Source organism: Seriola aureovittata, chromosome 8, assembly GCF_021018895.1.
Source record: "Seriola aureovittata isolate HTS-2021-v1 ecotype China chromosome 8, ASM2101889v1, whole genome shotgun sequence".
NCBI lineage: Eukaryota > Metazoa > Chordata > Actinopteri > Carangiformes > Carangidae > Seriola > Seriola aureovittata.
This window is the reverse complement of record NC_079371.1, coordinates 2,813,921-2,958,099: the sequence shown is the minus strand read 5'-3', so window position 1 is coordinate 2,958,099 and position 144,179 is coordinate 2,813,921. Positions and strand designations below refer to the sequence as shown.

The 144,179-nt window shown below is 41.1% G+C and overlaps 2 protein-coding genes and 1 long non-coding RNA gene across 8 annotated transcripts; 2 read left to right on the top strand and 1 right to left on the bottom strand.

Annotated features, from left to right (window-relative positions):
* The first annotated feature begins 598 nt into the window (after positions 1-598).
* On the top strand, positions 599-11,596 carry g3bp1 (GTPase activating protein (SH3 domain) binding protein 1). The gene is made up of 12 exons (XM_056383482.1): positions 599-737; positions 3,831-3,947; positions 4,096-4,177; positions 5,180-5,353; positions 5,448-5,538; positions 6,076-6,169; positions 6,563-6,809; positions 7,023-7,127; positions 8,658-8,775; positions 9,448-9,573; positions 9,974-10,083; positions 10,333-11,596. Exons 2-12 carry the CDS (start codon positions 3,853-3,855, stop codon positions 10,579-10,581), a joined length of 1,491 nt encoding a protein of 496 aa, XP_056239457.1. The 5' UTR covers positions 599-737; positions 3,831-3,852; the 3' UTR covers positions 10,582-11,596.
* A 17,948-nt stretch (positions 11,597-29,544) lies between these two features.
* glra1 (glycine receptor, alpha 1) lies at positions 29,545-134,661 on the bottom strand. 6 transcript variants are annotated; one of them, XM_056382938.1, is made up of 11 exons: positions 134,541-134,661; positions 109,935-110,059; positions 109,659-109,670; positions 100,376-100,414; positions 80,345-80,412; positions 70,449-70,672; positions 64,459-64,541; positions 63,783-63,920; positions 55,437-55,651; positions 51,624-51,770; positions 29,545-36,109 (listed from the first exon to the last, which is right to left on the bottom strand). In XM_056382938.1, the coding sequence occupies exons 1-11, from the start codon at positions 134,609-134,611 to the stop codon at positions 35,801-35,803; spliced, it is 1,431 nt and encodes a 476-aa protein (XP_056238913.1). In that variant the 5' UTR covers positions 134,612-134,661; the 3' UTR covers positions 29,545-35,800. The 6 variants fall into 6 exon arrangements, 5 of the variants coding, with proteins under 5 accessions (XP_056238913.1, XP_056238914.1, XP_056238910.1 ...); XM_056382939.1 differs by having other exon boundaries at positions 29,545-36,085; XR_008828449.1 differs by lacking the exons at positions 100,376-100,414; positions 109,659-109,670 and having other exon boundaries at positions 29,545-33,987; positions 34,095-36,109.
* LOC130173553 (uncharacterized) lies at positions 37,980-43,251 on the top strand. Its single transcript, XR_008828450.1, has 2 exons — positions 37,980-38,142; positions 42,954-43,251. It is a non-coding gene; the product is annotated as an uncharacterized LOC130173553 (long non-coding RNA).
* Positions 134,662-144,179: the final 9,518 nt, after the last annotated feature.

Here is a 144,179-nt window from a genome sequence, read left to right as displayed (position 1 = left end):
GCAACTGATCAAATTATGTAGATGAAAGCAGAGTACAGTAAACCCTAAACTGTAACCAGACCCACAGTTGGTCACGTGGTGAAAACTGACAACACAATTAGGTGCAGTTGAAAGCTCAAGAAAAAGCTAATAGGTGGACCATGAGTTTGGATGATTTTGAGTCACAGGTGGACTCAAACCAGGGACACTGCAGCCAGACGGTAAACTATGCACATCCCTGCCTCAAACCCTCCTTATTTGAAACATGAAAGTGGTTAAAATGAATGAATAAGCTGCATAATGTGATGAGTCATTCACTCCAATTAAATTAGTTCAAACTCCGAATACAGTTTTGTCGCCCCCAAGCGAGGAAGAGCCACCGGTGCACCGCTCTCTGCTCCCGAAAAATCAACCGGCAGATGCCGGATTAAGAAACAAACGCTCCTTCAAGTATTACTGCGATGTGATTGGTCCCCTTGAGAACTCCAGGTAGAGCCATCGCTGACTTGGATTGGCCAGAAAATAGGGGCCCTTGCGGTAGCGTGATGCAATTGGCGGATGAATCACAGAGCTTGAATTTGATTGGCCAGAGGTCTCGTAAGGGGCGGGACGTCATGCTCGACTGCCGAGCTGAAACCGGTAACCGAGCACTCCAGCACGTTGTGAAGCCGCTAGTATCTCTGGCAGCCGCCGAGGTGATTCAAAGAAATCACTTGTTTCTAAATCAACGACTTATTTTTTTGATAATTGACCCACTGGTAAGTTGTTGTCTAAGATAAACTGTCACCAATTTAGCGTGGAAAGTTTTAATTTGTTACCGATCGCATTCGTTTGATTAACTGGGTCGCTCTCCGGGGGCTCCGTCTACATCCTGGTGTAGAGACGTGAGAGCTGTTAGCAACCTTCGGCATTAGCACGATTATTATGCCTTATTGTTTGAATTTAAACATTATTTCTGATAGTTATGTATTTTAAATTAGCAGCAAGCGGTGTAGTAGTTGTTACTATGTTGAAGTATCAGGATAAAACCACCGCCATCACTGTCTTGTTTCACTTTTGGTTTCCAGGAAATATCCACTACCCCTGTGTAGCCCACTTTTAGCTCATTCAGTCGTGACTCCCTCCCTTCCTGTCTTTCTTAACCGCCTTTCTCGCCAATTTTAGTCATAATTTCCTCCTTTGGAACATTTTACATGTCTGCTTTATCGTTTCATCTTCATTTTGAACTAGCTAACGGGTTTATTTAGCTCGACGGGATCGGGAAAGTGTGGCCGGGGACTGGCCGGGACACGTGTTGGGGCTGCTTCTGAAACCGAGCTATTGCCTGTGTCTGCCCTAGTTTGGGGGCCGTTTGCTCGCCCAGCTGTCGCGGTTTTAGCTCCGCAGTGGGCCAGCCAGGGTGCCATTTGAGCCCAGGTTATATCTGGAAACCGTCGGTGGACTTCACTTAAGTCCCACCGACGGGCAGAGCCGCCATGACTGGTGATGAGTGCGTGTAGGCCGGTCGATAGCATGGATGGCACCGTCACTGCGGGCACGGCGTGGCCTTTGTCCGCATGCCATGCTCTCCACTTTTACACAAGCTGCTCTCGGATGCGGCTGCTGCTGCAGCGTAGCGTGTCCTTATATGCGTTTATTCTCCAAATAAACTTGGACTCATTCAAGCCAAAGCCCCTCCTGAAGTCCGCTGGAAGCGTTGGATCTGTCCCAGCACACATTGGGCTGCTTCTCCTCAGAGTGATTGGCTTAGCCCTGATGGATCAGTTAATGTTTGCTGCCTGTGTGTTGGTTGCTAAGAGTATGCCAGAACAACAGATGGCTCTAGGTTGTGCGGACAGGTGTGGCAGACAGTCCATTAGCGAAAGCACTCGTTCCCCTGGTTGTTGCTGAATGACCACACCGGTGTGTTTGCATGTTTTAGCTTCTTTACCACTAATCACCTGGAAGGAAATGCTCACTAGAGCACTAAATCTGCGACTGGGAGTAGTCGCAATCAAATTGCACTGTACTCCTGCAGCTGTAGTGCGTTAGTGTAAAGAATCAGGAGCCTTTTTTAAATATGAAACAGTGTAGTTGTGCTCCATTTTCTTTTTTAAGATTTCTTCAGTGGGAAGCCACAGATAGGATGCGTTGTTAATAGTAACAGATGTATAGAAGATCTCCGGCTTTACAAATTAATATTTATTATCTTCCAGACAGACATCGGTTTCAATTCATGCAAGGTTATTATTAAAATCACCCGGCAAACTTGTTGGAAATAGACGAAAATCATGTTGGCAGTGTGTGCAAATATGAATATAGATGACAACTTGCATTTAATACCAACGTATCTGCTGTGTCGCATTTACTAAACAGAAATGTACAGGAAATGGTGCAGATTGTGAGTCTGTCGAAGCATGCTTCATCACTCAAAGTGAGAATCACTGTAAACCATTCTTCCTGGTATGTTATCTAAGCATTAATTTGAGCTTTACGCACATGGTGGTGCGTTCAGTGCAGGGATCAGGCAACAGGGTTTAGTGCAAGAAACAATGTCACTTTCTTTCTCCATGTCCACATTTGCATGTTATTTAAAGCCAATGTTCTAGCGTGTGAACATAGCACATATTTGATGGGCAGAGTTTGCATAAGTCGTTTCCTGCAGCCGTAATGGAGCTTTAACAAGAGTTAATTGTAGAGCAACAGCTTGTCGTTCATAGCAGATTGGAATATTATGCTGTATCTGAATAGATACTGGATAATGCCTGGAAAGAAACATTAAGACGTTTTTTCATCCCGGTGCGTCCCAGTAATCATTAGCCACTTCACGTTTAACCAGCTACATCAATGACATTAACCACTAATGGGAATCCACCAAAGCCGGATGTCGTAATAGTCGGTTTCCAGCTGAGGAGGGTGGTAATGTGGATAGAAGTGCTACCTGGAGTTGATGGGACAATGTCTTGCATGTTTCAGTAGATGCCTGAAGGTCAAATAGTACAACTCTACAAAAAGCCACTGGTCAGTATTTTTTGTTTATGTCCTCCTCCACAGAAAAAGATTGTGTGGGATTTCTAGATGTAAAGAGAAGAAAGGAGTGACATTTAAGTGTAGTGACTGTGCAATTTCACTTTTTCTTTTTTAATCAGTCGCTTTGAAAACAAACGGCAAATGTCTGGGTTTGTTTTCCGTGCCCTGGGCGGGCTGTTTTAATGTCGGTGCACCCACATGTGGCAGTAAACGCTCGTCAGAATCAAGTCATTTTTGCAGATCAAACACACTTCGTGCCGCCGGCATTTCAACACGGTCCAGAAAAACAAATTACAAAATGAGCCGTGATGAGTCAGATATTGTATTCTGATGTGAAATTGGAGGCCATGTTTACCTAACCTGATTTACACACCGTGCTGTTCATGGGACGGGGTCTGAGTGGATGATCCATCACAGGGATGTCAATTCTCAGAAGTGAAGAAGCAAAATGATGCACGTGTGATATTAGGGGGCAAGGTCTCCTCAAAGTCGCACACACAACGACAAAGACACAACAAGGCAGCAGTTATCCAGCTCCGTGGTGACAACTGTTGTCATAGCGTCGTATAACCACCGGCCGTTTCTTTATTTTGAAGAAGTCATTCATTTTTAGGGGATGGAACTATGGCTGCATATGATAAGTACATATGAATATTGAAAAACACGTACATAGATACCATACCACACCCAAAGAGACACCGATGCAAAACAGAAATGCGACAAACACTCGTTTTGTTGTCTGTTTGAAAATAACTGAAAAGATAAAGTGATTATCAGAACCGTGTCTGATTAAGTTTTCTATTTAAATGACTAATTGATGGAGTTCCTCTTGTTCTTTGCAGAGATTTCCAGTTGACCAAAGAAATGGTGATGGAGAAGCCAAGTGCCCAGCTGGTCGGGCGAGAGTTTGTCCGACAGTATTACACACTCCTGAACCAGGCCCCTGACTACCTGCACAGGTACGACCATCACCTGTCCCGACTGCCATGTGATGAAACATTGAATTATTGCCTTTGGTGCAGTATTTTGGGCGTTGCGTAGTAATAATGTGCATGTGTGAGAACCCGTCCTCTGTGGAAAAAATTAACCTTTAGTCTCTGTGCTCAGGTTTTATGGAAAGAACTCCTCCTACGTGCACGGCGGCCTGGACAGCAACGGCAAACCAGTAGAGGCCGTCTATGGACAATCTGTAAGTAGGCTTGATAACAGCTTTTAAAAATGTTATTTCCATAGAGAGGCTCTGCACTTCACTCCTACGTACTAACACAGAGTGGAAAAAAAAACTACTGGGCTGAAATAAGTTTTCTCAAGCTGTTTTGTGCATAAAGGATATTTCTATTTTGCCCGTCTCTTGCTCTCTCTGTTGGACATTTTATCTCTTTATGAGACATTTGCATTAATTTCATTTTGTTTTTTTGGGTTTTTTTAATATATTCTGTTCTTAAGCTGCTGATTTTCTTTTTTTAGTATGCGTCATACTTTTTCCATTTGAAATAGTTTTCTTAAAATTTGACTCATTCTCCTTCAGTCTGTGCAGCTCAGGTGTAAAACCTGAACCTAACGAGGAGTAAGACTGATCTGATGATGAGGAAACGCCTAAATGCAAACATTATTTATGCAGTGTGGGTGTTGCCATAGTGTATTGTTCATGATCACAGTAATAGGTTTAAATGTGATTATTATAGATACAGCCTCGACGGTGTCAGCTGCATAAATGACTGCGCTCTGCCTCAGTCTGCTGCCTCTAAAACGGGCACTTACAGAGGTTTATTGTGTGGTGCACTATAAAAGACGAACAAAAAAATACCCTGCAATATAATTGTACTCATTTAAGTCAATATTGATTGACCCTAGGGTGCAGTTTATGCTCTGCTAGCTGTGCAGGATGAAGTTTAGACTCAGCTGATGCTTGAATTTCAGTTTTTCTTTGAGGTTTTATGAGGTTCATAAAAAAAATCAAATTTCCAATCTTGAGCAGGAAGGATTCTTGAGTAGAAATCATTTGATACTGTAATAAGTTAAATCAGATGGATGGGTAAAGACATGTAGTGCTCTTCAAACAAAAGCTTTTGTCTTTGGAACATGTTAATGGATGTCGAGTTTAACTCTTCCCGGAAGCACGTGAGGATGAAAACCTCCAGACTCTGCTCTGGTTGATTATGTTCATTCCACCTCCTCCTCTCTTCTGCAGGAGATCCATAAGAGGGTGATGGCTCTGAGTTTCCGGGACTGTCACACCAAGATCAGGCACGTGGACGCCCACGCCACCCTGAACGAGGGCGTGGTGGTGCAGGTGATGGGCGAGCTGTCCAACAACATGCAGCCCATGAGGAAGTTCATGCAGACCTTTGTGCTAGCACCTGAGGTTCGTCTTCTTCTTCCTGTGTCCATCAGCACACTGTCAGGATCAGATGTGATTGCAGAAGAGATTATAATATATAATATTCTTTTAATTCCAGGGTACCGTTGCAAACAAATTCTACGTCCATAACGACGTGTTCCGTTACCAAGACGAGGTGTTCGGTGACTCTGATTCTGAGCCCCCAGAAGGTGAGATGACATCCATCTTTTATTTATTTTTTTTAACTGTGATCTGTTTTTTTTTTCTACTTGCTGCCTTTTCATCTCCTATAGACACGATCTTTCTGATCTTGCTATTATTTGGCCGAAGCTAAATGATTTTACAGAGACGAGTTTCTCATTCAGTCTATTGCACGACTTGTTTCAGCACTTTGATGCTTTCTCTTTGAACCGCTGTCTTTTATTTATGGTGGTTGAAGCTGCTGCGGGGGTTAAAGACCCTGATGACGTTTGATGTCTGTGTAAACAAAGCAATAAATCGAACACCAGAAAAATTGAATTCCAAGATTAAAGCACAAGCTCTTTTAGAAAAACTGAAACCACCCAGTCATTCTATTATATCCAGTTTATTAACCATAACTTCAGATTTCTCTTTTGTAGAGTAATATTTGTATAAATTTGAATAATATAGATGTTCGTTTTAGATTTAAAGTCAGGATTAAAAGATGGTGGAAGGTGGATGTGGCGTTCACTGTCCTCAACATGTTTGTGTTTGTGTGTCGTCAGAGTCCGAGGACGAGGTGGAGGAGATCGAGGAAAGGGTCCCCTCCCCTGACGTCGCTGCTGAGGAGTCTGCTCCCTTCTACGACCCGACAGCCTGGTATGGAAACGCACACCCAAAAATGAACGTGTAAAATTTCCATTCATGGTCACAGTTCTCGCTCCTTGGTGACCAAAGACGAAATGAAAAGTGTGACAAAACTTTGACTTTAGCAGCTTGAAGGGTTTTCTGGGTTAGTTCCAGTGTTTGTTGTATTAAAAGATTAAAAACCCTGTGACACGTCAGTTTACCTAAAGCATTTTGACTTCATCAGATGAGCGTTTTTCCTTGAGGCAAGATTCCCACTGTAAGGCAAGAGAAACAGGCTTTGTTTGAACTTGTTTGCTGATGCTCTTTATTGTAGAGCACTTAAAGTTGCATATGAATGTTATTTATACTACACTTTACCATAAGTACAGGTGGTTATAACTGTCTTCTACTCGTCCCTCGTAGTTCGGAGCCGGCGGTTCCCGGCGACGACGAGGAGGCGGGCGCAGCGAGTCCTGAGCCAGAGCCAGAGGTCGAGAAAGAGGCCGAGGCTGCAGTCGTGGAGCTGAAGTCGGAGACGCTGCTGGAGACACAAACAGACTCGCACACAGCCGACGACCAGACAGAGAAAAGCCCAGCCGCCGCCCCACCGACTACAGAGCCCGCCTCTGTGACCGCCGAACCCGCCCCCGCCGCCCCAGAAGAAAACAGGGTATGTCTGAACCTGAATGCAACCTCAGTGTGAGAGATCTGGATCTTGTTAGCAGAGTCATTCCCATAATTAGTTTTCACTGATGGAGCATGTTTGCACAACACAGGTAAATCAGGTTAAACTGGTAAACCTGTGTAATGTTGCCTTCACTGTACATTATCTTTGATTATCCATCAGCCCTGATTAAATCGTGTCTGCTTGTCTTCTCTGCAGCCGTTCTCCTGGGCATCAGTCACCAGTAAGAACCTTCCTCCCAGTGGGGCTGTCCCAGTCTCAGGAATCCCCCCACATGTCGTCAAAGTCACCCCCACAGCACCGGTGCGTTTAAGATCCTCCTCTCAAAACCTGGTTACTCTAGTTTCTATTGACCCTAGGCTTCACTTCATGCCTTATATAGTAATGAGCTTGTAATAACATTGATGAGTTCCTGAATTTTTGTCATAGTTGTGCTTTAAAGTGGGACATCAGGATATTATTTTAAAACTGTATCGGAAAATGAATGAAATGAATTAATTGAACAAATTGATAATATATTAACGACCATATCCGCCCAGATATATAAAGAGACTGATTATTTTCCAACATTTGTTTTGAGAAAAACAAACGGGACAGGAAACACTTGTTCACTCGTCCTGTTGGGGAAGTTCCCCTGAGATCCCCATGATCCGAGGAGAGGAGAGTCCTCGCCACTGAGGCCTTTTCTCTCATAAGTGAAACAAACATATACAAAAACATATACATAAGCAAAAGTATTTTCAGACTCATCAGCTGTGACAGCTGAGATTCTCGGCTGTCGGGCAGATAGGTTCATGGTAAAGACTTCTGGAGACGCTGTGAACTTGTTTTGTTTTTTTCTGTGGCAGCAAAACATGTTAAACCAGCCTTCAGAAACTACTGCAGGTTAACACTCTCAGGGCTGACTGCCTCTGAAAGACTTTAACACTCGCTAACCTCGAAACATGAAGGCTACAGGAGAAGATGCTGAAACTCTCCGTTCAAGAAGAATACCCAATCTGAACCTCCTCAAACATAAAGCCCCTTTTCCACTGGTCAGAAAACCCGCTATGACTCGCTAACATCAGGCTTCTGTCGGCAATGGAGAAGGGAACAATCTGCATTCACACCCAGGTCAAATGACCCTGCAGTAGTAGTGGGTATTTATCAGCTCTGGCTCCAATCATCATTGATATAAACGCAGTATCTGGGATGAAAGAGTGAAGCTGCAGCCCCGAAATAAGTTTTAAAAACACATAATCACCCATCGAAGCCTCTGACACCGTGGCTCCGAGACCGACAGGAGCTCCAACCCGGAGAAGAGACTCTTCGGGTGCGATTTACCAGCTAGCAGCTCACATTATCTCCCGTGTGTGTGTGTGTGTGTGTGTGTGTGTGTGTAAAATAAATAAACTCATAATTTTGGTGTGAAAAGGGTTTAAGACGACCTCCACCTAAAAAATACCACCTTCTACTCGGGCCAATTCGCCTCCATTAACAAATCCTTTGAAGAAAACCTGACTCATAGTTTTGTCCTGTTGTTTTGAGGCACCAGCGAGATCTCATTTAGTAGAATTCATCTCCTCTGAGGGGAGGGGGGTAATGCATCCTGTGCTGCTGTGTTGTATCCTCCAGAAAGCAGAACTGGAAACTTGATTTGTTTGCCTGAGTCGAGATGAACGGCCCCTGCTGGCTCTACCTTTATGACAATAATGAAACTTGCTGTTCTTTCTTTATTTGCCCAAAGTTATGTGATAAATCCCAACGGGGGAAAACACTTTTTTTTTTTTTTCTCCTTCATCCTTGCTCTGTCTTTGTTCTCTTTCCTTATAAAAGTGTGTTTGACTCTTTCAGCCCAGAGCAGAGGTGAAGCCAGAGTCCCAGACAACAACACAGAGACCACAGAGAGACCAGAGACCGAGGGAACAGCGGCCCGGAGGCGCTCCGCCGGTACACAGAGGACCCAGACCAGGTACAGACATACACACTCACCATATACACTCATACAAACCTGGTATATACGGTGGTTAAATGGCCTCGACCCAAGTGTAACAGGTGCTCACTTTGACAGGTAAACAAGTGTGAGACTGATACTACAGTTTAAACACAATCAAATCTGATGTGTACTGTTGAATTTGGCACAGAGGGTGTGTGTGTGTGTGTGTGTATGTGTGTGTTCACTGTGACTGCAGGTGTGTTAACACATGTAAACTTCTGTAACTAAGGTCTGAAATGCACCACATGACATTTCTGACCAGTGGCAGGTGACGGTGTTCAAGGGTTTGGAACAAAACTGCTCAGAAATGTCCGTCCTGAATACGTTGTCCTCAGTCCAAGACCAGCTGTAGCACTTCACACACAGCTGGTCCCAAGAGATCACATCAAAGTTAACCTGGGTGCAAGCGCCAAACATTTGAAGTAGCTCTGTATTGTAAAATTTAAAGTGTTTTTATGGAAGAGTATCTGTCCTGACACATGAACCTGCACCGTCGAGCCTGAAATCCACAAACGAGACCACAGATCCAGATCACACTGAGACAGTCCCACCACCCTCTGACCCACACATCCAGCATGTCTGTACATGTAATAGCTCATATAGCATCTAATAGCTCATCTGTTGACCTGGTGAATTGTTGTGTTTCAGTGCGAGAAGGCGAGCAGGGCGAGTCGGAGGGTCGCAGGGTGGTCAGGTACCCTGACGCCCACCAGCTCTTCGTGGGCAACGTCCCTCACGACGTGGACAAGACTGAACTGAAGGAGTTCTTTGAACGTAAGCATTGAAATGTATAGTGACACATGGCGGCAGAGTCACAGGTTCATTGTGCGAACCTTTAGAGAACCACAGTGTTAAATATCACAATCTGTCACAGCAGAAAGTGGTTTATAAACTGTGACTGATGGCAGACGGCTCACTTTACTCAAAGCGAATGTGTTAATAGCTCAATCTGTATTTCACACTTTAAACCAGCACGTTTCCAAACTGTTTGTAGAGTCGCTCGTTGTGTTTATAAAACATTTCAGAAATATTGTGAGTGAAGCTCAAAACAAGTGAAAGTAAGAATATATTACAAAAATTTAAAGTTAGAGTATGTTGATGTGTAAATCTTCCAAACCCAAACTGTTGTTTTTACCACGGTGGTAAATAAAATATGCCTCCTCCTTTCCCACAGAGTATGGTACAGTCCTGGAGCTGAGGATCAACAGCGGAGGGAAGCTTCCAAACTTTGGCTTTGTGGTGTTTGATGACTCTGAACCCGTACAGAAGATCCTCAGCAACAGGGTGAGTTTTTATTTCCTTTGATGCAGCGCCGGTTGCTGGTTTAAAATACCCTTAGCTCCTGAGTGTCGTAGCCCCCACGAGGTAATTATTGTTACCATGTTCCTCTCGTGGTGTTTTATGGGGTTTGCATATTGAGCTTCCTCAGTTAGAACCTGAAGTTTGAGTTGTAACTGTACTGTCGGGACCATTTTAGGTTTGATAGAATAAAAGAAACTCGAGTTAAGTTGTGCTTGTTTCTCGTCTCTTCAGCCCATCAAGTTCAGAGGCGACGTCCGTCTGAACGTGGAGGAGAAGAAGACTCGGTCGGCCAGGGAGGGCGACAGGCGGGACGTGAGGCCTCGCGGCCCTGGAGGTCCCGGCGGTCCCAGAGAGCGAATAGGAGGTGGCGGAGGACCCCGTGGCCCCCCCACCCGAGGAGGCATGGCACAGAAACCCAGCTTCGGCTCTGGACGGGGCGCCGGTCCCAGCGATGGGCGCTACTCTGCCCAGCGCCAGTGAGACGCCTGGGCTCCAAACCTGAGTTAGATTACTGTTTGCATTCAATTTACTTGAGTGGTTATTGATTTTTACCGCAGCAGGAACCAATTGGACAAACCCAAAACGTAACAAAAACCCTTCACTGCGTTGCACCTAGGAGCAAAAAATCAGTAGGAACTGTTGATTTCTAGTCAAAGTTTGGGCAACTACACTCGCACGCCCTCGTTTGACTCGGTTCCTCCTCATTCTTTCTCCTAAATGTGACATCATCAGTATTTCGAAGGGATTTCTGTTGGTAACTGACGCAGGTTTGATCGAGAGCTTTCACCATCAAGTCATGCCAGCTCCTGCTGAACTCAGGAGCCAGTCTCAACATCTGTCTCTCATGAAGATGGCTGCCTCCTCCTCCTCCTCCACTTATCCCCCTCCCACCTCCCACCTGATTCTTCTTCTTTCTCACCTGCTGCTTTTCGTTTCCCTCTGAGGAACCCAGAATGTCACTCCTTTCTCCCTCAGTCTCTTCCTCTTCGTCTCTTCTACCAACACATGTATTATCTGGACTTTTGTCATTTTTTTTTTTTGTTTTTTCATGCTGAACTTGAATTTATTAAGAAACAAATCAAAACACGCAAACACATGAAAAAAAAAAAAGGGTAAATACTACTTGAATTGGGGATTAAAAAACCCAGAGGTTAGGTTTTTTCGCGTTCTCTCTCCCTGTTTCTTAAAGGAACGTGTACTTTACTGCTTGGGCAATCCTGTGTATTGCTGCCACCGTTGTATCTAGCGATGGATCTGTCTTATCTTTTTATTCTATCAGGTCAAGAGCTGAACTGTAGTGCTTTTATTTGAGTAATAATGTTGGCTTGTAATACGTGGAATCATGGACGCGTCTGAATGGAGCATGTATCAAATCATGTATCAAATCCTGTTAGGCTTCTTCTACCGATGCACTTCATTTGTCATCATGTTTAAAATGAGCTCACCTGCCGATGAGAGAACTAAATTAAAAGTGATTTACTGTTTTAAACCTTTAGTCTGTTTGATTTTGATGCTTTTTGTGTGTGTGTGTGTGTGTGTGTGTGTTTTTTGACTCTGGCTGTCAGGAGATCAGGGCTGGGCTTTTTTTTGATACTGGCCAAAATGTGCACACAGTATTAAACTGCCAAGTAATGAAATCTGAAAACCCACCTGGAGATTTTGTAATGTTAAATTTGCACCTTGCTTTAACTTACACTGTGGAAAAACCCTGTTCCACTGAAGATGAATAAATCCTGGAAATCAGTCTTCTGTTAGTATAACTTTTACATAACCCTAACCCCCATATATCAGTGACTATATTAATTACTCATTAATTTCTCTCCTGTAGTTAGAATATAGTCAGATGTCTGAAGAAATCATCTTTCCCTAAATTATAAGTTTAAGTTTTTTTTTAAAGGTGTCTAACGCTTGATTGGAGGATATTACACAGTATGAAGTGATACCTGGATTTATCCAATGTGTAAATCTGAATTCTTTATACCAGATGTTTATTTACCTTCTACTTCTTGATTGTAATGCACCAAAACACCAAGACAAACAACTTGTACGTGCAACTGACTTGGAAATAAATCTAATGTGTGTTTCTTTTATTATAATACTATGATTAAGTTTTTACACGTATCATAATCAGAGATTACAAAGTGTTTCACAAGGAAAAAATAACAAAAACCTGGAGACAAATTACTGAAGATAAAAAATGAAAATAGGAACCAAGTAAGCAAGGTAAAGATATTTGAAATATTTAAAATAGATTTTTCTAAGCTTTGTGAAAGAACTAAACGCCATTTAAAAAAGATAAGTCTAAGTTCTTCAGGCAGTCCTATTAGAAAAAGCTCTGTCCCTTTTGTTCTGGTGTTCTCTCTGTAATCGAAGTCTTGCAGTGCTGATATTTGAACACTAGATGGGGATATGATGTTACTGTGCCTCAGGCCCCCCCCCCCCATGCCCAGTGAGACACACAGGTACATGATCTTGGAACATGATTGTCATATGACACTAGATTATGTTAGTGAGCATGATTTTGTGGCTCCACCATGTCAACCTCTGCACCAGCGGGCTGCCTCCCAGCTCTTGCTGTAATTGTTAGATAAGAGGTCTCCGTGTTAATTCTGGTAAGGGACCTCTGCATGTCACTTATCCAAGGGCGTAGTTTGGGCTCAAAATTAGGAGGGAAGCAAAACCCCTATGAATATTTTGTATATGTTAAACATTTGTATTTTCATGTATTCAGAGGATAAGTCATAGTATAGTAAGGCATAAAAATGTCATAGTATATTACGCCTTACTATACTATGACATTTTTATGACTTACTATGAAAGGACTTTTTATGCCTTATTAAAAAGTCATAGTATAGTATGGAATAAAAACTCATTGTATAGTAAGGTATAAAAAGTCATAGTATAGTGAGACATAAAAATGTCATAATACAATGAAGCTAAAAAAGTCATAGTATTATAGGCGTAAGAAGTCATAATATAGTAAGGTATAAAAAGTCATAGTATAGTGAGGCATAAAAATGTCATAGTATAGTATGGCACAAAAAGTCATAGTATATTAAGGAATAAAAAGTCATTGTAAAGTGAGGTATAAAAAGTCATACTATAGTAAGGCATAAAAAGTCACAGAATAGTAAGGCATAAAAGGTCATTGTAAAATAAGGAATAAAAAGTCATATAATAAGGCATAAAAAGTCATAGTATAGTAAGATATAACTAGAAAATTCCAGGGAAATTTTGAGTGCCACGGGGGCTACTGCCGGGATGAGTACATGATTTATTTCCAGTGTTCAAAAGTCACCCTGATCATATTCTGGTTTTGAGAAATGTCTTGATATAAAAGACTCTGATATAAAACAATGTCACATCCCTCCATCATGTATTATGTGGGAAATATCTCATATTCTGTCTTGTTTTTTTTTTTTATAAAACAAGAGGCAACATGTCTTCAAACTGGCATTTAAAGGGTTAAAATCCTGAAAACTAATAAACATTTGATAGGTTTGAGCAGAACTGAAGTGGTTTAAGAAATTTATGCAAAAAAAGCAGAAAAAAATATTGATATATGATTATTTTATAGCATTTTCTTTGTGTGTCCTTTTTTGGACGCGAGGAACCCCAGAGGGTACAAAATGTGTTAGCAGTGTATAATACACCTGTAACAGTAACTGACATTAGATTTTAAAAATATGTAAAAAAAAAAAGACACTTTCTTGCAGAAATCCATACCTTCAGCTGTAACACAGCCAAAATGATCAGCAAATCAAAAAAGAAAAGTAAAGAAAATGTCCAAAAAAGGACAGAGGGACCCCTGGGGGTTAATAAATCCCATGACGTTTTTTGCCATTTTTATGCTCTACTATAATATGACTTTTTTTGGCATTTTTTTTGCCTTACTATACTATGACGTTTTTTGCCATTTTTATGCCTTACTATACTATGACGTTTTTTGCCATTTTTATGCCTTACTATACTATGACTTTTTTTGCCATTTTTATGCCTTATTATACTATGACGTTTTTTGAAATTTTATGCCATACAATACTATGACGTTTTTTTTGTCATTTTTATGCTCTACTAGAATATGACTTTTTTTGGCATTTTTATGTCTTACTATACTGTGACGTTTTGTGCCTGACTATACTATGACGTTTTTTGCCATTTTTATGCTCTACTAGAATATGACTTTTTTTGGCATTTTTATGTCTTACTATACTGTGACGTTTTGTGCCTGACTATATTATGACGTTTTTTGCCATTTTTATGCTCTACTAGAATATGACTTTTTTTGGCATTTTTATGCCTTACTATACTGTGACGTTTTGTGCCTGACTATACTATGACGTTTTTTTACATTTTTATGCTCTACTATAATATGACTTCTTTTGGCATTTTTTTGCCTTACTATACTGTGACGTTTTGTGCCTGACTATACTATGACGTTTTTTGCCATTTTTATGCCTTATTATACTATGACGTTTTTTGCCATTTTTATGCTCTACTAGAATATGACTTTTTTTTGGCATTTTTATGCCTTATTATACTATGATGTTTTTTGAAATTTTATGCCATACTATACTATGACGTTTTTTGCCATTTTTATGCTTACTATACTATGACATTTTTATGCCATATGACGTTTTTTGCCATTTTTATGCCTTACTATACTGTGACGTTTTGTGCCTGACTATACTATGACGTTTTTTTTGCCATTTTTATGCCTTATTATACTATGACGTTTTTTTGAAATTTTATGCCATACTATACTACGACGTTTTTTGCCATTTTTATGCCTTATTATACTATGACGTTTTTTGAAATTTTATGCCATATGACGTTTTTTGACATTTTATGCCATACAATACTATGACGTTTTTTGACATTTTTATGCTCTACTATAATATGACTTTTTTTGGCATTTTTATGCCTTACTATACTGTGACGTTTTGTGCCTGACTATACTATGACGTTTTTTGCCATTTTTATGCCTTATTATACTATGACGTTTTTTGAAATTTTATGCCATACAATACTATGACGTTTTTTGACATTTTCATGCTCTACTATAATATGTATTTTTTTGGCATTTTTATGCCTTATTATACTATGATGTTTTTTTAAATTTTATGCCATATGACGTTTTTTGACATTTTATGCCATACAATACTATGACGTTTTTTGACATTTTTATGCTCTACTATAATATGACTTTTTTTGGCATTTTTATGCCTTACTATACTTTGACGTTTTGTGCCATTTTTATGCCTTATTATACTATGACGTTTTTTGAAATTTTATGCCATACAATACTATGACATTTTTATGCCATATGACGTTTTTTGCCATTTTTATGCTCTACTATAATATGTATTTTTTTGGCATTTTTATGCCTTACTATACTTTGACGTTTTGTGCCTGACTATATTATGACGTTTTTTGCCATTTTTATGCTCTACTAGAATATGACTTTTTTTTGGCATTTTTATGCCGTATTATACTATGATGTTTTTTTAAATTTTATGCTCTGCTATAATATGACTTTTTTTGGCATTTTTATGCCTTACTATACTGTGACGTTTTGTGCCTGACTATACTATGACGTTTTTTGCCATTTTTATGCCTTATTATACTATGACGTTTTTTGCCATTTTTATGCTCTACTATAATATGACTTCTTTTGGCATTTTTTTGCCTTACTATACTGTGACGTTTTGTGCCTGACTATACTATGACATTTTTATGCCATATGACGTTTTTTGCCATTTTTATGCCTTATTATACTATGACGTTTTTTGCCATTTTTATGCTCTACTAGAATATGACTTTTTTTTGGCATTTTTATGCCTTATTATACTATGATGTTTTTTGAAATTTTATGCCATACTATACTATGACGTTTTTTGCCATTTTTATGCTCTACTATAATATGACTTTTTTTGGCATTTTTTTGCCTTACTATACTGTGACGTTTTGTGCCTGACTATACTATGACGTTTTTTGCCATTTTTATGCCTTATTATACTATGACGTTTTTTGAAATTTTATGCCATACTATACTATGACGTTTTTTGGCATTTTTATGCCTTATTATACTATGACGTTTTTTGACATTTTTATGCTCTACTATAATATGACTTTTTTTTGGCATTTTTATGCCTTACTATACTATGACGTTTTTTGCCATTTTTATGCCTTATTATACTATGACGTTTTTTGAAATTTTATGCCATATGACGTTTTTTGACATTTTATGCCATACAATACTATGACGTTTTTTGACATTTTTATGCTCTACTATAATATGACTTTTTTTGGCATTTTTATGCCTTACTATACTGTGACGTTTTGTGCCTGACTATACTATGACGTTTTTTGCCATTTTTATGCCTTATTATACTATGACGTTTTTTGAAATTTTATGCCATACAATACTATGACGTTTTTTGACATTTTCATGCTCTACTATAATATGTATTTTTTTGGCATTTTTATGCCTTATTATACTATGATGTTTTTTTAAATTTTATGCCATATGACGTTTTTTGACATTTTATGCCATACAATACTATGACGTTTTTTGACATTTTTATGCTCTACTATAATATGACTTTTTTTGGCATTTTTATGCCTTATTATACTATGACGTTTTTTGCCATTTTTATGCTCTACTAGAATATGTATTTTTTTGGCATTTTTATGCCTTATTATACTATGACGTTTTTTGACATTTTTATGCTCTACTATAATATGTATTTTTTTGGCATTTTTATGCCTTATTATACTATGACGTTTTTTGACATTTTTATGCTCTACTATAATATGTATTTTTTTGGCATTTTTATGCCTTACTATACTGTCACGTTTTGTGCCTGACTATACTATGACGTTTTTTGCCATTTTTGTGCCTGACTATACTATGACGTTTTTTGCCATTTTTATGCTCTACTATAATATGTATTTTTTTGGCATTTTTATGCCTTATTATACTATGACGTTTTTTGACATTTTTATGCTCTACTATAATATGTATTTTTTTGGCATTTTTATGCCTTATTATACTATGACGTTTTTTGACATTTTTATGCTCTACTATAATATGTATTTTTTTGGCATTTTTATGCCTTACTATACTTTGACGTTTTGTGCCTGACTATATTATGACGTTTTTTGCCATTTTTATGCCTTATTATACTATGACGTTTTTTGCCATTTTTATGCTCTACTAGAATATGACTTTTTTTTGGCATTTTTATGCCGTATTATACTATGATGTTTTTTTAAATTTTATGCCATACTATACTATGACGTTTTTTGCCATTTTTATGCCTTATTATACTATGACGTTTTTTGAAATTTTATGCCATACAATACTATGACGTTTTTTTGTCATTTTTATGCTCTACTAGAATATGACATTTTTTTGGCATTTTTATGCCTTACTATACTGTGACGTTTTGTGCCTGACTATACTATGACGTTTTTTGACATTTTTATGCCTTATTATACTATGATGTTTTTTTGAAATTTTATGCCATACAATACTATGACGTTTTTTGACATTTTTATGCTCTACTATAATATGACTTTTTTTGGCTTTTTTTTTGCCTTACTATACTGTGACGTTTTGTGCCTGACTATACTATGACGTTTTTTTGCCATTTTTATGCCTTATTATACTATGACGTTTTTTGAAATTTTATGCCATACAATACTATGACGTTTTTTGACATTTTTATGCTCTACTATAATATGACTTTTTTTGGCATTTTTATGCCTTATTATACTATGACGTTTTTTTAAATTTTATGCCATACAATACTATGACGTTTTTTGACATTTTTATGCTCTACTATATTATGACTTTTTTTGGCATTTTTATGCCTTACTACACTGTGACGTTTTGTGCCTGACTATACTATGACGTTTTTTGCCATTTTTATGCTCTACTAGAATATGACTTTTTTTGGCATTTTTATGCCTTACTATACTGTGACGTTTTGTGCCTGACTATATTATGACGTTTTTTTACATTTTTATGCTCTACTATAATATGACTTCTTTTGGCATTTTTTTGCCTTACTATACTGTGACGTTTTGTGCCTGACTATACTATGACGTTTTTTGCCATTTTTATGCCTTATTATACTATGACGTTTTTTGAAATTTTATGCCATACAATACTATGACGTTTTTTGACATTTTTATGCTCTACTATAATATGTATTTTTTTGGCATTTTTATGCCTTACTATACTTTGACGTTTTGTGCCTGACTATATTATGACGTTTTTTGCCATTTTTATGCCTTATTATACTATGACGTTTTTTGCCATTTTTATGCTCTACTAGAATATGACTTTTTTTTGGCATTTTTATGCCGTATTATACTATGATGTTTTTTTAAATTTTATGCCATACTATACTATGACGTTTTTTGCCATTTTTATGCCTTATTATACTATGACGTTTTTTGAAATTTTATGCCATACAATACTATGACGTTTTTTTGTCATTTTTATGCTCTACTAGAATATGACATTTTTTTGGCATTTTTATGCCTTACTATACTGTGACGTTTTGTGCCTGACTATACTATGACGTTTTTTGACATTTTTATGCCTTATTATACTATGATGTTTTTTGAAATTTTATGCCATACAATACTATGACGTTTTTTGACATTTTTATGCTCTACTATAATATGACTTTTTTTGGCTTTTTTTTTGCCTTACTATACTGTGACGTTTTGTGCCTGACTATACTATGACGTTTTTTTGCCATTTTTATGCCTTATTATACTATGACGTTTTTTGAAATTTTATGCCATACAATACTATGACGTTTTTTGACATTTTTATGCTCTACTATAATATGACTTTTTTTGGCATTTTTATGCCTTATTATACTATGACGTTTTTTTAAATTTTATGCTCTACTATAATATGACTTTTTTTGGCATTTTTATGCCTTACTATACTGTGACGTTTTGTGCCTGACTATACTATGACGTTTTTTGCCATTTTTATGCCTTATTATACTATGACGTTTTTTGCCATTTTTATGCTCTACTAGAATATGACTTTTTTTGGCATTTTTATGCCTTACTATACTATGACGTTTTTTGCCATTTTTATGCTCTACTAGAATATGACTTTTTTTGGCATTTTTATGCCTTATTATACTATGATGTTTTTTGAAATTTTATGCCATACTATACTATGACGTTTTTTACCATTTTTATGCTCTACTATAATATGACTTTTTTTGGCATTTTTATGCCATACTATACTTTGACGTTTTGTGCCTGATTATACTATGACGTTTTTTTTGTCATTTTTATGTCTTAGTATACTATAACATTTTTTGAAATTTTATGCCATACTATACTATGACGTTTTTTGCCATTTTTATGCCTTATTATACTATGACGTTTTTTGAAATTTTATGCCATACAATACTATGACGTTTTTTGACATTTTTATGCTCTACTATAATATGTATTTTTTTGGCATTTTTATGCCTTATTATACTATGACGTTTTTTGAAATTTTATGCCATATGACGTTTTTTGACATTTTATGCCATACAATACTATGACGTTTTTTGACATTTTTATGCTCTACTATAATATGACTTTTTTTGGCATTTTTATGCCTTACTATACTGTCACGTTTTGTGCCTGATTATACTATGACGTTTTTTTTGTCATTTTTATGTCTTAGTATACTATAACATTTTTTGAAATTTTATGCCATACTATACTATGACGTTTTTTGCCATTTTTATGCCTTATTATACTATGACGTTTTTTGAAATTTTATGCCATACAATACTATGACGTTTTTTGACATTTTTATGCTCTACTATAATATGTATTTTTTTGGCATTTTTATGCCTTATTATACTATGACGTTTTTTGAAATTTTATGCCATATGACGTTTTTTGACATTTTATGCCATACAATACTATGACGTTTTTTGACATTTTTATGCTCTACTATAATATGACTTTTTTTGGCATTTTTATGCCTTACTATACTGTCACGTTTTGTGCCTGACTATACTATGACGTTTTTTGCCATTTTTGTGCCTGACTATACTATGACGTTTTTTGCCATTTTTATGCCTTATTATACTATGACGTTTTTTGAAATTTTATGCCATACAATACTATGACGTTTTTTGATATTTTTATGCTCTACTATAATATGTATTTTTTTGGCATTTTTATGCCTTATTATACTATGACGTTTTTTGAAATTTTATGCCATATGACGTTTTTTGACATTTTATGCTCTACTATAATATGACTTTTTTTGGCATTTTTATGCCTTACTATACTGTGACGTTTTGTGCCTGACTATACTATGACGTTTTTTTCCATTTTTGTGCCTGACTATACTATGACGTTTTTTGCCATTTTTATGCCTTATTATACTATGACGTTTTTTGAAATTTTATGCCATACAATACTATGACGTTTTTTGACATTTTTATGCTCTACTATAATATGTATTTTTTTGGCATTTTTATGCCTTACTATACTTTGACGTTTTGTGCCTGACTATATTATGACGTTTTTTACCATTTTTATGCTCTACTAGAATATGACTTTTTTTTGGCATTTTTATGCCGTATTATACTATGATGTTTTTTTAAATTTTATGCCATACTATACTATGACGTTTTTTGCCATTTTTATGCCTTATTATACTATGACGTTTTTTGAAATTTTATGCCATACAATACTATGACGTTTTTTTTGTCATTTTTATGCTCTACTAGAATATGACTTTTTTTGGCATTTTTATGTCTTACTATACTGTGACGTTTTGTGCCTGACTATACTATGACGTTTTTTGACATTTTTATGCTTATTATACTATGATGTTTTTTTGAAATTTTATGCCATACAATACTATGACGTTTTTTGACATTTTTATGCTCTACTATAATATGACTTTTTTTGGCTTTTTTTTTGCCTTACTATACTGTGACGTTTTGTGCCTGACTATACTATGACGTTTTTTGCCATTTTTATGCCTTATTATACTATGACGTTTTTTGAAATTTTATGCCATACAATACTATGACGTTTTTTGACATTTTTATGCTCTACTATAATATGTATTTTTTTGGCATTTTTATGCCTTACTATACTTTGACGTTTTGTGCCTGACTATATTATGACGTTTTTTACCATTTTTATGCTCTACTAGAATATGACTTTTTTTTGGCATTTTTATGCCGTATTATACTATGATGTTTTTTTAAATTTTATGCCATACTATACTATGACGTTTTTTGCCATTTTTATGCCTTATTATACTATGACGTTTTTTGAAATTTTATGCCATACAATACTATGACGTTTTTTTTGTCATTTTTATGCTCTACTAGAATATGACATTTTTTTGGCATTTTTATGCCTTACTATACTGTGACGTTTTGTGCCTGACTATACTATGACGTTTTTTGACATTTTTATGCCTTATTATACTATGATGTTTTTTTGAAATTTTATGCCATACAATACTATGACGTTTTTTGACATTTTTATGCTCTACTATAATATGACTTTTTTTGGCTTTTTTTTTGCCTTACTATACTGTGACGTTTTGTGCCTGACTATACTATGACGTTTTTTTGCCATTTTTATGCCTTATTATACTATGACGTTTTTTGAAATTTTATGCCATACAATACTATGACGTTTTTTGACATTTTTATGCTCTACTATAATATGACTTTTTTTGGCATTTTTATGCCTTACTACACTGTGACGTTTTGTGCCTGACTATACTATGACGTTTTTTGCCATTTTTATGCTCTACTAGAATATGACTTTTTTTGGCATTTTTATGCCTTACTATACTGTGACGTTTTGTGCCTGACTATACTATGACGTTTTTTTACATTTTTATGCTCTACTATAATATGACTTCTTTTGGCATTTTTTTGCCTTACTATACTGTGACGTTTTGTGCCTGACTATACTATGACGTTTTTTGCCATTTTTATGCCTTATTATACTATGACGTTTTTTGCCATTTTTATGCTCTACTATAATATGACTTTTTTTGGCATTTTTATGCCTTACTATACTATGACGTTTTTTGCCATTTTTATGCTCTACTAGAATATGACTTTTTTTTGGCATTTTTATGCCTTATTATACTATGATGTTTTTTTGAAATTTTATGCCATACTATACTATGACGTTTTTTGCCATTTTTATGCCTTATTATACTATGACGTTTTTTGACATTTTTATGCTCTACTATAATATGACTTTTTTTTGGCATTTTTATGCCTTACTATACTGTGACGTTTTGTGCCTGACTATACTATGACGTTTTTTGCCATTTTTATGCCTTATTATACTATGACGTTTTTTGAAATTTTATGCCATACAATACTATGACGTTTTATTTGTCATTTTTATGCTCTACTAGAATATGACATTTTTTTGGCATTTTTATGTCTTACTATACTATGACGTTTTTTGCCATTTTTATGCCTTATTACACTATGACGTTTTTTTGAAATTTTATGCCATACTATACTGTGACGTTTTGTGCCTGACTATACTATGACGTTTTTTGCCATTTTTATGCCTTATTATACTATGACGTTTTTTGAAATTTTATGCCATATGACGTTTTTTGACATTTTTATGCTCTACTATAATATGTATTTTTTTGGCATTTTTATGCCATACTATACTTTGACGTTTTGTGCCTGATTATACTATGACGTTTTTTTTGTCATTTTTATGTCTTAGTATACTATAACATTTTTTGAAATTTTATGCCATACTATACTATGACGTTTTTTGCCATTTTTATGCCGTATTATACTATGATGTTTTTTTGAAATTTTATACACGTTTTTCCATCCATACCTTCAGCAGCCAAAATGATCAGCAAATCAAAAAAGAAAAGTAAAGAAAATGTCCAAAAAAGGACAGAGGGACCCCTGAGGGTTAATAAATCCCATGAACCGCTATTTAAATTACCACTATTATGTTTTTTTCTGTGCTAAATTTAACATTACTGGGGAGCAGAGCAACGCGACAAGAAGTGACAGCGAGAGAGGGCTAGTAGCTTCTCCTCTTCTCTGTCTCAGCGGAGACCGTCACAACTTCATTCACTCTTTTAACAAAACAAAAAAAAAGCAACGAAGGAAGCAGTAAATGGACTTACATATTTAAGACCTAACTAAATGTAATTTAAGACCTAACATGCGGCTAATGTAAAGCTAGCGGAGCTTGGAGAGTTGGTTATCTGGTTGCTAGGGGCACGCAGGCACGCACACAGGTCAGGAGTTGCCGTTGCCATGGCAATGTGAAAATCTGCCCAGAATTTGGCTTCTACATGGCTTCAAACAACTGCAAATTATGAGAAAACCGTTACTTCTTTTCAAAAACCGAAAACACAGTGACAGACACTGAAGCCAGAAGTTTCTTACAGTCTCTATTTTATCCAGATATTCCTTAAAATGAGTGAGTAAGCTCAGTGCGAAGACAGAGTGAGATTCTTTTGAAAAAAAAAGACGATTACATTAGGTGTCAATGAGAGTGAGACAGGTATTGCTGCCGGACTCGGCACCCCCTTTTAAATTTTGTGCAGACCCTGCCTGTCAAAGTTACATTTTATGAATCCCAACAACTATGTCTACATTTTCAGAAAGAATTATTTGTCTCCTTTTTACGATTTGGCCGCGAGCTCGAGTTAAAATAAAAATAAAGGTTATTTTTTACTGCTTCACGCACTCTAGCCAACTGACGCTTTCACTCTAACTTTGAAGAAAAAGTGATTTGCACTCCTCCTTTGAGTGCTCACAGTTTGAAAAGTTTACATGTTATGTAAAAACAGTTCTTGTCTTTTTGAGAGAGCAGAAGTTTTCCTCCGTTTTTTAGTTTGAATCACATTTCTACGTGCAGGTATGAGAGAGCTGGGTGACTGCAATTTTGTAGAAAAAAGGTGGGTTTCTAAAGAAAATTCCAATGCATTTCTAATGCATTATTTATTCCCAGTTTTTTGGGAATAACTTTGGGAAAAATTGGAATTTTAACACCAAAAGTCATAGCACCCCTTTCGGGATCAAGACGCACGTTTTGATGTATATATTACCGGGGTTTTCTCAAAGCTGCGTGACAAGTTACGCGCCAAAATTTGGCGGAAGAATAATAAACCCGAAACAGAATATTAATAGATGCCCCGAGGCACTCCTCTCAGCTATTCTAGCTGTAGAGGAGTGCCTCGGAGCTGAGCACCCGTGGCACTAAAAAGTCATAGTATGGTAAGACTAAAAAAGTCACAGTATAGTAAGGCATAAAAAATCATAGTATAGTAAGGCATAAAAAGTCATTGTATAATAAGGCATTAAAAGTCATCGCATGGTAAGACTAAAAAAGTCACAGTATAGTAAGGCATAAAAAGTCATTGTATAGTAAGGCATAAAAAGTCATTGTATAGTAAAGCATTTAAAAGTCATAATATAGTAAGGCATAAAAAGTCATAGTATTGTAAGGCATAAAAAGTCACAGTATAGTAAGGCATAAAAAGTCACAGTATAGTAAGGCATAAAAAGTCATTGTATAGTAAGGCATAAAAAGTCATTGTATAGTAAGGCATTTAAAAGTCATAATATAGTAAGGCATAAAAAGTCATAGTATTGTAAGGCATAAAAAGTCACAGTAGGCATAAAATGTAAGGCATAAAATGTTATTGTATAATAAGACTAAAAAAGTCATAGTATTGTAAGGCATAAAAAGTCATTGTAAAATAAGGCATCAAAAGTCATGATATAATAAGGTATAAAAAAGTTATAGTATTGTAAGGCATAAAAAGTCATAGTATAGTAAGGCATAAAAGGTCACAGTATAGTAAGGCATAAAAAAGTCATTGTATAATAAGGTATAAAAAGTCATTATATAGTTAGGCATAAAAAGTCATTGTATAATAAGGAATAAAAAGTCATAGTATAGTCAGGAATTAAAAGTCATAATACAGTAAAGCATAAAAAGTCATTGTATAGTTAGGCATAAAAATGTCATAGTATAGTAAGGTATAAAAAGTCTTTATATAGTAAGGCATAAAAAGTCATTGTATAATAAGGAATAAAAAGTCATAGTATTATATGGCATAAAAAGTCATAGTATAGTGAGGTATAAAAATGTCATAATACAATGAGGCTAAAAAAGTCATAGTAAAGAAAGGCATTAAAAGTCATAATATAGTAAGGCATAAAAAGTAATTATATAGTTAGGCATAAAAGGTCATAGTATAGTAAGGCATTAAAAGTCATAATATAGTATGGCATAAAAAGTCATTATATAGTTAGGCATAAAAAGTCATTATATAGTTAGGCATAAAAAGTCATTATATAGTTAGGCATAAAATGTCATAGTATAGTAAGGTATAAAAAGTCTTTATATAGTAAGGCATAAAAAGTCATTGTATAATAAGGAATAAAAAGTCATAGTATTATATGGCATAAAAAGTCATAGTATAGTGAGGTATAAAAATGTCATAATACAATGAGGCTAAAAAAGTCATAGTAAAGAAAGGCATTAAAAGTCATAATATAGTAAGGCATAAAAAGTAATTATATAGTTAGGCATAAAAAGTCATAGTATAGTAAGGTATAAAAGTCATTATATAGTTAGGCATAAAAAGTCATTGTATAATAAGGAATAAAAAGTCATAGTATAGTCAGGAATTAAAAGTCATAATACAGTAAAGCATAAAAAGTCATTGTATAGTTAGGCATAAAAATGTCATAGTATAGTAAGGTATAAAAAGTCTTTATATAGTAAGGCATAAAAAGTCATTGTATAATAAGGAATAAAAAGTCATAGTATTATATGGCATAAAAAGTCATAGTATAGTGAGGTATAAAAATGTCATAATACAATGAGGCTAAAAAAGTCATAGTAAAGAAAGGCATTAAAAGTCATAATATAGTAAGGCATAAAAAGTAATTATATAGTTAGGCATAAAAAGTCATAGTATAGTAGGGTATAAAAGTCATAATATAGTATGGCATAAAAAGTCATTATATAGTTAGGCATAAAAAGTCATTATATAGTTAGGCATAAAAAGTCATTATATAGTTAGGCATAAAATGTCATAGTATAGTAAGGTATAAAAAGTCTTTATATAGTAAGGCATAAAAAGTCATTGTATAATAAGGAATAAAAAGTCATAGTATTATATGGCATAAAAAGTCATAGTATAGTGAGGTATAAAAATGTCATAATACAATGAGGCTAAAAAAGTCATAGTAAAGAAAGGCATTAAAAGTCATAATATAGTAAGGCATAAAAAGTAATTATATAGTTAGGCATAAAAAGTCATAGTATAGTAGGGTATAAAAGTCATAATATAGTAAGGCATAAAAAGTCATTATATAGTTAGGCATAAAAAGTCATAGTATAGTGAGGCATAAAAATGTCATAATACAATGAGGCTAAAAAAGTCATAGTATTATAGGCGTAAGAAGTCATAGTATAGTAAGGCATAAAAATGTCATAGTATAGTAAGGCATTAAAAGTCATAATATAGTAAGGCATAAAAAGTCATAGTATAATAAGACAAAAAAAGTCATAGTATCGTAAGACACAAAAAAGTGCTAAGATTTATGACGACAGAAATTACACTCATACTTTGATATATCCATTATTATATGTTAATTCCTGCTAGCAAACTGACATTTAGCCTACAGACAACAGAAGCCAGGTTTAGCTTGCTAGCTAGAGTTATTTTTGGTGACTTCATTTACCACTGTCATATTCTCACATGACGTGAGCCTTCAGACAGCTCCCGCCCTTTCTGTCATATTCATCACTCAAATGCTAGAATGCCAAATGCTATATATTAGCATCTCTCTTGGAGATGTTGCCTTTTGGAGGGCACATTGGAATGATCTAATATGACTTCAATCCAAACATAGTGCAAACGAGTTCACTCAAATATTGGTAGAGACAATTCTGTCCTCCCAAAATATCAGTGGGGAGACGTCCCTCCCATCCATATTCAAACCTACACCCTTGCACCTGTCTCTCCACTTCTTGTGCCCTCTCTACTTTGAGCTATATAATAATGCAAAATGGGCCACACTGCACATACAGTGTAAGTTAAATAATTTCTCACTCCGAGCTGAATAATGATTTGCGCTGCTAAATGCTCCTCTGTGCACCACCTGCTCTCTGACTGTGTCTGTCTGCTGTTTGCTGCTGAGCAAGGAGTGCACCTTGGGCTTAGCGGCGCTTGTTTGCTGTGTGGGTTTGTCACCACGAACCCCTTTCATAGTACACAGTTACTCCACAGATATTCCTTCTCTGGACTCCAGGTAGGTTTCTCTGTTTGAAGTTGTAGGTAAAGCAACCACGGCTTTCACACAGGTGAATTCAGGTGTGTGTGTGTGTGTGTTAAGGCTCAACTCTCGACTCTCCCAGGACTTTGCTTTCCTCCACTCCACTGATTTCACTTGAACTCATGATGAACTGAAAGTGTGTGAGGACAGAGCCTGGAGCGTGCTGCAGGTGTTGTGTGTGTTGAACACAGTTTATGGGAGTGTGTGTGTGTTTACAAGCTGTAGCTCGATTATTATCATCTTCCAAAACATTGTTAAATTTGCACTAAACTGAGATTTAAGCCTGGTTTATATGATACCTACGCTGTTGTGAGCATTTAAACTTGTGTCTGTTACATCTCCAAACAACTGATACAACTGATGATGATGGTTCTTATTGGACTCAGTGTTGCAGGGTTTGAACCTGTGACCTTTCTACTTGCAGCTTGTGTTAACACATGAGCAGCTTGTTCATATACGTGTAGTTTACTGTACGGTTCAGTATTCAGTGAGGGAGCAGCCCTCCCGCTGTGAACACACACATTAGTATTCATGGCCCAACATGGCCTCCAGTGTGTTCTGGTCCTGCTGGCAGCAAGACCCGGAGCATACGGCCAGCACACACACACACACACACACACACACACACACACACACACACACACACACACACATTAGTATTTCTGTATTCTGAGGTTGCTAGCCCTGAGAAACTGACCCTAACCACTACAACTGCATGTATAATCCCAACCTTTAACCTAACCTGATAATAACGGTAAACTTATTAGCAAGTCCAAAGTCCAAAATTCTCCCTCACAGACAGTCACATGACTATTTTTAAGCTCTGAGGGCTTTGTATTGACTAAAATGGATTTGTATTCATTTACATTGATTTTTTTTAGGGACATATCCGCCCTTTTAACAAATGTTTTTTGTTAAAATGTCTCTTTTCCTCACGTTCCTGTGTAGAGACCTTTGTCCCCTCAAATATAGTGAATAAAAAAGCCTTGTGAGGACCTTACATTAGTTTTTTTCTGTGCCTTTTACAGTTTTTCATTGTATCCTGAATGAATGCATTTAGCAGAGAATAACTGCTGTGTGTGTGTGTGTGTGTGTGAGCACATATGAGCAGTAAAAAGGAAAGAGAAACCAATAAAACCTGGTAAAAAGATAAAAAGAACAAACTGAGCAGTTAAGACATGAGCAGAGAACGATCCCACGGGTCTCGTGCCTTAAAGATTCACACACAGGTGAATCCTAATATCAGGCAATTATCCAGCGCTGGAATCTGAGCGGGTGGATTTAGCACTGCAGCACATAGATAGGGACTGTCATGGGGTTTCACAGGTAAAATGAGAAAAAGACAAGTTAAAATGATGTATTGTTTTTCTTAATTGAAAAAAAATGGATTAACTATGTAACGCCCTACAGGCCTGATTTTATTTTCACGAATCAATAATTTTGTCGTAGAGAAAAAGATCATTCCCTTCCTGTTAACGGTTCTTTTTCGTTTTTAAAAATGTTCCCTTTTCTATATACGTATAATCTGTTAAGAAGTCTTCTGAGATCTGAGACAAACACGAGTTTAGGTCATTTACATTCAGTGTGAAATCTGAGATACATCATATGGAAATATCTGTTTGATGCTGAATGGCAATTAAAAAGAAGAAAAGAAGATCGACCTGCTCTGCAGTCCACTAAGTAAAATGGAAAATTAAAAAATAGGAGGAGGAACATCAGGCAGTTAAAGAAGCAGATATTTCTCTCAGGAGCTGAATGTAGAGCGAATATTGGATTTACGTTAATTGATTTACATAAATCAGGATGAAGAAACTCGACTCCAGTGGGATGATCTGAGTCTGCTGGATGTGTAAGTTGTTATTTGTGTTTTAAAGAGAATTTAAACCAGTTAAAACTATAGAGGCTGCACTTTGCACCATTGTATGAGCACAAGGAAATAGTTCAGACAAGATCAAAGAACGCTTGTGATTGTTATCATGTTTTTTGCAGACATAAACTGAATTAAACAAAACTTTCCTATGATGCTGAGCTGTTGAGACAGGTGTGTCAGAAAATGAATACACCCTCCAGCAAGGATTTATTTGCAATTTTTAATACTTTTTCTTTAATGATTACACAGATCCTTGAGTTGAGTAACAGAAAGCAAAAGATCCAACTCCAACAACCTTGACAATGTTCAAAAACAGATAAGAGATTTTTGTTCAGAAAACCTTTAATCGTTAATAGAATTAGTAGTATGACATATTTCAATAAATATTTAGATATATACAGATACAGCAGAAACGGTACATTCTTTTTTTCTCTTCAAATTGCTTCACATTTTTTTGTACAAGCCAAAATATCTGCCATTGTATTTATATTCATGCAAAATATTGTTTTTCAGATTAATGAAAAATAAAAAGGATTTGCTGAACTTTTCTTTTTTTTTTTTTCATCCTGCTTTGATGTGCACTCTCAGATTATAAGCATCATAATGAGCATCATAATTTCTGCAAATTAAACGGGTGCACTTTGTGCCAATACACAATAGAAGCAAGTAAAGCAAAATTAAGGCCATTCCAACTTGTGCAAAGAAAACAAATAAATAAATATAATAATCCTAATAATAATAATAACAATGTTTCATTTACTTCACAGCAGTTCAGGAGTCACTGTATTTTTCCTTTTTCCTCAGGGCATCAGATTGTACAATACATACAATAAAATACAAGAGAAACAAACAAAACCCCAAAAACCAATAGAATCATTAATCATCAACAAATCAAACCATGCTACTTTAAAATCTACTTCGGAACCTAAGGATTTATAAACTTCCAAAAACACGTCCGTCATTGTTCAGTCCGTACGCATCACATCGCACCGTAATGCAATATAAACCCAGTATCTATCTCATGTTATGAACCCCTCCCTCCCCCAACCCCATACAGTATAACAATGATTAATACAATGATGTGAGGCCTATGACAAAAGCTCTAACATGACTATGATACACACAACACACACACCTGAGGAAAGGGAATGAACATGTGAAAAATGGCGGCTGAGTGAATGTATGATATGCTCGTAGGTCCTCGTCTTTTAGTTGCATATTCAACCCCCCGTATGGCACGACAAGATATGTATGAACGCTTTAGAAAATGGACGACTGCTGTTGGCAAAGAGGCTGATGGACTGAAGTGACTTTTTCAGATGCAGTGTCTATGGCACAGAGGGAAAAATTAGTCATCCTAATTAGACCGAGCCTGCTGACGTTTCCCAGTCGGGTTTAGGCCGTGATCAGAGAGGAGGCACCGCTACAAACAAAGTAAGAGATATATCTTTTTTTATTTTTGTTTGTTTGTTTTTTTTTTTGTTTTTTTAATATGTAATTGTGTTGAAGGAACTCTAGATGGCTCTGGTTTATATTTGCAATTTGAAAGCCAACAAAATATATATCCATTTCTTGCTCAGCAAACATTTATTTTGGCAACTGTCTCTAACTCTTCCGTTCATGAAAGCTGCCTCTTGGTAAGAATGTTTTTTTGTTTTTTTTTTTCCAGTTTTTGTTTTAATTTTATTGTGTGTAAAAGATCTATTACTTATACACACAACATAAGGATCTCTGTTAAAAAAAAACATCTTTTTGGGACTTTTTGGACTCTGTAGATTCAAGTATCATGCATGCAGAATGACTCGTTTTGTTTACTTGTGACGTGCTATTTAAATAAAACTCCTTGTATTTTACATAAAGCAGAAGCTAAATAGTATATTGCTTGCTAAGTAATAATATTTTTGATCTGTTTTGCGACCTTGCTTCTACGTACATAAGTAAAAGAGTTAATGTTACTAGCAAGGTAATTTTAAAGCTAGCGTTGAGCTGCACTTTGCCTTTTGTTGTAACTTCACCTGTGCTGCTAAATAGCACTAAATAGCATGTGTGTTGGCTTTTTGACCGGCCTAACAAACCTACTCTTTTTATATTTTGCTACATTGCTTCTACATAGGTAAGCATTAAAAGTCAACATTATTAGCGAGCTAGCAAGGGAAGTAAAGGCTTTTATTGTGGGAACTTTATCTGTGGTGATTGGAGGGTATAACTTGTCTCAACAAAGAAATGCTATCTGAAAGTTGCACACAATCTTCCTGTCAACCAAGCTAAAGAGCATGTTTGTTAGGATACCATGCCCACTCGACGTTATGCAAAACAAAAGTCAACGTTACAAGCTAGCTAATTTTAGCTCTGTGCTACGTTTTTTGGGAAAACAAAGGTCTTTTATTGGTAGAAGTTTATCTATGGTGCTTGCATAAAAGAAAGACCACAAAACAAGGGTGTTATCTGTCTCAACAAAGAAATGCTATCTGCAAGTTGAGCACAAATTCTTTGCAAGCTGCATAGCATGCGCGCTAGCTTTTTGACTAGCTTACCATGGTTGCTCCTCTCACATTTTGTAACTGCTAGCAAGCTTATTTTAGCATAACCTCCGAGCTGCTCTTTGGGAAAACTAAGGAACTTTGTAGATGCTGAAGGTGACGCTTCAAACAGGAGTTGCTAATTTCTTCTTTTTCTGAACCTTTTTTATGCAAAGTCAAAAGCTAACATCCAAAATGCCAGCTGTTTACTTGACAGTGTTACACCTGCTGTGACCAAATTAATGAAAATAAAATGCGTCCTTGGTGATCATGGCCTTGAAAAGATTTACATCACTATATCTGGGATTAATTTACTGGATAAAATGCATAGTTTATGGGGTGAGGCGTATTCTATGGCACTTCCACAGAAGAATGTATGTGCGTGGCATAGCCCTTCGGATCAGTCTGACACACTCTGAAATAACTAAATTCATGAAAAACTGTTAAAATATAATGGAATAATAATAAAAAAAATCTCCTATATGCATGTTGACACACTGTAAGATTGATCTCTTCTCATTTAAACAAGAGTTATCTGTTCCATCAGATGAAAAACATAACACATCTCATTGTTCTCTGCTTAAATAAATAAACAAATCAAGAAAAACATACAAGTAAAAATGGTGCAGGTATAAAGGGGATGGGGTTTAAGGAATAGGTAGGTGATCAAATAAAAATATACAACTTTAAAAAATTAAATAATACAAGGATGTAGTGGGAAATGTTACATATCAAAATATTTTGTATATATTATAATAATATTTGTATATCTGAAGTTAATCTAACCCAATACTCTGCAGCAGCAAAAAGCACCGACAACTACGTTTAAATACGAGAAACAAACAAACAAAAAAAAAAACATCTTTGGTTTTGCTTCAAAACCAAGTTGGACTGGGGCTTAAACATTTGAACAAGTTTTCAGTGAAATGTTGTTTTCGTTGTGACCAACAGCTGATTTAAACATGTCGTGATGCTCAAGGATGACAAGTCGAAATGAAATACACCGCTGTGCTCTTATTGTGAAGTCAAGTATGTTTTAAAGGTCCTCATCCAGGAGACACTCCAGCATTACAGCTGATGTGTGAAACATTTTAACCTTCACAATAAAAGTCCAGTCGATTGTTTTTTTCTTTTAAACTCTGGACTCTGTGTGACTGAGGTGATTCTTCAAGGACAAGACAGTGAATGCCTCACGAAACAATGTGTGGTGATGGAATAGTTAGAAGAGATGATACCATTTTTATATTTGTTTGAAGCTGGAACTTATTAGCCTAGCTTAGCATAAACACTGGAAACAGGGGGAAACAGTTAGCCTGGCTCTATATAACTATCAACAACTAAACAAGCAGCCCGCTAATTTACACGCTATATCTCAATAAATTGTAATCAGTACACCAACCAAAATGTAAAACCAGTCATGCTAAGCTAGGCTAACCACAGAATGCTATCTATCTTCCTGCCTAACTCTAGCACACAAAGCAATTTTTTTTAACAGTTTGCTAAAAAAAAAAAAAAAAAAAAGGTATTGCGGAAAATACTGCAAGTCTCTGAAACACTCACACTGACACACTTTTTTAGGGCAGAAATTCAAAAGTCAAAAATGCAATAAGAATACAATAAATCTTAATCTGAGTATGAAACTAAGTATGAATTATTCAGTTTAAATTTTGCTTTGCTACAAAATTGGAAATTTCACTTTTGCATTAAAACCTTCCTGTAAATTTCTATCTGGTAAAGTAAAGAAGCACTTTGGGAGTTTCTGAGTAAACGATGCAGATGTGACAAGATGACAGGAAAAGTCTGGAACAACCATTCATACAGAAACAGAGAGAGAGAGAAAAAAGAAAAGATGTCTATCTTTTAAAGTTTCTGCACTTTCTTTCCAAGTCCTGCCTGGCTCAGAGGTTTGGCTCAGTCAGCGTCCTGCTCATTTCTAATGTCAAACATGTTTCCATACAGCCATCTGCAGGCCCTGGACAGGCTTTGTTTGATCACTTAATCGTCTCTGCTCCTTCAATATTTGCCGATAAGTATGAAAGACTTTGTTTAGCAGTTTAGCAGCAGGATGAATGAGTCAGAAAACAACTCACAGATAGGTGGCGCTCTTGAGATGGAGGAGCTAAAAAAGGAAGAAAAAAAAAAAAAAATCATAATTGCATATACTGATCATTGCATAGAAGAAGCCTGCAAAATAAAAAAGTCTAACAAAACTTGAAACCAACCGACCTGCTGAATGATCAAATCCCGTCCAACATGGCTGTGACAAAATAAAAGCAGTTGTTAACACTGTGAGTGGATGATGCCGTAGCTTTTAACACATCATGAAGCTCGCAGCTACAGTCGGTGCATGTGAATGAGATGGAAGTACAGTTAATTAAGGTATAACAGGTGTTATAATCTGTACAGTTTACTACACATGTCCTCTCAAACCAGGGGGACGGGAGGGGTCGGGTGTCACATTAAGGCGGGGTCAAAGCAAGGAAGCACTAATAAGATGTAAACATATCTATGTTTCAGTCCCAGTGAACACAACGAGGGAAGCAAACGAGGATCTGCGTTCTTGCTCTGTCCAGGATCGAGTTGTTTCTTTCTGCAGTTGATGAAAACAAACTAATATTTCAAGGATTAAAAAAAAAAAAACCACAGAAGAAGCACGTGAGGCGTGAGAGGTGGGGGTGCGCCAATCGATGCAACAACTGACGTCAAACCCCCCCCACCCCCCACCCACCTTCCTCTTGAGGAAAAGGTTGGAGCTGCGTGCGGAGCGTTGCACGGCCACGAGCGACATGTTTTCATTGGCACATAAATTAAGAAACAAACCGACAGATGCAACATGAAATCAATGAAGGACAGGTAGAGGAACACGTTGACCACAGATGAATGAGATATTTTGTCTCATAATCTTCAGCACTGCTTGTCCAGTGTTTTTTTTTATTCATTTATTATTTATTTATTTTTTTAATTCTTATGTTTTATTTTTTTTGTCCAGTCGTGTGATTGACAGCAGCAGCAGCGAACCTCAAGTGTCTCTGCAGTTCAAGGTTTCGTGGTGTTGGCGGCGGGGAGGGGGGGGGGGGACAAGCATTGACGAGTGCTCGCAATACACATTTGAAGCAAATCTAGATATATAGAACGCGTGATCCTTGCATCGCTTTAATTAATGGAAGCACCGATCCCCCCTTCCTTCCTTTTTTTTTTTTTTTTGGGGTGAAAAAACCCTCATTTCCAGATGCCCGCCTTTTGGAGATAAGGTTCATATTTTTATTCCATTTATGATAGATATATGAGTATATTACACTGCTGTATGCTTCTCGCACATCCCCCACCCCATCCCCCACATCACTTTTTCATATAGAATTATATATCTGTCTTCACACAAAAAGAAAAACCTAAAATCAAATACAAGACGTTTTACAAGACTCCCTCGTCGTCTCCTTTCCTTCCAGTCCGTCCACTCCCACACAGTTCGTTGGGTGCGCCCGCAAAAGTCTGTGTTTACTTTTTCATTTTTCATCTTTTCATTTATATATTGCCACATTCATATATCATGCATTTTACTGCATTGCTATTGCACTGGTCCGGATTATTCAGGAGGTGTAAAGAGACGGGAACGGGGCTGGGGTTCGGGGTGGGAGAGAGGAGAATAAAGGGGAAAAGAAAAGCAATAAATATCTGAAATAATGTGTAGTAGGAGTCAGGAAGGGTTGAGGGTGGTGATCGCCACAAATAGCATCTCATCCTCCACCAAAAGAGGAAGCGGTTGAAGGAAGAGGACAAGGAAAGGAGGCGTGGTTGGCGTGAAAAAAGGGGCCATGGTATCTCCTATTGAAGTCATCTCTCTCTCTGTTTCCTTCTCTCGTTTTGTTTCTCTGCGCTCTTCCTCTTCGCACCGTTTTCACACTCCTCCTCCTCCTCCTCCTCCCGCCTCTCGACTACTGCTTGTGGATGTCCTCGCTGCGGATGATCTTGTAAGTGATCCAGTAGAAAATGTTAAAAATTAGGAAGACGAGCGGGAAGGCCACGCGGGACACCGTGTCGATGCGCTTGGCCCGGCTAATGAACAGCTTCTTCATCTCCTCAATGCTCTTCTCGGGCGCGGCCGAGGCCGGGGCGTTGTTGTTGTTGCCCTTGATGGCCATGCCGTCCTTGGCCTGCAGGCAGGCGGGGCCCATGCCGTAGCCGGGGAAGCTGAAGCGCCCCTCGCCCGTCTCATCCTCCTGCAACACAGGCCAAGACTCAGGCTGTTAGGAACCAGAGAAAGACGTTACTGTTGGAGGTGTGTGTGGATATGGGTGTGTGAATGTAAGTGTGAGAGTGTTGCAGGTAAGAACAGGCAGGTGTTGAAGGTGTGTGTGTGTGTGTGTGTGTGTGTTAGAGGTCAGGTCAAGTTCAGTTGAGTTAATTAGACATGAATAACAAACAGGACTGATGACAGTGAGTCTGTGAAGTGAAGATGAAAACACATTTCGTTACATGACTGCAGCTTTATCATCAGGGATTCGTTTGGATTCCTTTAAATGAAAAGCTCTTCTCTTGAATTTCAATCAATCATCTGATTTGCTTATTGTCTTATTGAGAGTCTAATTTCCGACCAGCATTTTCAACACCGTCGTATCCACATGTATCCTGGCGGTCACCAGTAAGTCCAGGAGTCACCGCGGTTTGTTCAGGAAATTGTTCTGAGGTGTTAAGTGCTTGTTAAGTCAGAATATCTTCATTCATCTACAATTATAAATAAAACACATTTGGATCTGTGGGAAAGTGGGAACTAAACCAGATCTGATATAAAGTGCAACAGATTATTTTAAAACGTCATTAAAACGCAGCTGCTCCTGCTTGGATCTGTTTCATTCAGAGTTATTATTGCTGAGAAGATCATGGATCTTTACATAAAGAAAGTGTCTAAAGGTTAAAAACGTGAGTGAAAGAAAGATCCTTCAGAATCTGTTCTGATCGTTTCTCTTCATTCAGAGAAAAAACACACAGAAACTAAAAGGCAGCTCTGTTCTGACATTTACAGAGTCGCACCAGCACATACACATCGATTGTCCTGCTGTTCAAACAGAAAAGCTCCGTTTTCCAATGGTCAGTTGTGGCCGATCGATTGTTCGGATGAATAACAATCTATGGATCGGTCCTCGTGTAACGAAAGATCACTCTGCTGTGATCTATAGGATTCGGTAGAGGAATGAAAGAGATTGATATGAGACGGTTCTGCCAGCTGTGCCCGCTCTGTTAAAACCAACATTAGCTGTTGATCTGAGCTGAAACCCAATACTTCGATCTAAAAGTGTAATCCTCAGGCTCTCTGTCAGTGCTGTTAGCCGCACTGTTATTTTCATTAGCGGTGCGCAATGCAGCTCGGGATAGGAAGGATCCACCTGTTGGATCCAGGAAATGAAGGACACATATTGAAGGATGTGGCCTCTGAAACCCAGTGATTCATCTGCTCTTTGTCCGGACAACCTCTCGCTGGCACCTGCAGGCGGTTTACAGTCTCCATGTCTCATGTATCTGCAGAACTCAAATAGTGGATTCATGCATTACGAGCTCATCATCGATCACACTACATCCACCACTGAGACCAGGTCGGTATCTTCCCTCCGTAATGGATTGGATTGATTGACACGCGCTGTACCTCAAGGTTATGGCGTGTGCATGGTGAGATATTGAAAATCCTATCTGCTCCGTCACCCTGCCTTTTCATTACAGAAGACACAATGACTTCCTTATCTGGTTCAGAGACTCGCACACAAACACTGCAATGGTGCTGAGAGTGTGTGTGTGTGTGTGTGTGTGTGTGTGTGTGTGTGTGTGTGTGTGTAAAACTAGGAAAATAACAGGTGCTCCAAAGTGCCCTTCAAAGTTAAAAAATCAGCCATGAAATTAAAGAGGAGCAGACAAAAAGCCCTGCGATGATTAGGAGTCGTCTTTGTTTGGATTCACATTTTTGATAAAAGAGGATGTCAAAAAAAAATTCATGCATGAATGCGACTTGTGTTCCCTCTGGGAGACTGTGTGGCAGCCTATCAGCAGGACATCTTCCCAGTGCATTCTGGGTAAGGAAGAAAAGGAGCATTTTGTGATCAGAAAACAAGCAGGAATGCAGCCTGGAGCAGGAGGAAGTGTTGGCAGCAGGAGAACTTAACGACTGACGCAAAACCACTGCAGCAAAAACAAATCAACCAGCCTGGAAAAAAAGAAAAGAAAAGAGACGGCGGCTCAACTCTCTTCTGTTAGACCAGCCTCCAGTTTCCAGCAGCAGGAGGAGACGGTCAGTTAGCCAATAATCACCAATATCCATCAATAAAATGGCAGAAAAGTGGATAAAATGCCTTTAAAATCAGATTAAATGGGACAAAAGCTGCAACAGGACGTACATCTCTTACTGAGTGTGTGTGTGTGTGTGTGTGTGTGAATGCATGTATGTCAATGTGTGTATCCATAGGTATGTGCATGTATGTATGTGTGTGTGTGTGTTAGACCACAGTGTAACGATCCATTTTTAGCGCCCCATGTCCCCGTTCTGTCCTTGCGCCCACACCAACCCATTTATTACCGTTAATACATGTACACACACACACACACACACACACATATACACACACACACACACACACACACACACACACACACACACACCGGGTGTCTACACATTAGCCGCGATGCTAGCCGACCTCTGCCTGTCCTTCAGTGACGCTGCTAAACTATTACAGATGCTCTGCTTTATTCTCTCTGCCATGTGATTAATGTGGAGGGTGGAGGGACGTGAGGAGGAGGCGCAATGAGGAGGACAATGGAGGAACGAGGAGGAGGAGGAGGAGGAGGAGGAGGAGGAGGAGGAGATGTGATGAGGAGACGAAAGAGGGAGAAAGGAAAAGCCCTGCAGCCTGTAGACACCGATCAGGGAAAAAGAAAAAAAGAAGAAAGACACACTGTTGATGTCAGAAGACCCCCCTGACTGAAACCTGAACCCCTGGACATTTGTTACATTCACGCTTAATTAGAAAATTCCTCCATCAGCACAGCAAGGAGCAGCTTGTACAGTCCATGGATGGATGGAGGGACGGAGGAGAGAGAAACAGTGGGAGGAATGAAACCTGTCCTTCTTCCCTCTCGTCGTTCTCTCCTAAAAAAACATCACACCGCAGCATCGAACGTCACGAATCGCTCCCAAGATTCACAAGCTTCAGCCAATCACAACAGGTAACGCCCGAGCGTCAACCTCCGGGGCTGAAAACTGCAGTTCCTCCATCGACCACTAGAGTCCGGCTCCAACAATGAGTCACTCTCGTTAGACTCCGATGTTAAAACTTTACAGCAGAAATGTTTTGGTCTCTAGAGCTAATTTCCTCCTTCATGACACCTGTTTATAAAACTCACCTGTTTACATTTTATTAAGGATTAAAGTTATTAGTAAAGTTATTGAGGATTGAGGGCGTGGCCTCTTTCAGTGACAGGTGAGGTGAGCGTATGCTTGCCACAAACCGACATGCACCGAAGTCTTAGCTCCACATAAGCCCCTCCTCTATGCCCATTTTTTTAATTAGCTGGGAATTAGGATGTGGAGTCCAAGATGGCGATGGTGGAGCAGCTCACTCTGAGCTTCAGAGACCTGTGGTTGACGTCACAGAGGCTACGTCCATCTTTATTTACAGTCCGTGGTAACGCCACCTTTCATAAAGCCCATCAAAACCACACTGATGCTGGCACTTAACACAGAAGTGCTGCACTTGCTCACAACCTGTGACATCAAGGAGTCTAAATGAAGAAAAACTGTGATCCCCAGTGTTCCCTGAATGCAGCAGCGTCGCTGTTGTGGCTGCAGAGATGATCTGCTTCTAACCACGTTTTTGTCTCTTTATGCAGCTTCTTCTTCTCTGCTAATATACACTTAGAGAATAAAGATGAGGTGGTGTGGCGACTACAACCATGAGCTTGTGAAATGTGAAACAGCTCTGAACCATCTTGGAAATGTGGCTGGTGAAGAGCAGACTGATTGAGGATGTCTCCTGTCCACTGACACGGTCCATCTACCTGAGCAAGTCTTCCAGACTCCTTTACGGTGAGGGCACAAGTTTCTATTCATGATGCTCTCTGTGTACAAGGGGCCTTTAGCCGAAGCACCGATGGAGGGGAGGGAAGTGAAAAAGAAGAAGAGGAAAAGGTGAAGAGAGAGGAAAACAGATTAACAGAACGAGAGAGGAATAGGATGAAAGAGAGCTGAGAGAATGGATGGAGAAATGGAAAGAGACAGGAAGTCAAGCTGAGAGAGAAGAAGACGGAGAGGTTGAGAGAAATCATCTGCAAAGAGGAGCCGGAGCGATGGAGGGAGGAGAAGTAGACGGAATGAGAAGAGGGAAAAAGAAAGGAGCAGGAGGACCTCTTAGCTCGCTCATCCATCATGCTCTCCTCTCTCGATTGAAGCGTTTATATCTTTGCCTCTGTTGATGTGATTAATCGAGCAGATTAGCGGGAAGCAGGAAGCAAACTGCGCCAGGCGCGCTATCCTCCGCCATCTCCTCTGCAAATATTACCCTTGGATACTTGTTTTAGAGACCCCGCATTTACATAAAAACACGATCCGGAAAGGTGTCAGCCCCAACTAACGGCGGCATCAGTCTCTCCTGGAACAGGCCGGAGGAGGAATTCCTTGGCTTGCGTTCCGCTTTATGATTTCCCCCCAGAAGCAATTCCAGCCTCGCACTGGGGAAGGAAATATATTATAAATTTGCCTTTGCTGATCCATTTTCTGGTGGATTCATCTCGAGCCGGCCTCCCCCCCCTCCCCCCCTCCTTTCTCCCCTCTGCCTCTCTCTTCGATTCAGGCCATTTGAGGCTTTTTAAGATGTTTCACTATCAATATGTCGGCGGTGAGTGGATTCAGTGCAGCTGAGAGGAATGTACAAGTAGACCTGAGTTTACTTCAGTTCTGCACTTCTACATGTAAAGATGTTTAAAGACAGACTCTTGTTTTTGGATGGAGCTGCTTGTGGCTCCGTGTGTTGACGTTCATTTTCTTCTAATCTGTGATTTAAAGTCGGATTGGACGAACTTCACACCTGAGAATCCATCTCCAGTTACCACCTGTGGTTAGATTCTGCATTCAGCCCACGTCTCCTGTGACTGCCTGCATATGAGGCGTTTAGGGAGCATCTGTAAATTCCAGAATCTTAAGATAGTCTACATGTGAGGCGTTTAGGGAGAATCTGTAAATGAGAGTGTCTATCAATAGTCTGTACGTGAGGTGTTTAGGGGACATCTGTAAATAACAGCGTCTACTAATAGTCTGTATGTGAGGTGTTTAGGGGACATCTGTAAATAAGAGTGTCTACTAATAGTCTGTATATGAGGGGTTCATGGGACATCTGTACATTCCTAGTAACTACTAATAGTCTACATGTGAGGTGTTTAGGGGACATCTTTAAATTGTAGTGTCTATCAATAGTCTGTATGTGAGGCGTTTATGGGATATCTGTAAATTCTAGTATCTACCAGTAGCCTGCACGTGAGGTGTTTAGGGGACAATTTGTTATTAAAAGTCACACATTTTTGTGTAAAGTTCAATTACTGTGACAAAGGTCAATAAAACCATGAAAGACAGGAGCAACCTGGTGTCAGCATCACTCTCATGACGTGACAGTTTACGCTGTCATTAACTAGGAGTTTAGATGTTGTAGCTACATTATTTATCATTAGAGCTTTTTCATCTATAAACTTCCCAGATTCTTTATCAAATTATCTGGCAACAACGTTTTTGATTCTCCATCCAGCGATCCGCCCCTGTTCTTCTCTCCCTCCTCCATTTGTTTCCACTGGAGTCCCTGGTTGCATTAAAGCATGGTGTGTTAATGTCTCTCGCTCATCAAGCCGCTGACCTGGAATGATTATCCACATGATCTGCTGCATCGCTCTTTTCTCTCCCCTCTTTCTCGTTACAGCTTCTGCGTTTGATCTGAATAACATTCGAGGGCAGACACAACACCTTTAGCTTCGTGCGTTAAATCTGACATTTGAATTTTAATGTCAGTTTCGGGTTCACGCCAGCTTAATGTCGGGTTAATTTTTGCCTTTCACCGACTAAAAGCAACATGAAACTTACATATATATCATTAGCGCCATTACTCACGTCCTGGTTCTGATTGCATGTAGAGCAGTGTGTTGAATTATACATGAATCCTTGCATTAATAAACCTGAGGCCATGTATTATCTCTGATTTATTTTTTAAGACCACAACATGCAACCTGCACCAACTTATTGATTTGAAATTTATTTTAAAAGATGCAACTCGCACTAAAAAGTCCATTGCATTTGCATAGTGTAACACAGTTATCTGTCTGTTTTCATATCTGCACAGAATATTTAGGTAAAAATCAGCTCAGGTTTGATGTTTTAGGTATCGCAGATGGCCTTGTGTCCAACAGGTCAACGTTTTAGTCTTGTAAAAACACGGAGCCTGATGAAAATTCATGTTTCCACTAATCCAGTGGCTTTTAAGAGCATAAGAAGGGCGGGAGGTTAAAGCGCTGTCTTCAGCCGGCGGGGAGCCACATTACTCTGACTATCAGCAGAAAAATTTGCAAAGTAAGACAGTAATTCGGTTACAGTGAATTATAATCTGGACATATGCGTCAAACGCAAAAGCAAATGCAGTAAATGCTTTCAGTTAAGCGCCTCTCCATCTGATCAGGGAACAGTGAAAGTGTGGACCTGTCAATCAGGAGGCGGAGTTCATCGCTGATCACTCTCCCCGTGCTTCTTCAGGCCTCTTAATCCCCCGCGCTCTCTTATCTGCCTTTGTTCTCAAAGCTGCCAAACAGCCTGTGAGATCAAGGCATTTAGAGCAAAACAGCATGTAGAGCCCCCCCCACCCCCACCCCCGCCGAAAAACGCCTAATCACGGCTAATGAGCTGATTATAGCTGATCAATCAGAAAGTCTGTTTCCCTAATAAGGCTCCGTCATTGTTAAACAGCGGGATGGCGTCTGCAGTAGATGAGAGTGGGTGATGGAGGGGGTGGGTGGTGGGGTGGGGGGGGTCACGTTCCTTAGGCTACTTCTCTAAATGTACATCTCTTTTCCCAGATGGCTGAGTGAGACAAAGACGGAGCCAGCTGCAGGGGAGGAAGCTCGGCGGTCGCTCCCGTCTCTTCCCCTCGTGCCGCTGAGGTGAACAGTCGTCAGCGTTAGCAGCGCTCTGCCTCCGGCTGAATGAAAATATGGTTTAATGTATGTACTTTTTTTTTTTTTTTTACTATGATATCGGATGGTATCTGGGATTTGTAAAGTAGGCCAGTTATTTTTTGATGACAGCCGCGGTCGTAGCTGCTCCACACTGGATTATTCCTCACAAATTATTTATGTTAATAAAAGCCTGTCTTCATCTAAAAATACTAATTTGCATTCTGTGTCCTGAACTTGAGAGACGGCTGTGAAGACGCTCTGAAGACCGTCCTGATTGAAATGGAGGTGAGAGGCAGTAATGTTCGACTTCCCTTTGATTTCTAAAGGGGCTCTTTCTTTCTCAGTCTGGAGAGCTTGTCTGTGTTAAACAAGCGAGCTGCTGCCAGGCGGGCCTATCCTTCAAGGATGAGTGGCGCTATTGATCTGATCCTCCTGCAGTTGCACCGGCCCCCCAGCAGGGGGGGCTGTTGCTCCGCCTCGACGCTCGGAGGAGTCTCTCTCCGGCTCTCTCCCCTCTCTCAGGGCTGCGGTATCTGTCTATTTGATGCCATCTCGCTCCGTCTTTCTAATTAGACAGACCTCTGAAGCAGGTAGCCTCAGTCCGATTGCACTCACTCTTCCTCTCTCTGTCTCGCTCTCTCTGGACTATCAGTGTCACTAACGAATCAATAAAGCACCAGGGTAGAAACCACAGAAATCAGCACAACTGGGACTCCAACTGCTGCTGCTGCTGCTGCTGCTGCAGCTGCAGCTACGTGCACTGCAACGACCGGCCGAAAGACGGGCCGGAGCACGGCACTGTATTCATGCCGGAGAAGGGATGGTAGTGTAGTGGAGTACCGCTTTAATTCTGAGGTACATATCAGACAGTTCCACCCACACAACCCGATTGATCAGACGCCGTGACTGTGCTCACAAGTCCCTGAAAAGCTGGACTGTTGCTTCCAGAAATCACAGAAGCAATCCCCTTCAGTCTCACGGTACACGCTGCTCGAGCTCTCGCTGCTTCAGAAAACGGCACAAATGTTAACAGTTGCAGAAAAGAGCCATTAAAACCCCCGAGGCCATACTTCACTCAGATTACAGAGACTTCCCACTGTACATCACTGTGACCGTGTAGCCATAATTACAGAAAGCAAATCCCTCCGGGGGAATATTCTTCTAATCCAATACGTCTTAACAGAATTACGTGTGCTAACCGAGCTGGTAGTTCCCATAAAACACTGCACACAGCGTCCGTGCTAAATGCTGACACGGATTGTTTGGTTTGTGTTTTCTTTCCTTGCAGAGGAAAACTTTCCAGGCGGCGCTCACACGGGTGGCTAATTGTTCCATAATAAGACTTAACATAATCTCACTGAAGGGTGTCACTGGGGCATTTGCAGTGGCACGAAGCAGGAAATCAGGGGAATTACTGCTGTAATCAAACACACTCCTGACACACTTTTCATGCATTCATCAGTGCAACAAACCAAAGGGGACCAAGGTGAGGATCCTGAGCGAGTTAGAGAATCAGTTTGTTCTAATAATAATATGCATCTTCACACTGTAGCTGCTAGAACAATGATCACCCGGATCAGTCACATCCTTGGTGCCAAGGTTGAGGTTGCCAAGTCGAACCTTCATGCTAACTAAGAATTTAACACTAAGAATTGAGGTTTCCATCCACTGTTAAATGGATTTTAAATTTAAAAAAATCTATCGCCACAGAAGAATATTGATATTTGGCAAATCTGCAAAACCCTGCGTCACATCATTTTCTTAAATTTCAGTGCCAATGATTTTAAAATGGCGTCTTTTCCTGCGTATCAGAGAGGTGGTTTGGATCAAAAAATATTCTTTGCTTTTGTGACGGCCCTCTGGCTCGGCCATGGCCTCTAGGGTTGTTTTGTCCTTGGTTGTTGCTTCTGTTCTGTCTCCCTTCAGGTCCTGGTAGGCGGAGTTGGCATCCAGTCTACCCAGCATGCATTTCAGACCATCCATCCCCATTGTCTCCCTCTCACTGCATCGCTGCATCTCCCCCTTGGTTGCACTTTTAACACACCTGCTCACCAACATCACCAACTGACTGACTGACTACCCGTTTCATACATTTAATTGATATGTTTTGTTTCCTTTTATGTAAATTAATATGATTTATTCATGTCAAGCTAACGTGTGTGTATTTCCCTCCGTTCGTCGCGGCCTCAGAGTCGGGCTGTGACACTTTCTACACAGTCAAAATGACTTCTTCAGGAAAATCGGACACAAATATCGGTTATGGCAAAAAAAAAAAAAACCCAAAAACTTGAATCCTTCTCTGTCTTTAAAGAAACGTCCTGAAGACTCGCCTCTACTGAGCGGACTCACACACCTATTATCCACCTCTCTCGGATGAAAGGTCACTTGCTAAGCGCGGCTGAGGCTCCTGTTCCTGAAAGCTTCTCCTTGAATCTACCGTAGCTTGGACTGTTCCTCTTTTTTTATCAGGTTCCAGCACAGCCTCACTCTCCTCCCTCTCCTCCTTTTCCCTTTGTTTTTTGGACAAGCAGTGAATGCTGGTTCCCCGGTTTATCCGTGCTGGAGGCCAGCAGTGACAGTCTCTCTGCAGCGAGCTGAGGCCTGACTGATAGCCCTCTCAGAGCCGTAATGGAGGGCTGTGGATCACATTAGATTCACATTAGAAAAGACTGGCCAGAGAGGTTAATTAAGAATGCGTGACGCCTAAGGACTGCCTCTCTCTCTCTCTCTCTCTCGCTCTCTCTCTCTCGCTCTCCCTCTCTCACTCTCTGCGTGTCAGTGTGGCTTCACCATTGCTGGATTTATTTCACAGCAGAGCAGTTGGGATTAACGAGGATGATCTTATTGGGGGGGGAACTCATACTTTAAATAATGAATTTTAGTCTTCGTTTTTTTTTTTTTTTTTAAATTGTGCTTGAAATAAAAAGTCAAAAGACCCGAGGAGCTGAACTTCAAACCGAACTGTTTGAATGGACCGAACACTTTGAATGATTCCTCCATTTGGATCACATTATGCAAGCCTCTTGGCACAATCCTATTTCAAATGCAAATACCTGAAATTCCACTCTGTGTTTTCTTAGTGTCCTCAGAAGTCCTTGTAGTTTTGCAGAGGTTTGTTCTTCAAAACAGAAAAGCTGCTTAATGTGCGCAGCTGTGATGAGGTGAGGTCGCTAGTGCACCACAACTATATTCAAGTGCAGCACTTTTGTACAGTTCTGAGGTACTTGTACTCCGTTTTATTCTTGATTCACGACTTTTCAAAAGGGAAATATTTTGTTTTTTACTCAGTCATTTATTTTATGGCTGAAATTAACAGTTATTTTTCTAATTAAGATTTTTTTAAATACAAAAACTTGATGAGATTAAAGAATATTATGTATTTTATAACTTCCCAATAGTGAATTAAGTAATTAAAGGTCCCATATAGTCTGAAGGTCTCTGTCCATGTGTAGTGTGATTATAGATCAGCTCTAGCTTCTATATTAATACTGTGAAAGTATCAAAGCCTCAGTCCACAGAGAAATGCACACAGCCTGTATTCAGAAACTGAGCCTTAAAACCAGCCGTCAGGACTTCTGGAACTTTGTGATGTCACAACAAAGCAGTCACCAAGCCCCGCCCACCTGGACCCACCATCCAAACCTTTACAGGATTTGGTTTCTCTGAGTGTTTTTACCTGAAATCTGTTATATTTTTATTGGATCGCTGAGGAAACAGTCGGCCAATCAGAAGAGAAACCATAAAGCGCCACTTTCCATTTGGTTTTAAATCAAATTAAAGAAAAAAAAAATGAGAATGAGAATTTCTACGCAGACTGGAATAATAAATAACACTTGGTGTATTATTTTGTGTGAATTATTGTCACTTTTACACAACAATTATCTGTTTGATTACTTTCACGACACTTGACCCCCCCCCCCCGCTCTATCTGGTTCTCTGCTGCAAAGCACTTCATCCGTTTCCATTAAATTTTTCATCCAATCTAAGGTGACGTTTCCACTTTCAGAAACATCGCCGTCTTCGGTGTGAAAAGGCAGAAGTAACTGGTTAAGTGTGTGTTCACATACGTTCGCTTTTTCCGCTACGTGTTACGGGTAGAAAATCCCTGATGAATAAATCACACAGTGTGAAAAATAGACTCCGCAGTCGCCAGAATTCACCTCCAGACAGAATCTGACACATGTCATGAGCAGAATACATGAAGTGAAATGAAACACAGCTCAGTTTTTGTGCTATATTCGGCTTCTGCTACGCAACACGACACCGAAAAACCTCACTGTCAAAAAAAAAACAACAAATCGCATTACGTAACAACCTGAGAACCTGAATTAGCGGCGTGGGGTGAAAAAAACATCGATAAGGATTTCATTCATAAGGAAAAATAAAAAAAACGGCGTCAGCTTTAAAGTCAGCACGTTGACCTCAACTGAACAGACGAGCTCCTTCATTAACAAAACTCGAATGACGTAACACACCGACGGCCTAAATTCACCTCCTGCTCTCATCATACGAGCAGAAATAAACTGTGTAACAGAGAGAAAAAAAGAAAATATGCAAAAGGTTCAGTGTGCCAGATGTGGGTCAATCCTGAGCCCGCGGTCCTCTAGCTCGTTCTCTCTCTCTCTCTCTCTCTCTCTCTTCCTGCTCTCGAGCTGAGAGAGGGTCGAGAGACATAGAGGAAGGCATACAACCGGAGAGAGCGAGGTCTGCGTTTGTGTCTGATTCACCTGAAAGTGCAGCGGCAGCCGGACCACTAATCTACCTCTTCACCTACCATCGCAGCTCAGGGGATTGGGGATTACAACAATGGGATTTAGGATTTATAGTTTTTTTATTTTATTTTTATATATTTTTTCCATCGACCGCCCTCAGCTCCCTCTCTGCTCTTCCATACTACGCTTTATTGACTGAGGTTGATGTGGCAGCTCAGGCCCGTTCACAGACCGAAGGTTCTGATCTGAACAGAATATTTAACGATCAATAACGCGATCGTCATCAGCAGATGGAGTCTGGCCTGTCGTAATGAACTCTCTCACTTTACATTGTAAGGATTACCTGTCCCTGTCGGCTTGAGCTTCACCCTTAATTCTTTCACCTGAGAAAAAACAATCTCACCTCAAGGTCAAAGCTGTTCCGGAGCTTTCGATCAGCTTCAGTGAAGGTCATGTGATACGAGCAAGTCGTCCTTCTTCAGGACTCTCAGACTGTTTTAACACCAGTGTTTGGTTGAGCTGATTATAAATTACAAAAGGTATAAAACCTGTCAAAGGGTCAAAGGCCAAAAAGGTTGAAAACCAAAGGTTCTAGCTGAACTAGACTGAGAAAACTGCCTGAACGCAGTTTTAAGATGCTCTGAAGTTTAAATCAGTGCTGATTAGAAAAATCCAAAGGAATCTGAAATTCCTACATTTTTTGTCGTCCTAAATCTGCCAAACCAAAAACTCCAGAAAAAATATTTATTTTTGCCACTTTTTTTTAGTTTTAAATAATCTTTGCCCAGTAATCTAATCAATGAACTCAGGTCAATACACAGCAGTGATACATGTGCTATTTTATCATTTTATCATCATTAGCAATTCACAATGATTTTTGCCTGATTTTATTATCGATACATTTTTATAATCGAGCAACAAAAATACACATTTTCTACCCTTTTTTTTTCTTTCTACATCACAGCTGGAATATTTTGGGGGTTTTTAACTGATGGTCAGAGAACACAAGTAATTTAAAGACGCCTCTGGAAATTGGATTATACATTTCTTTTTGCTATTTTCTGACATTTTATAGACTTTTTAATGATTGAGTAAAAAAATTTATCTAAAGGAAAACAGTCATCCCAACAATAATAATAATAATAATAATAATAACAACTAATAATAATGATGATGAAAACTTGTAGCTGACTCCATCTTTCAACCGAAACTTAAATTAAACTTAAATTGAACTCAATTAAACTGATTCCTGGCGCGATGTCCTCACACGGCAGCACCTGTGTCGTCTCACCGGCCTTGTGAGGACACGAGGTCCTCATAAATACAGAAACACGCGGACACGCTCACACACTCTAAAACGTGTCAAACTCAATCAAGCAGCTGTAGTCACGGCAGGCACGATACACATGTCCTGCAACACCAAAACGCACGACAGCACTCGCGGATGCACTCATGCATGTTCACCGGGCGTATAGATACAATCTCCCACACAGACACACACACACACACACACACCACACACACACACACACACACACATTCAACACTGTACAGATTGTTCACTGCAGACTCTTCGTGCATTTCTTGTGGGGGTTTGCGTTTTCTTTCCCTCCACCCACAGAAACACAAACCACCAGTTTCACAATCAAGCAGCGCCTCAGTTTTCCCCACAGGCCTGACGGCTTTACTCCTGACTGATGAACACACCCGCACATAAAGAGCTGATTGATTAAATGCTTCAAATACAGAAAAGAAAAAACCCCCCCTGATACATCTCAACAGTCCTCCGGGGAAAAAATGACAGTGTCAGGCTTTACTAAATATATCCAAAGCAGGTTCGAGAAATTAAATAAAAGTGACATATTTTCAGGTCTCCACTTCATCTTCATTTTAGCCAACGTCATCCTCGTGCACTCGGAGACAGTTAATGAAATATTTAAGGTGGTTTTGAGGAAGATATGTTTGTTTTTGAGTTCACAGGGACGTCCAAACTAAAAGAGATGAATGAAGTCGATGTGATTACTGTTAAAATGCTGCAGGAGCAAATCAACCAGCACACACACACACACACACACACACACACACACAATTACAGATATTAAAAAATAATTCTGAGACGTTTTAAATATTAACAATGTACATTTTACCTCCATGTCGACTTAAAACCTGAGATTCAAAGTTCAGTCTTGATCGTTGAGACAACAATCTCACCACAAGGTCCCTTTAGTGGCTGTTCTGGAGCTTTCGATCATATTTCACGATCTGTTTTCTGTTTCCAAGATCAAATTTAGCCAACATTCATGAGAAGACTTTCTTTGATTTGAACATTTCCATTAAAATTGGTGATTTCAATTAAAATTGTTGTAATAAATTCCATTTAGTTGAGCACTGTACTTCAGTACATTTTCCAGTATGTACTTTACTTGAGTTTTATTTATTTATTTTTATCCACTACACTTTAAAGACAAACGTCCTTTTGACTCCACGACATTTCTATGAAGTACTCTTACTTTGAAGCAGAGCTTTTAGTCAGGGAATGAATTTCCTTTTATTTTGAAAAACGTGATAGATCATACACTGCGTTCCTCACAGGAGAATAAATATAAAGTAAATAATAATTTATTTTTAAAATCAAGTACTTTAAGACTCAATCTGACTGAACAACTTCCACTTGTATTGGAGGATCTATACTCTCTCCTGTGAAACTGGTCAAACTCCATCCACTGATGAGGGTAATGTGTTGTAACTGAAAGCTCCAAATCCACTAAATGGACTTTGTGGTGAGAGCCGCTGTTTTCTAAAGTGCCTCAGTGAAAAGTCTGACAGTTGGCTTTTGGCAGGATGTTGATTATAATGTATAATCAAAAATAAAAGGCTGAAAGTGCATTAAAAGCAGGATTCAGTCAGGACACACACTTTCTCACACCGTTACACATCCAACCGAAAACGAAAAACAAACATCGTGTTGCTTCCTCGTAAATGATGCATTTTCACAAACAAAAGTTTCTGAGGAGGAAAAGTTCCCCCTCTCTTTCTTTTTGTCGTCTTCTGCGTCGTGAATCCATTATGAGCCTGGTCTCTGTTTGCCCTGCAGCTCAGCCTTTAATCATGCTCAACGCTCCGCCCATGAAACATTGATGCCCCCTGTTTCTGCCGGGTGATGAGCGCCGCACAAAAGCTAACATCAAACATGGAGTGAATTTTTCAGGATGCCGCGAGGACTGGGGGAGCAGAGCTGGGGGGGTTTTTAAGGGAGTTTAACTGCGTTCTGGTGTTTTTCTCGTGCACAACAACAACAACAACAACAACAACAACAACCACCAGAGGACAACCTGAGATGGTTTTTTTTTTTTCCTGCTAAAAAGCTGGAGTCTGTGCCCAGCGGCAGATGAGACGCCACTCTTCATCCTTTAAGAACAACACATTTGTAGGTTTAAAATATTTGTTTTCTCTTCTCTGTTTGACTGGTTACGGACAACAACGCCAAAGTCTGGGCAAAAAATGTAGAGCTTGTGTGTGACCATTGGAAAACAGAGCTCGTCTTAAAGATGCTGACGTCCATCCAGCAGCCAGAAGGACAGAAGGCAAAGGGCAGATATGGAGGATTATGGATCAGAGTTTGATTAAAAAATATTGTTTATCAGTTTGTCCTGTTAAGTTGTGTATTATTCTTTAAAAAAGCAACAAAAAGCTGGTTTTATTCTGTGTCATCAGCTGTTTAAGTGAACTGATCTCTCTGTTGATGCACTGCACGAAACACACAACTGGTGGAAAGATAATAAAACAAACAAAACAACAAAACGAATGTAAATGTGGATGTAAATGTTTGCTGATGTCACAGATGTGAGCGTGTCTTCACCTTCATGTGTCGTCGCCTCCGTCTGAAGCGCAGCAGCTCCTTGTGCTGGCGGGCGATGAAGTTGACGGCGGCGTATTCCAGCAGGGCGGAGAACACGAACAGCAGACACACGGCCATCCAGATGTCGATGGCTTTTACGTAGGACACCTGGGGGGGGGGGGGGGGGGGGGGGGCAGGACGGGACAGGAAGTAAAGAAAGAGTTAGATGGTTGCTGGGTTTACAGGCTTTTTGTGGTTGCGTCATGAATCTCTTAGCAACCGTGTCTGATTGATAAAGCTGCTGAATAAAGGAACTCTAACGGGATAAAAAGCTGCGTGTCCTCTTTGAGTTTGGTTCGGTGTCAGGTGGAGATAAAACGTTCCATAAAACTTTATAATTTGTGACCAGAGTTGCACCGTCAGGAGAGACAAACCAGGCAAATGCTCAGGGCCCCCATGGGGAAAATGGGCCCCTAATGACCCCTCATACTGGCACAACTATAAACCCCATTCAATCTCTCTGTGACACTGTTGCTGCCCCAAACCCCCCTCAGTGGGGCCCCTGATGATGTGTGCTGTAGCTAGCGTCTACGTGAGACATTTAGGCGACATCTGTGAATTGTAGCGTCTACCGATAGTTTACATGCGAGGCGTTTAGGGGACATCTGGGAATTGTCTTTCCTAAAATGACTGATTTATACGCATTTTGAACTTGTTCAACTTTGACCCTCAACAATGGTTTAAATTTAAACTTATAGACAGGTTGTGTTAGGTTCAACATAATTCAACAGCACTAAACCTCGAGGATGCTCTTGTATGTCAATCCAAGATTAAAAGACATTTGGATTTTTGTATTTAATTAAAATAAATACATACATATATAAGTGAAGTGCTGACTTTAGCACACACACACACACACAGAGTTGTGTTTCATACTTCTTATGTTACTGCCTTTGCAATATGAAAACAAAGGGCAAACAGTCTTTATTATTATTATTATTATTATTATTATTATTTTTAATATAATCCTAATGGGACAACTGGCAACAGTCTGCGAGGCCAGGGACAAGACGTGGGGTGACGTCTGGACAGTTGTGGGTTAATCCAGGTTGGAGGGATAATACTGAGAAGGAAAAGTAAACCTCTTCCCCCACTCCAGACGGCCGAGGTCAGACGTTAAACCAGTGCTGTACTGGGAAACTCCGAACGGACAGAAAGACACACAACACGAGGTGCGATCACCGGTCGAACGACAGCAGCTTTTACATACGGCGAGCTCGGTGTGAAGCGAGATGGACAAGGTGAGGCCGGCCCAGATAATAAGGGCTAAATGAAGTCTGGTTGGATCATTGTCTGATTCCTATCTGCCAACCAAGTACCATTATTCAAGTGCATTCACGCCGGCCTGTCATTACAACTCTCCATCTCCACTTGCAATTACAGAGAGGGAGATCCCTGCTCTGTTACAGAGAGAGTAAACCCACAATCAGCCGCTTAAAATCCAATTAAGCTATGACTTTAGATCTCTCACACACACACACACACACACACACACACACACACACACACACACACACACACACACACACACATAATGCTTATCATTGCTGCTCTGCCTTGTTGTCATTCGTGCTCGTTTTCACCGAGTCTGATGCCTATGAAAACATTTATCTTCCAATGACCCCCCCCCCCAGAGCTGCTGAGGTCTAAACGGTCAACCGGTCCACTTGATTTGCTGGTCATCCAGGCAGAGAGAGAGAGAGAGAGAGAGAGAGAGAGAGAGAGAGAGAGAGATGTGATGGTAAACTATACCAAGATACAGATTGATCTGAGATTAGAAAGATACGATTTAAAAATGGGATTTAAAGCGGTGTATTCTGCTTTTGTGTGAAACAGTAAGTATGAGCAGCCACAGAACCATAACAAGCTTTTTAAAAGCTTAAGAGCACGATAAAAATGATTTGGAGACACATAGAACAGAGTTGGAGGCAGATTTCCACTTTCAGGAGTTTTGGAAACTGTCTCTGCTGCTTTAGTATGTTATTGTGGATTTCTCTGGTCACTGGGAGAACATGCAGATTCAAAAATCATAAACTCATACACATGAAACAACCTTTTAAACCTGCACAAACACACGATACATCGTCCTCTGGGGTCGGTTGAAAGGCAGTGAGGAAAAGTAAAGCACAAAGTGAAGTAGATGAAGCAGACGGAGGGAGAGTGGGTGCATCTAATTATTGGATATCATGTCACATATTTCCTGGGGGTCTTTTTGTTTTACTGCCAATTTGTAGCTTTATAACTTTCTCCAGTGGTTAATGTTTACAATCAGAAATAAGATGAAATAAGCTTTTTGTTTTTTGTTTAAATTTTAATGAGCATTCAAGACGTCTAAAATTTGGCAGACGGAAAAGCCACAAATTAAAAATCAAGATTTAATTAAAAAATGTATCTACTGAGGTTCAGATCGCTGAGTCAAAGCGTCGGCCCGGTGCCGGTACCGCGGAGGCTGAGCCGGTCCCCCCGCTCCGTCCCGTCTCTGTGAGGCTGAGCGCTCCTGACAGACAAACTGACCAGCGGCCTGCAGAGGCGCTTCTGAACTCATGCTTCACAGAACAACGTTCAGAGAAGAAGAGGAAGAAGACAGTGGAGGACTGCAGCAGTCAGTCAGTCAGTCAGTCAGTCAGTCAGTCCTTCTGCTCTGACCATTATTATTCATCTTATATTCCAATAAGTGTTTAAACTGTATATTCAGCCAAACAGAGTTTCTGCTGCAACCTCGTCTCCTCGAAAACAAAGTTTTTCTGTATCAAACGACTTAATTAACTACATTTCCTCGTTACACCAATAACAAAAATCTTTACCTGGCTGCAATTATGTTTCCTTCTCAACGTATTTGCTGCATGAACGTCTCATTCGTAGGAGACAGTGTTGTCAGGTCACCTGATCGTCACTGTCGTCTCCAGGTGAACTGGTGCCACAACCTGATGTCAGTGGCTTGTGCAATAACATTAACATGGACGGTTCTGCTAAATTATCCACAACTTCCTCTCCTCCTCCTCTCTCATTTCCTCCTCTCCTCTCTCTCCTCACCTCACCTCTCTTATTTCATTATTTCATTTCCTCTCTCGTCTCCTCTCCTCTCTAGTTTCCTCCTCTCCTCCTTCTTCTTCTTTGCCTGACACGGTGCAGCAGTCCTCTGTGACATGTGAAAAGAGCTGTGTGTTTAGGTGTGTGTGTCTTCTATCAATCACACACACACACACACACACACACACTCTCAGATGTGTGTGTGTGTGTGTGTGTGTGTGTGAGCAGTATGCCTACCTAAGCTCAGCTGTGCTGTGTGATCATTATTGTGACAGCTGAACTGCAGAGGAATCACGGTTCACTTGTTCAATTTTTAGAGCGCATGAAGCACCTAATGTCAACAAACAGAGAGAGTGTGTGTGTGTGTGTGTGTGTGTGTGTGTGTGTGTGTGTGACTGTGTGAGTGTGTGTGAGTGTGTGTGTTGGGGATTACAGCTTCCCTGGACATAATTATACAATCCTACTGGCTCACGCAAACACAGAGCATTTTTCCCCCTTTAATCTGAAAATCCGTCTCAGGAAAAAGATTTCTGTTGTTTTTTAAGTTTTTTTTTTCATCATTGTCTTGAACGTCTCTCCTCCCCTCCATCGTTCTCTCCCTCCCTCTGTCTCCCCCCTCTCCATCCACTCAAACATAAATATGTCAATGAAAGGACATCTTTAATTTCTCCCTCATGTCTTTATTTCTGTCTTTTTTCTCTCCTCAGCCGCCGACGCTGAAAGGTGCGTTTGATTTGTCCTCACCTTGGGCAGGGAGGCTCTGGAACCGGAGCTCTGCGTGGTCATGGTCAGCACGGTGGTGATGCCCAGACCCACCCGGGCGGGCGCGGCGTCCATGTTGATCCAGAAGGAAACCCAGGACAGGATGACGATGAGCAGCGAGGGGATGTACATCTGGATCAGGTAGTAACCCATCTGACGCTCCAGGTGGAAACGAGCCTCGATACAGGTGAATTTACCTGGAGGAGGAGGGAAACGAGGAAGAAAGGAGGGAATAGAGAAGATTTAATTTTTTTTATTACCAATGAGGGAGAGATTTTTAGAAGAAGAGAAGTAGTAAGAAACATTTGATGGATGATTTGGAGGAAACCGGGTGTTGAGGGGAATGAAAGGAAAAGCCAGATTATAGAAAGAAAATTTAACTGATTATTATTCTGATGACATTCTGGCAATCTGACCTCTGGTGAACACACTGTCGCTGGAAACCATTACACTCACACTTATCTGTAGTTGGAAATGAACCTGCTGAACAAAAGAACAAGACTCAGAGATCCTCAGGCAACGAGAGCGTCAGAGAGAGTTTTTGTCTTTCTAGAAAAAAGCTGAAACTTATTAGATAAATTTCTGTCCATATTCTAAAATAGATGAATATCTGCTACTATACTGAACATATAGACACCTGCTTATTGTTTTAATGTGTTTTTGCTTCTATATTAATACTGTGAAAGTATCAAAGCCTCAGTCCACAGAGAAATGCACACAGCCTGTATTCAGAAACTGAGCCTTAAAACCAGCCGTCAGGACTTCTGGAACTTTGTGATGTCACAACAAAGCAGTCACCAAGCCCCGCCCACCTGCACCCACCATCCAAACCTTTACAGGATCTGGTTTCTCTGAGTGTTTAAACCTGAAATCTGCTATATTTTTATTGGATCACTAAGAAAACAGTCAGCCAATCAGAAGAGAGGCTCAGAGCCTCCTCTCTTCTGATTGGCTCACCGACCTGTTGTTACTAGAAAATAGAAAAATTGTTTCTGTTCTGCAAAGAGTTTTTAGTAACAGTTGGTTTCAATATGTTTTCCTGTATTTTAACTACAAAACAATAGACTTTTAACCAGCAGCAGCATTGGCCAACTGTGACTAGTCTTTATTTTTAGTTTTTCAGTCGCTGTTTGTTTGTACTATTAAAACATATTGGTAAAAGACATAAACTGTATATAGACGATAAATAAATAATGACTTTTTACTATGCAGTACAGCAGAAGAGTCTTTTGTCTTTACGTATGGACAGAAAACTCAAGGATCAGGAAAATACATGAAAAGAAGTGTGAGTTAGTGAAACATGAACACTTGAGCAAACAAAAAATCATCTTCAAACATATCTACACGTGCTTCATGAGCTTAGTCAGTCAATTATACAGAGATGACTGAGGTAAAGTAGAAGCTGACAGAGAAGGTGCCGTTGTTTCAACATTAAAGTTTGAGCTCTAAAGATTTATGTCTGTGAAAATTAAAAGCAGCATCATGATTTATAAAAAGGTACAAAACCATTTAGTTTAAATCTATTCTGGGGTTCAGCGTTGTAATAGGAACGGAGATGGTTGCACCTTCCAAAAAGGTTATTATTTTGTAATGAGGTGGCTTCAAAGATATTCACACCTCAGTTTCATATTCATGGAGACAGTCGTTTTCGTCTCAGCGGGTGTCCTGTTTTTCAACGTGGACGTCTCGTTTGGAAATGAGACATCAAGAACACGAGGTTGTTTGCAGGAGATAGAGAGAGAGAAATAATAACGCTGGTCGATGTTTAAACTCTACGTAAAAAGCACAAAATGTTCTTTCAACAGTTTCCCTGAGGCGGTGCGGCTCCATTAGCAGTGAAGTGTGTTTCTGAATTCCCTGACATCTCCATCTGAAAGGGCACATTATCTAAACACTGACACAGACCTGTCCCCTGGAAAAGCAGGTGGAAATGATGAGGGAGGGAGCGAGAGAAGGGGGAGAGGAGGAGGAGGAGGAGTTGTTGGAGTGACAGTGAAAAGGAAGGATGAGCCAGAGCGGGAAAAAGAAAAGGAAGACGTTGACAACTCTGAGACAAAATGTCATCTTCCTCCAGCACGCACACTAAGCCAAGTGTAAATCACAGGCGGGAAACCGGAGAGACACACAAATACCCAGAACCCCCCCCCCCCCCCCGGAAATCAAATGAAACCAAACATGTTGAATATTTGAAAAACAAACACGGGATGCCAGGTTCTGGATTTACGGCGCCACTCGCTCGTTGCTATAGTGATGTGAAAGGCGGTTCGCAGCTCGTCGCCACGTGGGAGGAGTGATGACATCACAGCAAACGAACTTCCTGCCTCTTCGCTCCCTCGTAAGACTTTCACCTTTCACCAACACACCTTACTGTTTTTTTAATTCACCGCACCCCCCCCAGCAACCACCTGCCACAGGTTTCTATAGGTGTAGGTCTTTTCATGACGCCTATCACTGCTCATAGCAACAAATACTCTATTTCATCGAACGGGCTACACATGGTTCTGGATAAAAATGAAAATATAGATGTGCTACTGAAAATACTGCACACATGCTTTGGTATGTGAAACACAGAAAGTGAAATTTTCTTTATAAAAACAAGAAAATCTGCAACAGATAATTAAATTAACACACTCTGCAGTGGGCTTATTTACATTGCAGTATAGTAGCAAGAGCAAAAAAAGGAAAAAATCCCTCTTTCTCCGTAATGTAATGAGTGCCCCGAGCCTCATAATAAACCACAAGAGAGCCAGAGAGCAAGATGGCCGACGATCCATTTAATCAAAGAAGATCAATGGAAGGCAGTCTCATCAATTAGAGTTAACCCTAAAAGACTGAAGAGGGAGAGGGAGAGGAGGAGAAGATCGGGAAAGCAGAGAAAAGGCAGCAGAGAGTGGAGGAAATGTGACGTTAGAGCGAGAGGAGAGAGGGATGAGGAGGAGAGGAAGATATGAGAGGACAGGGGGAAAGAGGGAAGGAGAAAATGACAGCAGAAGGAGGAGGAAGAGAGGAGGAGGAGGAGGAGGAGGAGGAGGAGGAGGAGGAGGAGAGTCGATGAGGATGGACTTGATTTATAGCTGTGATACACTTCAGAGCTTTTAAGTGCTGTCCATATTTTCCATCTGATAAGAAGATTGAAATTATTCAGCCGGGCCCCTATCTCACTGTGGGGGCTGAGTGTGTGTGTGTGTGTGTGTGTGTGTGTGTGTGTCCATGTTTCTGGAAACACACACACACACACACACACACACACACACACACACACACACACACACACACACACACACACACACACACACACACACACACACACACACACACACGTATTGATTCCAGTCATTGTGTGTGTTCTTATGTGTATATCACTTTAAAATCCATTCCTTCACTGACCCTCTGTGTGCGTGTGCATGTACGTGTGCGTGTGTGTGTGTGTGTGTGGGTTGATTTGTGTTGAGGTCCATAGTGGGACCCCTGCAGCATGATGCACACTCTCTCTCCTCTTGTTTCCTGCCTGTTTCTAAACGACCATCCATCCAGTAAAGGTGAAAAACTTTGAGAATATCATCTGAGACAGAGGACGCTGTTGGCAAGTGAGGACATTAACTGAGGACAGATTTACAAAGTGAAAACATCTGAAACCAGCCCTGTGTTAAATGGTTTCATCAGTGATGGTCTTCAGGGCAGATTGGAGGATACAGAAAGTGATGGGATGCGCTGGAGCTAGCTGGTTAGCATGCTAACATCAGTAGGAGAAAAAACGTGATAGAGACAAGAGTCAACACTGGTGTTTCTTTCCACAGCTGGACACAGCTGTCGGTGAGTAAAGGAATAAAGCTCGATGATGAACTCGCAACTGGTAATTAAACAGCTGTGGATGCTAACGTTAGCTTTGTAGCAGTGACAAAACTTACATATAGCTACTTTAAAAGGGGGCGTATCTGTGGCTGAATTCGCAGGAAACGTGACAGACAACAATATGAAGGGGAAGCTCAATTTTTCTTTTTCGTTTCACAGAGGGGATTTTTTGCATTTTTTGCGAATGATTTGTCGGCTCAATTGCAATACCTTCACGGCCCACACAGCACACAGGTTGGGAACCACTGCTCTGAGACGACCCTGGAGGATCATCACGGCCACATAATGTTATTTTTTCATCGAGACAAATGAGAGATAAACAGTAGAAACTGGCTGCTGAGCCGAAGTCGTCTCTGGTTTCAGGACGAGATTCAGATCCAGGTTTAACGTTGTGGTAGAGGATGGGATCAAACATGTTAGATGTCGATTAAGGTTTGTGTTAATGCATCATGTTGTGTGTCTGTGTGTGTGTTTGGGTGTAAACACCTCTCGTACCGAAACACACCACAAACATATCAGCAGCCCTGAAAACAAAGGTGCCCTGCAATGCAGCAGAAACCGTAATTAGTATTTCAAACAGGGCTTTTTCTGTGTGTGTGGGTGTGTGTGTGTGTGTAGGTGTGTGTGTGTGTATTGGGAGGATGGGGGGATGGAAAGAAATAAGAAAAAGACAAGAGTCAGTGAGAGTGGAGGAAAGAAAGAGAGAAAGAGAGAGAGAGAGAGTCACAATAGACTGCAGCTAATAAATCTGAGGAAAAACGACACCTTAATTCCCTCTTAGAGCTTGATTGGGAAGCAGTGAGGCGTGTGCACGCTCAACCGGGCACGCTAACACACACACACACACACACACACACTTGTGCACAAATGCGCACAAATGTACGTGGACACGGTCACAGAGGAGCAGCAGCATGGCTGGTGAGTAATGGGCCGGAGATGAGATGAGAAAGGGGCAGAAACAGGAATACAAGAAAAGGAAAGGGAGAAAGCGAAGGGAGTAAATTGTCCTTGAAGAATTCATGAAGAAAAAGAAACGAGGTTTAAACTGGTTGTAGTCAGATCTGACAGGAGTCGCCTTGAATCTCTGCAGAGCCTTTCAGCCTCTTCTAGCTCCTAGTTTTGGTTTTAAGGGACATTTATTATTTGCTTCAATAAAACATCTCCAAATTAATCGACTAAAATTCACGATCAAGAGAAATTATTGTTCCGTTTTAGTTTCCAATTAAAACCCATTCATGAAAAGTTGACCTACTGGAGATACATGGTTTTCACAGGACAGCGATGATATGCTGCCAGTCCTGGATTAGACAGTTAAGGGACCGTGAGGCAACATCCCGTCTCACACCCTGTGTATGTGTGGCCTTCAAATCCCCTTCAGGTCCACAGTAAACCGCAGCTGCTCCTGCGCCGGAGTCATCTGTGTTTGTTAGTGACAAGTCGATTCAATCCAACTTTATTAGGAATATGTTTCATCTGAACACAAACTGAAATAATGACGCTCTTAAAACAAGGAAGAGCCTCAAACTCATAATAATAATTTATCTAATTTTCCTTCATGTTTTATTTGGATGGAGGATATTTTCTGTATTTCTACATTATTTCTTAAATTTATCTTTTAAATGCTTCTTCTTAGGCTCATAAAAATAATGCGATATATGAGTAAAATAGAAGATAAATCTATAATAAATGCCTAAAATGACATTTTGTAATATCACTGAGTCAGAGTGTTGTCTGTCACTCTACTTTAACCAGACTTTCGAGGCCTGTTTCGAGGCCTTCTGGCTCCGGATATGAGACACGTACGATCTCACAAGAATACAGACGGGAAAGAGGAGAGTCGACAGATTCAAACAACATTTAAATCATATTTCTACGTTGTATTATCGCAGAGATATTAACAGAAACATCCGTCGACCTCACAGGTTTAAGTGTGTTTATGCTTATTACACTATTGTCAGGTTTTTATGACGATGGTACTTGTTTTTAATATGGAAAATTTGTCATAATCGAACACAAACTGAACAAAACTTGCTGATAATACAGTAGATATTTCTACTTTATTGGCGTCCGATCAAATGGATTGACAAGTTATTTCACCTATTCATTTCTATGGGGACAATTTTAATTTCGAAACAGGAAATACCATAAAAGGAATCACACACGGGGCGAGACTGACTTACATGTATTTATATAACAAACTGTGGATTATCTATTCATTGTGCGTGCATATATGAGGATATGGATTTAAGTGTTTGTGTGTGTGTGTGTGTGTGTGTGTGTGTGTGTGTGTGTGTGTGTGTGTCGGTGCTGAGCCGTGTCAAGGCTCCTCGTCTGGAGGTGGATCATTCATCTCCTCAGCGGCGACAGCAGACGTCAACCTTTGTGTGAGTGATGGCTCTGAATCTGAACTAATCAGCCAGCTGCACACAAACACACACACACACACACACACACACACACACACACACACACACACACACACACACACACACACACACACACACACACACACACACACACACACACACACACACACACACACACACACACACACACTGACCAGTGGCTTGATGTTTTGGAGATGGATTTTAATGCGACCTGTCATTTTTTTGTATCTTTGCAGAGGAAAGTTTCCTTGAAAAGTTTGTTTCGCTTCACTTCTGTTTTTATTGATCAGAAAACAAAATGGAGGGCGGCGTCACAGAAACACGTCACGATGCTTTCATGTGAATAAAGTCTAGCTGTGAGAACACTGTTCTTCTATGTTCCTGTGGTTCCTGCAAATGGATGTTTTGGACCTAATTTAAGGAGGAACCAAACAAGAGGAAATAGATGTGAGATTTTCAGAATTAAGTTGAAATATCTTATAATAATTTCAAAATAAAAGCATAATAATGCAATGATAAAATGTAATATATATATATTAAAACTGTGCAGCCTCTGTAAAGCTGTGACGTTAATAGAACTTTGATATGAGAATAAAACAACAGCAGTATGTTAATTATTTTTAATCAAATTAAATGATTAAAATACTTTGAAGGATGTTGGGTGCAGGTGTTGACTTGCATGTCTGCCGTGCACGTGACGTTGAAGGTTAATTTCCTGAACGTTTCAACAGAACCGGCTCTGCTCCAGTTCGTATCTTCTCTGTCCGGTTCAACCAGATACTCTTTATATTTATAGATGGTGTGTTTTCTCTGGAGTGTAAGAATTGTGGACTGGCGAGGTGGACCGGACAGATGGTTTTCAGCCACACTTGGAGGACCTGGAGGGAGAAACAGAGCGTGGCGGACGCCCCCGTCTCCCCCTCCTCCTCCTCCCGTCCTCGGCTAGATTCTCCTCGCTCGTGTTTTTCTTTTCTGATTTCTGCTGCTCTTCAGTTTCCTTTTCACATGACATGATACAGTCCTTTCTCTCCGTCCTTCCTTCCAGTACCTTCTATTCTTCTCTTAATCCTCCGCATCTTTTCTTCTATTCTCTCCTCTTTGTTATTCTTTTCTGCAGATTTCTCTTTGTCCTCTTCTGTTGTCTTCTAATCTCTAATCCTATTTATCTTTGACCATTCTCTGTTTCCCCTTTCCTCATTTTACACTGAATCCTTCATTTTTTATTGTATTTTCACATTTTTTTTATGATTATTTGCCCAGAAAACAAATAAAAAAGAAAAGAAAAGTGAATAAATCAGCAGTTATTTCTGAGTCTGTGGCTGAAACAAACTTTGGAGGCACACTGAAAGTTTCATGACACTGGGAGGAAATAAAAACATTTGGGGAATACGCATTTCCATTTCAGTTATTTCCACATTTCACACTTTCCAATAAGAATGAAATTCTGTGTCTGACTCACACAGGATTTCAGCCCTGTCTCCAGGAAAACATTTCTAACATCTCCCTCTCTTTATTTCACAGAATATGTGATTTTCCACGTCTGAATTTCAATAATGTTCTCCCTTTATTAAACGGAGAGACATCCCTCGTTCTATTCCCTCTTTTTCTTTTACAAAGCCTGGAGAGAAACAGACAGAAAATGAAAATAAAAACGAGTACGAAAGAAGACAGAGTGAGGTGAGGACTAGGACGAGAGAGAGAGAAGGAGGAACATGTTTTTATAACCTGAGAAACACACAACAGTGTTTTTCCAACAACGTGTAACAGTTGTCTGCAATCCTCCTCTCACTGCAACATATATCAAACGCACCCTTTTGATTATGGCAGTGTCGGTGAAGCAGCGTTTGAAAAGCTCCACCTGTGGGCTCGGATCGGATCTCAACTGTGTTCACACCTGGACTTCTTCTGTCTACCTGTGATCAGATCGGCTGAGACTGAGGTTAATACCACCACTGCAGCTTTTTCCATTTGTTTTCGAAAGATAAAAACTTTGAGGATGAAGATGAAGATTTCAGCAGCGTTGACAACAACAGGTGGAAAATGAAGAGAGAGAGAGAGAGAGAGGGCGGACCATCTCGGCCCAACTCACCTGTGTTGTAGTGCTTGGTGCAGTAGCGCAGGTCCTTCTCCTCTTTGAGTATGAACTGAGGTAGCGTCAGGCCGTCAGCCACCTGCACGGCTCCCTTCTCGTCCCACTCGAATATGAGGTCGTTCATGGTGTAGCCGACTGGAGGAGGCAGCAGGGAACAGGAGGTTAGACTGTTTTAATTGGTGTGTGGATCGTTTATTTTGTTCTTTCTGTGGTCGGGGTACAGGGAGGAACAGGAGGAAACTTCCACCTGCACTGTTCCTTTAAGACCTTCTCACACGAGGTAAACTCACAGCTGATCAGTGCGGATATTAATTCACAGCTTAAAACACGTGTCCCCGCTGTCAGACAGTGACTTTATCAAGCTTCTCAGTATCTGTCGCTTCCTTTTGAAGCTTTAGAATCAGCCCTGACATCGAGTATCAGTGAGCGAGGTGTTGTTCTTCCTGTGTTGTGATCACTGACCTGCTCTGCGGAAGTACAGAGCTCTTTGATATTCAGCTGCTGCCGCTCTGATTCCTCTCACGTCTCCTCAAAGAATGAAAAGGCCACAAGAAATCTATATCATATCTCTCGCCCTGCCAGCTGCTCAGTGACTGATCGACTGATGCTCTCCACGTACCCCTCACTGTGTGTGTGTGTGTGTGTGTGTGTGTGTGTGTTTGTTATTACTCACAGCTCTCCAGCTGCATGATGCAGGTCTGCACGTCCATAGGGAAGTTCTTCAGATCCATGGGACAGGCCAAGACCAGTGTTATTCTGCAAACACACACACACACACACACACACACACACACACACACACACACACACACACACACACACACACACACACACACACACACACACACACACACACACACACACGCAGCATCACTTAGACTAAGAGGATTATCCAGAGCTTTATCAGCGTTACTCAACCAGCCAGTGCCAGGCTGCCGTGCCCAACACTGACAGACCAGGATGTTTTAAATGGATAAAAATGAACATGTTTCGCAGTTTTTTGGGCATTAAAAATACCACTGTTGTGTCACCACTGTTATCCACACTGACTAATGAAGAATACAAAGTAAACAATGGCTTAATTCATTACTGTCGTATTATCTGACTAATGTCCCAGATTTGAATGAAAACTAATTAAATGATAAGAACAGATTTGATGAAAATAGAAGCAACTTGAGTTGTTTTGATGAAGACATAAAACGTTTGATAAAAACAGATTTGATTGGATTAGTAGCCACTGAAACAATTAGTCAATTAATCAGTGATCTAAAATCAATGTGGTGGAATCATTTTAAAGTCATTCATCAGATTTCAAGCTTCTCCAATGTGGCGACTCGCTGTCTCTCTCTGTGGGATCACCTGTGTAAATGTAATATTGATCGAATGAACTGAATCAATATTGAATTTAACTGAACTGAGTATCTTTGGGTTGAAGACTGTCTGAAGAAGTCGCTCTGGGCTCTTCTTGTGGGTACTACTTCTTAAAAATTAAAGGTCAATATAATAAAAAGGTCTGTGTCCATGTGTAGTGTGATTATAGATCAGGTCTAGCTTCTATATTAATACTGTGAAAGTATCAAAGCCTCAGTCCACAGAGAAATTCACACAGCCTGTATTCAGAAACTGAGCCTTAAAACCAGCCGTCAGGACTTCTGGAACTTTGTGATGTCACAACAAAGCAGTCACCAAGCCCCGCCCACCTGGACCCACCATCCAAACCTTGCAGGATTTGGTTTCTCTGAGTGTTTTTACCTGAAATCTGCTGTATTTTTATTGGATCACTCAGAAAACAGTCAGCCAATCAGAAGAGAGGCTCAGAGCCTCCTCTCCCATCGAGCTTTAAAAAATAGTGAGTCTGGTGATATGAGTATTCATCCGCAACTGAATATAATCCCCAGCAAATGCATTATTTCCTCCTGTTAGAGTAACATTTACTAAAAACTACTCGACATCCTTTAACTCACTCAAACAGACTGAATGAATTATCTCATCATTTATATCAATAATTCACTCATTACCTTTTCTCACTCACTTCCCCAACATGATAATCAGTGTTGGGGAAGGCAACAGAAAACCCTCCGCCTCAGAGAAACGTGACGTTAGAGGTCACAGTCTCCCTGCAAACCTCAGCTCTTCTTCTTCTTCTCTGCTGGAGGACTAACAGGATGAAAACCTGTGGCTGAGCAGGCGTGCAGCAACATGGGAATGAATCTTGTTTCATGCAAGGCTGATCCGTGAGACCCTGAAAATTAAAATGTTCAGGGAAGCCGGTCCCGCGTCGTCGTGGTGACACATTAGATTTCTGAGTCTCAGGCAGCAAAATTAATTACTGCTGTCACATGGAGGGAATGTATCAACGCTAAATTAAACTTTTTTTCCCCCCTTAGAAATTAATGGAAAATGCATTTTTATTACTGATATGATGCATTACTGAAATTAAAGACTTTCATTTCAAAATGAGATATCCACCACTGGAAAAATAAAATATGTTTCCAGACTATTACTGCTCCATGCCCGTTAGACCGCCACATTTCCTGTTGTAAAACTAGCTGCCGGTTTACGTGAGATTATGGACACCGCAGAATCATCTCTGTTTAAAAAAAAACTAAACCATTTAGAAATAAAATCACTATCGATTTATTATTGTTGTTAAAAATGTATTTAATTGTTGCTTATTTGTGTTTTTTTAATGACGGCAGATTTACTGCTTTATAATTGTTCAATAATAAATCGATTTAGCAATTTGGCATCAATACCCACACAAAGCCTCACAGCAACGCAAGACTGTGTGTATCAAAATAAAGAAAACCCCCCCCCCAGATTTGAGAGAACAAGGTCCATTTAGTAGCTGTTCCGGAGCTTTCGATCGAATCCCATGATCTTGAATTTACCCAGTTGTCACAGAATGAACTCTGAACCTCTCTGAAGCCTTTAAAGTGCTAGAACAAAACGGGAAATTCAAACATCTTTCAACTCCATCTGCTGATGAAGACCTTGTTATACAATTGAAAGCTGCAGCTACTAAATGGACCTCGAAGCGAGATTGTTTTTCTGCTGCCAGTAATGAAACTTTGAGCCTTAATATAGCAAGATATTGTTTACTGTCCATCTTAAATACATTATTTAACATTGCTGTCATTTCCCACAATGCACTGCAACTGCTAGGCTTCACTTTGTTGCTGTTTGCTCAGTGATACATTGTGGCAATCAGGGAGCTTGTTACCTGTCGTATGACTTTACAGGTAATGCTCAAATAGTACATCACCACAACTGGACTTGGTCTCTGAATCACAAACTGTTTTTAAAAAAAACCGGATCGAGTCCAGCTCCGGTTTTATCTCTGCGGAGTCTGAGCTGTCAGCAGGTTGTCGCGACGTGCACGAGGTGATTTCGCTGCACACGCTCAGCCCTTCTGTTCTGCTCTAACAGGAAGACCCGCTGTTACAACACACACGTCCAGTCGGCCTGATGTACCGAATAAAGTTTGCGGCGTTTGCACATTGTTACACGTCCCTGACAGAATGCTGAATATGTATTACACACATAACGTAGTCTCCACAGATGTCCCACTTTTTCTCCCAGAGAGAGAGAGAGAGAGAGAGAGCGACTCAGCGCTGTGGTTTCTGTCTGCTGCTGCATCGTGACACCTCGATGCCAAATGCTGACAAAGTTAGTGCCTTGCTTTGTGCTGCCGCTGCTTCAGAGGGAGTTGAACCTCAAACCCTGCAGCTGCTTTTGTGCTAGTACATTACTATTGCAGGATAGAGGCACAGCTCAACAGTGGGGGCCACAAGTCTGAGACCACTTAAACAGGAGAGTGGTGACATTAAAGACTACAGGATTTATTTTATTCTTATTTTTATTTTATTATTAAAAATCTGAGCTCAAAATAAACTATAATGTTTTAACTTGGGCTCTATATTTTTATCCTATGTTTGTTCTGTCACTTTAAGTATTCCAAATGAGCTATTAGCAGTTTGTGTTCGCACAGACAAGTATCACTGGATCATTTTAAAACTGACTGAAGAAAACTTAAAAATGTGAAGATTCTCAGGGGAGTTCTGGAGTTATAATGAGTCTTTTTTCTACGGTTTTTAAGGGAATTTATGGATATTTATTCATGGTGGACATTGGAGAAGATGATCTCCTCGGAAAGTTAAATTTAGACTGAATATAAAAATATGAATATCATGTCTGTGTGTTCATATTAGATTGAGTTACGCCTCAGTTCAATTTTTGATGCAAATTCAGTAGTCAAGGCTCGGGGCGTTATAAGTGCCTTAACTGCCTCCATGAGCCGCGTCACACACTCTGCTTCAGCTCCAGCTGCTGAACGTGTTGGTGAGCAGCCGAGTCAGAGGAATAAACTACAATAACTAATGTCTCTTTATTTTTAGAAACCCAGCATGCACCTCTGCTTCTCCCTTCAACTCTCGACCCTCACAGTTTGAAAATCTCTCCTTTAAATCAAACAGTCTGATATTAAATATAAATATTATATTAAGTAATAATAATATGTGGGTTCTTCTTTTTACTCAGAAAAAATATACGTATATTAAATGATTCTCTTGTTTCTTATCCTATCAATTAATTTAATCATTTTAGACAGTTTTATCTAATTTTTACTGAAGCTCATTATTATACTTTTCTCTTACATCTCCTCCCCAGTGTTGTAAAACCTTTAAACTATATTTAATCTTTTTGTTTGTTTATTTTTAACTCGTCTTGTAAAGCACTTTGTAACTGTGTTTTCAAAGGTGCTATATAAATAAATCTTATTATCATTGTACATTATTCTGTATTTAATGTAATTTAATGTAGGTGTTAACGTTCTTTTTATTTCTATGTTTCCTGCATTTTATTATGATTTGTGTATTTTATGTTTCGGTCTGTGAGTATTACTGTGTGTCATCTGTCTTGCAGGACAAATAAAAAAATCCAAAGAAGAAGTTGAAAGTCTAAACTACGAGATAAAATGTGCCACTTGTCCTTGTTCCCCAGTGACACTGACACACGAGCGTCTCTATAACGCGACTGATGTCACTTGTAAAAGTGTAAAAACAGCTAATGCATAAATGATGTGATGCTGTGAAAGGTCGTCCTTGTGTTTGAGGCTCGGTTAAAGGTTCAGGTGCGAGTGCGTCAAAAAATAAACCACTGGTGTCAAAGTCTCGGGTTTCCTCCATGTTTGGTGGAACTTTGACAGGAGAGTCGTTCATCACATGACCACTTACGGTCTTTATGAGATGAATGTAAACGTGTTTAAGCTTTTGAACAAAAGTCAAAGCCAGAAAAAAATATGAAAAATTTAATAATAAATTCTCACATTTAATCTTCCCTAAATATCTTCGTCATTTTAGAGAAAACACTGAATGACAACACGATTAAATTAATTCATCGTAGCTTTCTCCACGTGCATCACGTGGGTCAGCGCATCAGTTCAGAGGAAGCCCTGCGTGTCTGTTTGAAGCGCCGCAGGAGATTGGACTAAACACGTGAACCTGGCTGTCCAATCTCAAAAAATTCACTTTCATCTTGGAGGAGACGCGGCCATCGGTCACGACCCCCCCCCCCCCGTTGAGCGATAAACATCAAAAAAAGAGAGTAAACAACATTTACAAGGCACCACTTTCCTGCCCCCCCCCCCCCCTTCCCTCGGGACGGTTTAATACCCCGAGCCGCCTCGTCGCCTCCGAGATCAGGCTGATCAACGGAGGGTTCATTCTGATGTTGTCAAGTTAAAAAATGAACGCAGCGGAGGAAGAGTGCGGGGTTCATCCCTTTCCTGACGATATTTATAAAGGACCAATCTCGCTCCCTCCTCCTGCTGGACATGAAGGTGAAAACTGAGGTTGATAACAGATCGGGCTCGCCGCTGGAATACTAACAGGCTGAGTAGATTACCGCGGCCTCTGCAACGCTTTCTCATTCGCCCCTGAGCAGAGGCAATAAAAGCGAGGAGGAGAAGGAGGCACCAGCAGGCTGAAAGGTTTTGTCGGCTGAGGGCGGCTATAACTCTGAGAGCCTTGAAAGGGACGAGGTGGAGATGCAAAGAAAAAAAAAAGAAAAGAAGGGAGGAATCAAGAGCCAAGGAGGAAATAAAAACCTCCAGCTCTGACGCAATAAGAGCCACTCTGAAGCGGCGGATGAAGGCCTCTTGAGCCGGAGAGTCGCTCTCCATCGTCCATCACAGCTTTAAAACTTGTTCCAATAAAACCTCAAAACTTCCTTTATCTTTAAAACTTTTTCTCTTCCTCTCGCGCCTTTTTAAAATTATCTTTCTACAAATATGTTCAAGGTGCGGCGGTTTCTAATTCTGCTGGTCATGTCTGAACAAGACGCAGAAATACAGAAGCTAATTGGGAAGAAATTAAGGATTAAGGATAATGATGACGTGTGACAGCATAATTCTGTTTATCTGAAATGAGTTTCATTTAAAAATAAATTGGGGTGCTTAATAAAACGCACATGCAAAACCACATCTTATTAAATGTGCAAGTATTTCCTATTAAAAGTTGTGGCCATTTGCACAATAATTAGAAAAAGGCACAAACATAAGATCATGGTTCAGTTTCTCTGAGTTCATTAAAATTAACTCATTAACTCAACAGTGCTTTCATAGATGGACGCACGCCGACTTTCTCTCACACTTCCTCCACTCACCGTATGCTGTAGAGCACGTTGCCGTTTTTAGAGATGCGCAGCAGCTTGTTGTCGGTGGTGACCTCGTGGAAGTTGGCGCCCTTCTCGTTGGCAAAGAACAAGTCGGGTTTCCAGATGGAGTCCAACATGGAGGGGTCGAGGTCCAGCGAGTCGTCGGGGTACTCGCTGTAGGCCAGCCGGGGGTCGTTCCACTGCTGTCTCAGGAAGATGTTCACCCTGTAGTCCTGGGAAAAGACGGAGAGTTTATTTTATTTACTGCAGATGAACGGCGGAGTAAGGATGATCACATATTTACTGACAAACATTACTCACAACGAAGCTACTTTAAGAGCATCCAATGATTTTAAAATGATGGGATGTCTATTTGCTTCCAACAGAGAGAGACTGCAGGAGGTCAGAGGTCGAGCAGCGGTCGGGTGTTTGAAGGCCACTGTGGTCGTTTCTCAGAGGAGAGAGGTTCTTTTCCAAAATGATCAAACTGACGACTGACAGATACAATTTGTGGTGGAAGCAAGCGACGTGTACGGTGGCCCTGAGAGCTCAACACACTTCAACTGAAGAAACCCGCTGCAAAAACCCGCAACACAACGGAAGTGAGGTGTGAGGTATTGATATTTCCGTATCAGAAATTAGTCAGATCAATGGTCGTTCTACAACGCTCTCAAACTGGCGTCGGAGAAAAGAGGACAACAAGATGAGGAAAAATCTTATCAGTGATGGAACGACTTATTCTGTGGGTTTTGAAGCCTGACACCAAAACACTGCCGTTCAAACATCAACAACTCGATGTCAGATTTGAATCAAGAGAGCAAGAGCTCCTTATACTTCCTTCAAACATTCAGCAATTACGCAAAAGGAAATTTATCAGCAGAGAAGAAACAATGGGAGAATAATGTCCACACCCACAGGAGCAGAACGCAATGCATCAACCACACATCCACCTCTCATCTTTTAGCTCACATTATCCCATCACTAGCACCGGCGCTCTCTCCGCCCACGACTGCGTCCGCCAGGCAGACGAGACGGGTTGGAGGGGAAATTGATTCGGCTCAGAAATTGATTTACAACGAAACAGCACAAGTTAGAAAGCATAACTCCATGAAACACATTGAGCAGGAGGAGGTAAGAAGTCTCCGCGGGGGAGATGCTCCCTTAAAAAAAAGGAAAAAGAAAAAGAAAAAGGAAAGATGATGAAAAAGGGAGGGAAAAAAAAAGGCTCGTCAAGGGTCATTGCACTGCTGAGTCAAGATGCTGTAACTCCACACGGAGGAAAAGGGTCGACAGATACCGGCAGACAAAGAGACGGAGTGATGGACAGGATTTCGCGGTTCGATGAGCAGGTGGTTACGGCTCTTCATCCATATGTCATTTTCTGCTTTATGTGAATGTAAGAGATTGTTGTGGCTTCGAGCTTTATCCGAGATCTTCCCCCTCATCCGTGTGTTTGCTGCCTCAGAGTCCACAACAATCCACTCTTTTAAAAAACCCTACATTCATATTGTTCTTTTTTTTTAGTCTTGGAGGCTTTTGTTTCCTGTTGTTTTATTGATAAAAGTTTGTTGAAAGATTTGTTTCTGAAGCGCTTAAACTACGGTTGCTGTTACAAAACAAACAAAAAAAATGTGTGGAAGGAAGCTGAAGGTCACTGAGCTGCTGCTGCCTCTTCAGTCTTGCACAGGGAGATGGAGTGATACAGCAGACGGACAGAGGGATGGATGAACAGAGGATAAATCGCTCCGTACAGCATGTTTCTAAGACGAGGCCTCTGGGCCGGATGTACCGTATTTCAATCTCACAGATCCTACAGAGAAGAGATGTTGAGGAATACGTCCGTTGGGTTTATGAAGGATTTATTTTAGGTAAAAAACGAAGCAGCAGCGGCATAAATAACTGCAGTTGTTTCTGATGCTCGGGTGCAAACACTGTCCGCAAGATAGGATTTACCCGAAGATCGAGGCGCACAGCTCTGTTTTGCATTGAAAAACTACAAAAGCAAAACTTTATTACTGTCGCAACAGGATGAGGCCAACCAATGTTGTCATCGTGTAGCAAATCACAGGCTTTTTAACTTGTGGTAGAGAGTGGCGATCTGTCCAGGGTGTATAGCTGATTTAATGAATTGGTGTCTTAACTCTGGGAGGGGATCAATTCCTTTCTTTGTTTGCAATATTTGACCGTGGTTAGTTGCTGTTAAGCACTTTCCTTGTCCTTCCAAAATATCAAAACGTCTCATCCATGAATCTTCTCTTTATTTTAAAATATAATAATAAAAAAAGAAACAGCTCATTCTGTGTGTGTGCATGAAAACCAGTGGATAATTTAGGAGTAGTAGTAGTAGTAGTATGGATGAACACAGTGGATACAGGGATTGCGGGGACGGTGATACTCCAGTATTGAAGCCTGGTATCAACACTACTTCAAAGCTACTTTAATACTGCAGGCTTCATACTCTGGCCCCTAATACCCACAAATATTTTCTAAAGAAATTTTTTTTTTAAATCATGTCAAATGGAGGCAGGAGAGAAATCTTGAGCCAAAGATTTAGTTTAGCTTAAATATTCCAAAGTCCAAGTCCCGTCTGTGACGTTAAACCCTCGTGTGATGCACGGTACGTCCTGTATAAATAAGTGTGTGGTCAGATGTTTGACTTTTGACCCTGAAAGCTGCTGATCTTTGCTTTCCTGATATGGATTGGTGAAGATTCGGATAGAAGGGTTTTAATCCAGCTGGAGTCGGAGCTGATGGAGGTTAAATCCGAACCGCAGTGTGGAATCGAAACCTCCACCAGGCGATTTTAAGACCTTCAGCCTCCAATGTTTAACTGAAAGAGGAAGATCAATACATCTCCTACAGGTCTGACTGCATGTGTGTGTGCACAGGTGTGTGGACTCCTTCTCTTCCATCGTTGTGAGGACCAATCTGAGTTTTAGAAAGTGAGAACGTGTTACGGGAAATATTAAGTCGAGCTTCGAGCGTCGTTGTCGTCTAAACAAAACGAGGAGGCGAGGAAGATGCGTCTTCTGATCCGTCTCTAGGATGACGCCATCTTGTCTTGTGCTTTCCAAAACCTTTAGAAGTGACTGCTGAAAAAAATAAATCTGCTGTATGATGCGACAACGCTCTGGTTAAGGTTTGCTTAGGTTTTAAAATAAGAACTTGATTAAGTGAAAGGACCACTGTTACCATGGCAACAATAACAACTGCTTGGTTACGGTTCGGGAACGATCGAGGTTCAGAGAAACAACAGCAATCTGATGTTTTGTTGACCCAACCGTCCGCCTCCCTCTCCCTCTGCAGACTCTGTCGTAGGCGGATGGTCGTCTTTTTTTGTCGCTTTCTGCGATCGTGTAAATTGAGCACAATCCGTCTCCGTAGCGACAAGAAAACACAACGTTGTTTGGGGTAGGGGAGACGTTTCGTCCAATCCTGCCTCACCTCTTCGAAGGGCAGTTCTGACGGTCGGGATTACCATGAGGTAAAGGTTGAGACTGGTCGCCGTCGGCAGCCAGGAGATGCATTACACCAACTACAGTCCACACAGACATCACATGAACATGTGCGTGTGGAGAACGGAGCATTTCATCATCTCCTTGTTGCTCTCCGTCTCATGCAGCTCTGTACATGCTCTGTATGTGCAGCACAATCAATCCAGGTGGAAGATATTAACTGCTGTTCCCTCAGAGCTTTATTGTATAACCCCTCCACCACTCCATTCGCCGTTTCACAATCAGAGACGCAGAATCTTTATTCAGCATGGGGTGGCATTTAGCTCGGCCCTCCATCCCCCTAATTGTCAATTATTCTCAGAATATGGAGCCGGGCCACTTCGTCCGGGCTGGAGCCGTCATTAAGCCGCACGGCGTAGCAGAAACGCATCGCCGGGACGAGGCGCGGCCATGCCAGCAGCCTCGGCGGGTGGCATTTAAGGGAGCAATCAGCCACGGTGCTGCATGTGTGCGAGTGTGTGTGAAATAACGCCACATGGCAATCAGCCTCGGCGAGACCCCTTTGCCGTTTATCACTGTTTATTAGACTGAATATCTCACATGAAACAAATGAGCTTGACCTTTCATGAATGAGTCGCCTTTTCTTCTGCTCGAGAACATGATAAACAACCTGAAATGGCGCAGGGATGTGTTGATGGGAGAGAGGGCGAACGAGGGGAATACAGAGGAGAGGAGTGAAAGCCAACGCCAGGATCATCAGTCAGTGACCCGCCTGCAGTTTGGCAGCAGCTCGGAAAGAGCAAAAGTCGAGCAGAAATTGAGTCGCTAAGAGAATTATGTATTCAGCTATCACAGCTATTTTTCTTACAAGGGGAATAAACTAGTCAAAGTCTAGAAATCACAAATCCAACCTTTACAAATCTGATCATCTACCAGCTCACTCCCACCCTGCGCTTTCTGTGGCCTTTATAACCTCATCGTCTAACGCCAGCAGTGAAGCCACAGCTCTCCTCCACAGCTTCTTCTGCTCATGTGTCTGAAGCTCTGGTTTAAATCCATCTGATTCTGTGCCTTTATGTGCTGGAAGGAGATTCCTTCTGCCAAATCCAACTGTAGAATTATTTGCGACGACAAACAAAATATTATTTTAGGTTTAATTCTGTTGTTTCTAATTTAGCTAGCCAGGTTAGCCGTTTCTTTTCACGTCCAATGTAAAGACACTTAGGTAAATACTGTCTGAATTTTCAAAGTTAATTTACATAAATTAAAAGTTAACCATTATTAATTATGGGCTTAATAATTTTTTTATTAATTCCTTTAGAATTTTAATTCCTTTGACTTCCTTCAAACTATGTATTTATTTTCCCATTGAAGCAAAGAGTTCAATAACATCTGATCACAAATCAAAAGATAGATTTTATTGACATCGTTTACAGATGATACTGTTGTAACCAAAGCTTCTATAAGACTATAAAATATTAGTTGTAGTCTAATATATTGTATTAAACTACATTTAGATGATTGTAGGAATGATAACAGCCGATCTGCGGTTTACATTTTGGTCGTTTACAGTTTCTCTGTTTAAACAGTTTAATCCAAATAAAAACTGTGTGATTGGCGTCTGATTCAGCTCTGATCCTTTCACGTCTTCACTCTGAGCTGGAGATACTCGCAGTTTTGGCTTTTTTGACGTCCTTTGAAAGCATTTAATGGTTTGAGCTTTTAATTGTTTCAGTGGACAGTGGATGCCATTTGGTCCATAAAACCTCGGCTGGACGGACATTAAGTGCATTAACCAGAGGAAGAAATGGACCACGCTGCATTCTAGGACTCAAATGAGCGAAAAGTAATTTGAGGGAGAAAATGAATGATTTCTGGGAATAACTAATTCAATCATTTAAAAAAAAGTCGTTGCCACTGAGGCAGCTTTATCCCGAACGCGTCCTCCTCCTGAAAATGGAGGAGAAGTGCCGCAGGACGTCGGCATATGTGCGGTGACGTCTGTAGGTTCGTACTCGTGGTTTAATCTCCTAACATAAGGCCGCTGGACTGTTAAGTGCTACCCTGAAATCACCATCCACTGCTGCCACGCCGCCATGAAACCATCAGCAGAGGAAATGCTGTACTTACACAATACCACACTCATTTCAGCATGTATTAAACTCAGGCAGTAAACCACGCATGAAAGACTGCAATCTTCCTCCTCCTCTTATTCTTCTTCATCTTCTTCCTTCCTCCAACAACAACAACAACAACAACAACTGCAATAACTGCAGAAAGAGCTGCAGACATATTCTAACTCCACGCCTGTCAGGACATCCTGCTGGCTCCCTGGATGCCGCTCAGGTAGGAAGAGCAGGTAGGAGGTTACGGAGGCTCCAGCACTGTGGCAGCACATCTGCTGCGCTCAGACAAACGCTGCACTGAGAGAGAGGGAGACGCTGTTTTCACCGTGTGGCCTCAAAATAAACATCATCACCAGCAGCAGCAGCAGCAGCAGCAGCAGCGACACCGTGGGACGTCGGTTCAATTTAAAACAGGAAACATCTCTCTGGATCTTGAGGTGATTTTAATAAATGAAAGGTTTGACCGTTCTAGAAGTGCTGATGCATCAGAGCGCGCAGGTGATGCAGTAACACATAAAAAGGCGGGAAACTTAGAGGACGAAAACAACAAACATCTCATGTGGAGCTGTGACACCTCAGGTTTAACCTGTGCGACCTGGTGTCATGTGGCTACAGAAAGTGCAGAATAAAAACTGGAAAATGTTCATTCTATAAATGTTCTATAAAAGAAAAATCTAACTAACAGACAATTTTGAAATATACAAATGTAATTTCTAGAGGACAGTTTTGCACGTGGCATAAATATTGTTTACTTTTTCTTTTCTTTTTTTTTTTATTCTCTGAGATTTCCAAGTAATTTAACTGATCATTAAAGCTCCCATATATTATAAAGGTCTTTGTCCATGTGTAGCGTGATTATAGATCAGATCAGGTTCTGTATTAATACTGTGAAAGTATCAAAGCCTCAGTCCACAGAGAAATGCACGAAGCTTGTATTCAGAAACTGAGCCTTAAAACCAGCCGTCAGGACTTCTGGAACTTTGTGATGTCACAACTAAGTAGTTACCGCCCCCTCCAGCCACGCCCCGCCCACCTGGGCTTTAAAATTCCTTTAAGAGAGAAGACGTTTACATTAAGACGTCCTCTGGCGACTCGATTATCCAGTGATATTGACGACAAACACGACTGTTTACAACAGGGGGAGGAGAGAGGGATATAATACTTCACACTGTGTAAAGAAAGCCTGTTCATATGTGTGTGTGTGTGTGTGTGTGTGTGTAGGAGAGAGAGAGAGAGAGAGAGAGAGAGAGAGAGAGACAGAGAGAGAGAGAGAGAGACAGAGAGAGAGTGATTGAGGTGAACGAAGAGACGGAGAGCTGAGAGCACAAGACTTCATATATAGTCATGTATAATATATAATAAATATTTATTATAGGCCTCATATCTGACCTGGATATCTATAGAAATGTGATACACAATAGAAAATATCTAATATTAGAAGTTAAGAAAAAAGCCAAGAAAATATGGATAAGAAAATATATTGTCAATATATATATTATTATTGTCAATATATAAATTTTAAAGGTGAATTTTATAGTTTTCTAAATTACTTCCTTTTATTATTGAATTTAGAAATTGTGCTTCCCAGCTTATTATAATAAGAAATATGCATGTTACATGAATCTGGATCAAGAATTATTTAAAGAGATTTAAGTAGGACACTTTTAATTTGACTTTTTAAATGATTTTGTTTAATCAGTACTTTTATAAACGTCTAGAGTTTCTGTTTTTCTTGGTCCTGTCAGCCTTAATTCGTATGTAAAAAGGGTGTGTGTGTGTGTGTGTTGTGTGTGTGTGTGTGTGTGTGTGTGTGTGTGTGTGTGTGTGTGTGTTGTACAGAGAGAGTCAGAGGGAGATATAAAGTGAGCGAGGTTGGTTTGAGTACATGTGTGTTTTTTTAAGAAAGAAGAAGGACAGGAAGTGGGGGAAGGAGAAAACGAATGACAGGGCGAGAGACAGAAGGGGTTGCATGTGTGTGTGTGTGTGTGAGAGTGAGTGAGAGAAAGAGAGAGAGAGAGAGAGAGAGAGAGAGAGAGAGAGCGAGAGAGAGCGAGCAAGTGAGCGCTGAAACAGGAATAAAGCCATGTACCGCCGGGACTTGAACAAGCACTGCGCCATTCTACCATCTCCATCTATCACCAGGCTCCAGCCCCAGCAGCAGTATCTGTGTAAGAGTGTGTGTTAGTGTGTGTGTTTGCGTGTGTGTGTGTGTGTGTTGAGGATGGAGGGATACTGTAGTCCTTAAAGTGAGAGCTACACACTGCGATGAACACGGTGACTGTGTCCTCAGCTTCCCGCTCTCTCTGTGTTTCAATCTCTAAAATAGATTTTCTGCTTCGATAAAACCCGATGAATCCGACGATCTCAGTCGTTTGTTTTTGTTTTTCCAGAAATAATTCAGCACCGACCGTGTGTCGTTAGTCTGTTAGCCTGTTGCACAAAACACCGTGAGGTTTCTAAGTATGTGACTTAAGGTTTAATTACTCCTTAGCTGAGGCAGTTACTTCAGGGTGTCGCACAGATTCTCTCAGTCACAAAGTTAAGGCATTTACATCAGTGAAAGAGATTTTACAGACATGAAACACCTTTCTTTACTTTGGTCGCTAAGGTCTTTTGTGTAATTTAGTTAAATGGTTTAAGTGATTCTTTAAATATAAGGCTAAGATAAGGAAGAAAGCTTAATTGCCAGTGAACATTTTCAGGAAGCCTTAAGGAGAAGACTCCAGGTCCCTCCCTCTGCCTTGTCTTCTTCTTCTTCATCTTTAAAAATATCTTTACTTTTTCCTCGTAAAATATTTGCACATTCATTCCCTCAGTCGTCCCCCATCTCCCTCCTTCCCCCCATCTCCCCCTCCCTCCTCAGTTGTGACAAGGATCGATTCGGCCTCTGCAGGAGGGAAAATCTGGAATTTGTTCTGCATGACGAGGATCTGCAGCGGCCAGCAGTTTCCGCACACCGATTTCTGTGTGTGTGTGTGTGAGATTGAGTGTGTGTTAGTGTGTGTTAGTGTTTACTGGGGAGGCTCACATCGGGATACCCTCCCCTCCTCCTTTGTTCGGTCCCATCGGTTCCCCCATTTTAACCTCCCTGCACTTCCTTTTTCCTCCTTCCTTTCTTCTTCTCTGCTTTAATTGTTGTATTTTCAACCTGCTAAGCAAGGGACTTTAAATATTACATATTTTGTGTCCATTAAGTGTGAAAGCAGCAACATGTTTCAGCTATCACCGCCCCATCCTTTAACTGTAACCTTTAAAGGTCCAGAAAAACTATTCTTTAAAATCAGCTTCTACATAAACACACTATTATTTTCTATGTTTAAGGACATTTCTTTTTTTTTTGGTTTATATATTTCTATATGCTTTATACAAGTCTGGAGAAACAATAAAACCTATTATATTTATTCTGAAAATACTGAGTCTGAACTGTATGTAATTGTTGTGTATTTCAGTGTGAACTCGTCCTGACGTTAAAAACTGCCACGACCATCGATGACGTCGCCTCGGTGTCAGAGGCTCCTGAGGCCTGCAGAAGGTTTCCAGCACTAATGAACTCAGTGCATTGGAGTCATGTATTGTATATCATGTGAGCGTGCTCTGTTTTTAACAACGCTCATGGTTGTCGTCGGTGCTGCTCACGCACATGCACACACACACACACACACACACACACACACACACACACACACACACACACACACACACACACACACACACACACACACACACACACACACACACACACACACACACGCACTGCGGTTAAGTGTTGCTGCATCTGCTCTGGGCCTTGTTGCTCTGTGAAGGTTGATAGTTGAGTTATATTAGCACTAATGGATTTCCTGTGTAATGAATGAGAGAAAACCCCCCCCCCTCCCCCCCGCCCTCCTGCCCACCCACGGCTGGCAAAAACAGGCACGACAGCATCGCCGCCGATGCGTTGTTATGCAAATGGCGGCGGCATGCGGTGATGCGCTCTTTCAAATGAAGTGTTGGAAATGGGAGACAGGCTCAATGAGGCGGGGAAATTCCCCAGCACTCAGAGGGCAGACGGCTTTTAATTTTTTGTAAAGGAAATAAAAATGAAATTTTTGGATGCACCACCGAATATCAGCGGCGCCCGCGTTTAAATTAATCGCATTTTTTTTCTGGGCTAAAATTACTCGGGCTGAAATGGAGCTGCGACGAAATGTGACAGTTACCATTACCCGCCCAACCATCCACATCCACACACACACACACACACACACAAAGTGATGCATAAATAATACTGAAATCCGCATGTCAAGTTGTATTACAAAGTCATATTGAAAATAATTGAGCTTACCATTGTTGTTTCGGCAATGGACCCAAAACTGTTGATAAAAATGTTGCAGGTTACGTTCACAGGCGGACCTGCAGAGGGAGAGAAGACACGGACACAGACAGAGGAGTTAGACTTCATCAGAAAAGACTGCAGCTGTTCTGCATCTGTAGGAAGTATTTCAACAAAAATGCGTCAACATAAGACGAGATCGTCAGAAAAACGCCAATAACCACGAGAAGAAAGGAAAACAAAGGCTGGAATTCATACAGACGCTGAACGTTGTTAATGTTTTTTAATTAAAAAACCATCCATCATGTTTAAGAAAACTGACGTCCACCTCGATGATGACACTAAACCGACATTTTGTTTCCGTCTCACATTGTGTTGTTGTTCGTTTCTGTTTCACCGGTGGATTTGTTTTTCTCTTTAGCTTCTAAATGGTCCACGAGGTTCATCAGGTCGTCCCTGACTTCATCTGTCAGGGACTGAACCGCAGGTCTGTAGTTCAAACCAAAACAATGAGCTGAAAGAAACTAAAGCACTCCTCGGAGTTGAGAGGATTTGTAAAGTAATTCTCTGTTTGTTTGTCACTCCAATCACCACCTGTCACCACCTGTCATCACCCGTCATCACCTGTCATCACCCGTCATCACCTGTCACCACCCGTCATCACCTGTCATCACCCGTCATCACCTGTCATCACCCGTCATCACCTGTCATCACCCGTCATCACCTGTCACCACCTGTCACCACCTGTCATCACCCGTCATCACCTGTCATCACCCGTCACCACCCGTCATCACCTGTCACCTTACATCAAGTCATTTGATCAGTTGTTGATATAAGTGCATCTTTTAAGATTTATTTCTGTCGGTGGTCCTCAACCTTTCTTCCTCTTCCTCTTGTGGGACAATAAAGATCTGGACCTGACTCAGGTGGACTGAGGTGGACTCAGGTGGACTCAGGTGGACTGAAGTGGAGGTCTAAAGCTGAGGTGAGCTGACGGACTGGAGGAAGTAAACTGGGTCCTCACAGCTTCTCTGTGGCGGTGCTGAATAAACGAGCCTCTGCTCTGAGCTTAAACCCCGACGCAGCGTCCGACCGCAGGAAGTGAGTTCCTGAGCCGTCGAGAAGGAAAATGTGTAAACATCTCAGCGCAACTTAAGAAAACTGGAGACGAGAAAATCAATTTCACATCTCCTTTGTGCCGTCGCGAGTCATTTCAAAGGAAGTGGTAATGACAGAAACAGCCCCCTCACCCCCACCTTCCTCTCAGAGGGGAGACGCTGCGTTCAAGGAGTTTTTCAGATGAGAGACTCAAGGTGAGAGTAAATAAACGGCGTCCAGGCCTTTTGCAGCGGCTCCATTGATTTGCTGTATTACCAGGTTGTACAAACACAAATGCGATTACTTGGCGGCAGGAGTGGAGTGTGCGGTGAGGAGCGCGGAGGACGGTCAAACAGACCGCCGGCCTCTCATCTCTGTCAGGCGGCGGACGAGATATCGGCTTTCTAACTCTGTACGTAACACACGGACATGGACGCGGCACCGTCTTCTCTCACTGTGTGAAAGGAGCTCTTTGCTGCTGCTTTCACACAGTCGTGGGACGTTCAAAGACCTCTACGACAACGCGAGGAGCCGCGTGTCAGCGCACACGTCCTCTGGCACGGTTTCCTCACTGTCGCCGTGCGTGACGACCGTTTGGCTCTGCCGTGGCCTCTGGGGTTGTGTCGTGTCTGTGGTTGCAGCTTGTGGTCTCCCTTCAGGTGCTGGTGGGCGGAGTTACCGCTCACCCAGAATGCATTGGAGACCATCCATCCCCACTGTCTCTCTCCATCACTGGATCTCCCTCTGGTTTTGTTTTGGTTTGGTTTGGTTTGGTTGTGCTTTTTGTTTCGCACCATACGACGCCACACTTTCACACATCGGCTGCACATTTCACACACGTCGTCGATGTCTCTGCTTTTCTTTTATGTAATTAAATGTGATTTTATTTCAAGCACACTGAGAGCTGCTCCTCCTCCTCCTCCTCCTCCTCCTCCTCCTCCTCCTCCTCTTCCTGTCTGAGAGCCGAGTCAAGACAAAGAAAAAACTGTTTTCTTTTTTTGAACATCTTTTCTCTTTTTTACTTTAACTTAAAACTTGAAGTCCTTGCAGCTGTTAACATCCCTTTCCTCTGACCTTGCACAGACTCTCTCATCGTGTCTGACTGTTTTTCCTCAGCACTTTTTTTCCTGAACATTAAAGATGCCGAGTGGAAACTCAGTACAAAGAATCCCAAAAGAGGCTTCTCATCGTTTAAGAGAGATAAAAACTTGCGTCTGCTTAATGAACTGTTGTTAATCCTCCGTGGGTGAAAATACATAAAACCCTGATCATACACTATTATGATGTACATTCAGTACTTTCCCATTCATCATTACAGAGGCATTAGGCTGCTACAAACTAATTCTTTACCATAATAGCTCCTCTGCAACCAGACTGGTCCAATAAAAAGAAAAAATGCAACTCTGCACTTCTCATGTATAGAAATGTATTAAAATCTTTGTCTGAGAAATAATTAGATCACTGCCTGCAAATTTGAGCTAACTTTTTTTTGTAATCTGATTACTGTAATCCCATTATATTTAATCCTCTCCTCATCAGTCCCAGTGTGTGTTAGAGAAAAAGGGTTTTTAATACTGTGCTGGATAACAAAATGTAATTTTTAATAAGTCAAGAGGATGGATCAGTTCAGTCACATTCTGATACATGTTGATGCGACTTAAGGTCAAACTATGCTTCATGCAAACACACACACACACACAACACACACACACACACACACACACACACACAGAAAGAGAGAGAGAGAGAAAAAGAGAGTTTGTGTTAAATGTCCCTGACTAAACTCGGTGTCTAATTCCACTCGCCGGCGGCGAGCTGGGAATGAAGGAAGGGGTCTGGATTATTTTGATGGCCAATTACTCTCCCTGTCACAGTCTGAGGACTGCTGGAGGCCACTGGGGAGGAGGAATATCATTCAAACACACACACACACACACACACACACACACACACACACACACACACACACACACACACACACACACACACACACACACAACTGTGGTTAAGCCATAGAGTAGAATCATAGGGTTGAAGATGCACGGTTAAGAGGGAAAAAATCATTAAAGGTGGCCGGAGGCGCTCGTTCCCTACGTGACTTACATGTACAGCATCTAATTAGAACAAACAATAGATTACTCACAGGGGTGCGTGAGGAAGGGAAAGAATGAAGTAATAAAGACGGAAGTTTTCAGATATTAAATCAACCAGTGCAGCAAATGAAAGTGGCTGCGGATGAAATGAGTTTGTTCCAGTGCGACTGAAGAGAAACAGCTGACGGAGGCGAGGGAGACACTTAAACTGCCGGGTTAGAGGTTCAAGCACTTCAAAGGTGGAGAGACGACTGATGCTTGAACTGTGGAAGCCTTGGTGGTTGTTGTAGTCCACAAGCACCGGTGAAGCGTCGACGGCGCCGATCCTCTGCTAGTTTAATGCATGAGACTACAAACATGGTGGGAGCTGCATCACTTACTGAGGCTCTGTTCTGCTGCTTGTAAGGGTCATTGTTTTCAGGTTTCTTTACTCGCACCCAAACTGATTGTGCTCCTTGCTGCAACAACACACAGATGACTCGTGAATCAGGTCATTAGAAAACTGAGGAGAAAATTAGGGAGAAACACAAATGAGCTGATTAGACTCCGGAGTTCCTCAAAGTGCTGGATTAGTAAAGGTGCTAATCCAGAAAAACACACAGCTCTCACAGGCAGCAAATGGAGGCAAGTACAGACTATTAATGTGTAAAATACTCTCAGTTCCAGTTCCACCACTGAACGAGGGCTGCACAATTAATCCAAATATAATCGAAATCACAATATACCAAAGTGCAACATAATAGTAATCGTGACTTTCTTTGCACATCGTTCGGCTCCGGTCTGAACCATCACCCGTCCACAACAGACTCTACAGACTGAAAGCATTAAAACCTTCCCAGAGGTCGGATTTCTTGCAGGATTAGTTCTAACTAGCTGTCCCTAATAAACTGACAACTGACTTGCTGGGCTCTGCAGTCGAAGGTTTTAGAGGCTCTCGACGGAGCAGGAAACAGGGACTATTTATCCTGACACAGTAACTACATCACGTGCAGAAGCACTATAGATGCTGCTCGTGCTGCAAATCTAATTTTTTACCCAGATTATGGATGTGTTATTTAATTTTTAGCCGGTATACAGCATACGGCACCACAAGAGTTTAAAACAAACACACTTGGTGTTTGTTTAAACGCACTCTCGGGTAAATGGACTCTGGAAGCGTCTTGGTAAATAATCATCTCTCCCGGATCACCTGACTGTCTGTCTGATGTATGAAGGCTCGGCAAATCCAGTGAGCACAAGCTCTTATATGTCTGAGTGCATCAGAGGGTTTATCCATAAAGCAGCCGGTATTACATTATCACTGTGTTTTCTCACAGAATGGCTTTTCAGGCCTAGCTCAAGTCCTCTGACACATTTCCACTGCATCCTGGCTTTGTTCGAAATCCCTGCTTCAAAGTCCTCACGCTCCTTGGCAGGAGGGAGGCGAGTGGAGGGATATCATAATTTGTCTCCTCTTGACGTGTCCTCGCAGCGCGTGACGCAAAAAGAACCTGAGCTGAGGAGGAAGAGGAGGAGGAGGAGGAGGAGGAAGAGGAGGAGGAGGAGAAGCTAACACCCTCTGAAAACAACCTCGTCCTTCTGCCTTTCTCCCTCCTCTCTACTACAGCAGTTCATTTAATAACCATCCAGTGAAGGAGCAACGGGGAGAGAGAGAGAGAGAGAGAGACAGAGAGAGAGACGGTTTATAGCTTTCCAATAAAGACAGAAGACGTGGGTGCAGCAGAAACAGACAGAGAGGAGGACGCACAGACAGCTCATTAACTGTCATGGAGGACAGGCTGGCAGTGTGACTCACAGGCTCCTGTAGCTGCACACTTGTATTTGCCTAGGTGTGTATGCGCCAAGTGGCCAGAGCTGCACACACACACACAAATGAGAATACGCATAAACACACATGTGCAAACAACACAAACACGATGAAGTGACAGACAAAAACACACACGACCTAAACACTCATTAACATATGGTTTTGCACAGATACACACCGTCCTCACGCCTCATTGGTTCTTAACCTTTTGCAGCTGATAACATTAATTCCTGTTACACACCATCCTGGTCCTCTGTAGTTTGTCCCTGCTGGCCACCGTACTGCCTGGACGCACATATGGTGTATGAAAACGTGATGCACGGTACAAGATTGAACTGTCACATTACTAATTTAAAATTGATTAATTCATTTTTAAGCTTATTTAACCTCCTGAATTATTCACACAGCACTGATTGTATTTCATAAAACTGCACTGTAGTTTTTCATGTCTTATTTCTGCTGTGGCGTGAGTCTGAATGCTGATAAGTTCATTTGACTGACTGAACACACACATATACTGTCCGCCTCTCAAACTGACACACACACACACACACACACACACACACACACACACACACACACACACACACACACACACAGGATGAGGAGGCCAATCAAGGCCAGTGACTGTGCTGAAGTCCTGCTGAGGTGCGTCGGCACAAATAAACCCCCCCCACCACCACCCCTCCTTCTTCAGCTGAACTCCACTTTCATTAAAAATAAGTGACAACAGCAATAAAGCAGGATGAAACAAACGGCTCGGCCTCTCAGCACTTCTGCTTACTGCAGCCACTGCAGCATCTCGCCAGAGACGTGCTCTAAACAGTCCCTGAGCTCTCAGGCTCCACGTCACTTCCCTGTGTGCCGCACACAAAACACAGGGTTTAAAAAACCATTGTGTCTGTGCCGTTACAATATATATATCGTTAGATTTGCTTCTAGAGGTTTCAAGGTTTCAGTTGGTTCAGAGACACCATAAAAGTTTGTACACCAAACTGCTGACATCATTTATTGTTTCCATTTTTAAAGTTTGAGGCCACGATGAAGTGTTCGGACAAGGTCGTGCAGGCGCCACCCACAGGAGCACTTCCTGGTTAGACCCAGGACTCACCTCACAGGGCCCAGTCCCTCCAAGCACCTGCTGGGTCACCTGGGTGACACCAGGAACATCACTGAGGATGCATCGCAGCACATCTGAGAGAACAAGGGATTTTAAGGCAACACTGAGGTTTCCCTGATTCGGGTGCACAACAATGACAGTGGTGGATTTCAACTTAGTGGTTAGCTAACTGCACAACCTGTGACTACTGTGATCATACTGCGCCTCAGTGATCGCAAAAATATTTAAATATTTTAGTGAAATAAAATATTTGAAAGAGCTCTAGAAACATTTCTACTCTCTTCACTCTAAAGACAAAAACTCTCCACTTTGCTTGTTGCTCGTTGATTCACAACGTCGGTTCTTCACAGTATATTTCATCTTTCAGTGTCATGTTTGGTGGTCATCGTCATTTACTCATTTTTCACCTCGGAGCAGAACTGTCAGAGAGAGAAGAGTGTTTGGTGGTTATCCAGGATGTAGATCAGTCTAAATAGAGATGGTATGAAGATGACAGCCTGATAAACCTGCCAGGGAAGAGGCAGTAATTGCTTTTTTAATGATTAATAGTTTGGCGGGTTTTCGACCCCCCCCCCCCGCAGACTTCTTTCCCGTGTCAACTTTACATCTCGTCCTCGTTGTGATTTTTTTAACTGATGTTGGAACCAACTCTAAGCTGCAGACGTGCCTGTGGGAATGTTTTCTGCCATCTCTGTATCATCTCCGCCTCAAATTAAGTTTCAACACTGTTGAAAAGCTTGGCATTCAATTCTAGGTTGTGTATCTCTCCGCTGCTCCAAGATACAGCTTTTAATTCCTGCCGGAGCCACTCTTACTACAAATGTGTCCTCTCATGATATTGGAAGGTATTTTGGATAACAGCAGGTTATGTCATATCCACCAAATGCCATATGTTAGGATGCTATAGCAGGTGCATGAAGCCTGCAGGGAGCATTACTGCTGCCAATGTAGTAGTGAGACTGCAGTCCAATAACGCCCAGCTGATGCTTAAAGGTCCCATATAGTCTAAAGGTAGATGTCCATGTGTTGTTTGATTATAGATCAGGTTTAGGTTCTATATTAATACTGTGAAAGTATCAAAGCCTCAGTCCACAGAAAAATGCACACAGGACTTCTGGAACTTTGTGATGTCACAACAAAGCAGTCACAAGCCCCGCCCACTTGGACCCACCATCCAAACCTTTACAGGATTTGGTTTCTCTGAGTGTTTTACCTGAAATCTGCTATATTTTTGATTGGATCGCTCAGAAAACTGTCAGCCAATCAGAAGAGAGGCTCAGAGCCTCCTCTCTTCTGATTGGCTAACTGATTTGTTGTTACTAGAGCTCCAGAGAGAAACCTGAGAGAGGAGATGTAAAAATTACACTGAGATGGTTTTTGGTTCTTTAAACCACAAATTTATCTTCTTATGGATCAACACTTCAAATAAGACACAGGAGAAGTGTCAAATAAACCTTTAAAGCAACAACTTGTTAATTTTATTTGTGTTTAAAGTCTATTTCAAATAAAATTCTGTTTTCGGTCCTGGTAAAAACTGTTGTAGTCTGAAGCATCTTTAAAAAAGTGTAACAAAACTGAGGCAACAACTTATTTAGTCATGTAAGACCCTCCTATACTCTACCCTCTGTCTTGCCCTCACTTCTGCCGACACACAATGTATTTTATTTAACATGTCACTTGAGTGCACAACAACAAAAGCTGAAAAGATCCATCATTTCTGTTTGGTTATTGATGGAGTTCTTGCAGCCTGACACAAGCCTCAAGATGGCAAAGAAGATATTGGTTGCAAATGTCTTCCCTCTTAACCAGCCTCCAGTGAGACTGGGAGCATCAATGCAGGACTCACTGCAGCTGCAATCAAAAGCCTCCTCTGGTGGCAGCTTGATCCCCATCTGTCAAAAGTGACTCAGGAAACAATGGCTGGTCCTCCACATGACACGCTGAAAGCACTCACAGGTCACTTCATGGTGAGGATGAATGTGGCTGAGCTGCGCATGTCTGAGGAGCAGATTTAAGTTTTGATGAGCTCAGGAAGTCAAACTGCCAGATGTTGTTGGTGGAAGGGGGAAGTTGAATCCAGATCCTTTCAGACAAGTGTATTCTGGATTCATTCATAAAGAAACAGCAGTGCTGAACTCAGCAGAACACTTTTACCTTTTGAAAAAGGACAAGGATGTCTGCTGTTGCTTGACCAAATGTGCATCTCTTTTTTATGAAGTTTGGAAATGTCGTCACATTTTGTCTTTGTCATCTATCTGCAGACCAAGAAACGATACCCAGGTCCACCTAAACAAGTGAGTTCTGAGTCCAAGTCAGAGGGTGGTGTGATTCATATGGAGTACGACTGCCATCAAACTCCCACAACAGACATTTGCTCAGAGCCTGTTCTCACAACACAATCAGCGACACCGTTGCGAGCAGAAATTGATATGAAAGTTCAACTTAATGATAATTTTGCATGGGAGGGTGAAGAACAATGAGTTCCCACTTTTTTACTAGGACTGGGTATTACCAATGATTCCTGATTCAAAAAGGTCTCAATTAGATTTGATATCAGTTTCAATGTCTTTATAGTTAAGTCCGCATCCCTTCCTCAGCATCATCAACCAGTGGTGGTCAGTACACACTGCGGCCTGTAAGTAGCTGCTATAACCACAAGGTTTAGTGTTAAATGTGGTTACAATCCTCTGATCTACAGGGGCTATGCTGATCAGATGAAAAACTGAAATTAAACAAATAAAATCTCGGTTAGAAGGAGACAGTAGAGCAAACACTGATAGTAAACCCAAATCAATCTGCCAAAACTTCACTAAACAAATCTGTACTTCTTTGTTGCCGTGCTGACATGCTGTTTGCTAACAACACTACACCGTTTCGTTGACTTTGGACAACCCTAAACCCAAATGTACAGTATGTATTTATCCAGCTATTGCTGCAGACACATTGTCCTGCGGGGACTCATCGTTACCGAACTTACCCCCAAAACCCCTCATCATCAGCTCGGCATTCACAGGGACCAATTAACTGGTCATCCCATCAGCCTAGCCTGCCGACATCCTCATTACTACAACCTCCCCATTGAGACGTACCTGGACTACCAAGTGGAACTAATGAAGCACCATAAATCAAGCGCACCTCATGCTCTTACAATAAGGGAAGAGTATAGGCGGTATAGTCGGGTACGCCCCATTATCAGGCCTTAGGAGGGTTGTAAAACATGGGTATCTGGAGGACTGTCTTGGGCCCGCTCTCCGATCCGATGCTTTATTTAACTCTCTCCTCTCCCGATGCGCAATTCGAGCTCCCCTAAGTGACACCTCGGCGCTGCGAGCAGGGAAGCCAGATTTGTTTACAGCAACAAACGGCATAGAGACTAAACTGATGCGAAGGGAGGCAGGGGAAGGAGAAAAAGTGGCAGGCTACAAATTAAATGAATAATACTCTGAATTACACAGGATCGGCCTGGTTTGCAATTGAGCTGCCGTCAGCAAAAAATACCACGATGGCTATGAGACATTAAATATTTATAGGGCGTCATCTGTAAGCTATACGGCCAGCGGAAAGCAGTTTTACTTTTTTATTGAACTAATATACTGTATATTCCTCAATACGTGCCTATGGTAGGTTCAGGGACATTGGTCATTTTACAAGCAGGAGAGAGAGTCTGGAGTAGAGGGTTTGTTTTTTCTCCTTTATGGGCAGACACGACAGCTGACGAGGCGATCATTCTGCTCTTATTCTCCATGAATAAACATCAGAGCTGAAATGCCAGCAAGAGAAAAAAAAAAATGAAAAGAAGTTTCCCTGGGAACTTTAAAAGCGTCATAAATCTCACGACTCGATACTGAAACAGTGAAATAATGAACATTTTATCAAATGCCGAGAGCATTATATTCCTGGAAGTTACTCGGCTCAGCTTTACAAAAGGAAAAAAGAAAACTTTGCTAAAAGTCATAAGATTGATTTTATACTTGGAAAGAAAAAGGGATTAAAACCCCTTCGGTCACAAATGCACGACGATACCTGGAGACGATATACGGAACTTTACTTTGTTACTGCATTAACTGGAACATTAGATATCATAATTTTAAGTGCCAGTGGTTCTGTAATGGAGCCTTTCAGTCCATGGCCAAAAGTATGCAGACAGCCCAACATTAGAGCCGTATCTGATCTCTTAGACATTACGTTTTATATACGACTGGTTTGGTTGGAAACATAACTGCAACCAGTTTGTTTTTTGTTAACATAACGAGGAAATGTTGTTTATTTACGTTTATCTGGCAAGTCTTAAATATTCTGATACTGAACGTATCAGTGAAATATTCGCAGACAACGTATTTGTTTGAAACCAAAAACCATGGTACAGTCACTTGTGGTGACTCCAGCATCATTAAACGGGTTGGATCGTGGTTTGGTTCAGACTCTCTTGCTTTTACAAATCTGAGACAATAACCTTTGATGACGTATGACTTCATCACGTGACTTATCATGGTGATGTCATCCGCATTATCTCGGCTCGGGCTCGGAGACTTAAAATCTATAACAGAAAGCCTACACCACAAATTGGGGACAATTGGCGGGCAGAGAAACTCCTATGAAAAGATGCTCCTGAGTTGCATTATGGGAAGTGTAGGATAAAGTTCTTGAGTCCAAACAGCAGACCGATTAAATTGGCTGCTGCACATTGACAGAAATTACAGCAATTTTTCCTTCAAATCGACAAATTTTCAAGGATTTTCCCGACTTCCTGGACATACCTAAAGAACGACTGCAGGCAAAATAAATAAATAAAAGAGGGAGAAAAACTTTCACTCTTCTTTCTCCTGTTGCTGTTTACTCAAACCTTTTCCTCCACTTCATCCAGACACGACAACGGAGGAGGAGATAAACATCAAGGCTGCGAAGCGCCGGCGGGAAAGAAAGGAAAACGCTGAAAGGCTGCGAAACATTAAAGCGGCGTCCATCTCCCGACTCCACGATGAAACGCTATTGAAACCAGACTTGTTTTTTTTTCTCTCTCCTCCTTATGTCTACTTTCTCTAAAGTGACACCAACACCTGAAAAAAAAAATAATAAAAAAAGCTCCTGTGTGCATCGGTTTCTTGTTTATTTCTGTCTTTATTCCCATGCAGATGCCGCAGCCCTTCCTCCGAGCGCCATCGCTCTTCATTTACACCGACAGCTCTCATTATTCTCCCACATACAAACGCGTATACCTGGCTTCTCCTTTAGAACAGTGAACCCTTTTGGGTTTAAACGAGGAAGTAAACAGCGCGGTTGATCAGTGGCGGGGGGGACCACTTCCTGTCACATTTTAATTGGAGTGGTGAGATGAGGAATGGTGGTTTCTCCTGCCGACATATTCAGCCATCTATCATCGCCTCTTCCATGGAGTGAACTTTAGGGAAAAACTTAATTTTCCTCCCCAATGAGGGAGAAGAAATACCATTATGATATGTTTTACTCCACCTCCTCCTCCATCTCTCCTTCACTCTTTCCACAAATCTGTTTCTTTTTGCTTTTCCCCTCCCTTTACTGTCTCATCTTCATCTCATTCATATTCTCCCCTTTCAGCCACAGGGTGCTCAACTTTCATTATGAGATGAAATGTATTCAAAGTGGGAGGGAGGCACAGAGGAGAGGATGGAGAGATGGATGGATGCATGGCAGCCTGGTCAGAAATCACCTGAGGCTTTGTGTATGTGTGTGTGTGTGTTGTGTGTGTGTGTGTGTGTGTGTGTGTATGTTTGTCTGTGCATATTTACTCAAAATTGGCATTCGTGCCTCGGAGCATTTTCTGTCTCCCCGTGTGACAGTGTGTGTGTGTGTGTGTGTGACGTGTGTGTGTGTGTGAGTGACGGTGTGTTTGCAGTGAGAGTATTTGTGTGTCTTTCTGTGTTTGCCTGTCAGCATGTGCTTGCATGTGTGCACTTCCTCTCTCCCATTTTCCCTGTTTATACATATTAACCTAACACACACACACACACACACACACACACACACACACACACATTTAGGCATTAATCATGAACCAGAGTCCTCTGACAAACAACTCTATCTATCCATCTATATCTATATATAACACTTTGAGATCAGCAGTGATATGTCACCATCCAGAAGATACTGGTTGAAAAATGTACCAGGTTGCCATCACAAAAAAATAAAATAAAATAAAAAATCCCAAAACAGAAGAGATGAGATTTTGTATTCGCAGGTTTCCTCGAGAGGAGTGGAGGTCACATCTGCACCGCCTGCTTTTGGTCACGCTGCTGCAGCCTTATCTCTGAAAAACGCCTGACACTGCCTGAATCCCTGTGACGTGGAGGTGATCAGTGTTATCTGTCAGTCACAACAGACGGTGTGTGAAGTAAACATGTGGCGACAAGTGGGTTTCACTGAATACTACAGAAGAACAGCAGAAGAAGTGTTCATTACACTGGGATTGTTGGTTTGAGACGGGGCCTGTGTGGGAGGGGTCGAGTTGCTTGAGTCAATAAAGCAGTAATATATTCGTGGGTTTATCAGGCCAACATCTGCAAAAGCAGGTTCTTGTATAATTAGACGAGTCTGGAAACTTTGATGTTATAAATCGACGACCGTGAGGGGAGAAATACGATCTCTACGTTACTGAGTAACTACAAGGAAAGTGTGTTTGCACGTGTGTTTGGCCAACGCAGCACTTTGCCAGATGTTGTGCTGCGGTTCAGGTGAAAGCTGAATCGGGTTCAATCAGCCTCTTCATTCATCATGACGCTGCCTTTTTTTTTTTTTTCAACGTGGCCCAAAGAAGCAAACAAAGGACATCCAGTCGCTCTCCACGGCACGATTTCAAATGGACTGTTGATGTTTTCAGTTTTTTATCCCCCTGAAATCTGTTGTTTTCTTCTTTAATAAGAAGCAGATGCTAAATTAAGTATTCAGTGAATCACAAAGCAGCGCTCCAGGACCTTCCAGGGTCTTCCAGGAATCTTCCAGGGTCTTCCAGGCCAGGTTTTGAGTGACGGGCGGACATGACAGGATGGCAGCTGCCCGACTGCAGAGGAGCAGAAATCAATAGCAGGTCTACGGCGGCGACACGGCGACAGACACGAGGTGACGGGAGCTTTATTCCACTGGATTACTGAGAGGTAGTGATGCAGCAAAGTCGGTGTGTGTGTGTGTGTGTGTGTGTGTGTGTGTGTGTGTGTGACTGTATTGGTGATTCAAAAAAAAAAGAAGAAAAAAAGTCATGTGACCGTAAGCGTATGTGTTTGCTTCATCCTTCCTGCCTGTTGTTTGCATGTTTGTTTGACTGACTGTTTGTTTAGACAGACAGTTTGCCTTGTGTGTGTGTGTGTGTGTGTGTGTGTTGGTAATCTGCTCAATAAATCAGTGTGTGATTTAAGGGTGTGTCGTGATGCTCCGCTGTTAGCCCGATGCTTTTAATCATCTTGAGAGGAAGGTAGATAGTCATGTGAGATTAGTGAACACACACACACACACACACACACTCCGCCCCCTCACCTTATCCCTCAAACACATGAGGGATGACACATGCACTCCTTCTTGCGACCTCGCTGATAACACAGGTCCATTCGTCCTTTTCAGATAATTCAAGAGTTCGTTCAGTGTTTCAGAATTTAAATAATTTAAAAGAAACTTTAGAAACTGTAAAATGGTTCAGAAACCTTCACAGTCACAGCTGAGAACTGTGTCGACAGAATCGCAGAGTAAATGGACGGATTTTCATTTTTAACTCAATGCAAAGATCAATACTTTCTTCCTCGTTTGCATTTTTTTGTTTATTAAAACAACCTGATATGTGACAAATTAAATGTCTTTGCATTATCACATTATAACCACATGCTCAAATGAACATTTCTACAATCCAGCACATTTAATCTGAGACTGTTCGGCTCTTTCAGAGGAAAGTTTGTTTCGTGGATCTTCACAGAGTCGGACACTGGCTTTGAACAAATCCCTCCCTTCATTCATCCATCACTGAAATCTATTTTTCTCCTGTTTGATTTTGATATTTTAATATTTTAATAAGAAGCTTGAGAGTATTTTTTTTTGGTTTGTTTATGGTGTGTCTGGTGTATATGTATTTTTACCATAAGAGCTGTAACATCTACAGTATTAAAGGAGAAGTTTCCTCTTTTAATGTGTAATAAAATAATAATACATTTTTCACCTTGTGTTTTACTCACTCAACCAAAACACACTTGCTCTTTGGTGCATATGATACTTTATTTATATTTCTCTACCTCTCCTTTTTATTGTATACGTGAATCCTGTTTATCTTTTGTCTTTTACTGTATTTTAACTCAGCTGCTATGACATTTTAATTTCCCTCTGTGGATTAATCAAGTCATCTCTTGCTCTCTCTCTATCTATTGACAGCAGGCAGAAGTTAAGACGTGACGGTGCCAGAATCACTGTCAAAGTTAATTTTGTGTGTGAGGTTGAGGTGCAGGTTCGGGCATATGATGTATAGAACTGAAACCTAAAGGAGGTTTGCAGTATGTCTCCTGTAAACGCTCATCACCGGGTTCTTTTCAGCACTGCAGCATCTTTTAAAGTAGCTTCAGACGATTGAACCTGACTGACTGCAACTACAGAGGTGAGCGATGAGACAATCAGGCGTTTCTGGAGAGAATCAACAAATGCCTCATTTTGTCTTGGACGTGTGAGGAATTGTTGGAGTTCCTACAGCGGAGGAAATCCCTCCGATCACACCCGAGTGTTTCCTCTCTGAAGCGCCGTGCCGCCATATTATACTATTTCAAATAGGCCACTTGGATGGGCATTAATCTATGGAGGGGGATATTCTGCTTTACATTCACTAAACCACACAATGTGCTCCAGCCTACAGTAATCATTCTGCAGTGTTAGCTTTCTGCAGCACAGTGCAATCACATTATAAAGGTGTTCTCCACCAGACAGGCCACTTGGATAAGCATAAATCTACATAGCAGCTATTTTTTATTTTTTTGCTCTCAATAAAAAAGTAAAATAACCGAATATGCTCCAACCTGCAGTCGTGACATTAAAGTGTCACCTCTCTGAAGCGCTATGCAATCATATTACATAGCCGTCCTGCATGAAGCCGGGCACTCGGGTGAGCATAAATCTACAGAGACAGATTGAATCCTCGGGCCTCTCGCATGGCACCGAGGGGGAAGGAGAGCCCAGAATCTGTTAGCAGACAAATATCCCCTGGCCTAACATTAATCTGCATAAAGCGCCAGCGCGAGGAGGTGAGTTGTGTGTAATATGTGCTGAACGTCCAACAACAGAAGGAGCAGAGCAGAGCCTCTAAATCAGGAAGAACGGCCGCTGCCGACGGCGGCCGTGTCGGAGGCTCCGGGGCCCCTGACCTGCTGACTGGATTCTGCTGAACACGCTGGAAGAGAAATCTCCTCTCACCCTCTCCTCGTCCTCGTCCTCGTCATCCAACTCCCCCCTCCCCCACTTTTTTTCTGTGCGCCCTCATTCCTGTCTCTTCTCCCCCTTCCTCCCACGTCTCCTCCTCGACCATGGCTTTCTTTCTCTGGCGCTTTGCTTCAGGTCTCTACAGTGAATTTCTTCATCTCGTTCCTCTGCTGTCGTTCTCTTTGCTTCCCTTCCTCTCTGTCTTGTCTTTTTCTTTTACTGTTCTTATTTTCCTCTTTACTTTTACATTTCCCTCCTCGCCCTTTCCTCCACTCTGACTCGTTTCCTTTCCTCGTCCTAACCTTTCCCTTCTTTAATATTCTTGTCTCATGTCTTCATTTTATTTTCCTCGTTGTTCCTTTGATGTCCTCTCATCCCCTTTACCGTCCTTTAATTTAGTTTGTTTCCTCTTATTTTATGTGTTGTCGTTTTTCTTCCTTTCCCTTCATGCAATTTCATTTTACTTAATTTCTCTTATTTTCTTCATTCCCCTTTTTCTTCAGTAAATTGTCCTTTCCTCAGATTCATCCCCTCTTCCACATTACATCTCTCCTCTCTTCCCCTCCTTCATGTCTCCCCCGCTGTCCTCCCCCTTTTCTCTCCTAATTTCTAAGACATTTCCACCAAAGTCGTCCAAAGGCGACCAGCTCTGCAGATTAAAAAACTGGCCTTCTCTGATGATGAGCAGCGAGTGTGTGAGTCAGTAAACATCTTTGCACGTTAAAGATTTGAGGCTCCCGCAGAGGATGCTGAAGGCAGATCAAGTCGAAGCAGTGAAAGGAAATAAAGCTGCTCTCTTATTGCCTGCTGTGCAAAGTGGGAACCGTGTTCAGAACAAATCAATGAGCTTTAATCTCCAGCTGCCAAATCCTGTTTGATAAACTGTTGGAGGACAATAAAGTGTTTTGAGGTGATTTAACACTAGATTTGATGCAGGAAGGAGCTCATCGTTTCGTCAGTGCTCGATACTGGAACTCCTAATCCTGCTTCAGGTTCAGTTTTTATGGTGTTAAATCTTAGTGGTGAAAAGTTTCCTGCTGTTTTTGCTTCTCCTTGTTCCTATTTTCTCTGACTATATGTTTAATGATCGTTATGTAAAGAGGTGTTATAAGCCACAGCTTCAGCTCTCCCACCCTTTCAGCCAATATTATGTTTTATTTAATATTATATTTAAAAGGGCTGAAATTAACTGAACTACCATGCTAAAATTAGCATCTGTCTTTTAGCTGCTTGTTAAATTAGCATCAGAGATTGTTAGCTAGCAGATTTCCTCATCTTAACAGCTAACCTGTGTCACGCTCCAAATCTGAGTGTTTTTTTTAAGACAGAGGGAAATTGTGCAAAACAACAGAAGCCAATGTAAACAGCTTCATGTTAAACACACTGCCAATTTTTTCATTTAAAGCTGAATTTATTTATTTTTTTAACCTTTCTGGCTTCTGTTTGAAATTCTCATGTCCCCAACAATGAGACGATTACTGAGCTAATTATATGGAACGCTTTAAGTATGAAGAGCGGAGAATTAAAATATAAAATACGTGAAATTATTGATGCACAAGGTTCATTTCTGACGTTGGAAGTCTAAGATGTGTTTACTCTTTTATTGGACCAGGAAGTGAGATTGTATGAATTATCTATGTGGAATGATAAACATCTATATTTGAACCCAATGTTCAATATTAAAATATGATTCATCAGTTAATTAAACAGCTCATTCATTTATTATTATTAACCAGCCAACCAAACCAAACCACTATAAATATTGCCTCTTCCTGATAGTGCCTCAAGTCATTACCACAGATTTAGTATTATGAGATGGAGTTTAACATTCTTGTCCTTTCAAACACGTCTCTGAACTTCTTAAGCTGTAATTCTACACTTGCTATTTGAAAATTAAAATGAGAAATTATTTCTTATTAGCTCTGCAGTTTTTTTTTTTTTCCCCTCCCCTCCTGAGCCGCTGGGTAAGTTACACATCTCAGCAGCAGCCTGGAGGCGGACAAGCTGCTGCCGAAAACAAAACGGCGTCTCCTGCGAAGCCGACTGTAGTGGCCACCGGAGCTGAGCTCAGGAGGTAATTGAGGTCTCCGGTCTGCAAACCGACAGAGTCTCTCTCAATAGCATTAGTCACCCAGTGTAATCAGACACAAAGGGATCATATCTGCAGCACTGTGGATAAAGAGGCTGCTGAAGTTGAGTTTTTTTTTGTTTTTAATCATCTTGAGACGGTCTGACTCCACTTTTCTCAGCGCCGGAAACCTCCGACATCTCCTCAGCACTGGTGCCATGATGACTGAGGAATATTCTGTCTCCAGGAAATATGAGGATATGTTTTTCCTGTTGACTGTGTCTGGCAATGTTGCCCAAAAAGATTGCCCAGTGCATCACCTCTGCTGTTTGCTCCATCACCAGCTGTAATTGTCTGGAAACTCCTGCAGCACTAATTGCAGGATGGACCGTTGTGTGTATCTGTGCGTATATATTTGTGTGTACAGTGTGTGGCCTCCACTTTGTGCATGCAAATTAAGGCCGCATACACATTAGTTACGACTGACAGGATCCACTGTGTAAAAGGCCTGCTGTGCTACGAGCGTTAGCATGGTAAGCTAACGAGCCAAATGGGCTGAGAGAGATTCTTCAACACGGATCAACAGTGAACAAATAGAGTTTATAAAGCAACATATTCTTCTGTACTCTACTTTTATTCATTACCCTTCATACCTTTCATTAGTAGATTATATTTTATTTCACTTTATTTGACCATAATTCCATTGTACTATACTGTAGCCTATTGCATTATACTGCACGGTACTGTATTCTGCTATACTATGTTGTACTATACTGTACTATACTGTACCATACCATACTGTACTTTACTATAATATACTATACCTTACTTTACTGTACTATAATAAACACTATACTGTACTTTACTAAACTATACTATATCACTCTATACTGTACTATAATATACTATACCTTACTATACTATACTAAACTATACCATACTCTACTATACTGTAATATAATAACCTACTGTACTGTAGTACACTACTACTGATCCACACTTTACTGTTCTGTACTGCATACATACAGTATACATATAGTAAATACTGTACAGTACTTCTGTACTGTGCTCTACGATACTTCAGTGCTACTCTTTCCATACTGTACCAAACTACACTACACAATACTGTGTACATTATACTTTACTGTACATGCTGTCCTATACTGAAGCACTACCACTGCATGACTGCACTACACAGTGCTGTTCTATAGCATGAGCAGAATCAGGATGTATGAATATAACTGTTGTTTGCTGAACTGAAGGTTATTTGAGTTTGTAAAGATTTTCTGTGTCAAAATTCTGCGGGGCTTTCGGCCTCTTGTGTTTCTCTCTGCAGAACACTGTGAGGACCCAAAAGGAATTCTGGGTAGAACATTTTAACATGGTAAAGGTTGTGCTGCGGTGGGGGTGGGGAACGGTGTGTGTGTGTGTGTGTGTGTGTGTGTGTGTGTGTGTGTGTGTGTGTGTGTGTGTGTGTGTGTGGTAATGTTAGCTCCCAGCTGTCAGGTACAGGAGCCACAGGATAGTGTAGGTGAGGAGGGAGGGAGGGGGGGTGGGGGAGGATACAGCGCTGTTAACAACACTGGAGACTTTTAACTACACACTAGACATTCAGTAGAAATGATCTGTATCTACTGCAGCACCATATCTACTAAAATGACATGTGGTTGAGAGGCTGGTGTACGTGTACCCAGTAGAGGGTGGTCCTGTGGTACTGCCACTACTGCCCAGTGTCATGTATGTACCTCCACAGTGCAACAGACTTACACATCAGCCATGATGAAGTGTAAAGTGCCGGTTGTGAAGCTTAAGATTAAAGTATTTTTTCTGAGAATGAGTTGGAGGTGGGGTGAGGATACACACAGGCCAAATTAAAAACTGCTGTGTGTGTGTGTGTGTGTGTGTGTGTGTGTGTGTGTGTGTGTGTGTGTGTGTGTGTGTGTGTGTGTGTGTGTGTGTGTGTCCGCGTTTGCCTTCACAAAAGGAAACGAAAAACCATTACTTCCTCAGAAAAGATCTCCCTCTGTCAGACACCTGAGGTTGGGATAAAAGGCTTAATATCTGCTGTTGTGGAAGAATTAACTGTTGTCATACTGAGCAGCATAATGAACCAATTGTGTGTGGCATTAAGGGAGAAAAGAAATCTTTCAACACAATGAATTAAGGAAAGCTTGAAAATATTATTGAAATACTCACAAATACTTATTTGCTTAATTGCACCAGAAGTTCTTTAGATAGTAAAACAACACATTAACAATCTCCATATTCTTATATATTAAAACCAAACAGGCATTTCCCTAATGTTCCCAGATTTCTCAACAGTTGGAAAATGCCTCATTATTGGCATGACAAATAATGTCATGACAAACACAAAACCATGGTCAGGGAAGAAAGGAAGAAGAAGAAAAGAAAAAAGAAAAAGGGAAAAAGAAAAAGAAAGTACCTTTCTTGTGAGTAGCTTCATTTTTGGAGCCTTTGGGGTCTAATAAAAAAAAGATCAGAATTAAACACAGCATACTCTAACAACACGTTACCAACTATACGTTGTTTGTCCTCGTTAAGGAAAACAACCGCTTTTTCTATCAAGGAGCGAACAAGACAGCAAGGCTCGATTATCTAAGGTGTCGCACTGCTGCCAACGCTCAGCGGGGGAGAGTGTATGGCAGTGGGGGAGACTTAGGAAGGGCAAGGTAGGAGGAGGAGGAAGGGGGGGGCAACATACTGTGAAGGCAATAGCAGGGAGGAGGGATGCATGAGTCTGTGGAGGAACAATCTACTGCCATACTGCAGCGGGCAGGAGAGGAGAGGCAATGCACTGAGATGAAGAGGAGGAGGAGGAGGAGGAGAAGAAGGAGGAGGAGGAAGGAGGAGGAGGAAGAGGGTTGCAATGCAGTTCTGTCAACAGGAGCTGAAGTTAAGACTAGCAAAATGCACTACAGGAGATGCAAGAGGCCAGAGAGAAAGAGGAGGAAGAGGAGGAGGGCGGGGAGAATGCAAAGACTACATGTCAAACTGGCTTCGTTTAGATTTTAGCCTCATTTGGCCTTCGAGGAAATTACACTTTTTCTTTTTTTATTATTTTTTTTATTTCTTTTCTTTTGGGCAACAGGTTGGTGGTGAGTTGCATATTCCAGAATGACTTGACTGGCTCCCACATCAAATGAACCGGACTAGTATGGACAATTTGACTCTTAGCTACAGAGATGGAGCTGTACCCCCCCCCCCCCCCCCCCCCCCGGGAATGCATAAATGATAAATCCAAATCTGAAATGAAACCCTACTTTTCTTTTTTTTTTTTTTTTTGCTTCAAATGGGCATCATTAATTTGAAGTCATTTGGCTGAAATGGAGCCCATCGGAATGACAAAGGATTCTACTTCCACCCCCGAAAATGTAAATCTTCAACCTCTTCCAAATGGGCCACATAATTTCAGTCATACCACTGAAAGGGAACTTTTAGTCTGCGGAGAGACTGATTTATAACGGGGGAAATGCCGACCTGTTAATGTCAAGGAACTGGGAGTTTAAGGCCGAACGATTCATTGTTTCACAGTCACAAGGCCTTTCCCCCTCTTCACTGGGGGAAAGTTACTGTCTGTTCTACAAAGGCCTGTGTATGATAAGTCACTGAAGATCAGTGGCTTATCGGATTCATCTAGAAAGTTCAAGTACGAGAAGCAAAGAAGAAAGTTTTACATACATACATACATATATACCCACGTGTGGAATGAAATTTCCTCATGTAAAAGGTCACTCGGCGTACAGCCTCAAACGTTTAACGAGTTTGGAGCAAATAATGATCACATCTACACATCTGATAGAAAATGTAAGTCACATGTCTCTGATTTTCATCAAAGTGAGCAGCTTCATTCTCTTTCAACTACACACAGAGAAGTTTCTGTTTCCTTTCATGGCTCAGGTTTGTTGATTGATGTCCTATTTCTGCCTCCGAACCGCATTGAACTGAGCAAACCGGGCCCAGCCTGCTTTGCTGTACTTGACAACTGCCATTGTGAGGGATGACGACTACGCCGAGTAGAAGTCTGGGAACGATATTGTAATCTGTCATTGTCAGCCCCCAAAAAAAATAAAAAAAGGGAAATGGTTCCTAAGATAGATGGAACGTATTCGTCGTGACCATGAACTGTTGTAGACAGGTGACTTAAACTCTATAATCTGCCTGAATCCATGAAAGGCAATTTTTTCCTCCCTCCTCTGCGCACGGCAATCTCTCTGTGTCAGGGCTAAGCCCGGGCTTAGCCCCACGGCCAGGCAGCCTGTCGAACATCTGAGCACCTGATCCTGGCATTAAAACCACAGCAGCTTTTGTTTTTGGGCTTTGCTTTGCTGGCAGCGGGGATCTCATAACACGAGCTAATTACTAGCACTGTGCAGAATCAATTCTCCTGGCTTTGTAGGGGAGGTGTACAAACAATAAAAAAAAAAAAAACCTTGCCTTTGTGTTGGAAAACAAAAGGTATTTTTTTGTTTAAATGAGTGCAGGGATTTTCCATGACTGTCTTTTTCTCTCTTCGGTGTACTCCCAGGCGGCGTGCGTCAGCTGACGGCTACACTCGTGAAAACAGCAGCTCGCCGCCTTCGTGATTGTGTCACACCGGTAAACAAACTCCCCATCAGGCCTTTTATACTGATACGGTGGGCTTCAACCTTTTTTTCTCAAGCTGGTAATTAGAGGTGTGATGGGTTTCCTCGGGAGAACCGAATGGCCTTTTATGAAGCAGTAATCCCTTCCTTATAAACTTATTAGCCACGGACCAGCGGGCTGCAGCGGGAGGAAGACGGAGTAATGCAGCCATCGACTGTTCTTACACACCCGACATTAGCTTTTCATCGCCTCAAGCTTCAGAGATTCCACGTTTTCTTTCTGCTATCTTTAGATCAAGAAGAAACAATGACGATGTGAGGTATTTATAGCAAACTGTGTGTCTGACGAGATATGGAGTTCATTCATTTTGACAACACGGCTCATTTGACAGCGCTCTAATTAGCAGCTTGATGATTTCTCTTTCAGCTCTCGCTAATGTAGAGATTTCAACTGCTACTTGAGGCTCAGTCAAAATCAGTGCAAACATTCTTGGTTTCTTTTCACTCATCCGCTCCTCTCCCCCACCCCTCATATCAGTCTCTCTTTCAGTCCATCTTGAGTGCCCTCGTACATTTGGCTGCCTTTTACCATTACCCAATTCAATATTCCTCTCTCCGCTGCCCTTGCCGTTCCACCTCCTCCTGCTGCTAGACGCTGAAGCATGATCAATATTTTTGTCATAATTCACGGGAGAGTCACCTCTGAGAGGACATTAAAATTCCTCGCTCCGTGCAATATAGTCCCCATCCAAATTTCCTGGCTTGGAAAGGATAGGGCCATTACCCAGAATACTAAAAGAACCACCAGACCTTCCTCTGAGCAAGCATGTCCTGTCACTCCAGCAGATTTCTGTGTTTGCATCCTTGAAGAAAACAGCTCTCGGAAAAATACAAATAAGACGAGGTGGGAGTAGATATTACAGCTTGTATCTCAAAGCTGCTTATTCATATCAGCTGCAAATGTTATACATAACTGAGCAATACTGAAGCCCACTGGGAACTGTGTTAGCATCAAAATTCTGGCGCTAAGCTAGTGGAAAATATTCTGTGTATGCAGTGTGAGACCCTGGGTTGCACTTTTGCCATCTGCAGTTCTTTCCAATCTACTGTCGTAAGCAAATCCCTCCAAGTCGGTTAGCCATTTGCAATGCTACCTTCCCTCCTTTCCTTCACCTCTCCCTCGTTCTCTGCCTCCCCCTCCCTCACTCATCCATTTTTTCCTCCCCCCCACAGCCATTCCTCCATCCCACGCTCATTACCTTATGCCCATTAATCCCATTAAGTAGCCATTAAACAAGTGCTGATAACACCAAATGAACGTCAAGCTCCGACAGCTAATAACTACAGTCCCACTTCGGCACGTTCAACCCTGGCAAGGAGAAAAGGAGGTGCAGAGAGGAACAGGGAGGGTGTAGGACAGCATGAGTGTAGTATAGAGTAGTGTAGTATTCTGTAGTAACAAGTACTCCAGCTGTGAAGAAAGAGAAAGAGGAAAGAATGGAGGAGTAGGGAAAAGGAGGAAGCCAAACATGTAAATATACTGCCGTACTTTGTATATTTACTCATGTCTTCATGTTCAGACGAGAAAGAGGGCGCCATTCGGCTCAGAATCAAAGTGACGCAGTTGTGTTCTTTCACACACTGATCATCACTGGGATTTAAGAGCAAGAGAGAAGGGAGGGAGCTTTGCCAAACCAACCGTGGGAGCAGCGTGAAATAAAAGGATTGTACCCAAAGACGCAAACCTGAGCTAAGGCTACTACTGTGGCTCCCCGAGAGAGCTGAAGATGAAAACCTGCTGACATAGACCCGCACAACCCTGATGAGTTTGAGGTTGCCGACACATTCAGGGTCTTTTCCCCGATCCCTGGGTAAATGGAGATGGAAGTGGGGAGGGGAGGTGGTGGTGGGGGGTTAAGTAGTGGTGGCGATAGATAGCCGGCTCGCTAGCAGCCCGCTCTGGTTGAGCTTAAAACCAGAAGCTCGCTCGCAGCCGTCGTCCTCGCTGCCGCTCAGCTTGAGTGATGAGGAAGGACAAGGTTATGGCGGAGAGGGAGAGGGGAGTCGCAGCTGTAGTCTGTGCTATTCATCAAGTGTGCACGCACACACACACACACACACACACACACACACACACACCTTCCCCTCACTGGTTCTCTCTCTAAGCCGCTATCTCTCTCACGCTCATACACACTTATTTATCTGTACACTGCCATGTGGCCATTCATTACCAGAGCTACTAGATCAGAAAGGCCTGGTGTTGCCGTTCCACTACACCTCCCTGTCCTCACTGCTGAGGAACTGTACACTCTCTTCCTGCTCTGTGAGCTTGGACACCGCCTGCCCACCTGGTCAAAGGAGTCCAATTCGTTTCACGAATCAGTGGGATTGGTAAACAAGGCTCAAATACAGAGGAGGCCTGGGAGGAGAGGGAAGGGGTGGGGGTGGGGGGTAAGGAGGGAGGGAGGTCAAAGGAGAGGGGAGGAGAGGAGATGCATGGGGTGATCGCTGTATTAATGACCTTATCTTTCATGCAAGAGGAAAATGGGCATTTAATGAAGTAGGCTGGACAGCACAAACCATGTGGGAAGGGATAAAGGATGGACGGCAGGGTACAAGGAAAACTGGATGGCAAACAAAAATTGAAAGAAAAGGCAAAAAGCAGGAATAATAAAATTCAGAATGAATGACTACATAAATTACATTTAAGGAAAGGACACAGAAATTGGAAAAGAATGATTACAGTGCAGCAAAAAATAAGAGGAATAAGTTGGTAAATGATGTAAGAAAGATTTGCAGGACAGTGAAGGAAAGTAAAAAGTAAGAAAGCAGGTGCAACCACTGGAAGAGGATAAAAGATTGATTACAGAACAAAGTAGACAGAAATAAAGAACAAGGGAAGAACGTTAGGAGGGAAGGAAGGAGGAGGAAGGAATACATGGGGACAAAAAAATGAGAGAAAAACAAACTGAAAACAAATTGTAGAATTTAGGTTAGGAGTCGAGAGAAGGTATCAAAACATGATCGATTCAATGAATGAAGGACGGAAGAAAGGAGTCAAATAAGGAGAGAGAAAAGGGGAGGGGATAAAATACTAATAAAAGAATGAGAAAGCAGGATGAGAGAATGAAAGAACGGATGAACTCATGGATTATAAATGGCTTGTCCTAAATGTGTCAGGAGTGTTTGCTCTGCTCTCTCTCCGATGGAGGAACCTGCTAAATCAATCGGAAGCTTTTTGCCCACACAGTGGACCCACGGTCATGATCAGTGTAATTTCCTCTCATGCTGGCACATTCGTAGCTTCGGGCAAATCTCTTTTCTTCCCTCCACTGTGTCCCTCCGCGCCCTCCATCCACTGTTGCTGCACAGCAAAATTAGCAGGACTGGTGCTAATTTGATGAGGTGCGTGTGTGTGTGTAAACTATGTAGGCGGAAGAGATGAGCAATCATCTTGCATTAAGAAAAAAAAAAAGAAGCTGCACTGTTATGATGTTACCATTTAGTAGCTTTAACATTCCGCATTCCGGTGCCTGTAACTGTCTACAGGTCCAAACATTCCAACATTCCAAAGGGAGTTCTAGAATTCAGTGTTCTAGAACACAGCCAACATGGCATTCCACGTGACCCTCCCCGTCTAGCTTTGCATGGCGTGTTGTTACCCATACTGACGGCAGCAAATGGCGGAGGTTCACAAACAAAGTTTGATGTCGCCTAATTTGTTCAGAATCCCACAGACGCATTTTCACGTCTTGTCAATTCAGAGAGAATGGTGGCGCCTATACCAGTTTACTAGCTAGCCTACGAGCTTGTAAATTAACTATGTAATAAACAAACTAACTAGCTAATGGGTAAGCTTGTGCACTCACCTACTAGCAAGAGTGTTTGTTATCTAGCGATCGAGCTAGCCAGCTTAGTGCGAGAGTGTAGTTCATGACATCTCTTAACTTTGACAGGCTTGTTAGCACCACAGCTTTGTTGCTAGAAAGCAGGTGACAGTTGCTCTGAGAAGCTAGCACAACTTGAAATACAGGAGAGCAGTTTAGTTTACTAGTTTAGTTTACTAGCTCATAAGCTAAATAGTTTACAAGCTAGTTAGCTCACTAGCTCAATCACTGATTTGTAACCTTGCTTATTAGAGACTCAGTTTTCTCGCTAGCTAATTAGATTGCTAGCTAACTAGTGTTAGCACCACCATTATTTTTGATAAGTCTGTTCTGAATTAGAAGATAAGATCAAACAATGGTCACGAACAAACCCTGTCTTTATGAACCTCTGCGATTGTTGCAACACTGTTGCATTCCAACATTCCAGAGAGAACATTCCAGTGTTCTACTACAGTCCAACATGGTATTCCATTTCCAGCTGTCCCAACGTGTATTATCATTGGCATTGGCAATTCTTCAATGTTATTCTATAAAACTGGTTCTCAAACTAGGGTTCCAGGGCACCCAGGGGTCATTTACACAGCATACAAAAGAATTACTTTTAAGGTTAATTCTACACAAATCAACATTAGATTAAAGCCTAAAGTCTTGCTATAACCCTCCCTCAATCCAGAAGTTTTTGTTATTAGCCCTATTGTTATTACACTGATAGAGTGAAAACAAACTGTTGCATTAGTGCAAAGCAATCCTTCATTTTGCCTGTGCGTGACTGACTCTCTCTCATGCCGTGCGAGTGCAGTTTTTTGTTCCTTTATTAAAGAGCAGAGCTGTCAAGCTGTTTATTTCATGAATGTGATTAATGCAGTGGCGTCATTAGCTGGTAGGGAACACACACACAAGAAAAGAAAAACTGCATGAATGAGCAAGTCGGCGAGCTCACGCTATGCCACTCTGTCGACCTGACAGCCATGACAGAGTCTGGAAATTCACATAACGCCCTGTCTGCTAACAATGGCCCCTGACACAATTAGCTTAGCAGATTACATAAAAGACGTGCTTATCCTCCTGAATATGTATCTCCTTCACAGATTGTCCCTCGGCACAGTCTGAGCCGAAAAATAACATTGACAGTAAACAATACATGTTTAAGAACTTTATCATTTTTTTTAACTAAAGTAAATTTTTCTGTGTTAAAGTGGAATCTTTAAAAGTTCACTGACATCAGTTGGAGGATTATTATTATTCTCTGCATGTCTAACACACTGCCAGAGAGTACTTTCTGCATTTAACTATTTTTTATTACATCACATTAGAGAAAGGGAAAAAAACATAAGAGCTATAAATTCAAATAACTGTCACGTCGGCCTGTTTAAATCCTGATTTGTAAAGGTCAATGCAGCACTAGACTCAGTAAATCAGACTGGGTTGTTGCCAACCAGCGCTGAGGAGAAATCAAATTTAAAAAATAGAAATGGTCTCAAAAATTGACTCACGACGATGCCTCACAAAACACCCAGACAAATTCTTGGCAGGTCAGGGAGGACGAGCGGTTTCAGCCGTTTTGCAGCCATGGCAGGTTTAATAATACACACTTAGTCACGGTAAAACCCCTCCACCCCTCCCAGTTCTATCTCGCATGAGCTGAGATATCCCACTTACAAAGATCACCATATAATGGGTTATACCATTATGGCCTAAGCAAAAAAAAAAAAAAAAGCTCCATGGCAGCATTCATAAACATAAGCTGTGCTTCACTGCTGCACATTCTAGCAGTCTGTTTACCTGTGTGTTCAGTGTACAAAATATTAAGACGCCTTTTAATTTCACCTGTTAAATCTGCTTTAGAGATGAAGGAGAGATGCGGACAGGTGTGCAGACAGCATCTCACCCAACACATGGGATTGAGCCAATCAGAAACAAGATACATTGTCTCCCCAGGTTTTTATCAGTTCCAATGGTGGAGGTTCACAGGACGACTGTCAGGCCTCTGTGACTTCTGACCCTCACTCATGGCTATTTGTTTTGTTTTTTTTAACAAAATCAGACCAGCAGTGTTTAAAAAGTATTACAACAAAAAAATCTAATTAGCCAAATTAAATGTCATAATTTTAAAATTTGAAACTGTAATTATCTCTGATGTGCTTTTTGAGGAAGGTTGCAACAAGCATGTTTTGGATCGATGCTCATGTCCAACCAGCATGAATCTTGTCTATAGTCAAATGTTCTCACAGATACCACTGCTCTGATTTTGGTAAAAATACATACATGTACCTCTTCCTACTGATTGAACTAATGTTCATATCCAGAGCAACTTTTCTTTTTCTAGAATAGAGAGAATAAGCTTTACTCTCCAGATGACGAGGCGGGGAGGTAGATGCCACAGGGCCTGGACAGTATACAACGCCTGCAACCCTCTTTTATCATATATAAAAAAGGAAATGCAGGTCTGTTCTGTAATATCTAATGCAAATGTAAAATCATCATTTACCATTATATCACAAGGGAACCAATATTTTGTACACTCAGAATACACAAATGACCTGATGAAGTCAATAGAAATTATTCACATCCATTCTGGAAGCCTTAATTATTTAACATGCAACAAGGCTCAAACGTAACGCTTCACCCTGTTGGTCAGTTACATCACTTCATGTTGAAAAACACAGGGTGAAACTCGGGCCAATTCCAGTTTTGTTCATGTGACTCCGCGCTGATATTTCTGCCTGGTCCAATTTTCTTTAAAGTTATTTTTGGTAAGATGCTGTATGATTTTCTTTTTTTTGCTTGCTGTATTATTCATACACTTTAATGAATATGGAGGGTTGCCCCAGTTCTCCAATGTCAAACTTATTAATGTCCAGACTGTAAAGATTGATATAGAAACCTCTGACATGTGTCTTTATGAGGGCTTCCATTCAGGGAGAGGTCACTAAATATTATATTATCATCACCAACATCATCATCATCATGAGCCATATTTAGCAGCACGCTCGTGGGAGAGAGGCACATTACCTTGACCACCAAAACAAGCACTCAGGATACTGTGTGGATACCAAGGAATGTAGCCAACTAGCACCATGATAACTAAAGATCCTATAATATTTTTATTTACAATCTGGGGCTTGAGGTGCAGGGACGGGGGGTTATGTAAGGAAAAAGAAAATGGGATTTCGAGGTCTAACACCTGAAATACGCTAAATCTGTCTTTAGCATGTTGAGCACAGGGCAGAATTACCTTTGTTCCACACTGCAAAAGGGCAAATAAAAGAGATTGACAGATTGAGAACAACCACAATCATCATTTGATAAGGTTAAGCATACAGCATTTTTTTTTCTTTTTGGTAAAACAAATAAATACAAACCTTTATTGGTGATTATCTTGGCTAAACCCTTCAAAAAAGGCATTTAGAGATGGTAATGAAATGCAGACAACACATTACCAGGTTCTTTTCAGGATAATGTTTGGCTACATTCCTGTCTTATCCGACTGAGTCTTGGTGGCAACTCCTACCTTTAAAATTCGGTCGGATCCTGGCGTCGTAACCCGAAACTTTGCCCATGAGTTTGTCCAGGAACTCGGAGGGCGGCATCGGAGAGGCGGCTTTTCTCGCAGCAGCTTCTTTCGATGCTGCCAAGCTGGAAAGAAAAGAAAACGTTAAAATTGGTTAGAGGAAGGCACGACAGGGAGAGGTGATGTATGCACAGCTGCGATTGGACTGTAATGAGAAAAGAGAAGTTTTGACAGGCAGAGAGATGAATTTAAGATTAGTTTGCAGTCATAATACATCAACATTCTTTGTAGGAGTTGTTGAGTTTCACATCCAAGGCGATTTATCATCCGCAACAGTAACCTGAGAGTGTTACAAGCACCCAAGAGAAAGAGGAGGTAAGGGTCAAAGGTCAGAGTCGCCTGACGATAGACTGATCATATAAAACAGAGAAGAGACTGTTTACATCAAGCGTGAAACCAGTTATCAGGTGCTTTCAACATCCCTGTTTTCATCTGTAGCCGTCCAATCAAATCAAACCACTTACTCTCTAATAACCCGCCCCAACCTCCCACTTCAAATGCAGACTAATTGCATTTAAATAACAAAACAAACATGTAGTGTTGATGTGTCTTTGTCCTATACTGATGGGGGTGCCACATCACAAACACAATTTTTTTCATATGAGGACGAAGCCAAGCTAGACAAAGTGAGAAAATAAAAGCAGGAGCCATGCACGGCTGTTTTTTTTTTGCTGCAGCTTGTTTGCATTTGCCGCCTGTTTCTTCAAAACCTGTGGAAGCCTCAGGGCTAAGTATGAAATGGAAGTGACCCAGGGAGGAGAAAAATTTGAGGACTAACAATACACTTAAAATAACTTAAATTTTATGTCTGCACCACAAAGTATCCACTTCTTGTTGAAATCAACATTTCTGCCTTAAGTCAAAATATTTCCTGACATTATTTTCTCCCTTTTTGTGACTAAAGCTTACTGTCAAACATAAAATTAGATTTACAATTCTGAATGACTGGATTTAAAACTATATATATATCATCTATATATTAAAGACTAATTGTGTGTCATTATAAAATCACTTTTTTCCTGGAGGTTATCCCAGCATGCACTTGGCACAAGACAGGACCTGTCCACACCAGGCCTTCAAGTAAGATTAATTTATCCTCATTTACTGGCAATTTCATTTAGTTTTATCTAATTTGATTAAAAAGTGAATAATTAAAAGTGAACTTTTACAGTTTACTGCAGTTTAATGCATTAGTGGTTATTCCACACACTTCTTTCTTTAAAGTGGTTATTCAAAGTAATGCTCTAATTCACTTAACGAGCACCGTGTCCTGCTGAGTGCCACATTGATTTTACAATAAGGCCGTGGTATTTGCACAGTTGACTTCTTTACCTTATTAAGCCCATCATGCTCATTAGATGCTCTCTGCATAATGTCAAATCCCCAGTACGGACCTTTAGCCCACAGACATACAATGACTCCTGCACTAACAGTCAATAACACTACACACACACACACACACGAACACAGCTGATGGATCGAACCACAGTACGCAGACAGCTGAACCTGAAGGAAACCTACACTACATACATACAAATTAATAAAAGATAAATTAACGTTCACTAATTGATTCCCTCGATGCCACGACAATCGGCATGGCAACCTATATACACACAGCTGTAAGATATGTTTGACTTGTTGTTTACAGTAAAAGTCAATGTTAGCTCGATGCACAACAGGGTTCATTCGAGTTGTGTTCCTAGAATTTAATGAACTGAAGACTGATGGTGGTAGTTACCTGCTATCCGTGTACCAAGAAATGTAAATCACTACACTGCTCACTTATTCTGAGGAGCCTGAATCACAATAATCATTCCCTAAACCCAGAGTCTTTTCCCTGAAACACTGAGGAGGAGCCACAAATTTTTTAAGGATGCTTTCACTTTCCATTCATTTCCCCAAAAAAATAGCCAATCTTAAAATTCCTCATTTCTAAATGTTACGAATTTCTAAAGTCACTTTCCCAAAAAGAACAAAAGCTTGAATTTCTTTACTTCAAAATTTCCAGACTTTCCGAAGATTTTCTGAACCTTTAAAAAAAAATAAACAAAAACAAAAAACATCCTGAATTACAAGAATGCCTCATCTTTCCAAAATGTCCTCTCAAGGTCTAAAACCTACGTGGTCCTCATAAAGATAGAAGTACAAGATGAATCTTAGTTTCACTTCCTCACTTTGAATTTTCCATTTTATTTAAAAAAAAAAATTAACTTTTAGTTTAGTTTTTTGGCATTACATTGAATCTTTTAAGTGAACTTGACACTAGGCACAAAAGCTTTTAATCAATTTTTAGGAATCAATACACTTTCACTGTATCAATCATTGTTATTCAGGTGGAACGGCTGATTATGGGTTATTGACGTTGCTTGTCCCTGTGTTACACGCTGTGTAACCAACTGAAACAGACAAGTTGTTGGGATGTGATATGAAATGTTTCGCCGCTGGAGTGAGACTGGAAGCTGAACTGACAGTGACTTCATTCGGAGCGAGTACTGAACTGACCCGTGGCCTTACAGTACAACCGCATTAGCAGCCACTTGTAGTGCAGTTTGTATTTGATTGCATCATTTCCTGCTGCGCCCCGGAGGAAGAGTGTGGACGGCGGTGTGAGCTGGGCTATAAATAAGCTGCTGTACTGACCCATTTCATTTGACCACAGCTTCACAATGAGCTTCGTTAACCAGAAAGACACAGGAGGACCTCTGAAGCCTTTTTACGGTTTTACTCAGCGAGTTAATTATAGCGATCAGCAATGAAATTATGAATTAACAGCTGCTGGGAAATGTAGTTACTTTGCCTTGTTATCTACTATAAAAATGAAACAGTTTGAAAACTTTATATTTATATGTTTCCTCTTGAGAAACACCCGAACATTATTTTACAAAATTATTCTGATTTAAAAAGAACAGAACCATTTTATTTAAGAATTTTGGTGCCATTTGCAATTTTTACCCAAATGCTGCAAATTTAATTTTTTCCACTTCTATTAAAATCTTTAAAATTTAAAGTAAAAATATCAAATTTTCCATCTTTCTCAAAAATATCAGGCTGGAGAATTATGAAATATTCTCTGTGTCTTGTGCGTTAATACATTTTCATGGGGTAGTGCAGCAATCAAAGAAACATCAGCTTGAATATTTTACTCAATTTAAATATCAATTTAAATATCATAGCCCCAGTGTTGGAACGTGTAGCCAGAGAATTGATCCTGGCAGAGAAAAAGTTTGAGTTTTTTTTGCAAATCTAAAGAAAAAACAAATCCGAGGGGTAAAAACCAGGAGATGAAAAATTGAGCAAAAGTCTCCTGACATTCCTGTTTTATTTTGCTTCTGGCTGAACCAAAGAAGTTATAGAGCGTGTTTATGAGGAATAATTCATTCTGGTGCTGGAACATTTTCACTTTGCAGCACTCAGACGTCCAGTGAAGCAGCAGTCGTTCTCCGCCATCACGACTCGTATCAATGATTGAACGCAGATAAAACTACTTCCTGAGAAAGTCGAGTCCAGGCTGCAGATTGTGACTAAATGAACTGGGTCTGAAGTTTCTTTTCTGTTTGGTTGAGATTTTAGACTGTTTTTTTTTTAAGTTCAGAAGGTCCGTGCAGAGGCCAAAACCAGCATCTGACCTTTGTTGACCCTCAGTTAATGGCTAAAACATTTTCCCAACATGCCTGTGAGAGCAACACCGAGTCGAGCTAGAGGTGGTAAAAGTGAGACTAACCATTATTCAGCCATTAGCCGAAACTCCTGATGAGTGCGGGGGAGGAGAGCGCCACCGCTGCATTAATCTTACAGAAAAATCAAATGACAGATGATACAGTCGATTGCGCTTAAATTTTAACCTTCTAAATGTAAAACCGCTAACTGTGACATTCAATATGGTAAATTGTGATGCGCGGCATGATAAATAGCGCCATTAGCAATTCATAAACACGTAATGTAGTCGGCACTGTTGCTTTATCAGGAAACTGCTGATCAGAATCACAGTCCACCGGGTGAAAACGGGAATTATGGAGGAGCCGTGCTCGGAAAACAAAACAGAAAGGGACAAATCCCTTGTTAGTTCTTGTCTCATGATGTATTCATGTACACAAGCACAGCACTGAAGTAAATAAACACACACACACACACAACACACACACACACACACACACACACACACACACACGTATACAAAATTGCATATGTACAAACTCTGCTCCTTCCATATACAAACAGTGCAGACAGAGTAACATATGCATTCTTGCATATGCAAACAAACACAAACACACACACAATATTGTGTGGTCATATGCACATGATATACAAATACACACACACACACACACACACACCGACCTTCTAACCAACTCGCCCTCATCAGTGAAAAACACACAAATCATGCAGAGCACCAAGGAGGCACTGGGAGGGGGGTGAAGGAGGTTGGTGTGTGTGTGTGTGTGTGTGTGTGTGTGTGTGTGTGTGAGAGGGGTTAGGGTTAGAAGAGGAAGAGGAGGAGAGGAAGGCGAAAGGAGGGAGGGAGGGGGAGGAGGAGGAAGAGGAGAGTAGTAAATGAAGTTTGGCGGCTGTCTCCATCCACGCTGCTACCAGCCGCTCGGGTCACCCTGTCTGTCAGGTCACAGGACCGAGCCGCCTGCAGAGTCACATGACCTTCTCATCACACACACACACACACACACACACACACACACACACACACACACACACACACACACACACACACACACACACACAGAAGCAGCTACCAACAGACCCAGCCATGCAGCCTCTGTCTGTTTGCAGTATTAAACAGTGACGATCATAAATAATCAGTGTGATAATCACATTATAATTATCATAAGTGAAGATATCGATGATGCGGCTGAAAGTAAATAAACATTAGATAAATAGCATGAATATTGCTGCCGTGATTAAATGTCTCATGAAGGATAATGATGATTCAAAATGCTACGATAATATCTTAAACTTCCTTTTCTGAACTGTAACATCAACTGATGCAACGCTGAATCTCGTCTTAAGTGAAAAACTGTAAACATGATGTGATGTTTGTTGGAGCTTGTTCCAAACAAACATGTTCCTTTACATCTGGACAATATGATTTATAGGCCAGGGCGTCTCTGTAGCACCGCAACGCTTATGGCGCTAACAACGCACAACAATGTTGTGACACATTTGACCTTTATCAAAAAAATTGCAGCTCCTGCAACTTGGATATTGCACTTAGCCGTGTTGTGAGTTCAATTATATTTAGATTAATTGTGCAGCTGTAGTGCAAATACGACTGAATGTTTATCTTGCTGCTGTCTGCTGGTTGCATAAATAGCTAAATGTTTGCTAAAATGTTAGCCACATGGAGCGTCAGGCGGCAGGACTCTGAGTTGTGTGTCTTTAAAAGAAAAACAACCCCAATAAAATAAAAATCTCCTGATAATATATTTGATTTTAATGTAAATGACCAGATACATTTACTGAACAGTGTCTCTCACTGTGTCCTCGGCTGACAGGCGAGGCTCCGTTAAATGATGACAGCGATGCTGATGATGTTGTAATGATCATGAATCATAAGACAGATGATTATATTAAAACCATCATGACTGATGATGTTGATAATCAGACTGAAAAGTTTAAAGTGAGCATCACATTATAAATGCTGTCAAGGCTTTTGATGAATGTGATGGTTGCATGCTGTTGTTGTTGTTGTTGTCAGCCTGATAGATTTGGTTTATTTGTGTATTAAATGTCTCTTTAGCATAGTTCCTCCTTCTGTTTTTAAGTTCTTTCTTTGTTTTCTGACTTCCCATCTATCTTGAAAAGTTTTTGTAAAGTTTTCATATCAGTTTTAATAAATACACAGCGTCAGATCTATTATTTCCCTTCATCAATAACACAGTTGAGGAGATGCCCCTTTGAAAACTGAAATATTCAAATGAAAAGCAGACGGTAATAATAATAATGGTAGCAGTGATGACAGAACTTGCATCAGCTTCAGTGGATGAATCAATGCTCAGCGCACAGGAAGTCACAGAGAGGGGGCAGACACAGTTTGAGGGACTAAATGACAAATCGTCTTGTAGTGTTTGACTCAGTGTGCTGCCTCATGATTCAGTCTGAGTCCAAACATTTTTTTAATATTTGGAACAAATGAACACGATGATAGAGGCACGCCTCCGGCCAATCAGGACCAAGATACATGAAGGTTTTTCTAACATTTGTGGCCTTTCAAAGTCGGAAATTCTGACCTTTAGTCGCGGACCTCTCATTTTGTGAGCCTGTAATTCCGTAAATGCCAGTGCACAGAACCAACACGTGTCAAAGTTGTTTCAAAATCAAGCCAGAGGTGTCTGAGGAGTCACATTCGAGCAGAAACTTTCACCCTAGACCGGATAAAGCCAGTTCACTATATTTTAAATTGTATTGTTTTATATGTTGGTTTAGCAACTACCAATGTGCATATTGAATATTCACCAAGATCCAAAGAGCAACGATGAAAGATCTGAAAACATCACAACACAGCAGACAATCAGTGGTTAAAGGTCAGAGGTCAAACCACTCAGTAAATACATCAGTGATGCTAAAATGATCTCGAAGGACAGAGGCTCAGGAACAGGAAGTTAAGAGTTCAGACGACAGGAGTTTTACTGAGTTTCAAATCTGGTTGCATCGCGCACATACTGTGAGAAGCTTCACGCATCTGAAACATGCTCGCAGGATGTTGTTAAGATTATCCTGCACGACGCAGGAGGGACGTCACAACACCAGAAATCAGGCAGGCGTTACCAGCGCCGATGAAATACCATGATTCTCTATCTTGCACACAAATGCACACACCTCCGTATGTTCATTGTGCAAACAGCAGTTTTAATTAACTAACATGGTGACAGACCTATGGTGTCAAAGTTTCCATTTATAAAATCAGAGTTTTATTCTGACAAAGCCTGCTAATGTTGTGAGCTCCCAGCTTTAGCCATTAGCTTAAACAAGCTAACGTTAGCCTTTGTGAACGTTGTGTGTGGAGCGTCACAGTTCACAAACGATAACAGAAGCGTCTCAGGACATGAACATGTTGACGACATGTTGTTAGTATAAAGTTAACGACTGAGACTAGTTGGAGCTGTTTCCTCCCGTGGCACCGTTTGTTCTCGGGCGTCTGGTCGTCTAGAACTTTCCCTGATGATTCGTGTCAAATACAAAAACATCTCCACATTTACACAAGTACCTGTTGCTGCACCTGTAACTTCGGTAAAACTTTGGAGTGAGAAAAAACAGAAGCAGGAGACTAAACGAGTCGCGATGAGAAGATGGTTGATGGGAGAGCACGGGTTGTCTAATCTTCAGAGAGAAGTGGAGGTGAGATTTAGAGATTAGCTAACGTTAGCCTCGAAGGCTAGAATGTTTACCGTTGCTTGGTAACACCATCAGCTGCTACAGGACTGACGTAATCATAATCAGGTTTGATGAATCTTCAAGCAGTTTTAGGAGGTTTAAGACTTGATCAGAGAACCGCTCACATCACCAGATAATCTGGGCTGAACAAGATTTCTCCTGCGATTGTCAGGAGGTGTGAATCAGCGTTAAATCTGCCCAGAACTCAGACTGTAGTCTGAGCCCGTCTGAAGGAGAGAGATGAAGGGTTTTAAGGACAGGTACAGTGAGCCGATGGATGACTATGTTTCTGTCTGGGTTTTATAATTCCTGCCTTTCTGCTTGTCACCGCTGCTTCACTCCATGACATCATGATGACAAGCCCAACTACTGAGCAGCAAAACAAGGAAACTGCCGTTATTCAGACTTACGTCCTATTTTTCTTTCATTAAAAAAATAAATAAATAAAAGAATAATATGAAAATCAAAAATGATCAAATTCTTAAGTCGTGTCTAAAAGCACAATCAGTTTTTGGAGACTCCTGTCTATCATCAGCAGACCCGCCCCCCCCCCCCCCCCCCCCCCCCCCCCGTCCTTGTTGTGGTGACAGAAGGTCATGTGTCTGCAGGCCAACTCTGCACTTTATGTCATCACTCCTCTCAAATAAAAACCAGACATTACATTTTTTTTTTCTCCCCTTCACATTTTGAGACTTGGAACAAAAAGCAAAATCTGCACAGATGTTGAAACCCTCGAGCTCCACTGACAGAAAGGTCAAAATCTATTCTTTTTTTTTTTTTTTCCTGTCAGCATCCTGTTTATATGAAGTATACTGGAAACATGTAAACGGCACTGTCCATCCATAAGGGGTTCGGGATGTTTAACGTTGTGAGTGATCAAAATTTACTGTATTATCCACGATCAGACTGTACGGAGATGCAAACACGCAGACGCAAGGCTGCACAGTCACAGATAAAAACTATAAATAACACTCGTGTCTGAATAATCATCATTTTACAACAAAGACGACCCCAGATTAGACACTGTAAAATTTATATATTGGTCACTGGTTGCCCACATGATTAGACAATATTTCCCATAAACGCAGGAGATAGAGAACAGATGTAGAAATATTCTTTCATGCCAAATTAAAGGTTTTCGAGGCCCATTTGTCCAGCTGGCTCTACTTTAGGCAACGCTCAATTAAATCTGTTCTCAAAATTCAGCCATGAAAAAAAAAAAAAAATACTTGTGCTATGAACCAAAGTCTTCTCAACAGTAAAAACTGAAGTATTTCATTACACAATATGATACTGGAAACTACACAGAATGAACAGAATTATGAAAGAACAAAATCTAATGTTTATCAAGCTGTAAATTACATTAACTGTCTGTGGCTGCGCAGAACGCAGGAGCGATCAGACCTGAGACTTTCACTCAACACGAATCCTTTCTGCTGATTTAAAACACAGTGAAATAAAACAGTTTTTTTTCCTGCAGGCTCCTCTGGGACCCTGCAGGTCGCTGCACCTGCACCTCATCCTGACAAGGCTGCTTAGAGGTCGAGGTGCTTTCACAGAAATTGGCCTCAATCAAACACTTTAATTATATCTCTCAGTCTTTTCATTAAGGATTACATAATGTAGATGTTGCATTTTCAAGCCAGTTTGTCACTTTGAAAATTAAACATTTCATCAAGCGTTTACGTCACTAAGAGACGTGCATCCCATTGTGCATGACTTCACCTGAAATTTGAAACACTAATAACTTTCTGTTCCTTGGGAAATGGACTGCTGAGCGCCTCTGAAGTGTGTTAGTCTGCATATGCACAAACACTGAACTACACAAACAGCACACCTGCCGCTCTGTTGGATTTATCCTCGTATGAAGCAGCTCTGAAAAACCATTTTAACGAAATTACATGTATTAAAATCATGTAGTGCTTTATCGAGTTAACTGTGAAAATCATCTCAGATTACTGTGACCATTACTGTGAGATTAAAATCAGACACATTTCCATAATTGATTACCCTGTGGTGATAATTGTCTGTTTGAACGTTTCACATTAACGGCTGCATTGTTGAACTGCTCCTGAGGTCACATGGGTGACTGATGAGAGTCAAGTCAGCTGATGATAATGATCAGAGATTTCAAACTCAGGTGTAACGGGAGAGCGACGGTGATCAGATAATGTTCCTCTGAAGGCGTCTCCCAAAAACTGCAGAGCTCACACACTCAGAGTCGATGCCAATCAATAAGAAGTCAGCCGTTGTTTTTCTTTTTTAGGTCCCTCACACTTCATCCAATTCTTCTCTCTGTGACAGCAAATTAGGTGGATCAGAGATTATCTCAGCGCCAATAATTCCCACCGCAACGTGACGAATCCGAGCTAAATCCTCTTTACAACCACGACAAGTGGAGTGTGATAGGATCAAGCTCTCACAAAGAAAAAAAAAACAACAAATTTCTGTTGTTTGAGCACATCTCCCGCTGCAGAGATGATACAATAAAGCATAAGACCCGTGTGAAATGGCTTTCAAATTAGCATTGAACAAACACACTGCTGGGCTGATGACGGTGCAATCAGATTAGTCACAGATTGGGATTACACCAGCGTATCCTCGACACAAAGATAATTTCCCCCGGACGTGAAGCGTGGGACAACACTGAATTACACCAACGCTGTGGAATGCAGAGGGGGAGTTCGATGCTCCAGCTTGATCAGTACTCTGAGGCTATAGGAGCAGGAAGGACTGTGGGAGGGGTTTAAAGCATGGGTGAGTTAAGAATGATGCAAACGCCTCCATCCCTGTCCCTGCTTTCACTGCAGCCATGCAGAACTTCTCCCTGCCACCAAGCAGCTGCAGGAACAAACCAAACTTCACAAGCAAGAGGTCACTCCCTGTATCAAACATGTTCACAGGTCAAAGTTCATCTGGATTATAAAGACGGTTGAGAGCCTGAGAGGTGATGAGCACCTGGATGACTTACTCTTTCTTCTTCCTGGTACAAAGTCCAGGCCAGAAAACACAAAGGTGAATGGTTTGAATGTAAACACACCACACAAAAAATAAACAACAAAAAATATAAAATGATCCACAAAAACGCAAAAGGAAAAGATGTGTTTCAGTCGAATTTGATCGTGTTCATTGGGTCACGGAGCTAAACATCTGCCAGGTGTCTCCCCTATTTGCATAAACGCTTGGCTAATAGATCAGATTGCTGCTCTTAAAAGCCCACCTGCTTTCATATCATCGCAAATGCTTCACACTGAGTTTCTGTTTCCATTAATAAAGCAGTTAAACTAGACTGACTGTAGGTAACGTCTGATACAGGAGAAAGACAGAAGCAAAAGCTCCTGCAGGACTACAGTACAGGACAGCGTGAAGGACACACACTGAAAACAACGTCCTGCACTGTCCTCTGTTTGTGTTCTCACTTGATTTCTTTACAGCAAGAGACAATGTCTCCAGCTGTGGCTCACCGTGAAATGTCTTTTCCAATATACGCTTCATAAAGCGGAGTCTGAGGCTTGTAGTTGTCCAGACACAGTGTGACAGCTTCAACACTCCAGCAGCCAGCGCTGACAAAGGTGTAGCAGCTGGAACCTTTTTTTTTTTTTAAGGCGGATTCTAGCTGTGTCCCAATTCAAGGGGACGCCGTCTACGAAGGTGTTGCCCTTCGTAGCCGCTGTAGACCGCAGAGGCCGAACCGAAGTGGTCTACAGGGGATTTTCACTTTGCATCACCGCTTTTTACCGTTGGGTCACAAAGCACAGTTCCTGTTGTCTAGCTGAAATCCAAAACTTACATTTAACAGTGTAATACTCAGGCTCCCTGTCAGTGCTGTTGGCCTTCTTTACTCGCGCGCTATGAATCTTGGGATACGTTGGGCAATGAAGGCTCCAACCGTTGAATCCTTCGTTGGAAAAGAAGGACGCATTTGAAGGGGCCTTTGAAATGGGACAACCTTCCTAGTCGCCTTCAGCCTGTGAACTGGAACACAGCGTCTCTGACTTGGAGCTAAAAACGATAACAACGGCTGTATACTCCTTATGATCCAGTGAGCCATACCAGAGAGGCAGCATGCACAACAGTAGGGTCCTGGTCCTTTCATAGCTAAATGGAATGAAGCCACTGTTCCTGTTACTTAGCACACCTGTGTTTGAGAAGCCCAGGTAGAGACATCCTGACCTTTAGGATGAACCATGAACCATTGTTTAAGATGTTTTTCAAACTCCACAGCACCAACACTAAAGGTTTCCTCCCTCTGATAATCTGATGACATCACTGCAACACCACCAGGGTTATTTTTCTCAGACTTGACAAAGCTCCTCCAGAGACACAGAAAACATAATTCAACCTCTGTCACAAAGCTGACTTCACAAGAATGAAGTCAGACGGGACGACTTTTAAGTGTCAAAGCCCTCAAGTGGCCTTCGAAACACCAGGCCTTAAAGCTATAATGTGTAACTTTAACACATTAAACGTTAAATCAAATGTTTCCAGCACTTGGTTTTAATCACGGTGATGGTTTATTTGGTTGCCAGAGGCATTTCATCCAGTTTTAGATACTTTTTACACCTTGGTCATTTTAACTATATATTTTAACTGGATGAAGGGTTTTAGTCATCAGAGAAACAAGCTGGTTAAACATCAGCGGCAGCTCGGCTCGCAGCCCCTCCGAGAAGATTTTTAGATTTATTCACTATTTTTACCAGTTTTAATCACCTGCTCCGTTTGTGTAGAAGAGGAGAGCTCTGTAGAGAATTTGCCTCTGTGAAAACAACTGAATAATTAACTCTGATGGACAACAACTCCCATGATCCAACGTTACTTCAAGGTGAAAGTGAAAATAATTTCAACCCAAACCACACTATGTTTTAACAATGTACTTATTTTAACCAAAACCACGAGCTTTCCCTAAACCTAAGTAAGTTGTTTCTGAGTCTAAACCAAGCCTTTGCCACAGTCTTGTCACAACATAAAACCAGTAAAATAAGTGGCCTGTTCCTTTATTAAGATCTAAGTCTGAACTTCAACTATCAAACTAAAAACTTATAGTGATCCAGTTAAGAACATACAGTAACATGAGATCATGCTTTATCTTGTTTTTTCCTCATTCATTCGTATATTATTTTATTCTATGTTATTGTATAAAACTAGATCAAAAACATAAAATTAGATTTACCTGTAACATAAGAGCTTCTGTACTCTCTGTATTGTGATGTCGCAGTGTCAAACATGCCTTTTAACTCAGGTGGCGTTCCAGTACTTTCATTGCTATTCCATACGTAAACACACAGTTGAAAAGAATGGACTGGAGCCACTATGGATTGAAGTGGTTCACAGTCGATGGATGAAACCGGCAAACACAGTCGAGAGTCGTCCAAGGCCTTTCCATCTGCCCATGTTGATAATCTTCCCCCTGAGCTTCCTGTTCTCTGGGTTTACATGATCAAAGTTTGGATTTGCTTTAATTATTTCAGATCAATGCTGGCTGTGGCCACTGTGGAGACCTGTGGCCAACGCTGAGGCAGCAAAGAAGAAGAAGAAGGAGAAGAAAAAAAAACAGCTGAGTCGTCCTGTCTAATATGCACACAGCAAGGAGAGAGAAAAGCGAGAGCGAGGGAGAGGTGTGGGCTAATGCAAGGCACCAATCATTAGCCTTAAGTGTTCCTCATTATGTTCCTAAAGCCTCTGAAGACCTGAATCCCTAATTGATCTCATCCTGGCGTTTAGTAACACTCAGGAAAGCAAAGGAGCTGCTCGCTTCCCTGGCACTAACAGATAGGCTGCCAGGCTCGCCCGGCGAACACGCGCTCATCACTACAAATGAAGGCCTGATACTTGGACGGCTGAGCTGCCTCACACACTCCACTGCTCCGACAACACCAGAAAAACCACGGCAAAAACACACAGTCCTGTTTTCGCCTTCGCAGGGCGGGAAGTCAAACTGCCCCTGCTCGCTTTTAAAGGCATTATGGTCCATTCAGAAAAGATTTCACTGAACTATTGGCAGTGCAGATTATCAGGTAAACACTCTGCTGCAGTGGGGTCGTGTTGGTCTGTATTTTCTGGCTGTGTGGTGCCAACATTTGCAACGTGCAGCGAACTCAGTTATTTTCTGGCATTTTCTGTTTCTTTGCTCTGGATATAACTTCCACATAAGCTCACGTGTCCTGTGGGGGATTTGAATACATTAATTTTCAATGAAGAATTTGAATTAAAAAAACTCTACCACAAAGTGAACTCTCCCATCCATGGCCACAATAACTTGTTGGGGACCCGGAATAAAAAATTAGCAACTGAGCTAATCAACCCCTGCTCTTCCAACTACCTGGCTGTGTGGTGAAGCACGTTCATCTGGTAATATAAAAACACACGAGCACAAAACTGAAATAATCACAGAGTTCCAGACAAAGCCACATGATAGTTCAACATTTCTGAAATGAGGTTTCTTGATGAAAAGATCGACACCACTCTCATATCTGCATCAAGTATGGAGCTAGCTAGCTATATAGCCTAGCTTAGCATAAAGACTGGAGACAGGGGGAAACACAGCTACAAACTTCTCAATTGTTAACATGCACACAAGCAGAAATTTATATATGACGGTTTGTGATTCAGGGAAGCATTTACGTCCTGGAACTATTTCTTAGCAAACAACAGTTTATCCATCCACAGTGTGTGCACACACCCCGGAAACAACGTCGGCCACGGAGCGCTCACCTGTTTCTTCACGTTGCGCGGGAAAAGGGGGGGGCACCATTCATCTCTTCATTCAGTTTCAGTTTTAAGGAGGGAGTAGGGCCAGGTCAGCAGGAGCGACACGGAGCAACACGCTCAAATGACGCCGTTAAATCCCTTTACCGATCGTCATCCGTCCGCCATGTTAACAGCCGTGCTCCGGGAACTACCTGCACTCCACTCCGTTGTTTCATCCACAGCGAAGCAACGTCCCGGACTGGATCACTTGCTGACTGGACTGGACTGGACTGCACTGGACTCGACTGGACTGGACTGACTGACTGACAGTAGCCGTAAGTGCAGAGAAACTAAATTTTTCTATTTTATTTATTATAATTTTTTTTGTTTTTTCTGTTGGTGAACTGAGCTGACCGGAAGTTGAATTTTGAGTTCGGATTACATTTTTGGTTTTTGAAGTAAAAAAAAAAAATGTGTGTTTGTGTTCTTTGGGGGGCTTCAATGGTCAGTATTAGTAATAGTATTAGTCCAGTATATTAGTATTGGTAAAAAGTAGTAATATTCAGTTAGTTTGACATAATCATCTTAAATGCCTGGAGAGAGACCTGGCTGACACCCCTGATACAAATAAAACTTAGAAATCGTAACTTAAGAAGTCAAACTGTCACACCACTCAGCACCTGTACAGCATATAGCTTATAGCATAACTACTTGTCACATGGTCGGTGAGTCCAGGTTTTAGCGTGGACCAGATACAAGTTCGCCAAGACATGGTTGTTGTCTTTGAGGTATACATATATTTTTGACAGCTTTGGTCAGTACAAGGCGAGTTTTACCCTGCTACCAGTCTTCATGCTAAGCTAGGCTAATTGCCTACATTGATCTTCTCATATAAATCTTGGAAAGAAAGCGAATGAGCAAAAATCCTAAACTTTTAACTCATTTAAGGCCCTTAGCTTGTACCTTTTAATGTGATTCACGTAACCACAAACCAGTTGAAGAAGTATAAAGCTTCTTCCACCTCTGTTCCTAACTGTCTGAGCATTTAGCAAAGTTTGACTTTAGCAAAAGATCTTAAATTAAGGAGTCACCTCATGCAGTGTCACAAGTAGATAAGCAGGAATATATAGGTTGGATAATAATATTGTGTTGATCAAACAAAACAGTTCACTGACGTTCAGGGCAGGTTTGGGGTTTGATTCCCAATGGGACCTCTAGTGTTAAAAATGCATGTACTCATGATGCTGTGAGGCACTTTGGATACTTCGGAGTCCACCAGCTGTAATAAGTTTATGTGATATTAAAGCTTCTAAAATTAAAAAGCTTTGGGGCAAGTTGGAAATGAAACTTGAAGTCTACATTTAAATTCCCAAGCAGTAGAAATTTGCAGTTTGAGCCCCAGAGGCCTCGAACAGATGATTCCTCAGCATGTTTCATTTTGATCCATATTTTAAACTAATTAAAACATTAAATAACGTCTCTGAACAAATGGATACGTGATTTGTTGGGAAATTATTTTTTTCCATAAATTTACATTGTACTTTATTAATATCGTCGTGATTCGGATTTATTCTGAATTATCTGATGTTATTGATTATTTTTGTGCTTTCGTGTTTTTATTATATTCTTTTAATAAAGAAACTGTATTATAGCTGCTTAAACTTTAATACTGCAGTAGTGACACTAGTGAAACTGCTTATTCCTCCAACTTTTGTGTGTTTTTTTAACAAAACAACTTTACGATGCCACAATTATAAAGTTTAATTGATAGAAACTTTACCTGATTTGTAGATACTAGTATCCCCTTGAACTGTAATCAGAAAAAAAACAACCTGAAAACTCTTCCCTCTCTTCCTAAACATAAACTAACACTACGTCTTGTGTCGCTGTCCAACTCTTTCATTACAGAAATGCACCGTCGCTACCAACATTTCCAGGAACTCACCTCCACTGTAAGGGAGTTACAGTGCTGAGAGGCCATTGATAATATACTCTGTTATTTATGGTGCAAATCTGTCTCTGTCTGCTAATCAATAATGTATTATCATACATCAAGTTTTGGAAATGAACCTGCCCAGAAGTTAATTAGTGTGGGGATGGCAGCGAACTCCACCACAGCAGTCGATTGTTTTTCATTAGAGGACTTGGGGAAATTGATCACAGAAAAAAAAAAATTAATATATACAAATATATATATATATATATATATATAATATATATATATATATATATGTTATGATTTGTTATGATGGGAGATGTGAGTGATAAATATTGGCCGGGCACCTGCAGAACAAATGAAACAGCCTGAGGGCAGGTTCATAAATAACACAGTCGCTTTAATTTGGCTGAACCAGGAGTGTATGCTAACTGACACCGGATGATTTCTGAGAGGAGCGCCTGTGGCAGGGGGGAGGCGGGGAGCGGTTTCAGCTCTCCATCGTTCTGTAGTGTCCTTGAGCAATACAATAAATCGCAGCCGGCTCCAAAGCTCCTGCTGCTGATCTCTGAACTGTGACCTCTGACTTTCACGTTCACAGAAGCAAGAGCACGACAGACAGTTCTTTTCCCTCCGGGATCAAAGACGATTATTGACTTCTCAATTGGCGCAATAATTAAATCAATTAAATGAGATGATTGCATTTGTTCACTGGCCACACACACACTCTAATCAACCAGTTTCCAATCTATCTTTGATGTTCAATACACCCCAACAGTTACTGAGATTTTGAATGACTGTTCTGTTTGATCAACTCTTCCTCCGTCTGCCACATCTACCTCCGCTCTGCAATGCATTCTGGTCTATTGAGGCTGCTGACTCAAGTCAAATACTAACCGTTCTCATGTTCCAAATGACTACACCCAACTTTGGAATGAAATAATATGATGATTTAAACATTTTGTCATATAAACTTCTAAGATCAATACATGTAAATAAATCCTAATAAATGTTATCTCGTGACTCTTTGTAAATTTTTTGTATTGTAATATATTGATATCAGCTATTTAATATTGACTAAAACATCAATACTTGATTATGTAATTAACTTGGTGGATGGAAGAATTATGGAAAGAAAAATGAGTAAAAATAATCTCTGCACACTTGGAGCAGGTCGGTCGGTCTCTGCAGTAACTAGGTTTGTTTTGTCGGGTTTGGAAAGTCTGAAGTTTTTCTTTGCTTTTCAGACGACACTGTCTCTTCTTCTTCTACAGTATTCACTGCGTACGGGCCTCTGTTGTATTAGCCACATCTCCTATTCATGCAGAACTCAATGTTAGTTTGTTTTTTTCCAAGACAGAAGCTGCTTTTTTTCCCCGAGCCAAGTGTCATGTGTTGTCAAAGCAAGTCTCAAGCCACGTCTTCATTAGCATACTTCAAATCTAATAGGCTAACTATTAGTGTAAATAATGGTGTTGTTAACATTTTAGGTGCATGTGCTATGCTGTGTTGAAACTAAACAAAATTGTCATCACAAACAACAGCGACATTATTTATTTACATTTACTTCCCTGTCGTTTCCCCTGTGTCTGTGGTTTGTCACAACAGCAGGAAACGAGATAAGGGCTGAAAGTTTTACAAGCTCCACAACCATGAAAAGCAAGAAACTGAACTAAGTGTCTGCCTGTCTGCCTGCCTGTCTGTCTGCCTGTCTGTCTGCCTGTCTGTCTGTCTGTCTGTCTGTCTGTCTGTCTCCTCTGTTTCATTACAGTCAAGCATGGCACCTACACACAAGCAGCGGCCCATAAGACAAAAAACCTTTTAAAGAGACAGGTCAGTTGGTTGCAGTGTGTGTGTTTGTGTCAGTTAAATGCAAGGGATTGTGAAACAATGGCGGGAAAATTAAATTCAATATTAATTTAATACTACTGCTAATATAATAATAATAATAATAATAATAATAATAATAATAATAATCAGTCACAGAGATCTTCTATCTGCATATGAACATTTTTCTTTTTGTTAATAAAGTTGTTTTGTTTGTTTTTTTTACAGCTGAAACCTTTGAATGCAGAGGCCTAATATAAAATCCCTGGTGTGTCTGTGTGTTTTACTTTTAGTCTTTAGGGAGTCAAGTGTCAAATCTCATCAGGTTTGTGACTCAGCTCTGACTCGGGTCAAAGTCTCACGTGTCCGGCGTCAGTATTTACAGTAACTTTGATGTGAGCAGCGCTGCTCTGTTTTCCCCAGTGAGCAACAGCACCAGAGGAAAAAAAAAAAAAAGTCATTTTTTCATTCTTTTTCACTTTGAGTTTGACCTTGTGCTTCACGCGGACAACCGAGAACAGCGCTCCTCTCTGTTCGGCGTGTTCTAGGCTCTAGGTTGAACTTACAGTTTACTCGCAGGAAAACGGAGGCGAGTCTGCAACATGACTGTAAATACATGGTGACAGGCAACACTGAGTCACGACACTCACACAGCTAATGAATGCCACGACGAGAAATGTTACACCGAGTAAAATATCACTCAAGGTAACACCACATTCTATCACGGCGGGGTTTTATCTAACTGTCGGCGTGGAGGCTAACCTTTTATTTAATGAACAAACCACCGGGACCTTCAGTCTCTTTTTAAATCACTCTGTTCTTTCTAAAAAGTCAAACCTGTCCCACTTTCAATCCTGCCGGTTCAGGATAAGGACTTCTATTTAATATCAACAGCATCTGACATCCACGGCTTCTTTACTTAAAATCATTTATAAAGCCCACAAATGACCTTCTCTAAATCGCTGAATTTCAACATCAATTTATTTCATGAACAAGTAGAGTCGGATTTAATTTACCCTGTGACGTGACGGTGGAGTGTGTATGTGTGTATATGTGTGTGTGTGTGTGTGTGTGTGTGTGTCTATGTGTGTGTGTTCCTGAGGTCCTTACATGCGGCTGCTTTTTCAAGGCCAGCTCAAGGTTACCTTCCAGGAGCTGATAGGTAATGGGCTTCAGGCACAGCTGAATATCCGTCCTGCTAATATAAATAATAGATTACATTGTCCCTATAGATTCTGCATATATTTTCCCCTTGAACAGCGGCTTGATGGTGTTGCACATAAAGATCTGTAAGAGCAGCAGCCATAAGTCAGCCCAGAGGTGAACTGTTTAGATTAGGTGTTTATATGGACTGCTCTGCTTGTTTCCACTTGAGGGAATAAAGTGTTTTATTGAATATAGAAATCCATAGAGGAAAAGGTCGCTCTCTGCACATTTTGCTCGGGATGAAGATGAATAGTTTGCATACTGCGGGCTGTTGCATGCTCACGTGCTTAGTAACGATCTGTGCAAGCACCCGGAGAACGAAGGAGGCGATCAATCTGCGTTATGAGGCAGATGCGAAATGCGCAAAGCACCTGATCGAAAGAGGAATTTGTTTGTTTTTGTGCAGAAGCCGAGCTCTCCAAAAACCTGCAGATACTTTATTTGTCGTGGCTGCACTGCGACAAACGAGGCCGTAAAACCACACGGAGCGTGGCCGCAAATCACCTCCCGTGCCTGATTTTCTTTTCATGAACAAAGTGTAAACAGAAGAGCCCGTGCTTCTCTTTTTTTTCCATACTCCTCAACAACTGGAAGATAATAAATTCTGCACATAATTGTATCTAAATCTGTGAATTTAAATTTCCCTCGAGAGGAATTTACAGCAAACGGTACATATGCTCTAGATTTAGCATAAACCTCTTTTACCCCTGAAATGTGAAACACACATTCAGTGCAAAAACACACAGTAGAGGGCTCAGATACTTGCATTAACAAAAACAGGCGACACACACACTAACACACAAAAAACATGATGTTGCAGGGGGAGAGCTTCCCCCACAGCTTCCTGTTCTGACCTCAGAAATTCTGCTGTTCCAACAGCCTGGTAAAAGCAATAAGGCAGGGACGTCAATGGCTGTCCAGAGGCCTGTCAATCATTCTGACTGACTGATTAGTATTCCCTGATGGTCATGGTTTGTGCGTCGGCATTCTCCAAATGCAACGCTGACTAGTTTGATTAATCGTTCCTGTCTGAGCGGTCGATAGCGGTGGACAACATGCGGACGAGGCCAGAAAAGCTCGTCGTCTTCACCTCGTCCACCTCAGGTCTGCTCTTATTGCTGTGACTCTGATTCAGATACAGACTGTGAAACAGTTCCTCAGTATCATGGTTTATATGCACTAACATTGCCTAAGTCAACACTGCACCAGCGGCAGCAGAAGCTGATTCTATCATCAATCATCCAACTGATTAGCTTTGTGTCTTGTCAGCTTGTTAGCCAGCTAGCTGCAGTAGCTTACCATCACTGTCTACTGCAGAAATCAGAATGACTTCATGTTCAGGCTTTAAAGGCGCAGTTTCATCCATCAAAGGCAAAACACGCACTGTAGGACGTTTACTAAAAAGCAACATACATGTGGACCAATGGTCTCCAACGTTTTCCAAGCAACGATCCATCATTTCTTAACCTTATCGATACAATGCATTTTCCTGCTCCTTCACAATAAAGCTCCATGTGATTTGCTTCAGATCTTTAAATGTGAAAGAGCAGCAACAGGAAGTGATATCTTAACTGATTAGTGAGAATTAACACATTACCTACAACAGAAGGTGCAATGAGTTGGCAGAAAGCACACTAGCTTGTTTAGCTACTGAAACTAGCAATAGCTTTAGCATTAAGGATGTCAGTGTTTTTGCAGTTAGAATTTTCTCAAGCTCCAACTCCTGTTTTAAGAGGCTAAAATAAATGGGACCCTTCAGACCATTTACTTTTACTTAAGTCCTTGTTGCACTGCAATAAATAAACAAGCAAATGTGTCATTAATCTTAAATCAGTTTCCTGTGATGAAAAAATTGAGCTCAAATTTGCCTTTTTTTTCCCCCCAAAACAGTGACAGTGTTATGAAATGAGGCTGGTCCCTCGTTTTGTTCAAAAAGTTGAGATGTTCCGGCATCAAGGGAAATGATCTCACCTTCCTGACACTTTCTTTCACCTGTCTTGACAGAGTTCACAGATCTAAACCTGAATACAAGATTAAAGGTTTTGTTGAGATGAACGTTTCCTTCAGGTCCGGTCTCAATCTAAATTCTCAGCTCTACTCTCCTGCCTCTTTGATGAATAATAGGAGCAGGAACAGAGAGAGAGAGAGAGAGAGAGAGAGAGAGAGAGGAGAGGGGGAGGAGAGAGAGAGAGATATGTGCGAGCATTAAATGTGTATTCATCAGGTCTGGCCCCGGCCATTGACAGGCTAATCAATGTTTAGTAATAAGGCTGAATGTGGAATGAGGTGTGGGGGGTCCGGGTCGGGACGGAGGGGAAAGAGATATCAATTAAGCAGGGAACTGCAGAGTCCAGGCCCGAGGAGCTGAGACGGCAATATCCCGACTCTGGTTCATTAACTAAACAGTGTGTGCTGAATGCAAAACTCCTGCAGCCACCCCCCCCCCCCCCCAATACCACCACCCATCCCAACTCTAAACGGCTGCCATATTCAATGGAAATGAGGGAGTCGCTGCAGCAGGTAGAAAAACGCTTTTGATAGTTCACATAATGAAATATCTGAGAGGCCACGCAGGGAAATAATATCCGCACGCGACGCAATAAGGCAAAACGTGCAAGGCGCCCGCAGGTAGGCGAGGCAAAGCGGGGTCCCCGTACTGGTTTCCACATTACACCGCGAGATATTTGCATACAATATGCATTCAGTGTAAACTGGGAAGAAAAAAAAAAACAGCAGGTAAAAGTAAATAGGCTCATTCCCAGTTTGCAGTTTGTTCCCACAGAAAAATAAACGACAGCAGCTGTTTGGGCTCCACTGCTGCTCCACTATACCTCAGAGGATTTTCTTATTCCACTACATTTATTTGATGACTGTGGTTTTAAGATTCTACCTACAAAACATGTGTTCAGCTTATAGTATTGGTTATTTTACTGGACTGTCAGAAACTTTTACACAGGAGGCTTACAGTGAGTAGGGCAGAGGCATTCTAGTTTATCTATTCATCACTTTATTTTCTGTATTTATTCAACTTTCACTAAGTCAGTTTGTTGGTGTCGTCATTAAAGCTCTGCTCCCAAAATAGATTTCAACTACCCAACAGTATATATAGAAGTTAAAGGTGCACTCCAGCGATTTACTGTGGCGCAACATGAGGTTTTGGTGAACTGAAAAAGACAGAAAAATGTTCCAAACTGATGAAGCAGACTGATGCTTCACTCCCTAGTTTGGATCGAGTTTCAGAAACTCTGCATCGTACGATTCCCACAATGCAACTCGATTGCATTTTTCATTTTCCCCACCTGCCTCGTAAAAATCCCAAATCTTTCATTCTCTTTTTTTTTACTACACAACGTCTGTATTAAAATCAGGATTATTTCCTCAGTCTTAAAGCTTCTCCAGAGCAACAGAAGATACGATGACACTGTTTTCACTTGTAAACTAATTTTGAAAAAATAAGTGGAGTGTCCCTTTAAAAGTAGTTAACTCATCCAGCCACATTAACATATTCTAATTTATTAATGCATCAGTAAGAAGTATCCAACATCAAAAAAAATATTCTAATATAACTGACAGGTTCTTGTTACTTGCTGATGCTCAGAATTCATCACTTGCTTTTACAGTGTTTTTGCAACATATTAATTAAAGGACTGGTCTTCTTCCAACACTGCGCGTCAGTCGTCATGCAAACACACAAGTTAGTCTAAAAGTGTTGACTTGTGAGTGAGTGATTCGCTTTTGGTCTGAACCCTGTGAGCTCAACATGCCCCAACCCCCCCAAAAAAACCTGCTGCTAATATTTATGATCCCTGGGGAGCAATTTAAAGCCCGTGAAGGGCAGTGACACTTTTTCACTCTTTGTTAAATGCATTTCACCTTGTTGATGATGCATTAGACGTCTCAGAGTGGCCCGGAGCCAGATAACCGCCAGAGCCACCCGTCCCTCTTCTCTAGCTGCCCTCCATCTTTAGACACAGTCCTCTTCAAAACAACCTTGAACCTCTCGTCGTCTGTTTGTTCAACTGTTCTTCGTTTTTTGCTCTTCAGTGTCGTTTGATAGTTTTTCTTAACTTTTAAGATGAAGGTGAATGTTTTTACTACGACAAAATGCCTCCATCAGCTGTTACTGTCAAACCTGAACACTAGACATGACCCTCGTCATCGTTCACAAGCACCACAAACATCAAACCAGCCCTGAAATTCAATATTCAACCAAAACCAACTGCTGCTGAGCCCCTTCATCCACATTCACCCAACAACACCAGCTGACAGTGACACCGACCACAACAGCGGGCAACATCCCCCCTCGAGCATCCAGTCGCACGGCGGCGTACCCATTATTCCATTACTCCCCTCCCACTGCTGCGTACATTTCTCTTTTTATTTTCAGAATTCAGGCGTGCTTGAATGATTCTGTGGCCAGACACGTCGTATTCTCAGACTCTACTTCTGCTTCGGCTGCAGCCAGACATATTTTTACATTCTTTTTTTTCTCCTCCTCCCTGGTGTACCCATGTTGATTTTGAGGTCATCTCCAGGTCCCCTCCCTGCTGGAAGCAACGTTTTACTCATCCCTGCTGCCTCCAAAGTTGCCTATTCATCAAGGCCCCCCCCCCTCCCCCCTCACATGCTGCGTTTGACTTATCTCTTGTTTCTCCTTCTCTTTTGGACTCAGCTTAGATGTACGTCTAGTGCAGCAGCTGCCGCAGAATGAATTGCTGTTAATCGATTAATGGATTGCTTGTAATGAAAGAAGAAATTACAACACAGCTGATTGTGTTATTGAGCCGCTGAGGCAGAATGAGATGAGGATTTTCAGAAATGAAAGACTCTGTATGTAAAAGGCTGAAGAAAAAAACCCAAAAAGATTGAAATTGTTCACATTTCAAATCCATCTGTCTGCTGCACACCGACTGACGTGACCCACACAAGCGTGAACATCACAGTGCATGTGAATTTGTTGTTGTGAGCAGCTGTAAACAAGAGCAACACCTTAAATGCAGAAACATGTGCAGCTCTGCCAGTCTACTTCTCTCCCCACATGCCTGTTGACATTCTGGAGAAGCACGTCATGACCGCAGCCTGCCCACTAGTGGTCGCTGTTTGCACCTCAAACACACACACACACACACACACACACACACACACACACACACACACACACACACACACACACACACACACACACACACACACATATACGCACACACACACAAACACACACAATCCAGCCTGGATTTCAATGCGACTCAGTTCAACTAGTGCGTGCAGGCAGGCGTGCACATGAGCAAAAAAAAACACACTCAACCCAAAGGCAACTTTGAGAAGATTTCACCTGGGTCCTCCCCCCTCCACCCCCCCCACCCCCCACCCCACCACAAGACTTCTGAAAGGAGCTCTAATTTTAAAAGCAATAAAAATGCAAATTTCAGTTTCATCAAATTCCACACAAATTACATACACGTCATTTTTTTTTCCACTCATGAGGTCCATGTCATGCCTCTGCTTACCTGAAGAACACTACCGTTTCCCACAAATAGATCCCCAGCGCGTTTAGTCGGCACATTTTTGCCAGTCTCATTTTGTTTGGAGAGGGGGGGGTGACAAGGTGTTGCGGAAGGGGAGGGGAGGAGGGAGGGGGGGTCACACTCTTGAGAGGATGAATTCCACTCAAGAAAAAAAAAATCCCTTTAGTGGTAGAAAAGGAGGAGGAAGAGGAGGAGAGGGGAGGGGGGGTTGTGGTTATGGTTTATGACCTCCAAGGTGAGCCAAAAAAAAATGTTCCGCTTAATATGTGTATGTGTGTGTGTGTGTGTGTGTGTGTGTGTGTATGTGTGTGTATGTGTGTGTGTGTGTTTCAGATCCCAGAGTCGCCGCTGCCGAGCCGCGGGATGCTCATGACCTCACCGGCCATGAAATCATGCTTGTGTCCGCTCTCGCGCCTCCAGAGCTCCGTGGGAAGAAAAAAAAATCCACAAAATCCACCCCGAGATTGTGCTCAGGACCACGGACAGGGGCAGGCAGAGACACCGGTGGGGCTGCGGGGAGGAAGCTCGTCCAGGTTTTTTGGCTCGGTGGGGGAGAGGAGGGGTAAAGGGGGGGGGGGGGACAAGGGGAGGGGAGGAGGAGCAGAAGGGGAGGGAGGGATGGGGGTCACGGAGAGGAGGTTAGCAGCTCACAGGCTGCTGTTAATTGACACACAATTACACCCAATTACTCTTAAGTCCAGTCTGTGCGATCCACAGCGGTGACCGGGGAAATCAGACATATTCCTTAAGTGGTGGAGGAAAAAAAAAGAATCACGGGCTGTTTTGGCTGCTGCGTCTCACTGTCTCCAGAGCTCTGGCAAACTGTGCATGTGCGTTATATTCCCCAATTCCACTCACGGAATAGACCCGCGCGGAGGAGTGCTGCTTCTCAGATCTGCAGGGTTTTCTCTCACATGCATCCCAGAGGCAGCCGGAGCGTCGCTCTGGATCCGTGCGTATCGGCTGTTGCGGGACTCCCGGCGCTGCTGCTCAGAGAGGGAGGTCTGCAGGTAGAACAAGTCTGTATCCTTTTCTTCCTCTCCCTCTCCTTCTTCTTCTTCTTCTTTACCTCCTCCTCCTGCTGCTGCTGCTGCTGCTGCTTCTCCTCCTTCTTCTTCTCGTAGTTGTCTCCCAGGGGCGAGTAGTAGTAGTAGTGGCACTTGGCGCTGCAGCAGCACGGCTCAGCTACTCCCATTGTCTGGTGGTGGTCAAGTTGGAGACGCACCGGCGGCCGCTGCTGCTGCGCTCCGCATCCGCTCCCATCCGGGCACCGCTTCCGTTAAAAAGAGAGAAATAAATCATTCCCCCCCTCCCGCGTCAAGAGGTGAGAGTGTTATAATAACGTGCAGACCTGCGTGTCGGACTGATGTGGACCTTCTTCCATGGCAGGAGAGCGGCAACGACACTGGTCCGTGCCCGGCGCGCACACACAGACACACACACACGCGGAGGTACAGTACAGACAGCAGAGCCTGGCTCGGTGCGCTCCGACACTGTATTTTCTTGCTGCAGTCATTTAGCAAACTCCAAAAAACGCACCTCGCAGTGGATAGACACGCCCACAGGATGCTGTCATTGGCCCGGCGTAGCCCTGACGCCCGTCGCTGATTGGCCGGCAGAGGTGTCACTAGCTGGACATGATCTCTGCCCCTTACGCATAGATTCCCCGAGGAAAAATCACTGTAATAAGAAGTTAGTGTTGAGTTTAGTCTGACCTCACAGCCCTGTGGTATTCTTAAAGAGATATATGATGAGCCCGCGGTCTCAGCAGAGAGTCTATTGTGATCTTGCGGCTCAAACTCAGAGGAAACTCGCAGTGCTTCACATATGGCAAAAAAAAAGGAAAATAAGATCAATTAAAGTAGAACAAAATGAATTCAAATAATCTGAAAACATCAAGAGAAATAAGAGAAAATGAGTAAAAGTTCCAGTGCAGTAGTGAATTGCTCCAAATTGAACAAACTAAAAGTGTAATACAAAATATTTTTTATGGTATAATCATTATTGAACTTGAATTCTTATAGTGAGACTTTACAATTTCATCATCATCATTATTATATTATCATTATTATTATTATTAATATTAATATTATTATAGGCTTATTGTGTCTGTGGTGCTCGACATGAGTGATTAATATTCAGTGATATCTCATTAGAATCAGGAAACTGATGTTACAGATGTTACATCATCATGCTTCGGGGTGTGACATCATCACATAAGGACTCACTGTGAACTGAGGAGTTGTTTTTTTTAATCTCCCATGGTATTGCTAGTCTTTTTCTTTTCTTTTTTTTCATTGTTTCTGTGTTCATTTAGTTTTAGTAATTTCATTTCCAGAAGAGGGACAGTACATTATTCAGGAAAAAGAGTAACGATTACATTGAAGACAAACATAGGAAACACATTTGACAGCCTGCAGCAGGTGTAACACGCTGTGTGTAACATCGTTGTCATCTGCTATCTGTTTTTATTTTGGTCTGTTTCCTCTCCAGCACTAGATGAACCAAAGAGCAGTGATGTGAGTCTGTCTGAGGCTTTGCACCAGAGCGAGTTAATCTTAATTACTGCTGGTCAGGCTGCCACCAGAGCTGGCACTGATATGTGCTGTGTGGTCTCCAGAGGATGAATCTTAATCTGGTGTTTCTGTCAGCTGATGTTTCCCTCCTGGTGACACTGAAGAGGCTTCACATGACGGCTTCAGCGACACTTAACTCCACCACCACCATCAGGAAATAATTGAATTAAGTTGACTGATTCATGCTCCCCAGAGGATGAACCCTTGCGGCATGATGGTTTTGGGTTTGTCCGTCCCATTCTTGTGAACGTGCACATCTCCGTAACGCCGCGAGGGAGTGTCTTCAAATTTGGCACAAACGTTCGCCTGGACTCAAGGATGAAGTGATTCGATTTTGGTGATCAAAAGGTCAAAGGTCAAGGTTATGGTGACCGCACAAAACACGGTTTTGGCCATACCTCAAAACTTCACATAGCAATAATGACAAAATTTTATGACTCTTGATAAACAGGGATGTAACGTGAAACTAGTCTAGAGCGGCGGAGGGATACAACAGCGAGGCGGTGATTCTAGTGAGTTTTACTTTTTTTATTGAACAAAAACAAGACATAAATAACCAGAACACAAAACAATAAACACAGATCAGACTTAACACACGAGTCGCACTAAACACACCAAATAATGAACACAGACACATCACTCTCACAGAACACTGACTGTGTGCATATTCTTATCTTGTATGATGTCACTGTAATATTACTGTGATACTCTAATAATGTCGTCTGTGATAGCACTGTTGCACTCTCTATTTCTGCACACACACACACACACACACACACACACACACACACACACTCACACACACACTCACACACTCTTTCTCCTCAGGACCGTTTTGTCCGAAGTGTCCGCTGGAACGTGACTCTGATTCCAATGCCCACAGGCATTGAGAAACAAACACACACGCACGCACACACACACACACACACACACAACACACACACACACACACACACACACGGCTGCTGAATATGGATATGATGTCTTCATTAGTGTAAAGGGGAAGCTGCTCCTTCTTCAAGGTTTCTACCTCAGATTCAGGAAAGACACAGATGAAATAATAACAAATGACTAAACACACACACACACACACACACACACACACACACACACACAAACTGCATCTGATCGCCACGTCACAGGTTCATGTAACAAACACTAAATGTTCATATGCAGGGATGAAAAAAATAAAATGCGACAAATAAAAAAGTGAAACAATATCTGAGATTTTTCTTTATTTTCATGTCATTTTATAAAGACTGTTTTACAGTTTTCTCGAAATTGCTCCTAGACAGAATTTAAATATTATATTTTTATGACTTTCAGCAGAAGAATTTCATGACATGATCAAATTATTCCACAGATCTATTGTTTAAGTTTTTATAGTCAGAGCTTTCTGCCATTTAATGCATAACATTTGTTAAAAGCATCAGTTTTATTTTATTTGCCAAAAATTTCCTTTTGGACTCAAGGATGAAGTGATTAGAATTTGGTGGTCAAAGGTCAAAGGTCAAGCTCATTGTGACCTCTCCAAATACGTTTTTGGCATCTTGAATGCGATATCTCAAGACCGCCTTGAGTGAATTTCTTCAGGTTTGGCACAAACGTTCACTTGAACTGATCAGATTTTGGTCAAAGGTCAAAGATCCTGTGACCTCACAAAACAACATTTTTGGCCATAACTCAAGAATTGATACAATCAATAGATAGATAGATAGATAGATTCATTTTCTTATTCAGTCTTCTTTGTTCGTCACCATAACATGAGCAGAGGACCAACATGTACTGACTCTCCAACAGGACTTGCTCTTCTTTTTATAATTCAGTGGAAAGTGGGAAGTGAAAAGTGGAATGCAAAGGAAACATGATGAATATTTAAACCATTATGGCTCTTTATGTAAATCCAGAGGAAAAGTGCTGTGGTGGTTATTTATAGTGACAGCAGACTGTAATTGGCTTCGGTGGTTGTTTGGAGTGGGTCGACCCACCCGCCTGACCTAGTGCCGCAGAAGGTGGAACACGTGGAGGAGGGTTGGGACGGCGAGGAGCAGCTCAGACAAGACCAACAGCTGTGAGACCGGAGGGCTGCAGGTTCACATCCCTGATGGAAAAACTGTTGATACACAAAGTTCCTTTCTCCAGGCAACTTTCATTTTGTATCTGAAGCCTCAGGCTGCACGAATACTCCCAATAAAAATGTATTTGATGTGTTTTCATGTCCTCTCAAACTGACAGATAATTTACTGGGAGATGAAGACGGCCAACAGTTTTTGACTGGAAAAAGGAAAATCAAGTTTATTAGCCTACTACTTGTCTTACTTAAAGGTTCCATATTGTCCATGTGTAGTGTGATTATAGATCAGGTCTAGCTTCTATATTAATACTGTGAAAGTATCAAAGCCTCAGTCCACAGAGAAATGCACACAGCCTGTATTCAGAAACTGAGCCTTAAAACCAGCCGTCAGGACTTCTGGAACTTTGTGATGTCACAACAAAGCAGTCACCAAGCCCCGCCCACCTGGACCCACCATCTAATCCAAAAACAGGATTTGGTTTCTCTGAGTGTTTTTACCTGAAATCTGCTTTATTTTTATTGGATCACTCAGTAAACAGTCAGCCAATCAGAGGAGAGGCTCAGAGCCTCCTCTCTTCTGATTGGCTCACCGACCTGTTGTTACTAGAGCTGCAGAGAGAAGCCTGAGAGAGGAGATGTAAAACTACTTTAAAACTACTTCTTATGGATCAATACTTTAAACAAAACATCGTTGCATCTTAAAAATCTGAAACATTCCTCTAGAGACGACATTTCTCAATGTTTTTTATTGATGTTGTTATCTTCAATTAAAAGTTGCCAATCATGCCTTTGAATGGATTTCATTGATTTGTTGATTGTGTTGCTCAGAGTGTGAGTGTGAACTCAGAAAAACATCTGCCTGTCATTGTTTTTAATGCAAAACTTTATTGATCTCTGTAAAAGCAATATTTTGGCTCTGTGGAAGTGGCACCCGTTAAAAAAAGACACACATGAAATATTTATGTGCCTGTTTGTGAATTCAAGTACAGCATATTTAAAGTTTCAATTCAATTTTATTGGGGCAACATTTTATATAGATGCAGATGAAAGTATGAAACGTCAAAACAAAAAAAGCAAAAATATACAGAAAGAGAAAAGAAGAAAAAGGCAATAAAAAAGGAGAAGATAGGGAATAAACACAGAAATACGTCATCACAGACAAATAGTATGTGAAGTCTAAAATTGCAAAGACACTGGTGTAAAAAGTTTGCAGCGGCGTGTGATTGAAGTCCAGGAGTTGTTGTGGTCTACTGGGAACACTGGTGATGGAAGAGTCTGACAGCAGCAGCACAAAAGACCAGCTGTTCTACACAACTGTACTGTATCAGTCCTGTGTGTATTTACCCATATGTTCATTTGCAGTGTGTGTTTTCCTGCTCAGAAGAATCATTTACTCTCCCACAAAGGATCATCGGATGAACTGTTGCGTTTGCTGCTGGGAGGCGAGCTGACGTTCAACGCCAGACCTGCAGTCTCCTAACGAGAGCAGCGTCTCAGCAACATTTTATCTGTTACTAAAAGGTCCTCGTGACCACTCCCAGACTTCAGAGGGAGACTCGGGGAAAGGCCTGAACTCGAGCATTTTTCATATCAGAGCAGATAATCGATGGCTGCTATAGGAGGCAGCGCTGTAACGCTCAGTGTCAGAGGAAGAGCGGAGGAGATGTGAAATGGAGAAGATAAAACTACAGTACGAGGGTGACACAACAGCAAATCTCTCTCTCTCTCTCTTGTTATTAAGTTTATACACTCGAACAGTTATTTGATTGAAGACGAAGAAAATCACAATATCACACATCCAACAACAGTGCCCTTTTCCTTGCTGAGCAGATCAGATTAAATGTTTTATATGAAGTGGATTTAACCAAATAAAATATACACAGACAAAATGCAGCTCAGTGTTTGTCTGTCCGAACCACTATCTAGTATTTATATTACAAACTCATCTCTAATTACAATCTTTCTCTCTGCAGCTCCATGACTTTCTTTTTGTTTTGTACTTCACATTCACATCCTTACTTACTACTAAAGTCCATTCATCCATTAATTATACCGCTTATCCTTTGAGGGTCACGTGGGTGGGGGGCTGGGTGGGGTTACAGCCTCGACAGGTCACCAGTCCATCACAGCTCCATATTTTATTCTTCTTCTGTGGTTTATTTGAAGTGTTGATCCATAAGAAGATATATTTATGGTTTTAAGAACCAAAAATCATCTCAGTGTTGTTTTACATCTCCTCTCTCAGGCTTCTCTCTGGAGCTCTAGTAACAACAGGTCAGTGAGCCAATCAGAAGAGAGGAGGCCCTGAGCCTCTCTTCTGATTGGCTGACTGTTTTCTGAGTGATCCAATTAAAATATTGCAGATTTCAGGTAAAAGAAACCAAATCCTGTAAAGGTTTGGATGGTAGGTCCAGGTGGGCGGGGCTTGGTGACTGCTTTGTTGTGACATCACAAAGTTCCAGAAGTCCTGACGGCTGGTTTTAAGGCTCAGTTTCTGAATACAGGCTGTGTGCATTTCTCTGTGGACTGAGGCTTTGATACTTTCACAGTATTAATATAGAAGCTAGAGCTGATCTATAATCACACTACACATGGACACAGACCTTTACACTTTATGGGACCTTAAACAACCACAGACACTGACCAGCAATTGTTGTATTTGAATACTTAAAGCAAAACGTACCAACCAACAGAAAATATCAGAGGGTGACTCACACTCTGTATCTGAATCCAGCCACACAAGTGAACAGGTAAATAAACACGTGCAGCCTTCAATATCGTTTCAATTACATCAAATGAACCGTCTTCATCTTTGTGTCCGTATTTGTTTTGTTTTCAGGTGCGTGACATGAACGCTCTCTACAAGTCGGAAACTCATAGTTACCATAATTCCAGTTTGATGTGAACATAGCACAAGGCCCTACACACACACACACACACACACACACACACACACACCTTTTCAATTACTGTGGCTGATGAGACCTCTGCTGTAGATGAAGCATGGTGGAGCTTTGCTGGGAATTACGTCCCCTCCAGTCTGTAATAGACTTTTTTCACAGAAGTCAGTTTGACATGTCACAGTAGGAAAAATCACAGGTGTAAATAAAACAGTTATTGATCACTGTATTTCATTTACCTGCTTCAGTTGCTCCTGCTTTTTTGTGTTGCGCTGCCATGGCGTAATGCTAAACAGAACAGAGCAGCGTTAATGTCGTTAGCGACCGAGGCTACCTGTGCAGGATCTTAACTGTTTCACCATCACCCACAAGTTACTGAGATTCTTCAAGCCTCCAGGATGTGTTCACACAGAGAACAGTTTTAACTCAGTTTGTGCCCCTCATGTCTTTGCATTGTCTTTGTATATAATCCTGCTGCGTGCTCCATGTGAACACACCTTCAGAGAGAAGGTCTAGCTGACGGCGTATGAAGTGACTCTAACTTTCTAAATGCATTTTGTATCATTTCATTTTTATTAACCAAAAGACAGCATGCGTTTCTTTTAGCCACAGAAATGACCATTACCTCACTTTAGCCAACTAGTTTTAGTTGCATAACCTTTGTTCTCAATCCTAACGACCTCGAGGACGAAGAGGGAACTTACAATAAGACAGAAAACACCAGAACTAAGAATAGATTTAGAAGAAGTGACACTGCTGTCCTCTGCTCATTTGTTGAGTGTGTGTGTGTGTGTGTGTGTGTGTGTGTGTGTGTGTGTGGAGGATGCCTTTATAAACACAGTGATGTTAAATCGCCTGCACTTTGACAGAACAGTGTTTTCCTTCATCAAACACGAGCCAGTCACGACCCGCTCACCACCTCTCTTTAAACGTTGTTTTTCTCCTGCTCCTTGTTCCATCAGCGAAAACCTGAGCTGATTTATTTTCCTTTCGTACTCTAGTTTTCATTTTGTAAATTGTCCCACAGCTCATTAATTTATCAGGTAACTGTTAAAAAAATGTGAAAACTGCCCTAAAATAAAAGATGTTAATAACCAGCATTACTGTGACGTACCTCACAGTTCTCAGCCTGTTTGTTTGTTTGTTTGTTTGCTGCATGTTTCTTCTCTTCCTGTGGATAATTGGCCGAGGAGATGACGTGACATGATGTTCAGATATTTTCAGCAGCTGTTTGGAGTTTAGCAGCAGAAAACTGTTTCAGTGATCCTAATTAGATTTTTGGTTCCAATTCTTCAGAGGAAGGACTGAGAGACACACACACACACACACACACACACACACACACACACACACACACCAGCAGATAATATAAAAGAATATCATGAAGCCTCAACACTGGATGGGTTACGTGAAGACGTTTATCTACGTGTTGTACTGAAATGAAATACCTCAGAACTGCTTCGGGTTACACCTGTGAGCGTTTCCTTTCAACCTCTGCTGTTTCACACTCTTTCCTCAACCAGCTTTAAAACTGATGTTCTTCGGGGGGGGGAGCCTAACCAGCAGTGAAAGGTGAGTCTTTCACCTAGTTTGACCCTTCACTTTGAGCTGTCAGTGCTTTACAGGATGAAAAAAAGAAAAAAAAAGCTCATTCTTCTTCATTATTCTTTGGAAACACTGTGAAAAGGCAGCAGAGAGGGAGAGCAGAGCAGCTGGGTTGTAACTTGGTTCTGCAGTTCCTCCAACGACCACTAGGTTCTGGCTCCAACAGTGAGTCAGTCCCCATAGACTCCCATGTTAAAATGTCCAACTTTACAGCAGAAATAAACATGTTTACAGTCTGGTACAAAACAGTTTTGGCCTCTAGAACTGATTTCCTCCTTCATGACACCTGTTTATATAACTCACCTGTTTACATTTTATTAAGGACTAAAGTTATGGAGAATTGCCAAGATGGTGACGGCGGAGCAGCTCGCTCCGAGCTTCAAAACTGCTCTTCAGAAACCTGTGGGTGACGTCTGTGAGACTACGTCCATCTTTATTTACAGTCTATGGTAGAAACAGCTGGTGG

Bases quoted from the DNA above. Each gene is read 5' to 3' on its own strand.
- g3bp1 (XM_056383482.1), top strand. From the start codon at position 3,853: ATGGTGATGGAGAAGCCAAGTGCCCAGCTGGTCGGGCGAGAGTTTGTC. The intron at 3,948-4,095 runs GTACGACCATCA...CTCTGTGCTCAG, and splicing joins GCCCCTGACTACCTGCACAG to GTTTTATGGAAAGAACTCCT. The intron at 10,084-10,332 runs GTGAGTTTTTAT...TCGTCTCTTCAG, and splicing joins AGAAGATCCTCAGCAACAGG to CCCATCAAGTTCAGAGGCGA.
- glra1 (XM_056382938.1), bottom strand. From the start codon at position 134,611: ATGAGACTGGCAAAAATGTGCCGACTAAACGCGCTGGGGATCTATTTG. The intron at 70,673-80,344 runs GTAAGCTCAATT...GTCTTTTCCCAG, and splicing joins CCATTGCCGAAACAACAATG to GACTACAGGGTGAACATCTT. The intron at 63,921-64,458 runs GTGAGTAATAAC...TGCCTCCTCCAG, and splicing joins CATCATGCAGCTGGAGAGCT to TCGGCTACACCATGAACGAC.